The following is a 144,179-nucleotide window of genomic DNA, read 5'->3' on the forward strand; positions in this document are numbered from 1 at the left end:
ACTGAAGATTGTAAAACAATTCTGCCAATTAATAAAACACCCAGTGTTCCCTTTTCTTTGGGTTTCTTTGTATTTTCTTGTTGACTCCAGTTGGAGAAATATGTTCGTCAACTCCTCTAGATTAAAAATAAAAGTTGTCTACCACTTACAAATTCAAGTGTATCACAGGAGGCCACTAAGGGGAGGACGACTCATAACAATGGCCGGAACAGAGCGAATGGAATGGCATCAAACACCTGGATACCATTCCATTACCACAAGCCCATCTTCCCCAATTAAGGTGCCACCAACCTCCTGTGAAGTGTATATATCTTATGATCACCATCCAATGCAATTAGAAATTCATGACACACTGAGATTACAGCAATCCCCTTTTATTATACTGTACAAGAACAGAGTCAGTGCTTTACTCCTGTGGTGGTTGCTGTCCTCTGCCACGTCCAAATCCGCCTCTCTGCAACACACAATGCCAGTTGGTAAGTTTTCAATCTTTGAAGATCTCAATTGACAATTGGGCATTAGGCTACAATAAGGCATGGCACCCACTATTGATTTGAAATACTTTACTTACAAATTGGAACTCAGTAGCTGCACCAGCGCCTGCTTCAGCCTTCTTGTCTGCACCAGCGCCTGCTTCAGCCTTCTTGTCTGCACCAGCTAAAAGGACAGAAAGTATGATCATCAGACAAGTAGAGATTCAGGTCATTTACATAAAGTTTACAATTTTCTGCAATGCCCTATCAGCCACCGTGGCAAAGCAAATATTAGCATCGGCTCAGTGTTTCCATATTGGTGCATCGTTATTGAACGTAATAAACAGGTGACTTGAGTACTCACGTGGTGCAGCAGAACGTCTGTAGTTGTCTCGGTCTCCTCCTTCACGGTTAAACCTAGCTGGCCGCTCACCTCTCTCACCCTCCATACCTGAAACAGAAGGATATGTTTTACACCACTCCTCTGATCTGCACACTACTATAACACCTGCAACATTCACCACTATTCATCCATGAAGGGAACCTGCTGACTGACTACAGGAAACAGTAAACCCCAGATTACTAATGGAAGTACAATACAAAAATCACAGAAATAGAATGAATAGAGTGGCCATGATCCCCTATCCTACATGACAATCATATCTGTTCAACAAAATATATTTCTATCTGAACGTTGAACCCTCCTGAACGGGCCCCAGGTGACACAGACATGGTCATGATATGCAGCCTACCTTTAGGCCTGGGCCGGGCGGTCTCAGGGCGCATCTGACGACGCAGAGTGGCAGGAACAATCTCTGGGGGCAGATGCAGGAAGTCCCTCAGGTACTGGATGCCCTCATTGGTCAGGTACCAGTAAAAGTGGCGCCAGGCAAACTGCTCCTTCACGTACCCAGTTGACTTCAAAGACTGCAGAGGGAGGGTCAGTCAAGTTGAGGACAAGGGCAACAGTTGAGGACATATTCTGCTAGGGGAAAGGGGGATACCTAGTCAGTTGTACAACTCAATACCTTCAACTGAAATGTGCCTAACGCATTTAAGCGAATCCCTCTGAATCAGAGAGGTGCGGGGGGCTGCCTTAATCGACATCCACGTCTTCGGAGCCGGTGGAACAGTGGGTTAATTGCCTTGCTCAGGGGCAGAGACGACAGATTTTTTACCTTGTCAGCTTGGTTACTGGCCCAAAGCTCTAACCAATAGGCTACCTGCCGCCCCAGTTTATTGCGTGTCAAAGACAAATTTCCCCTTGGGGACAATAAAGTTCATCCCATCTTAGTCTCTCATTCTCTATCATGTAACACTATATGAGGCACCAGAAGAAAGTACAAAATCTAACCTGCATGGCCTTCATTACGTGAAGGTTGGGCACATTTCTATCGGCCAGCTCCGGGTGCTTAGCCAGATGCACATCCTTTTTGGCCACCATCACCCCCTCCTTGAAGAGTAGCTCGTAGATGGCTATACGATTCTTCTTGGGCATCAGCATCTGGAGGGGCGGAGAAGAACATGTCCATCACCTGTTGAACATGCTAAGCTCATGTTGCTCATGTCAACATGCATCAGCTGTGCCGTTGAGACCTCCATGAAGTGTAATAAGATAATGGTCATACGGCAGCGAATGCTGCGTTCACGTGCTAGTCGAAACTCTGTAATTTCCCCATTGGTTCCTGCAGGAACACCCCGCCCCAAAAAGGAGTCCTCCTTGCTAGCTATCAAATCACATTTTATTGGTCACATACACCTATTTAGCAGATGTTATTGCAGGTCTAGCGAAATGTTTGTGTTCCTAGTTCTAAAAGTGCAGTAGTATCTAACAATTCACAACAATACACACAAATATACAAGTAAAATAATGGAATTAAGAAATATAGAAATATTAGGAAGAGCAATGTCGGAGTGGCATTGACTAGAATACAGTAGAATACAGAATATACATATGCAATGAATAAAACAGTATATAGACATTATTAAAGTGACCAGTGTTCAATTATTAAAGTGACCAGTGATTCCATTTCTATTTACATAGGGCAGCAGCCTCTAAGGTGCAGGGTTGAGTAACCGCTCTTTATGGTGCATCTGTAAAAGTTTGTGAGGGTCTTAGGGGCCAAGCCAAACTTCTTCAGCCTCTTGAGGTTGCTGTTGTGCCTCCTTTACCGCACTGTCTGTGTGGGTGGACTATTTCAGATTGTCAGTGATGTATAGGTCAAGGAACTTGAAGCTTTTCACCTTCTCCACTGCGGTCCTGTCGATGTGGGCGTGATCCCTCTGCTGTCTCTTGAAGTCCACAATCAGCTCCTTAGTTTGTTGACGTTGAGGGAGAGATTATTTTCCTGGCACCACTCCGCCAGGGCCCTCACCTCCTCCCTGTAGGCTCATCATTGTTGGTAATCAGGCCCACTACTCACATTTTGTGTCGTCTGCAAACTTGATGATTGAGTTAGAGACGCACGTAGCCACACAGTCATGGGTGAACAGAGAGTACAGGAGGGGGCTGAACTCGCACCCTTGTGGGGCACCTATGTTGAGGATCAGCGTAGTGGAGGTGATGTTTCCTACCTTCACCACCTGGGGGCGGCCCGTCAGGAAGTCCAGGACTCAGTTGCACAGGACAGGGTTCAGACCCAGGGCCCTGAGCTTAGTGATGAGCTTGGAGGGTACTATGGTGTTGAAGGCTGAGCTGTAGTCAATGAACAGCATTCTCAAATAGGTATTCCTCTTGTCCAGATGGGATAGGGAAGTGTGCAGTGCGATTGCATCGTCTGTGGATCTATTGGGGCAGTATGCAAATTAAAGTGGGTATAGGGTGACAGATAAGGTGGAGGTGCTATGATCCTTAACTTGCCTCTCAAAGCACTTCATGATGACAGAAGTGAGTGCTATGGGGTGATAGTCATTTAGTTCAGTTACCTTTGCTTTATTGAGTACAGGAACAATGGTGGACATCTTGAAGCTGGTGAGAACAGCAGACTGAGACAGGGAGCAATTGAATGTGTCCGTAAACACTCCAGCCAGCTTGTCTGCACGTGTTCTGAGGACGCGGCTAGGGATGCCGTCTGGGCCGGCAGCCTTGTGACGGTTAACATGCTTAAAATGTCTTACTCACGTCGGCCACGGAGAATGAGAGCCCACAGTCCTCGGGAGCAGGCCGTGTCGGTGGCACTGTGTTATCCTCAAAGCAGGAGAAGGTGTTTAGCTTGTCCGGGAGCAAGATGTCAGTGTCTGTGACGTGACTGATTTTCCCTTTGTAATTCGTGATTGTATGGAGTCTCTGCCACATACGTCTCGTGTCTGAGCCGTTGAATTGCGACTCCACTTTGTCTCTGTACTGACGTTTTGCCTGTTTGATCGACTTACGGAGGGCATAACTGCACTGTTTTTATTCAACCATATTACCAGTCAACTTGCCGTGATTAAATGCAGTGGTTCGCGCTTTCAGTTTTGCGCGGGAGAAACACCGGTAGACAGTGTCCTTCTCTCCCACCTGCCCTCACCGTCATTAACAGAACTGAGGAAAACAGTGCCCAACAAGTGGGGGCGAAGGACACTGTTTACCTGTCACCCCCAGGGCGACACTCTGTACTAGCTTGCTAGTTAGCACACGGTGTTGCCCTCGCCTCCCGCCTGCTGTGTACCGGAGAAAACCTGTGCTCGACAGGTGGGGGCAAAGGACACTGTCTACCGGTCATCCACTCCTACCGCTAGCAAAGGAGACGGGAGGCTAGGGCGATACCACAGATAGAACAATGAGCCAGATATTTCACCAGATGTATAAATGTGAAGCATCCGGTTGGCGTTTCCACTCACCTCCAAATATGGTGATTAGAGGAAGCCCAGGGGCTGGCATTGGGAGACTGAGCGAGATGGATTTTGGATAACATTCTGAAAATGTTCTCATAAATGAAACATTTGATCTCCAAACAATTACAATTTTCCAAAACTTGAATCTGTAACAGAGTGGACTGCATTTTGTAGACTTTACCCTTTGTATTGTTTAGAATAACACAGAACCCAAACCGGCTGTGAGCATGCGCCATCGTGCATAATTTTTTTTTTCCCCCTCACACCAAACGCAATCACGACATGCAGGTTAAAATATCAAAACAAACTCTGAACCAATTACATAAATTTGGGGACAGGTCAAAAAGCATTAAACATTTATGGCAATTTAGCTTGCTAGCTTGCACTTGCTAGCAAAGTTGTCCTACTTAGCTAGCTTGCAGTTGCTAGCTAACTTGTCCCGGGATATAAACGTTGAGTTGTTACTTTACCTGAAATGCACAAGGTCCTCTACTCCGACAATTAATCCACACATAAAACGGTCAACCGAATCGTTTCTAGTCATCTCTCCTCCTACGCTTTTTCTTCGACTTTATATTGCAATTGGCAACTTTCATAAATTAGGTGCATTACCGCCACTGACCTCGTTCGTCTTTCAGTCACCCACGTGGGTATAACCAATGAGGAGATGGCACGTGGGTACCTGCTTCTTTAAACCAATGAGGAGATGGGAGAGGCAGGACTTGCAGCGCGATCTGCTTCACAAATAGAACTTCCTTCTATTTTAGTGCTTGGCAACACAGACGATCGCTGGCGCGCACGAGCAGTGTGGGTGCAATAATTCAATAATATAGATTTCTACATTTATTTTGCAACGCTTGCACAAGTGACGCGAGCTGTGTAGTCAGCCTGTAATTGAGTTATTGTAAACGCACACTTCAGAGTTGGCGATCCCTACCAGAAATATGCAAATAAATCCTAGACCACGCCAATAGGACCTCACTAGCTCGTCCTTGGCTCTGCCCAACTCCTCTGCCCACTATGATTAATTTGTTCCCATTGGAAACAACAGGCTCGGTTAGTTATTCAAATCTTTGGGCGACACCGTGTGCTACCTAGCATCCTAGTTATCTACCAGTGTCCCACCCTCCTCCAGTGTACCAGAGTCCTCCCTAGGTCTAGCTGGCTAAGCTAGCACAGTGTCCTTCACTCCCGCCTGCCCTCGCAGTCTTTAACAGAACTGTGTGAAAACAGTGCCCAACTGGCGGGGGCAAATTACCTTGTCTACCGGTGTACGGCTAGCTAGCTACCTTTGTCGCCCCTTCTTCTGTGGGGTTTATCTGCGGCTGTCAACCAACAGTTATTGTGCATTGTCACCTACTGGAGCACATCAAGCTGAATATTGAATATAACTGTGATTTCTGTGGAATGGAGGAGACGATTTTGCATTTGTTTTTTGCCTGTATTTATAGTAGAATGTTTTGGATTGACATACATCATTTTGTTACAAAAAAATAGGCCAGGTTGTACTATTTAATGGTTTTGATATGATTTATTTCAGAAATTCTGACATAAAGATGCAGTATATTTAATTCAACTGCTAATAATACTAGGAACATTTCATATTCACAAATGCAAATGGTCTAATTTAAAACCTAACTCTTTTCATTTTATAAATGAGTTTAAACAATATGGCACCACCCCTTTAACTAAAATGAAAAACAAAAAGGCAATTAAAACTTGTATTATTAATGAATATGATTTGTTTGTTTAGGATTCCTGGCAATGTAAATCGTTTGTTTGTATGCTTGTTTGCATGTGACTATTCCTCTTTTGTTTGTTGATATTTGTTTATACAAAAATTATAATAAAAAAATGTATTAAAGTGAGCAAAAAAAAAAAAAAACTACTGGAGCACCCCTGCCTCCCGCCTGTCCTAAAATAAAAACTGACCAACAGAAGTATAAAGAGGGGTTCCTGCAAACTGGTCGCATTTATACACCTGCTGCGTTCAGCCAGGTAGCAAGTCAGACATTTCCAAGTTTCCTAGTTCCGACCAGCACCTGAATGCGGCATACTGCAGTTGACCTGACCCACTGCCTGCATCAAAATAATATAAAATGTCTGATTCTGGGTGTGTATCCGGAAATTCAAGACGTGTAACTAACTTGACTTAGTGAGTTAGGGCTAACATTTCTAGCTTGGGACAGCTAGCTAGCATCCAATAGACCACACAGAAGATACGAACCATATGGTAGAAAGGTTGAGGACTTGTCAGTGTGTCATGACAATTTGGCATAGTTAGCTAGCTAATTAGTGGCTACAGTTAGCTGCTTGTTACTCGATTTGCTAACGTTCTCAACTGGTTAGTTAGCAAATGTTAACCCATTAGTTACTTCCTGGGTCACTCGATAAATGTTTAAAGGAATAAACCGGGATATACTAGAACGCTATAATTAGCTAGTTATAAAGCCACCACAGTAATGCTAAATCGTGTTATTGTATCAGTGGAGAACACAGGGCAAGCTAGCTGCCGCCACATAGTTATCAGTCGTATAGCTAACGTTAGCTAGAAACAGACGTTTAGGGCCCAAAAACAACATTCAAGCATAAATAGACATTAGACTATTTAAAGAAGCACAATTCAAACACGACTTTAATTTATGACAACACAATTTCGTACGATGTTTGAGATAATACAGAATAATCAAAGTAGGCCGCTTTTCTACCTTAATTCTCGTTTTGAGACCGGAGCCGGAGAAACCGACGCATGCGTATTGATGTGGTATCCAGCGCAGCCGTGAGAAATTAAAACGTCCCTGATTATTCAACATGAATATGTTTTTGTGCGGGTGTGCGTATACCATTTGGTTTGAGTGTTATGGTTTTCTATATTTTTACATGTATTTTTCAGAATACATGGTTTTAGATATTTTTGGTGACGTCACATCATCAGTATCATCAGCAGCAGTCATGATGATTAGTCTACAGTTCATAGGTTAATTATGTAATGTACTTTAAGATATTTGCAAAAAGTAGTAATGTTCTGAGGGGATGTAAATACCAGCCTGTTTCAGCTTTTGTCAAGGCAATGATTGGCTATGGTTGGATTTATTGAATCTGTATGCACTGCGCCTCAAGCTTTATTCCGCAAAATGGTATGCAGCATCATCTGGATATTTATGCAACATTCACCTTCTGCTACCATTTCTGTCAAGCCATCTACACACACCTTTTGATAAATCCAACATATGCACCACACAGAACGCACTGCAACTGCCTCTGCAACGCAATGATGCAAGGTAAAACAGCTTTCAATTGGAAATTAATGTACTTCTGGTGTACCGAAATGCAATCACTCTCGGTGTGATCGAGGCATGGATGGCTTGACAGAAATGGTAGCAGAAGGTGATTGTTGAACTTTTGTGCACACAGAACCACATGATGGAACAGCACACTCCGGTAAGACGAGGGGGGAAGGTCTGTGTATATTTGTAAACAACAGCTGGTGTAACCGATGTGAAATGGCTAGTTAGTTAGCGGTGGTGCGTGCTAATAGTGTTTCAATCTGTGACGTCACTCGCTCTGAGACTTGAAGTAGGGTTTCCCCTTGCGTTGCAAGGGCCGCGGCTTTTGTGGCGCGATGGGTAACGATGCTTCGTGGGTGTCAGTTGTTGATGTGTGCAAGGGTCCCTGGTTTGAGCCCAGGTTGGGGCGAAGAGAGGGACGGAACCTACACTGTTAGACTGGTGCACGAAATCTAAGGAAGTCTCTAGATTTTGCTCGCCTGAAGTAGAGTATCTCATGATAAGCTGTAGACCACACTATTTGCCAAGAGAGTTTTCATCATGGCTGTTTATTTACCACCGCAGACGGCTGCTGGCACTAAACCCACACTCAGTCAGCTGTATAAGGAAAAAAGCAAACAGGAAAACGCCCACCCAGAGGGAGCACTCCTAGTGGCCGGGGACTTTAATGCAGGAAAACTCAAATCAGTCTTACCTATTTTCTATCAGCATGTTAAATGTGCAACCAGGGGAGAAAAAAACTCTAGACCACCTTTACACCACACACAGAGGCACATACAAAGCTCTCTCTCGCCCCCCATTTGGCAAATCTGACCATAATTCTATCCTCCTGGTTACTGCTTACAAGCAAAAACTAAAGCAGGAAGCACCAGTGACTCGGTCTGGAAGACTGGAATATGTTCCTGGATTCTTCCGATGGCATTGAGGAGTACACCACATCAGTCACTGGCTTCATCAATAAGTGCAAAGACAACGTCGTACCCACAGTGACTGTACGTACATACCCCAACCAGAAACCATGGGTTACAGGCAACATCCACACTGAGCTAATGGGTAGAGCTGCCGCCTTCAAGGAGCGGGACTCTAACACTGACGCTTATAAGAAATCCCGCTACGCCCTCAGACAAACCATCAAACAGGCAAAGCGCCAATACAGGACTAAGATTGAATCGTACTACACGGCTCTGACGCTCATCGGATGAGGCAGGTCCTGCAAACTATTACAGACTACAAAGGGAAGCACAGCCGAGAGCTGCCCAGTGACACAAGCCTACCAGACGAGCTAAATCCCTTATATGCTTGCTTCGAGGCAAGCAACACTGAGGCATGCATGAGGGCATCAGCTGTTCTGGATGACTGTGATCACGCTCTCCGTAGCCGACATGAGTAAGACCTTTAAACAGGTCAACATTCACAAGGCCGCTGGGCCAGATGGATTACCAGGATGGCTCTGGGCATGTGCTGACCAACTGGCAGGTGACTTCACTGACATTTTCAACATGTCCCTGATTGAGTTTGTAATACCAACATGTTTCAAGCAGACCACCATAGTCCCTGTGCCCAAGAACACTAAGTTAACCTGCCTAAATGACTACAGACCCATAGCACTCACGTCCGTAGCCATGATCTGCTTTGAAAGGCTGGTCATGGCTCACATTAACACCATAATCCCAGAAAACCTAGACCCAATTTGCATACCGCTCAAACAGATCCACAGATGATGCAATCTCTATTGTACTACACACTGCCCTTTCCCATATGGACAAAAGGAACACCTACGTGAGAATCCTAACCATTGACTACAGCTCAGTGTTCAACACCATAGTGCCCTCAAAGCTCATCACTAAGCTGAGGATCCTGGGACTAAACACCTCCCTCTGCAACTGGATCCTGGACTTCCTGACGGGCCTCCAGGTGGTAAGGGCAGGTAACAACACATCTGCCACGCTTATCCTCAACACTGGAGCTCCTCAGGGGTGCGTGCTCAGTCCCCTCCTGTACTCCCTGTTCACCCACAACTGCATGGCCAGGCACGACTCCAACACCATCATTAAGTTTGCAGATGACACAACAGTGGTAGGCCTGATCACTGACAATGACGAGACAGCCGATAGGGAGGATGTCAGAGACCTGGCCAGGGGGTGCAAGAATAACAACCTATCCCTCAACGTAATCAAGACAAAGGAGATGATTGTGGACTACAGGAAAAGGAGGACCGAGCGCACCCCCATTCTCGTCGACGATGCTGTAGTGGAGCTGGTTGAGAGCTTCAAGTTCCTTAGTGTTCACATCACTAACAAACTGGAATGGTCCAAGCACACCAAGACAGTCTCAGGAAACTAAAAAGCTTTGGCATGGGTCCTCAGATCCTCAAAAGGTTCTACAGCTGCAACATCAAGAGCATCCTGACTGGTTGCATCACTGCCTGGTACGGCAATTGCTCGGCCTCTGACCGCAAGGCACTACAGAGGGTAGACTACAGCCACCCCTGTCATAGACTATTATTTCTACTACCGCATGGCAAGTGGTACCAGAGTGCCAAGTCTAGAACCAAAAGGCTTCTCAGCAGCATTTACCCCCAAGCCATAAGACTCCTTCCTGAACAGCTAATCAAATGGCTACCCGGACTATGCATTGTCCCCCCAACCCAACCCCTCTTTTACGCTGCTGCTACTCTCTGTTTATCATCTATGCATTGTCACTTTAACTAATCCTACATGTACATATTACCTCAAATAGCCCGACTAACCGGTGCACCACTCTGTACAGGTACCGCCTGTATTTTTTACTGTTTTTTTTGTATTTCTTTACTTATCTATTGTTTACCTAATACCTATGTTTTACTTAAAAACTGCACTTTTGGTTAATGGCTTTTAAGTAAGCATTTCACTGTAAGGTCTACACCTGTTGTATTCGGCGCACGTGACAAATAAACTTTGATTTGATTTGATGCTGCATACTATTTTGCGCAAATTCACTATCGGTGTAATTGAGGCGTTAGGCAATTCTTTGAGAGAAAAACAGTCATTTAGAGTGTCATTTAATTTCAAAGCTAAAGTGGATGTTTACACTTAAAACTATCACAATTCCATCTAGTTGTGCTAGGCCCATTGAGACATTTAAGTCATATTCAAGGGGTATTCAAAACATTTGCAATTACTAATATGTTGAGAATCTTGACTGCACCCATGGGCTATAGCCTTGCAGCACTCTCTATTCATATCACACCATAGCCTACAATGTGCCTATATCGAAGTAACTGTAGTACGACCAAACTGTTTCCAATCCGTTCTATTATTTTCATGACAGTACTCTGATGGTGGACAATATTGAAGTATTTAATGAGACAAACGACTTTGTTGGACCATCCCCCAATGTGCGCGGGTGCTTTGCAGCTCCCCCTTGTTGCGTACATCGTGATCTAGCAGATGCAGAGCCTCTTGCAAAAGAAGGGTCACCTTCTGTCATTGCAAAAAGAGAACTGATAAAAATTCTGAAATATTTGGATAACACGCGAACACCCTGGTAAGTCAACCGTACAAGTTTGTCCGTTGTGGACGTTACACAGTGTCGATGATTAGATAACGCTGTGTAGCCTACTGGCAAAGGGAAACAGGGATGAAGGAATCTTTCTCGCATGGTTCCCATCGTTTACATTAATTTACCTGACCAACGTCAGATTGCAATACAGTGTTTTAAAAAAAAATCTCTTAACGACATATTCTTCATAATTATGAAACGCATATACGAATGCATTGTTATTAAATGGTCAAGACCTTGATCTAGCCTAGTATGTTGTTGTTTTGTATGTTGTAGAGGGTATAATACTGCTGTTTTATGTTTTCACTTGTCAGCTGGAAAATGTGGTTTGCTTTATGTCGTATTTGGCAATTCTCTTATTGCTTTAGGCTACGTGAATTATGTTTTTTTTTCTCCATAATATTCTACGACAGATTGTTTCCCACCATGCAGATGTTTTCCTCTTTGATCACATAATGATAATAAATTAGCTGTTTACAGGCTATATGCTCCTGTTTTCCTTGTAAAATTGAAGCATTATGGGTAATTGTAACAATGTAATTTAGCCTGTGTATGAATAGATCGAATAAAATAAATTTAGAAGAAAGTACTGCAGGCTATCGGCCGCAGATGCTACCATCACACGTCCTTTTTGGTGGTCAAGGTTGTGAGATTGCCATTTATGCTTCCTCCTAGCACTAACAGTGAGATAAACAGACCATGGAGGTAGCCTGGACGAATAAACAAGTTCGCAATGATGCTTCTGAATACTATTTCATAAAGCAGTCGACCAACGACGAATAGTAGTCTTTGTTTATTGTTTAGTAGGCTATCAAGTCTCCCATGTGCAACATTTGTACAATGTAATGCCAGAAAATCATGAGGCAAATTAGGGTATGGAATACTAATGAGGGCATTCCGGTCTGACGTTATGTAATAGCCTGTCATATCACAGTGAGGAGCCATCGCTACTGTATTTGAAAACCTTATTGTTTTTCTTGATGGAATCTCTGCCGCTCCCCTCTCACGAATCAACAATATTATTGGCATTAATGGAATTGTATTTCCTATCAAGTGTCTCAAGCGAATACACTATATATACAAAAGTATGTGGACACCCCTTCAAATTAGTGGATTCAGCTATTTCAGCCACACCCGTTGCTGACAGGTGTATAAAATCGAGCACACAGCCATGCAATATCTATAGACAAGCATTGGCCGTAGAATGGCCTTACTGAAGAGCTCAGTGACTTCCAACAAGTCAGTTCATCAAATTTCTGCCCTGGTAGAGCTGCCCAGGTCACCTGTAGTGGAAATGTCTAGGAGCAATAACGGCTCAGCCACGAAGTGGTAGGCCACACAAGCTAACAGAACTGGACCGCTGAAGCGAGTAACGCGTACAAATCGTCTGTCCTCGGTTGCAACACTCACTACCGAGTTCCAAACTGCCGCTGGAACCAACATCAGCACAATAACTGTTTGTTGGAAGCTTCATGAAATGGGTTTCCATGGCCGAGCAGCCGCACACAAGCCTAAGATCACCATGCGTAATACCAAGCGTCAGCTGGAATGATGTAAAGCTCGCTGCCATTGGACGCTGGAGCAGTGGTGAATCACCATCTGGCAGTCCAACGGACGAATCTGGGTTTGGTGGATGCCAGGAGAACGCTACCTGCCCCAATGCATAGTGCCATCTGTAAAGTTTGGTGGAGGAGGATTAATGGTCTGCGGCTGTTTTTCATGGTTCGGGCTAGGCGCCTTAGTTCCAGTGAAGGGAAATCTTAATGCTACAGCATACAATGACATTCTAGACGATTCTGTACTTCCAGCTTTGTGGCAACAGTTTGGTGAAGGCCCTTTCCTATTTCAGCATGACAATGCCCCATGCACAAAGCGAGGTCCATACAGAAATGGTTTATTGAGATCGGTGTGGAAGAACTTGACTGCCCTGCACACAGCCCTGACCTCAACCTCATCGAACACCTTTGGGATGAATCGGAACACCGACTGCGAACCAGCCCTAATTGCCCAACATCAGTGCCCAACCTCACTAATGCTCTTGTGGCTGAATGGAAGCAAGTCCCCGCAGCAATGTTCTAACATCTAGTGGAAAGCCTTCCCAGAAGAGTGGAGGCTGTTCTAGCAGCAAAGGGGAACCAACTCCATATTAATGCTATAAGAATATTTTGAAGATAAATACACAACTCAGAGGACGAGAGGACTAGGATTAACGATCAGTAGGAGTTGGTTTTCAGTTCTGTGGGATGTCAGTCATGGACTCAGAGCTACATGTGCTACGTGGGTCTGTACATTGAGTCTGGAGTGGATACTTGTTTTTTGGCCATTGGCCAAGTTGTCCTGCAAGGACTTCTCATTGGTCAACTCCAGACTAGGGTGGGGGGTTATGTGGCATCCTGTCCTTTGTTCTGTGGAGAAAAACTGAAGGACAGGGAAGACTGGATGTCTACTTTTCAGCATAGCACCTATGATTTGTCCTGCTCAAATAAATCTATTTTCTCCCCCTGATTTGCTTTGGGTTCTGTGTTATTGAAGAATAACCTCAGTTGCTAACAATGCCCATGATTGATGTTCAACGAGCAGGTGACCACATACAGGTGTCCACATACTTTTGGTCATGTAGTGTCTAAGTGCAGTCAAAACACAAGAATGACCGGTAGAATGCGCATGTATAAACATTTATGCAGTTTGGGGATGTTTATATCATTAGTGATTCTTCTGCACCACTAGTTATGGCTGATGAAACAACTGTGGGATGTGATGTTAAATCCTTATTCACAGCGCAAGGTCTTGTAGGAGGTAGCCTACAACTGAGAACTGGGCAATAAATAAGGGGATGTCAGGCCCTTCAGAGAAATGGGTTGTTCATGCCTCCCTCATCAGGGTGTCAACAAGGTCTACGAGGGGACCAACTGCCTCAGCATAGTTTATTGATGCAGAGGAAGGGAAGGTAGACTATACGGCCGTTTGTTCTGTACGCCGTCACTTGGGTGGAGCTGTCCATGGTGCTATGTTGAGCTCTGCCGTCAGTGGGTTGAACCACACCCTCTGCACGTCTGTCAGCAAAGGTGCCACTGAGTGATTTGGCTGCAGAGGAGGGAGAGGATGGAGACGATGCAGTAAGGGGCATAATCCAATTGTAGTGCGGTGAAGGAGCTGTAAGGGTTTGCTTTTTATTAGCGGACTCCGTGCACTTTTCTACCTTGGGGTTGAGTCTTTCAACAGGAACCGTTCAATATCAGATGACTAAAAATAATCTTTCTTGTTGACTCAAACTGAGTTTATGCTTGGATTACTCTTCTCTTTATTAAGGTAGTCTAGTGGTTAGAGCGTTGGGCCAGTAACCGAAAGGTTGCTGGTTCGAATACCCAAGATAACAAGGTGAAAAATCTCTCTGTGCTCTTGAGCATGGCACTTCACCTTCATTTTCTCCAGAGGCGCTGTATTACTATGGCTGAACCTGTAAAACAACAGGTTCAGCCAAAAAATAAATAAATAGATCTTTACTGACTATCTTTCTTCTCTGGCTTTTTATTTAATTTATTTAACTAGGCAAGTCAGTTAAGAACAAATTCTTATTTTTAATGACAGCCTACCCCGGCCAAACCCAAACCCGGAAGACCCTGTGCCAATTGTGCGCCGCCCTATGGGACTCCCAATCATGGCCGGTTGTGATACAGACTGGAATCAAACCAGGGTCTGTAGTGACACCTCTAGCACTGAGATGCAGTGCCGTAGACCGCTGCGCCACTCGGGAGCCCAAAGGAGGAGGCCCTTGCAGTGCTAAAACACGCACTTACAAGTGCCCACATAATCTCGTCGAGGAAAAGCTAGTCTAAAGCTGGCACCAACATTCAAAGAGGGCGTGCTGTGCATCCAAGTCTCTTAACACGAACTGTTTCCTGCCTTCACCCATTTGTTTGTTCTCCCGCACAATGTCATTCTGTCGCTGATCAGCTCCCACTCAGCCCAGTAAATGCTCTTCTCTGTCCTGGCACCCCAGTGGTGGAACAAGCTTCCCCCTGGTGCTAGGACAGTAGAGTTCCTGCCCATCTTCCCGAAAACCTCTGAAACCCTACCTCTTTAAAGAGTATCTTAAATATTCCCACAGCACTTTGTTTCCGAGAACCTGTTGCAATGGATTTGTTTTGGTGCAATGACATAACTGAGATCAGAGAAGTGTGTGGTGGGCAATTAGTTAGAATTATAATATCTGCATATAATATAGGCCCTACTAACCTTTGCCTGTTTTCCCTAGCTCACATTGTTATCCACAGTAGCCTGTGTATGTGTGGGTTTTAATCACAAACACATTTGTGGGTTTTTTGTAGGTCTAATGACATGCTTCACTTTGTCTTTGCTTCTGAGAGTGGTTGTGGAAGCTGCTGCTGCTTACAGCCTAAGAGTTTGTTATTAGCATTGCATTATGATTTGCGGTCATGCAACCAACGGTTCTGTCACATCACTGTGGTTATCATACAGAGAGTAATGGAATGCACTCTAATTCTGCCACCAGTGAATGGTCTGTCAGAGGGAAGGCAGTGGGAGGAGATGGCAAGCTTGATCACAACAGAGGAAGCTAACCATAATAGAATAGGGCACTCTAGGTAGTTTTTAATCCTCCTCCTCTTCAGTGTTCATCTGTTTTTTAATACTCGCTGAAACATAACTGAGGATTAACAGATGGAGCTATGCGAAACATGAAAGAAGACGTCACATTGTATTTTTGAGATGTGTCATTTGGAATTTGATATCAGATTTACAAAATTGCTGTAGAAGACAACCACTGAGTATGGTCAGTGCTACATTTTGGCAACTGTGTCAACAACCACTCAGCAACACCTAAGGATCATGAAATGTTGTGTTGGGTCGGTTGGCCCATAAAAGAAAAATACCGTTTTTGGGGGGGATGTTTTAAATATCAAACTACAGGAGCCTGCTTTCAATGTTCAAAATACACCAGAAAGCATAATGTAGCCACAAGCAAATACAGGTAACTGCCAAAATAAAGGAAACACCAACATAGTGTCTTAAAAGGGTGTTTGGCCACCACAAGCTGCCAGAACCGCTTCAATGCGCCTTGGCATAGATTCTACAAGTGGACCTAAACCATGCCAGGAAAATGCACCCCATAACATCTTATTTGTATCCCTCATTTACTCAAGTGTTTCCTTTATTTTGGTAGTTACCAGTTGCCTACAGTTGGGAAGGCCGCAATTTGAGAAGGGTGCAATTGCTGTTCGCAATTCAGGGCGTTCCTGCATGTGGGCATTCCTGCACCTGCAGGAACCCCTCTTTATACTTCTATTGGTAAATGTTTAAGTTAGGACACTGTGCCGCAAACTATCTACCTAGCTAGTACACAGTGTCGCCCTAGCCTCCCGTCTACTGTGCTAGTGGGAGGGGGGGACAACCGGTAGACGGTGTCCTTCGACTTGGGCACAGTTGTTGGGCACAGTTGTCTTTGGTAAACATCAGGCGGGAGGCCGGGGCGACACCGTGTGCTAGCTTGCTAACTTGCGAGCTAGCAGACAGTGACGCTAACTAGCTAGTTAGCAAGCACACGGTGTAGCCCTAGCCTCCCATCTGCTGCGCTAGAGGCAGGCGGGCACTAGGCTTGGGCGGTATACTGTATATACTGTATACCAGGGTATTTGGAAATAGCCACAGGATGGTTTTTCAATACAATTGAAACTATTTATTTGAAGTTTTTCAATACATTTTTATATTTTTAACTACTTTTTAAGTAAATACCTGCAGTGAACTTGTGCAATAAGTTAGGAGATAAAGCAGACCGCGTTTTTCATTTCACCTGTTACATTATGTTACATTATGAAGCTTACCGTAGTTCCCCAGAATAGTTGAGCCAGTCATGTGTTTGTTTGTACATAGCACAACGGGAGAAAGCGGGAGCAGGTGAGTCCAGCTGTGTATTGACAGGGATGGTGTTTTATATTGAAAGTCAAAAGTGTTTTTTTGCTTCAAAAGAGTGATCAGGGACGTGCAACCATAGTTTTCCTTCACAGAAAATACATTAGTGCAACACATTCGTCAGAAAATAGCTTAATTTTCACCAGATGACAACAGATGTGCAATGCTATTTGGCTGGCAGCCTCACAAGTAAGCTTACAATGAAAAAGCAAGGTCTTTTTTGCAAAAACGATGCATGGCCATCATATTTCTAATGTTTATCATAGAAAGAATGTAGCCAGCTACATTTTCTAATGTTTTAAATTTAATCTAGCATTTTACCAGAGAAAAGTTGGCTAGCTACACCCGAGAAAAGTACTGGAGAAAAGTAGCTACACATCAGTCAGAGCACCGAATGCCCATTCTTGAATTCTCATCTGAGTGAGGAAGTGCAAATGAAGCATGAATATGTCTGATGCCTAGCAGAAATTACATTAAGAAGCCTTTTACATCTGCGTTTACACTTTTTCCTGTATGAAAAATGTGGAATTCTGCATTAACACAACCCCTAAATGTAATTTGCTAGTTAATCTAAGTAAGTGGCTGAATTAATAAAGGGAAGGGACATCATATTCTGTTAGCTTTCTGTCGTGTTTGAGAATCAAAGCCATTTTGATGTTATTTGTACAGCTGCCACTATCTTGATTTCCTTGCATTTTCCCCCCTCTCCTTTCTTGGCCCGTTTTCTCCTCTCCCCTCTTCTCCAAGCAGAGCAGGCAGACCCTTGCGGCTCCACACATACACAATGTGTAGCCTACACATGCTCCAGAGCCAGTACTGTTCTTCCTTCAGACAATCATGCGTCAAAACTTTGTTCATTGCACAATATCTCTCGTTCACATTCACTTGTAAATGTCCAAACTCACAAAAAATTACATTCAGTAGCTCCTACCTATATACCGTAAATTCCGGACTATAAGCCGCAACTTTTTTCCCAGGCTTTGAACCTCGCGGCTTAAACAATGACGCGGCTAATATATGGATTTTTTGAGATGCGCGCTTCGCCTATGGCTTCATCTTCATCATTGGGTGAGTCAGTGTGCCACTGGAAATGTTACTTAGTAGCCTATATATATATATATATATATATATTTGTCATGCAGTGTGTATATATATGTATATATATATACTGCTCAAAAAAATAAAGGGAACACTAAAATAACACATCCTAGATCTGTATGAATGAAATAATCTTATTAAATACTTTTTTCTTTACATAGTTGAATGTGCTGACAACAAAATCACACAAAAATAATCAATGGAAATCCAATTCATCAACCCATGGAGGTCTGGATTTGGAGTCACGCTCAAAATTAAAGTGGAAAACCACACTACAGGCTGATCCCAACTTTGATGTAATGTCCTTAAAACAAGTCAAAATGAGGCTCAGTAGTGTGTGTGGCCTCCACGTGCCTGTATGACCTCCCTACAATGCCTGGGCATGCTCCTGATGAGGTGGCGGATGGTCTCCTGAGGGATCTCCTCCCAGACCTGGACAAAAGCATCCGCCAACTCCTGGACAGTCTGTGGTGCAACGTGGCGTTGGTGGATGGAGCGAGACATGATGTCCCAGATGTGCTCAATTGGATTCAGGTCTGGAGAACGGGCGGGCCAGTCCATAGCATCAATGCCTTCCTCTTGCAGGAACTGCTGACACACTCCAGCCACATGAGGTCTAGCATTGTCTTACATTAGGAGGAACCCAGGGCCAACCGCACCAGCATATGGTCTCACAAGGGGTCTGAGGATCTCATCTTGGTACCTAATGGCAGTCAGGCTACCTCTGGCGAGCACATGGAGAGCTGTGCGGCCCCCCAAAGAAATGCCACCCCACACCATGACTGACCCACCGCCAAACCTGTCATGCTGGAGGATGTTGCAGGCAGCAGAACATTCTCCACGGCGTCTCCAGACTCTGTCACGTCTGTCACATGTGCTCAGTGTGAACCTGCTTTCATCTGTGAAGAGCACAGGGCGCCAGTGGCGAATTTGCCAATCTTGGTGTTCTCTGGCAAATGCCAAACGTCCTGCACGGTGTTGGGCTGTAAGCACAACCCCCACCTGTGGACGTCGAGCCCTCATACCACCCTCATGGAGTCTGTTTCTGACCGTTTGAGCAGACACATGCACATTTGTGGCCTGCTGGAGGTCATTTTGCAGGGCTCTGGCAGTGCTCCTCCTGCTCCTCCTTGCACAAAGGCGGAGGTAGCGGTCCTACTGCTGGGTTGTTGCCCTCCTACGGCCTCCTCCACGTCTCCTGATGTACTGGCCTGTCTCCTGGTAGCGCCTCCATGCTCTGGACACTACGCTTACAGACACAGCAAACCTTCTTGCCACAGCTCGCATTGATGTGCCATCCTGGATGAGCTGCACTACCTGAGCCACTTGTGTGGGTTGTAGACTCCGTCTCATGCTACCACTAGAGTGAAAGCACCGCCAGCATTCAAAAGTGACCAAAACATCAGCCAGGAAGCATAGGAACTGAGAAGTGGTCTTTGGTCACCACCTGCAGAACCACTCCTTTATTGGGGGTGTCTTGCTAATTGCCTATAATTTCCACCTGTTGTCTATTCCATTTGCACAACAGCATGTAAAATGTATTGTCAATCAGTGTTGCTTCCTAAGTGGACAGTTTGATTTCACAGAAGTGTGATTGACTTGGAGTTACATTGTGTTGTTTAAGTGTTCCCTTTATTTTTTTGAGCAGTATATATATATATATATATATACACTAAATGACAAAAGTATGTGGACACCTACTTGTCAAACATCTCATTCCAAAATCATGGAGTTGGTCCCGCCTTTGCTGCTACAACAGCCTCCACTCTTCTGGGAAGGCTTTCCACTAGATGTTGGAACATTGCTGCGGGGACTTGCTTCCATTCAGCCACCAGAGCATTGGTGAGGTCGGGAACGGATGTTTGGCGATGAGGCCTGGCTCTCAGTCGGCGTTCCAATTCATCCCAAAGGTGTTCGATGGGGTTGAGGTCAGGGCTCTGTGTAGGCCAGTCAAGTTCTTCCACACTGATCTTGACAAATCATTTCTCTGTACGGGGGCATTGTCATGCTGAAACAGGAAAGGGCCTTCCCAAAACTGTTGCCACAAAGTTGGAAGCACAGTTGGAAGCATTTCAAGAAGCTCCCGACGAACAGTTATTGTGTTGACATTGCTTCCAGAGGCAGTTTGGAGTGTTGCAACCGAAGACCGATGAATGGACTGGACTGGACTGACAGCATGTGTTATACATGTGGCTGTGGGCTTCCCAAAATGGTGGACTACATGGCCTGTTTCTCACATTCAACAATCACATAGATCTATGTTTTCTCTTAGCTTGGATTTGTTCAGACCTAAGGATAGATTTCCGTCGGTCCAATGTCCGTTGCTCATGTTTTTTGCCCCAAGCAAGTCTCTTCTTCTTATTGGTGTCTTTTAGTAGTGGTTTCTTTGCAGCAATTTGACCATGAAGGAAGGCCTGATTCACGCAGTCTCCTCTGAACAGTTGATGTTGAGATGTGTCTGTTCCTTGAACTCTGTGAAGCATTTATTTGGGCTGAAATCTGAAGTGCAGTTAACTCTAATGAACTTATCGTCTGCAGCAGAGGTAACTCTGGGTCTTCCTTTCCTTTGGCGGTCCTCATGAGAGCCAGTTTCATCATAGCGCTTGGTGTTTTTTGCGAGTGCACTTGAAGAAACTTACTAAGTTCTTGACATTTTCCAGATCGACTGACCTTCATGTCTTAAAGTAATGATGGACTGTCGTTTTTCTTTGCTTATTTGAGCTGTTCTTGCCATAACATGGACTTGGTCTTTTACCAAATAGGGCTATCTTCCTTATACCACCCCTACCTTGTGACAACACAACTGAGAAGGAAATAAATTAAGAAGGAAATAAATTATGGAATTTAACTTTTAGCAAGGCATACCTGGTAATTGAAATGCATTCCAGGTGACTACCTCATGAAGCTGGTTGAGAGAATGCAAAGCTGTCATCAAGGCAAAGGGTGTGTCGTGTCGTGACATGACTACCATTAATGTTATGACTGTTATTTTATAAAATTAATATACTATGATTAAATTAATCATGTAACAATTAACTCATTAATTAACTTGGGGCACCACGGGAAAAGTTTGTTTAATGAGTTACCTTTTCCAGAACGAACTCAAGAATATATCAGAATATATCGTTATCATACCAGACATCAATTAATAATTTTCTCATATCAGTCTCATTCTGAACATCGTTGACCTCGTAAATCTGCACGAACCCTAGCCTAAAAGTGGTGATTCAGCGATACACAAATTGTCTTGATCATTTATTTACTAACTAACTAAACAATCACACAGAAATACATAAACACACAGAGATTATAGGTTATTGATTACTAACATAATGCAATGAAAAGTCCCTAGTGGGCTAACTCGATATGACGGCTTGTTACACAATGAAAGGGGTGGGAAAAGAAAGAGCGGGAGAGACAGAGTGGGCTTATTGTACATAAATGTGGAAAATACGCTCATCGTAAAAATGATATTTAGCACCCTAACAACCGCTCATTCGGATTTAGAAATGCAACACATATTTACGCTTATGTGTCTTCGTCGTCTCTCTGTTGAAATCACCCGGTCCATCTATGGGGAGTAGTTCGACAGAAGTCTCTGGTTTGTCCACCAGAGGTCACAATGTCCTTTGTAGTTGTAGTAGGCTTCATTGTCTCTGAATGTTTGTTAGACTGGATCCTTCAGGTGTTCCACACGCGTTGGTCTTTGGGGAAATGTTATTATTTTCTCGTCTTCAGTCGAGTTTCCTAGACTATTTTACATATACAGCTGCAGACTGAATGTGTCTTTATCTTCTTCACTCGTCAAGAGTTTCAGAGGGTCTTACCATTTTCTGGTGTTGTAGTTTTAAACCATTTGTCAGCCATGTAGCCACCGCTCCACGCTGTCTGGTCTGTAGAGATTGCAACCATTTCAACGTGGATTATCCTCACTTTCTTTGGTCTAATGTACATTTTGTTACGAGTCCTGTGCCGAGCTGATCTGGCACCTATGATCCTCAATCAAGAGAGAGAGTCATGACAGGTGGTTACTTTGAAGAATCTGAAATAAACAAATCTAAATATATTTCCTAACACTTTTTTATGTCTTCACTATTATTCTACAATGTATAAAATTGTAAAATAAAGAACAACACTTGAATGAGTAGGTGTGTTCAAACTTTTGACTGGTACTGTATATACAGCTCTGGAAAAAATGAAGAGACCACTGCAAAATTATCAGTTTCTCTGGTTTCACTATTTATAGGTAAGTGTTTGGATAAAATTAACATTTTGGTTTTATTCTATAAACTACTGACAACATTTCTCCCAACTTCTAAATAAAGATATTGTCATTTAGAGAATTTATTTGCAGAAAATGACAACTCGTCAAAATAACAAAAAAAGATGCAGTGTTGTCAGACCTCGAATAATGTAAAAAAGAAATAAGACACTGTGTCTTGTAGGCCTCTACAGGTCTTGCACCCACTGTGAAATTTGGTGTAGGATTGGTGATGATCTGGGAGTGCTTATGCATTTCACGTCCTGACCAGCAGAGGGAGTAGTTGTTTAGTATTTTTGGTCAGGATCTGGCAGAAGTACTGTGTTGTATGTGTTTTCTGGTATTTCTGTTTCTATGTTGGTCTGTGTGGCTCCCGATCAGGGACAGCTGGTTATCGTTGTTCCTGATTGGGAGTCATATATTAGGAGTGTGTTTGTCACCTGGGTTTTGTGGGTTGTTTTATTTCGCACTGCTGTATGTAAGTACATAGCCTGTGAAACTGTCTAGTCGTTCATGTTTATTGTTTTGTCCGTGTCATAATTTAAATAAAATGATGTGGAGCACGCAAGCCGCTGCGTATTGGTCAGATAATGATTTCGAAATATCTTCAGATGAAGGTGAAGATTGTGACAATGCAAGGCTGGAATTGGGAAGATTTGTCTTTGTGAAGGACGCATGAATCAAGCCACGTACAAGGTTGTCCAGGAAAAGAACTTGCTTCCTCCTACTCTGACAATGTTCCCCAAGGATTGGTTTTTTCAGCAGGACAATGCTCCATGCCACACAGCCAGGTCAATTGTTGGGGTAGGTTCCTTGTTCCTTGTAAATCATTGGCTTATTGATGAAATCAGCAATCAGACAATATCTTCAAGTAAATCAATCAAACCTTTATTAATATAATTGCAGACAGAAGTTGACAACGGAAACATTGCACGCATGTTTCAGAGTAAGTTCTGCAAAATAAAAAAGGTCAATGTTGCTTTAATATGCGTGCTGTCAACTCCTAGTGATGTATCCTACTACGTCAACACCTTCTACTCATGAGACCAAGCCCATGCATTACCAGTTATACAAACTTGCAGGAGTGAACAGTAGTCCAGTGTTTTCTAAGGTCTGAGAGAGTAATTTTCCATTCCCGTGTGGCTTACAGTGGTATGTCTGACTTGTCTCTTATCTCTTTACTCTCCTGCAGGGTTCTGTGTCTATGTATCTCTTTTAGCCTTGAGGTGCTTTCTCACAGACACCCTGTTTTGATGCAATAGCTCACACATCTCTCAGACCGTTTCTTATAAGAAGCAGACTAGAAAAGAACTGTGGAACAGTATTAAACCTTATAATGCATATATTGCTAATCTGTGGTCCAGGACCCTATAAATGTAGTGGGTGAGGGTCTTATAGCCCTTCCCCTTCTATTAATACAACATAAGCATAATCAATTATTAAAATACATCAATCATTTGGTGCAGCCCCTATCATGACCCCAAGGTGAACCCCATCACAATCAAGGTGTGGATGGAGGACCACCAGATCAAGACCCTGTCATGGCCAGCCCAATCTCCAAACCTGAACCCCATTAAAAACCTCTGGAATGTGATCAAGAGGAAGATGGATGGTCACAAGCCATCAAACAAAGCCGAGCTGCTTGAATTTTTGCGCCAGGAATGGCATAAAGTCACCCAACATCAATGTGAAAGACTGGTGGAGAGCATGCCAAGACGCATGAAAGCTGTGATTGAAAATCAGGGTTATTCCACCAAATTGATTTCTGAACTCTTCCTAAGTTAAAACATTAGTATTGAGTTGTTTAAAAATTAATATTAACCTATTTTCTTTGCATTATTCGAGGTCTGACAACACTGCATCTTTTTTGTTATTTTGACCAGTTGTCATTGTCATGTTCGTGTATGTAGGTGGCAGGGAAGTCAGGCGCAGGAGAAACCAAGTTGGTTAATATGGAGTATTTAATAAAAATTAAAAAACTCCAAAACCAAAGTACAAAATACATGAGTAAAGTATACCCGTCGCACACCGATACACAAACCCACATAACATAACATCACAAACAATCACGACAAGGACATGAGGGGAAACAGAGGGTTAAATACACAACATCATAAATTGATTGGAAACAGGTGTGTAGGAAGACCAGACAAAACCAATGGAAAATGAAAAACTGATCAATGATGGCTAGAAGACCGGGGACGTCGACCGCCGAGCACCACCCGAGCAAGGAGGGGCATCGACTTCGGTAGAAGTCGTGACAGTACCCCCCCCCCCCCCTGACGCACGGCTCCAGTAGCGCGTCGACACCGGCCTCGGGGACGACCCGGAGGACGAGGTGCAGGGCGATCCGGATGGAGACGATGGAACTCTCGAAGCAGCGAAGGATCTAACCCATCCTCCACCGGAACCCAGCATCTCTCCTCCGGACCGTACCCCCTCCCAGTCCACGAGGTACTGAATACTGAAGACCCCTCGCCCGACATCTTGAATCCAGGATGGATCGAACGGAGTACGCCGGGGCCCCCTCAATGTCCAGAGGGGGCGGAGGAATCTCCCGCACCTCAGCCTCTTGGAGCGGGCCAGCCACCACCGGCCTGAGGAGAGACACATGGAACGAGGGGTTAATGCGGTAATAGGAAGGGAGGTTTAACCTATAACATACCTCGTTCACTCTCCTCAGGACTTTAAACGGCCCCACAAACCACGGACACAGCTTCCGGCAGGGCAGGCGGAGGGGCAGGTTTCTGGTCGAGAGCCAGACCTTGTCCCCCGGTGTGAACACCGGGGCCTCACTGCGGCGACGGTCTGTGCCCACTTTCTGGCGCCGCACGGCGCGCTGAAGGCGGACATGAGCAGCGTCCCAGGTTTCCTCCGCGCTCCGGAACCAGTCGTCCACCGCAGGAGTCTCGGTCTGACTCTGATGCCAAGGGGCCAGAACCGGCTGATACCCCAACACACACTGAAAGGGAGAGAGGTTAGTGGAGGAGTGGCGGAGCGAGTTCTGAGCCATCTCTGCCCAGGGCACAAACTCTGCCCACTTCCCCGGCCGGTCCTGGCAATAAGACCTCAGAAACCTACCCACATCCTGGTTAACTCTCTCCACCTGCCCGTTACTCTCAGGGTGAAAACCTGAGGTAAGGCTGATGGAGACCCCCAGACGTTCCATGAACTCCCTCCAGGCCCTAGAAGTGAACTGGGGACCCCGAAAAACGTGGGTAAACAGAGCCTCCGTCGTTTGTAGGGCCGTAGGGAGACCGGGCAAAGGGAGGAGACGACAGGACTTAAAAAACGATCCACAACGACCAGGATCGTGGTGTTACCTTGTGAAGGTGGAAGATCAGTTATAAAATCCACTGACAAGTGCGACCACGGCCGTTGTGGAACGGGTAAGGGTTGTAACTTACCCCTGGGTAGATGTCTAGGAGCCTTGCACTGAGCGCACACTGAGCAGGAGAAAACATAAACCCTCACGTCTTTAGCTAAAGTGGGCCACCAGTACCTCCCACTAAGACAGCGCATCGTCCGATCAATCCCAGGATGACCAGAGGAGGGTGACGTGTGGGCCCAGTAGATCAATCGATCGCGGACAGCAGACGGAACGTACCGACACCCAGCTGGACACTCAGGGGGAACGGGCTCTGCACATGACCCCCGTTCAATGTCCGTGTCCAGCTCCCACACTACCGGCGCCACCAAGCAAGAAGCTTGAATTATTGGAGTGGGATTCATGGACCGCTCCTCTGTGTCATACAGCCGGGACAATGCGTCTGCCTTAACGTTCTGGGAACCTGGTCTGTAAGAGTGGGTAAACACAAAACGGGTGAAAAACATGGCCCACCTTGCCTGGCGAGGATTCAGTCTCCTCGCTTCCCGGATGTACTCCAGATTGCGGTGGTCAGTCCAGATGAGAAAAGGGTGTTTAGCCCCCTCAAGCCAATGTCTCCACACATTCAAAGCCTTGACGACAGCCAACAGCTCCCGGTCCCCCACATCACAGTTTCGCTCCGCCGGGCTGAGCTTCTTGGAAAAGAAGGCACAGGGGCGGAGCTTAGATGGCATACCCGAGCGCTGAGAGAGCACAGCTCCTTTCCCAGCCTCAGACGCATCCATCTCCACTATGAATTGCAAAGACGGATCCGGATGAGCCAACACAGGAACTGAGGTAAACAGAGCCTTCAGTTTCCTAAAAGCCCTGTCCTCCCCAGCCGACCACTGCAAACGCACCGGACCCCCCTTCAATAGTGCGGTAATGGGAGCAGCTACCTGACTAAAACCTTGGATAAACCTCCGGTAGTAATTGGCAAACCCTAAAAATCGCTGCACCTCCTTCACCGTGGTTGGAGTCGGCCATTACGCACGGCTGCAATGCGGTCACTCTCCATCTCCACTCCTGACGTAGATATGCGATACCCTAAGAAGGAGACTGTTGACTGTTGAAAAAACAGGCATTTCTCAGCCTTGACATACAGGTCATGCTCCAACAGGCGACCAAGTACTCTGCGCACCAGGGACACATGCTCAGCGCGTGTAGCGGAGTATATCAGAATGTCATCGATATACACCACTACACCCTGACCATGCAGGTTCCTGAAAATCTTGTCTAGAAAAGATTGGAAGACTGATGGAGCATTTTTCAACCCGTACGGCATGACGAGGTACTCATAATGCCCTGAGGTGGTACTAAATGCTGTCTTCCACTCGTCCCCCTCTCGGATACGCACCAGATTGTACGCACTCCTGAGATCCAGTTTAGTGAAGAAGCGCGCCCCGTGCATTAACTCAATCGCCGTGGCGATCAGAGGTAGTGGGTAACTGTATTCCACCGTGATTTTATTTAAACCTCGATAATCAATGCACGGGCGCAGACCTCCATCCTTCTTCTTCACAAAAAATAAACTCGAGGAGACGAGTGAAATGGAGGACCTAATGTACCCCTGACGCAGGGATTTGGAGATATATGTCTCCATAGCCACCGTCTCCGCTTGCGACAGGGGATACACGTGACTCTTGGGAAGTGCAGCGTCTACCATGAGATTTATCGCACAATCCCCCTGTCGATGGGGTGGTAATTGAGTCACCTTCCTTTTACAGAAGGCGAGAGCCAAATTGGCATATTCAGGGGGAATGCGCACGGTGGAGACCTGGTCTGGACTTTCAACCGTAGTAGCACCAACGGAAACCCCTACACACCTACCTGAGCACTCTCGCGACCACCCCGTGAGAGCCCTCTGTGGCCAAGAAAAAGTGGGGTTATGACTAGTTAACCAAGGTAGACCCAGCACCACGGGATACGCAGGAGTGTCAATAAGGAAAATAAAAATATTTTCCTTGTGACCCTCCTGCGTCACCATACTCTAAGGAGTTGTGGCCTCCTTAATCAACCCTGACCCTAATGGTCGACTATCTAAGGAGTGAACGGGGAAAGGCACATCTACGGGTACAATGGGGATCCCTAAACTACGAGCAAGAGCTTGATCAATGAAATTCCCAGCTGCGCCTGAATCTACTAGCGCCTTATGCTGGGAACGCGGGGAAAAAACAGGAAAAGTAATAGACACAAATATATGTGCCACAGAGGGCTCTGGATGAGAATGGTGCCTACTCACCTGGGGTGGCGCCAGAGCGCTCTGCCTATTACCTCGATTCTCAGAGGAACCCACCCGGCACCGACCAGCAGTGTGACCTCTGCGGCCACCCATGGTGCACAAGCGGGAACCCCCTCCAGTCTCCCTGTGCACCCTCCCTCCTAACTCCATGGGAAGAGGAGGATGGAACCACCAGACCCCGATCTGGACGTCCGCAAGCAGCCAGCAGGTTGTCCTGCCGGATGGACAGATCCACCAACTGGTCGAAGGTGAGGGTGGTGTCTCTGCAGGCCAGCTCCCGACGGACGTCCTCACGCAGACTGCAGCGGTAATGGTCGATCAGGGCCCTGTGATTCCGTCCCGTACCGGCTGCCAGGGTCCTGAACTCCAGGGCGAAATCCTGGATGCTCCTTGTCTCCTGCCTCAGATGGTAGAGGCGCTCACCTGCCGCTCTGCCCTCGGGTGGGTGGTCAAAAACTGCCCGAAAACGGTGGGTGAACTCCTCATAATGGTCCAACGCCGCATCTCCTTCTCCGCACACAGCGCTGGCTCATTCCAGGGCTCTCCCGGTGAGGCACGAGACGAGGGCGAAACTCTTCTCACGGTCAGTTGGAACTGGGTGGACCGTGGCCAGATAAAGTTCTACTTGGAGCAGGAAACCCCGGCAGTTGGCAGCACTCCCGTCGTAACCCTGAGGCAAGGTTAGACTGATGCCACCGGGTTCCGGTTGGCACGGGGCGCTTCGGAATAGACCCCGGTTGGGCTGGTGGAGGCGCTGGATGAATTCCCTGTCTCTCCCAGCGGTCCAGATTCTGGACAACGCGATCCATGGCGGCACATAGATGGTGTAGCTTCTCCGCATTCGCCTGGATGCGCTCCTCCACCTCTCTGTCCGGGGTATCTTCTCCTGCTGACTTCAATATGCGGGTCGGTGATTCTGTCATGTTCGTGTATGTAGGTGGCAGGGAAGTCATGCACAGGAGAAACCAAGTTGGTTAATATGGAGTATTTAATAAAAAAAAACTCCAAAACCAAAGTACAAAATACATGGGTAAAGTATACCCGTCACACACCGATACACAAACCCATGTAACATAACATCACAAACAATCACCGACAAGGACATGAGGGGAAACAGAGGGTTAAATACACAACATGATAAATTGATTGGAAACAGGTGTGTAGGAAGACAAGACAAAACCAATGGAAAATGAAAAACTGATCGATGATGGCTAGAAGACACCACCCGAGCAAGGAGGGGCATCGACTTCGGCAGAAGTCGTGACAGTCATTTCTGCAAATAAATGCTCTAAATGACAATATCTTTATTTGGAATTTGGGACAAATGTTGTCAGTAGTTTATAGAATAAAACAAACATTTTCATTTTACCCGAACACATACCTATAAATAGTAAAACCAGAGAAACTGATCATTTTGCACTGGTCTCTTAATTTTTTCCAGAGCTGTATATGTGAATAACTACTTTACTAAGATTTACACATGTGGGAGTAAATATTAATAAATGGTGAGCATACTGTTTAGAAAGGCCTTATAAATGTTTTATGTACCCTAAATGTTTTATGTACCCATCCTTTGTACTGTGTCTGGTGGTCTGCTTTTTTGTCAAGGTGCCACACTGCCATTTTATCTTCCCTCATATTGAATTATGGTCAGGTCAGGTTTATTCAAATAAGACTGCAGAAAATAGAGGGTGTCTGTCTGCAACACGTCTCCCTGAACCTGTCTCTCTGTGTAGGTGACCTGTAGAGGACAGCAGCTCTCTCCAGGGTTTATGGAAACCTGATTTCCCATCCAGTGGAGAAGGTGAGTCTTCAACCTTGTCCTCTTTGTCTCTTAGCCTTTGTATGATTTAGTATATGTAGTATATATTTAGTATGATTGCCTGTATACTTTGGGTTGCAATAACACTGCAGTGGTCATCAGGCTTCTCAAAGGAACCACATGTTTGTTGGCTGTAGTTGGTCTCTGAAGCATTGTTCTAATGGCCGTCTGGGTCATAAATCTTTAACTAGGTAAACTCTCCCGTTGGGCTAATTAAAAGCAGCAAATCACTAATATTTCATGAGGTGGTCATTCCGTTACAGGCCCGAGCTCACTGGGGGGTTTCTGTAAGAGGGCACTACACTCAGATTAACAGGCCATTCTATTTCCCGTCCATTCTATTTCATCCAATGTAGCCTGTGACATACAGTAAATACTTACCTATGTCCACATACCCTAGACCTCCTCTGACCAGGCCTTGGTGTCCTCTCATCTTTAACCTTTGAACTATAAATTTGGTCTCACCTGGTCTTCTTGTTTGAGTGGAGCGTCTATGGATTGCAGTTCACTAATTATGAATTCACAAGCGCTTTCATCATTTCCTCCAAAATAGCACAAACACCATCAAACAATAATTCAGGAATAATTACTAAGTTCCTTGTTTGATCACTTCCTCCGTGTGGTCTGTAAGACAACAACTTCCTTAGGCTGTGTTTGGTTAGCACAGACATGTTGTTTGCATATGCAAGGTCGCAGGGTCAACACATCGTGGCCCAGTTTTGTGGGTCTGCTCTAGTCCAGGTACCCACAGCTGTCTGGGCTGGGGAAGAGAGGGAGGGATGGAGCTGCTTAGATGGAGAGTTCGAGCAACCACATTCCAAGACACTCATGTGTACTGATCTGTGTTGGTGGAAAATAGGGAGTGTGTGTGTGTGTGTGTGTGTGTGTGTGTGTGTGTGTGTGTGTGTGTGTGTGTGTGTGTGTGTGTGTGTGTATTGCGATTCAGCACACGTGAAAATGTGCAATCCAACAGTGTAGAAAACTGCAAGAAGGAAAATAGTAGTCAAATTGTCCATTAGAGTCAAAATGCACACACTGCATAGTCTGATGAATCTTCTTCAACCAAGACCTTTATAGTGACTGATCTGCCTGTGGCCATAAGAGCTGTTTACATATAGAAGCATAAGATGCTTATGGACTGCACAGTGCTCCTGTCATTGTATCTCAACTGTCAGGCATGGTCAGTCATTTCATGTTAGTGCTGCTAATATGCTGCCTTGATTTACTTGAGGTTATGATTGGAGTATGTTTTGTTATACAACCAAACCCGTAGTAGACCCAGACATGGTACAATTTGCTCTGTACCTATGCATCTGCTAAACTCTCTGAGACAACATAAACATTGTAGTAAGCCAGTTATGAAGTTGTTGTGTAAGTGTTACATGGACTAAGCTGTAAATGAATGTCAGTAGGTAGACATGGTGTTGGATAGCATGTAGATTAATGTCAATCATCATTTAGTGCTGCTGTCGTTTTATTTTTACCTTGTCTATGATAATGATAGATTAACATACATTCTGTATATAGGATTATTGTGAGCGTATCAAGGTATCTAATGTCTCTACTTGGTTGTCACAACATCAATTTGCACCTCAGAGCAGCGAACCATCCATCATGTAAGCTCTTCCACAAACACTTCTACATTCTGTCTCTATCCTCTTTTTACAGCATTCAGGTTATTAAGATGGATTTAGGCCAGGGGATCACACACACACACACGCCCTGGCAGTATTTACCGTGCCTTTGAAGAATCAGTGATCTGGGGAGCGTCAGGCAGCTAAATGGAGGGAAGGAAGAGAAAGGCTGGTGTTTGAAGAGCTCCGCTCCCAGATTCACTATCGCCTTCCTTCTTCCCCTGCTCCTTCCATCTCTGTGCCTCGGCTCTGGAAAAACTGGACCAGGGTGGAGGGACATGAGAGCCCTGTCTACATTCACCATCTCTCTCCCCATCAGATGGAAGAGGTGGAGCGGACAGCCATTGCTGCTGCCTGTACAGTGCATGCTCTTCCCTTCCCATTTAACACCCTTTACAATATGTCAGTCTTCCTCCTCCCCCGATCTCTTTCTCCTCCTCTGCTCTCCATCATTCTCTCCCCTCCTCCCATGATTTTCTCTCTTTACCACACTCACTGTCACCAGGAGGCTTGTGGCAGAAGGCTTGTGGGTTACATAACCACTGCAGCAGCACTGGACACTGTTAAATCAGGACTAAGAGTTGCGTGTTCTGAGTGGGGGTTGTGTGTGTGATGGATGTGTGGTGTGTGAGAGAGAGAGAGTTGTTTGATGTACTGTATTTGGGGAATGCATGTCATTGTTGTAGGTTAGCTACGTAAACACATCAGGCATTCAGTGGTTCTTCAAAGACACAGTAAATACTGCCAGAGAGTGTGTACGTGAGTGTGTGTGTACTGCTACTGTATGTGTGTCCCCTGCAATTAGTGCCTTTTATTTCTTGAATAAAGCAAACATCTTTGCCTTCCGTGATAATATTTCAGCCGTGTCAAACCTGGGGATCTACACAATATCCATCTCTCTCTCTCTCTCTCTCTCTCTCTCTCTCTCGCTCTCTCTCTCTGTCTCTCTCTCTCTCTCTCTCTCTCTGTCTCTCTCTCTCTCTGTCTGTCTGTCTGTCTGTCTGTCTGTCTGTCTGTCTGTCTGTCTGTCTGTCTGTCTGTCTGTCTGTCTGTCTGTCTGTCTGTCTGTCTGTCTGTCTGTCTGTCTGTCTGTCTGTCTGTCTGTCTGTCTGTCTGTCTGTCTGTCTGTCTGTCTGTCTGTCTGTCTGTCTGTCTCTCTCTCTCTCTCTCTCTCTCTCTCTCTCTCTCTCTCTCTCTCTCTCTCTCTCTCTCTCTCTCTCTCTCTCTCTCTCTCTCTCTCTCTCTCTCTCTCTCTCTCTCAATTCAAAGGGGCATTATTGGCAAACGTATGTAAACGTATGTTTACAGCAACATGATGAAAACCATGCGTACCATTTAACTCTGCTTAAAATTTTCATCAATGTTTTTTCTCTCCTTGAAGCTCTGTAATCAAAATGATTGCTAATCCAGTGTGTGCAGTGAGGATTTTCAAGGCAGAGATAAATGTGTAATGTGCAGTGAGGATTTTCAAGACAGAGATAAATGTGTAATGTGCAGTGAGTATTTTCAAGACAGAGATAAATGTGTAATATGCAGTGTGTGCAGTGAGGATTTTCAAGGCAGAGATAAATGTGTAATGTGCAGTGAGGATTTTCAAGACAGAGATAAATGTGTAATATGCAGTGTGTGCAGTGAGGATTTTCAAGGCAGAGATAAATGTGTAATGTGCAGTGAGGATTTTCAAGACAGAGATAAATGTGTAATATGCAGTGTGTGCAGTGAGGATTTTCAAGACAGAGATAAATGTGTAATATGCAGTGTGTGCGCAGGCAATTCATAAATACAAATGCTGAGGCACTTGATAAAACTACTGCTTTTCAAACCTTGCATTAAGCTCTATCAATATCTCTATTTATTTATTTTATGTTATTTAAACTTTATTTAACTTGGAAAGTCAGCTAAGAACAAATTCTTTTTTACAATGACTGCCTACCAAAAGGAAAAAGGCCTCCTGCGGGGACGGGGACTGGGATTACAAATACAAATAAATCAAATAAAAATATATAACAAAACACACATCACGAAAAGAGAGACAACACAACACTACATAAAGAGAGACCTATGACAACAACATAGCATGGCAGAAACACATGACAACACAGCATGGTAGCAGCACAACATGGCAGCAGCACAACATGGTAGCAGCACAAAACAGGGTACAAACAACAGCACAAAGGGCAAGAAAGTAGACAACAATACATCACGCAAAGCAGCCACAACTGTCAGTAAGAGTGTCCATAATTGAGTCTTTGAATGAAGAAATTGAGATAAAACTGTCCAGTTTGAGTGTTTGTTGCAGCTCATTCCAGTCTCTAGCTGCAGCGAACTGAAAAGACGAGCGACCCAGCAATGTGTGTGCTTTGGGGACCTTTAACAGAATGTGGCAATTAATTAAACTATGTTCAATGTAACCTTCACTTTGAGCTCTTCATGTTGTAAATATGACATTGATCTGTGTTACAGCTCCAATATATACTTACTGTGAGTTATTTTAAGTTAAAGTATCTGCATCTCAAAATCAAATCAAATTGTATTAGTCACATGCGCCGAATACAACAGTGAAATGCTTACTTACAAGCCCCTAACCAACAATGCAGTTTTAAAAAAACGGATAAGAATAAGAAATAAAGTAACAAGTACTTAAAGAGCAGCAGTAAAATAACAATAGTGAGACTATATACAGGAGGTAACTGGTACAGAGTCAATGTGCCGGGGCACCGGTTAGTTGAGGTAATATGTACATGTAGGTAGAGTTATTAAAGTGACTATGCATAGATGATAACAACAGAGAGTAGCAGCGTTGTAAAGGGGGTCAATGAAAATAGTCTGGGTAGCCATTTGGTTAGGTGTTCAGGAGTCTTATGGCTTGGGGGTAGAAGCTGTTTAGAAGCCTCTTGGACCTAGACTTGGCGCTCTGGTACCACTTGCCGTGCGGTAGCAGAGAGAACAATCTATGACTGGGTGGCTGTAGCAGAGAGAACAGTCTATGACTAGGGTGGCTGGAGTCTTTGACAATTTTTAGGGCCTTCCTCTGACACAGCCTTGTATAGAGGTCGTGGATGACCGGAAGCTTGGCCGCAGTGATGTGCTGGGCCGTACGCACTACCCTCTGTAGCGCCTTGTGGTCGGAGGCCGAGCAGTTGCCATACCAGGCAGTGATGCAACCAGTCGGGATGCTCTCGATGGTGGAGCTGTAGAACCTATTTAGGACCCATGCCAAATCTTTTCAGTCTCCTGAGGGGGAATAGGTTTTGTCGTGCCCTCTTCACGACTGTCTTGGTGTGTTTGGACCAAGTTAGTTTGTTGGTGACGTGGACACCAAGGAACTTGAAGCTCTCAACCTGCTGCACTGCAGCCCCGTCGATAAGAATGGGGGCGTACTCGGTCCTCTTTTTCCTGTAGTCCACAATCATCTCCTTTGTGTCAAAGCTGCTTATTTCGATACATACCCTTATAGCGAGGTTTTGGCTTTGCTGTATGGCTAGTCTACTTGGCATGACTTGTAGCATGTAGACCTTTCCTGTGGCTATTGTACTCTTCCTATAGCTGTGTTTGTTCTCAGTACCATGCTCAGGGCTGTGTTCACCCTTTGTTGATAATGTGTATTGACTGTTGATGATTTGACAGGAGTAATGAAGTGTGTGGTGTGAAGGTGGGGAATGTATCACGTCCCACTGAGAACATAGATTGATTCTGCTTTATCCACGAGAGAGAGAGTTATTTTGATAGAGGGACAAATCTGTCTGTGTCCCTGGAGTCTTAACAAGATCACAGAGGCCAGTACTGACCTAGCTGAACATGGCTAAGCCTGTCCCATGTAACCGGTCAGTGTCTCTGGCCTGCTGGAGCAATGACATCATCAGCTGTTCCTGCTGCACTCTAATGCAATGTTGGGTTGTATTCATTATGGCACACACTGTAGCAAAATGCTTTAAAGCACTTGTTCAACTTAAAATGAGAACAAGCAGTACATATTGTCCAGTTAGTCCCCCGGGGAAATCCTAGCAAGCTTTGTTACGTTTTCTTTTGTTTTGTGCCTAATGAATACAATCCTGGGCTGGACTGGGAGGAAGGCATGGGAGGGAGCTGGATGTTGTGTCCCTCCACCCAGAAGCCCTGGCCCTGTAGCAAGACCTAGGGCTATGCTAACTACCGTAGGCCACCTCTGAATCAGAGGGCTGAGTCACTGAAATGGAATCCGTACAAATGGTGATTCATTCTTCCTGTGTGAGTGTATGTGCCTCTCGTGATGACAGAGAGCAGTTGAATAAGCAGGATGTATTACGCCTGTGTGCCTGAAGGCCAGGTCTGAGCAGACATTCAGTGGAATGTGAATGCAGTCGTGCTACTGTATTTGTACTGAATCTCTCTGGCTGAGCTCAGTATTATCATCCTGATGGTGTGTAGCGCTGTCCCGCCCACATCCATTTGTTCATCATACTATACTGGTTTCCCTCCTGCTCACACGTGGAGGAATGCCTCCCACGCACACATGCTGCAGTGTATTCAGATACTGCTCAATACTGCTCAGATTCTGCCTTCGTGTAGATTTGCTTCCAGTCAATGATCCAGTCCTCATTTGAAAGAGCTTCCAAAGAGCAGCCTGTGGACCTTATCGCTCATTGCTGCGGTGCCTTCATTCCCTCTCTCTCTCTGAAAGGACATTTGATATAGTGCAGCAGTATTTCAGTCTCTTTCATCACAATATGCAGCAGGTGTGTAGTGGGGGTGGGGCAGGATGCATTGTCGTCCTCATTTGACCTTTGACTCTCCTCACACTGCTCCAAGGGAAACACTAGCCACTGACTATAACTGTACATGATTGAGACACAGATGCCCAATTTTGGTCCTGTTTCCCCCAGTTTCGTCCAGAATCATTTCAAGGAACGTTATCTGTTGTCTGGGTATAGCAGTACAGGTTTTGGGGAGAGAAAGGTTATAGGAACATCATCTGTTGTCTGGGTATAGCAGCACAGGTTTTGGGGAGAGAAAGGTTATAGGAACGTCATCTGTTGTCTGGGTATAGCAGCACAGGTTTTGGGGAGAGAAAGGTTATAGGAACGTCATCTGTTGTCTGGGTATAGCAGTACAGGTTTTGGGGAGAGAAAGATTATAGGAACAGTTTTACTTTGCTGCAGACTCCCTATCTGGGTGGTCACGTCAGCTTTGATCATTCCACGGCCCAGCAAACAGAACAGAGCAGAACACAGGGCCCACGGCAGGACACGTTATGCTGATAAATACAACAAGCCCCCTCCTCTATCTCGCTCACTCTCTTTATCACATTCACACTCTGCCTCTTCAAACACCCGTTTCTCTCACTCACTCACTCACTCACTCACTCACTCACTCACTCACTCACTCACTCACTCACTCACTCACACTGCAATAAGCCTGATGTGTTTACAGAGCTAGCCTGTTCATTTTCACCAGAGTGCAGGTGCTATGCAGTTATGGACATGATCTGTGTAATGGCCAGCTTCCCACCCTCTTCTCATCTCCACTGACCCCTCCAAACTTCTGTCACGTGACAGGCTTATTGATGGTCTTGGCTGTCATGGTATCTGTGATGATGCAAGCACCGTGCACCCAGCTCTATAGCGCTGTCTTTCTCCTGGCAACATTCAACAGCCTGTTTATTCCACCCTACCGCTGTCACGGCATCGCCCGCCCCGGAGATGAATCACATCTCTCTCATGATCTATTTCGCTACCACTCTGACCCATTGGCGCTCTCTATTCCGCTCACCAACTGTCTTGCTCACAACAGCTTCCTGCGCTCTCTGCACCTGCTCCACCTAGTCTCACTTGGGACAGGCTTAGCCATGTTGAGCCTAGTCAGTATTGGGCTCTATGATCTTGTTACGACTCCAGAGACACAGGAAGATTTGTCCCTCTGTCCCTGTTAAAAGACCTTGGTTTTTCTCTCTCAAAAGCCTCACTCTCTCTCTCTCCCTTTCCCTCTCTCTCAGAAGCCTCACTCTCTCTCTCTCTCTCCCTCCCTCTCTCTCAGAAGCCTCTCTCCCCCTCTCCCTCCCTTCCTCCCTCCCTCCCTCACACTCTCTCTCTCTCTCAAAAGCCTCTCTCTCTCTCTCAGAAGCCTCACCCTTTCTCTCTCTCTATCTTCCTTTCTCTCTCTCCTCTCTCCCTCTCTCTCAGAAGCCTCACTCTCCCCCTCCCTATCTTTATTTCTCTAATTTCTTCTCTCTCCCCTTGAGAAGCCTTTGCCTCTCTTTCCTCCTCTCTCCTTGTGTCTTCCCTCCCAGCATCTCAATATAAGGTCCTCTCAGAGTGTTTTTTTTGTATAGCAGCCGCCATGATAGGTAGACTGTATCAAAAACCCAACATGTTCTAGAAAGTACATGGCAGATAGTTGCTATTGGATGCCAGACAACCACCATTATGGAATTCAGATTGTTTGGATACGAGTGAGTTATAGATGAGCTCAGGCGTATTTGAGTAAGCTACCTACCTGGTTTGGTAATCAGCTTCCTTTCTAATCAGTGGCAGAAAGGGGGATGGTAGGGGGTAAGAGAATAAAGTTAGACCCCGACTCTGAAATCTGATTACTGTAATAGGTTTACATGTGTGTTGTGGTTGTCACTCAAGGCTTTAGAAGAGCCACGAACAGCCCTATTACGATGGTGTATCTTTTATATGTTACCCCAAAAATATAAACGATATTTCATGCTGAAACCCTCAAATGAAACAAGTTGGTGGTATATATTTAGGATAATGTTTTACAGCTTTGTCATTCCATTTTTTTAATTAGAAAATCATCTTGTTTCATTATTTCATATATTTTACATGTGATAATGCCACACAGAGGGCCAGAGATAATTACAAACACCAGTCAAAATCTGAAGTAACAAATAAAATCTATTTTATTGGTCACAGACACATATTTAGAAGATATTATTGCGGGTGCAGGGAAATGCTACTAGATTTCTTACGATAAATTACATAAAATCCTTGAAAGATACCAAAATGCTGGTAGTTTACTGGTAAACTTCTAAAGTTTCCAGTAATATACCCTCCCGTTGCAACCCTAGAGTTGTGTGTAGCTTTTTTGCATGTGCACACAATCACACACACAGAACACAGCCCTACCTCTCTCTCTCACACACAAATGTAGGATGCCTGGCACGTTTATCTAGCTAGTCTATCAATACATAATCACACCCTACTAGATAGTGTAATCTCAAACTTCTCTCTTTCTATCTTTGCAATGCATGTATATTCTATTGCTCCTCCTATCTTCTCCTATCCTCTTCTTTACCCTCCCTCCCCTTCTAAGCCATTCAACTGGAACGTTGCAGGATTAGCTTTCCACCATTGAGAAACACTGGCTTGTTCACACTGGGTCTGGCTAAGACGGCCCAAAACAAAGAAATTCAACAGAGGCCTCTGTTCTCTCTGTTGATGTATACATCAACAGAAGCCAGATCTGGACTACAAAATAATACTTGAATAATACTTGAAGAGGGAGTAGCCCGTGCATGGTTCCCACAAGGGCTTGTGGATATACTTTTCTGTTTGATAGTGTCCTTCAATCTGTTTTCATGGGTGCAATTATGGTAAGCGAAAACAATGAATATTGTTGCTAATTTGTGTGCCATAATGGCTTTGCCTTTTGCCGTAGTTTATTTCCTTGTTGCTGTACTGTAAGACAGATGGCAGAATGTTTATTGTAGAGTGCAATATCCTGCAAGCTTTGTCTTCAAGAGAAGTCTTTATTTTATTTATTGCCCAAGGCTTGGATCATAACTTGAATATAAGATTTGGGTGTATGTCTCTTATTCAAGTCATTTGAATTGCCTTCAGTTTGTTAAATGGTCTGTCCTCTTGCATTTAAGTGTAGTTATTGAGGGAGACTGTGTTCTGGTGGTTTTTTTATATGGACACCTAGTTTATTGTAGACGTGGTTTGATATAGCCTTATGGTTTGAAAGATTTGGGAGGGTTTCTCTGAGATACTGAATCATTTTCTATGGTGAATTACTTACATCAGCTTACGGAATCAGTTCAGGTACAATAAGTGAAAAAATCCTTGAGTCTTGCTCTAAAAAAGAAGTAGAATGGGTATCTGTTTGGATTGGCACAACTGCCGACCTTGAAGCCACATGCAACACGAAAATGATGTGCAATATATTGAAGCCTTGATATAGATATTTTTCATGTTTAGATATGACACCTGTCATACTGAACATCAATTGATGAATCAATCAATTATTCTCTCTTCCTCTCTTTTTCTCGTCTCCTTCTCCCCAAATAACTAAGCAGCATGTCTCCCGACCCCCGTCACACTTCCCCCTTATGTGATGATTACTTTCTTTTGTGGCACACTACTAGAGGTCGACAGATTATGATTTTTCAACGCCGATACCGATACCGATTATTGGAGGACCCCCAAAAACCCCGGTACCGATTAATCGGCCGATTTATTATTTTTTTGTTGAATGTTTTTATTTGTAATAATGACAATTACAACAATACTGAATTAACACTTTTATTTTAACTTAATATCCAAAAAATCTATTTAGCCTCAAATATATAATGAAACCTGTTCAACTTGGTTTAAATAAGGCAAAAACAAAGTGTTGGAGAAGAAAGTAAAAGTGCAATATGTGCCATGTAAAAAAGCTAACGTTTAAGTTCCTTGCTCAGAACATGAGAACATATGAAAGCTGGTGGTTCCTTTTAACATGAGTCTTCAATATTCCCAGGTAAGAAGTTTTAGGTTGTAGTAATTATAGGAATTATAGGACTATTTCTCTCTATACCATTTGTATTTCATATACCTTGACTATTGGATGTTCTTATAGGCACTATAGTATTGCCAGTGTAACAGTATAGCTTCCGTCCTTCTCCTCGCCCCTACCTGGGCTCGAACCAGGGACACATCGACAACAGCCACCCTCGAAGCATCGTTACCATCACGCCACACAAGCCGCGGCCCTTGCGGAGCAAGGGGAACAACTACTTCAAGGTCTCAGAGCGAGTGACGTCACCGATTGAAACGCTATTAGCGTGCACCCCGCTAACTAGCTAGCCATTTCACATCGGTTACACCAGCCTAATCACAGGAGTTGATAGGCTTGAAGTCATAAACAGCTCAATGCTTGAAGCACAGCAAAGAGCTGCTGGCAAATGCACGAAAGTGCTGTTTGAATGAATGCTTACGAGCCTGCTGCTGCCTACCACCGCTCAGTCAAACTGCTCTATCAAATATCAAATCATAGACTTAATTATAACATAATAACACACAGAAATACGAGCCTTAGGTCATTAATATGGTCAAATCCGGAAACTATCATTTCGAAAACAAAACGTTTACTCTTTCAATGAAATACGGAACGGTTCCGTATTTTTATCTAACGGGTGGCATCCAAAGTCTAAATATTGCTGTTACATTGCACAACCTTCAATGTTATGTCATAATTATGTACAATTCTGGCAAATGAATTACGGCCTTTGTTAGGAAGAAATGGTCTTCACACAGTTCGCAACGAGCCAGGCGGCCCAAACTGCTGCATATACCCTGACTCTGCTTGCACGGAACGCGAGAGAAGTGACACAATTTCCCCAGTTAAAAGAAATTCATGTTAGCAGGCAATATGAACTAAATATGCAGGTTTAAAAATATATACTTGTGTATTGATTTTAAAGAAAGGCATTGATGTTTATGGTTAGGTACACATTGGTGCAACAACAGTGCTTTTTTCACGAATGTGCTTGTTAAAATCATCACCCGTTTGGCGAAGTAGGCTGTGATTCAATGATAAATTAATAGGCACCGCATCGATTATATGCAACGCAGGACAAGCTAGATAAACTAATAATATCATCAACCATGTGTAGTTAACTAGTGATTATGTTAAGATTGATTGTTTTTTATAAGATAAGTTTAATGCTAGCTTGCAACTTACCTTGGCTTCTTGCTGCACTCGCTTAACAGGTAGTCAGCCTGCCACGCAGTCTCCTCGTGGAGTGCAATGTAATTGGCCACAATCAGTGTCGAAAAATGCCCATTACCGATTGTTATGAAAACTTGAAATCGGCCCTAATTAATCGGCCCTTCCGATTAATCGGTCGACCTCTACACTCTACAACCCTGAGTACCAGAGGAGGATGTATTGTAAATTGTAAATAAGAATGTTTTCTTAACTAACTTGCCTAGTTAAATAAAGGTTAAATTAAAAAATATATATATAATTCTCATCCTGTAGTGACCATCTGAACCTGAGGACCTTTGTGTCCACATTATCCTTTAGTATCAACAAACATTGTGCCCAATCTATCAATGTACCCTTGACACTATAATAGTTTGAGTGGTTACAATGCATAAAAAGACTGTGACCTTCCATGTAGCTTTTCTCACAAGAGAATTTTGAAATGGTATTAGTTCTGTTTTTCCCTTGTTATTTCACATTCATGGTAATGCTGCTGAAGGTTAGGTGTGATTTAGTTAGCTTTTCAATGTCACAGGTGTGTGTATATGTAAATATCTTAATGTTGATAATCTAAGATAAAAACTTGACACTAAAGCAAAGGTTTTATACAGTTTATTCAAAGAGTATACAGTTACAGTTGAAGTCGGAAGTTTACATACACCTTAGCCAAATACATTTAAACTCACAATTCACAATTCCTGACATTTAATCCTAGTAAAAATTCCCTGTTAGGATCACCACTTTCTTTTAAGAATGTGAAATGTCAGAATAATAGTAGAGAGAATGATTTATTTCAGCATTTATTTCTTTCATCACATTCCCAGTGGGTCAGAAGTTTACATACACTCAATTAGTATTTGGTAGCATTGCCTTTAAATTAACTTGGGTCAAACTTATTGAGTAGCCTTCCACAAGCTTCCCACAATAAGTTTGGTGAATTTTGGTCCATTCCTCCTGACAGAGCTGGTGTAACTGAGTCAGGTTTGTAGGCCTCCTTGCTCGCACACGCTTTTTCAGTTCTGCCCACAGATTTTCTATGGGATTGAGGTCAGGGCTTTGTGATGGCCACTCCAATACCTTGACTTTGTTGTCCTTAAGCCATTTTACCACAACTTTGGAAGTATGGTTGTGGTCATTGTCCATTTGGAAGACCCATTTGTGACCAAGCTTTAACTTCCTGACTGATGTCTTGATATGTTGCTTCAATATATCCACATAATTTTCCTGCCTCATGATGCCATCTATTTTGTGAAGTACACCAGTCCCTCCTGCAGCAAAGCACCCCCACAACATGATGCTGCCACCCCCGTGCTTCACGGTTGGGATGGTGTTCTTCGGCTTGCAAGCCTCCCCCTTTTTCCTCCAAACACAACGATAGTTGTTATATTTTTGTTTCATCAGACCAGAGGACATTTTTCCAAAAAGTACGATCTTTGTCCCCATATGCAGTGGCAAACCGTAGTCTGGGTTTTTATGCCGGTTTTGGAGCAGTCTTCCTTGCTGAGCGGCCTTTCAGGTTATGTCGATATAGGACTTTTTTTACTGGGGATATAGGTACTTTTGTACCTGTTTCCTCCAGCATCTTCACAAGGTCCTTTGCTGTTGTTCTGGGATTGATTTGCACTTTTCGCACCAAAGTACGTTCATCTCTAGGAGACAGAATGCGTCTCCTTCCTGAGCGGTATGACGGCTGCGTGGTCCCATGGTGTTTATACTTGCGTACTATTGTTTGTACAGATGAACGTGGTACCTTCAGGCACTTGGAAATTGCTCCCATGGATGAACCAGACCTGTGGAGGTCTACAATGCTTTTTCTGAGGTCTTGGCTGATTTCTTTAGATTTTCCCATGATATCAAGCAAAGAGGCACTGAGTTTGAAGGTAAGGCCTTGAAATACATCCACAGGTACACCTCCAATTGACTCAAATTATGTCAATTAGCCTATCAGAAGCCTCTAAAGCCATGACATAATTTTCTGTAATTTTCCAAGCAGTTTCAAGGCACCGTCAACTTAGTGTATGTAAACTTCTGACCCACTGGAATTGTGATACATTAAATTATAAGTGAAATAATCTGTCTGTAAACAATAGTTGGAAAAATTACTTGTGTTATGCACAAAGTAGATGTCCTAACCGACTTGCCAAAACTATAGTTTTATAACAATACATTTGTGGAGTGATTGAAAAACAAGTTTTAATGATTACAACCTAAGTGTATGTAAACTTCCGACTTCAACTGTATGTTTAGGTGTGGTTTTTGTTTATCCAATATAATTTCTTATATGGATGCCTGTAAAAGGGAGCATGTTTGACACAACATTTCACATTCACCCAAATGAACGAATATTTAAAACATATTAGAAACTGGGTGGTTTGAGTCCTGAATGCCGTTTGGCTGACCACGGGTATTACACAGGTATTACACGGGTATTACAAAACATTTATTTTTACTGCTTTAATTCCATTGGTAAACAGTTTATAATAGCAATAAGGCACCTCGGGTGTTTGTGATATATGGCCAATATACCATACCATGGCTAAGGGCTGATGCGTTGCATCGTGCGTAAAAGGACAGCCCTTAGCCATGGTATATTGGCCGTATATCACACCTCCTCAGGCCTTATTTCTTAAATCTATCTTTATTCACATTTAGAAACTGCTTCACTATAGTATAATAACCATATTATAGTGGTGTGTAGTGTAGTTTAGAGCCATAATTTAATGAGCTCAGCTTTTCAAATCAAATCAAGTCACATTTTATTGGTCACATACACATGGTTAGCAGATGTTAATGCGAGTGTAGCGAAATGCCTGTGCTTCTAGTTCCGACAGTGCAGTAATATCTAACAAGTAATCTTAACAATTCCCCAACAACTACCTAATACACACAAATCTAAAGGGGATGTTTGAGAATATATACATATAAATATATGAATGAGCGATGGTCGAGCGGCATAGGCAAGATGCAATAGATGGTATATAATACAGTATATACATATTATATGAGTAATGTAAGGTATGTAAACATTATTTAAAGTGGCATTATTTAAAGTGACATTGTTTATAGTGACTAGTGATCAATTTATTGAAGTGGCCAGTGATTGGGTGTCAATGTAGGCAGCAGCCTCTCTGAGTTAGTGATTGCTGTTTAGCAGTCTGATGGCCTTGAGATAGAAGCTGTTTTTCAGTTACCTCGGTGCCAGCTTTGATGCACCTGTACTGACCTCGCCTTCTGGATGGTAGCAGTGTGAACAGGCAGTGGCTCGGGTGGTTGATGTCCTTGATCTTTTTGGCCTTCCTGTTACATCGGGTGGTGTAGGTGTCATGGAGGGCAGGTAGTTTGCCCCCGGTGATGCGTTGTGCAGACCGCACCACCCTCTGGAGAGCCTTGCGGTTGAGGGCGGTGCAGTTGCCGTAGCAGGCTGTGATACAGCCAGACAGGATGCTCTCAATTGTGCATCTGTTAAAGTTTGTCAGGGTTTTGCGTGACAATCCACATTTCTTCAGCCTCCTGAGGTTTAGCCTCCTGTTGCGCCTTCCTGTTGCGTCTTCTTCACCACCATGTCTGTGTGGGTGGACCATTTCAATTTGTCTGTTATGTGTATGCTGAGGAACTTAAAGCTTTCCACCTTCGATGTGGATGGGGGGTGCTCCCTCTGCTGTTTCCTGAAGTCCACGATCATCTCCTTTGTTTTGCTGACGTTGAGTGAGAGGTTGTTTTCCTGACACCACACTCCGAGTGCCCTCACCTCCTCCCTGTAGGCTGTCTCATCGTTGTTGGTAATCAAGCCCACTACTGTTGTGTCGTCTGCAAACTTGATGATTGAGTTGGAGGCGTGCATGGCCATGCAGTCGTGGGTGAACAGGGAGTACAGGAGGGGGCTGAGCACGCACTGAGCACCCAAGTGTTGAGGATCAGCGGAGTGGAGGTGATGTTTCCTACCTTCACCACCTGTGGGTGGCCTGTGAGGAAGTCCAGGACCCAATTGCACAGGGCGGGGTTGAGACCCAGGGCCTCCAGCTTGATGATGAGCTTGGAGGGTACTATGGTGTTGAATGCTGAGCTGTAGTCAATGAACAGCATTCTTACATAGGTATTCCTCTTGTCCAGATGGGATAAGGCAGTGTGCAGTGTGATGGCGATTGCATAGTATGTGGACCTGTTTGGGCGGTATGCAAAATTAAGTGGGTCTAGGGTGGCCAATAAGGTGGAGGTGATATGATTCTTGACTAGTCTCTCAAAGCACTTCATGATGACATAAGTGAGTGCTACGGGGCGGCAGTCATTTAGTTCAGTTAGCTTTGCCTTCTTGGGTACAGGAACAATGGTGGCCATCTTGAAGCATGTGGGGACAGCAGACTGGGATAGGGAGCGATTGAATATGTCCGTAAACACACCAGCCAGCTGGTCTGCGCATGCTCTGAGGCCGCGGCTAGGGATGCCGTCTGGGTCAGCAGCCTTATGAGGGTTAACACGTGTACATTTTTTACTCACGTCGGCCACGGAGAAGGAGAGGGGGCTTAGCCGGCTCTGGAGGATCCAGGGATCCATAGGCTAATTGGAGGGCCAGACTGACAGACAGGTAGACGGACCTATGATCTCACTGAAATGAGAATCACACCAATAATAATGGGTGGGTCATAGCTTGTGAGTGATGTTATCTAGAGTACTGGACCAGCAGGTTGAGGAGTGGAATTTCATCTCTTACTTTCTCATCGGCCTATTGACATCTTGAAAGCTGAAGAAAAATAAGTATTGTGAGTGTTATAGTACGAACAGTGAAGTAGATTCTCACTCTCGTGTTGTCTTGGCTCCCCTGGCTGAAACATTGTCTGCAGCATATCAAACAGATTTAATGCCTTTACTGAGTCACGACATTTGATTATTATTCCTGATATAGATCTTATTGCCCAAAAGAATTACAGGGCAATGACTCTGACAGTAGACAGAGAGACCCTGAGCTCTTTCTTCACCCACGGGTCTCTGTGTATACACCTGCTCTTCTGCACAGCTGTAACCTTTACTCTGGCAAGGAAATGGTCATTTCTGGAGGCGGAGGGCAAACCGTGTGTCCTCTTTTTCTCTGCATGAGGAGTTCTCATTTCACAGAGAATATGAAAAGAACTGGCAATATTATTTCATCTTCGAACAACAGTATTTAAAGGTCTCTCTTATAGTAAATCTGTGATGCTGGTACTGAGAGACTCCTACTTGGCCTTCCTACCTCTGATGCTTAATTCACAGTTACTTAGTGTGTTAGAAGGCCTTAAGTTGACTGGAACGTTATTTTACATTATGTGGTTCAAAATGAAAATGCTCAATAATTTGGTGGTGTAAAATGGCTCTTGTATAGGCTATTGTAAATACATTATTGCGGCACATTATCCTTGTAAATTCACATACTTTTGATCCTCAAAGTTGAACCTTGCCACAGAGCTAAAGAAGTTAAGAGGATGATTTCAACCCAGAGTATGTTAGACAAGTGCCCTACAAAGAATGTGTGTGTGTTCTGGTTGAGTACAGAATGTAAACCCAAGGCTAACTGCCTTGGGTTTACACAAGTCAGTGTGATCCGCCGTGACTGTAAATATTGTGTTTGACAAACTGCACTCCATTACTGTGCGGCTGATTCAGCCATTGCTGTACTGTAACTGCAGTATAGCTGCCCTGCCTGTGCTCCTCGGTGTTCCTGCTAGTGTCACGATTCATCACACAGGGTACAAAATGTTCCCTGGTTCAGATTGAGATGAGTAGCCCATCATCGAGGCTTCGAGGATATATACTGCAGAAATGTGTTCAAAGAAGTAAACACACTGTAGAAACACTGTACCTCTCTATTGCATACTTTTTCAAGTAGCAGGCACAGCCACACAAACCACACAAATTCAGTCTTAATGCCGACTGCTCATGATTATTGTGGCGTTGTGACCGATTAAGACTGAAAAGTTTTAGCTGTTATCTATCATGTGCATATAAATTGGCCTTTGAGTTCCACCAGTCCCATCTTTCAGGTGTAAAAGTCACTAATTTGTCAGGTTGGCTCAAACTGATCACAGCACTCACCTTATGCTGCTCCCTCTGAAGATTTACTCAACATGGTCAGTAGGGATGCACATTTTGGGGAATATTCAGAGGTGGAAACTTTCCGTGGGAATTAAATGGAATATATAAGAATTAACGGGAATATATGGGAATTAACGGAAATATATGCACATTAATATTAATACCATTTAAATGTAGATGTTTTTTGCATTGGATATATTTACCATATCATATGGAGACAGAAACATAAACCCTTTACCTTATCATAAGTATTAAATCCTTCCAATAGAAATTTTAAAAAACAATTTAGTTACGAATTGAACTTTAATTAATTGAGTTGACTCTTCACATGGGATGATTTCACTGAACAACAAAAGTGAATATTGAATGATCCCCAATGATCCATCGCATCTTCCAAAAACGTTTTCAACACATCTGTAAAATGATAGTCTAGAAACTAAAGCTTTGGTTGTCTTCCTCTCAGGCTTCCATGTCTTCTCCCTGGACCTCCTCAATGTCCACCTCTTGAATATCAGACTCTGAGGCCTCATCTTCACTGTCACTTTCCAACCTTGTTGAGGATGGCTCGTTGTCAGGCTCAAAAAGCCTCAAATTTGCCCAGATGGCCACCAATTTTAAAACCCTTGTATTGGTCAGCCTGTTGTGTTCTTTGGTGTGTGTGTTCCCAAACAAGGACCAGTTGCGCTCTGAGGCGGCTGATGTTGGTGGGATTTGGAAGATGATGGAGGCAACAGGGTAAAAGAGCCTCAGATCCACAAAGTCCCTTCCACCAGGTGGCTGATGAGATATGTTGGCACGACTGCCATATTGCATCTCCATCCCAAAGCCCTTGCTTGGAAGTGCATCACCAGACTGCCAAGAACCTTGCCCTCATCCAGGCCAAGGTAGCATGAAACGGTTGTGATGACACCATAGGCCTTGTTGATCTCTGCACCAGACAGGAAGCTCTTGCCAGCATACTTGGGGTCCAACATGTACGCTGCGGCGTGTATGGGCTTCAGGCAGAAGTCTTCACGCTTTTTGATGTGTTTCAGAACTGCAGTTTCCTCTGCTTGGAGCAACAGTGAAGTGGGCAGGGCAGTACGGATTTCTTCTCTTACATCTGCAAGCAGAGTCTGATCATCAGACAGGATGGCATTGTCTCCCTCAATCCATGCAATGGCTACTGCTATAGGTTTCAGGAGTTTCAGGCTGCTTACCACTCTCTCACAAAATACATCATCCAGGAGGATCCTCTTGATGGGGCTGTCCATATCGGCAGACTGTGATATGGTGATTTCTTGGAGAGACTCCTTCTCTTCCAGGAGACTGTCAAACATGATGACAATACCACCCCAACGGGTGTTGCTGGGCAGCTTCAATGTGGTGCTCTTATTCTTCTCACTTTGCTTGGTGAGGTAGATTGCTGCTATAACTTGATGACCCTTCAAATACCTAACCATTTCCTTGGCTCTCTTGTAGAGTGTATCCATTATTTTCAGTGCCATGATGTCCATGAGGAGCAGATTCAATGCATGAGCAGCACAGCTAATGGGTGTGATGTGAGGGTAGGACTCCTCCACTTTAGACCAAGCAGCCTTCATGTTCGCAGCATTGTCTGTCACCAGTGCAAATACCTTCTGTGGTCCAAGGCCATTGATGACTCACTTCAGTTTATCTGCAATGTAGACAAGTGTGTCTGTTGTCCCTTGTGTCTGTGCTCTTGTAGAATACTGGTTGAAGGGTGGAGATGATGTATTTAATTATTCCTTACCCACAAACATTCGATCACCCATCAGAGATGATTGCAATGCAGTCTGCTTTCTCTATGATTTGCTTGACCTTCACTTGAACTCTGTTGAACACTGCATCCAGTAAATTAGTAGATAAAGCATGTCTGGTTGGAGGGGTGTATGCTGGATGAAGAACATTCAGAAATCTCTTCCAATACACATTGCCTGTGAGCATCAGAGGTGAACCAGTTAAATACACAGCTCGAGCAAGACATTCATCAGCGTTTCTCTGACTACTTTCCTCCATTGAGTCAAAAAACTTCTGATTCCAGGAACACCATGGACTGTTGCTATCGATAAGGTGTCTGATTCATCATTTTCACCTCGAATAGAAGTAGAGGGACTTTTGTCGGGGTTGCTTGTTGTGAGCGCTGAGGGAACTTTATGCACTTGGCCAGATAATACTGCATTTTTGTTGCATACTTCACATATGATTTGGCACAGTATATGCAAATGTACATAGCTTTTCCTTCTACATTAGCTGCAGTGAAATGTCTCCACACATCAGATAGTGCCCATGGCATTTTCCAGTAAAGATGAGGTAAAAAAAACTATTACATTTCCATGTACAAATACATAGTTAAGCAGTTAGAATAAACAACTCCTTTGTAAGATACATGTTTTAAAATGAAACATGTATGGAAACAGGTGAATTAACACTCCTCAGTTAGCATGTGATACAAGCTAAAACCCACATGGTAGCAAAAACTAACTAGCAGAAATTGTTAACAAGTTAGAAATGATTTAAACACACTTTGCTGTAGGCTACTATTTACTAGTTAACAAAAAAGTATGTATGTCGTATAAAATATATTCACCCCACCCAGTATTGTAATCAAAACTTATCAGAAAGCATGTAGTCCTTGGCTCTGACAGTGTAGTAGTGTGGGCTCAATAGCCTCTCATTAGTGTGCAAGATCTTGAGAATCAGCTGTACATGTGATGGAAGAATGCACTGTGCATGCGGAGGGTTGCAATTCCATTGAGTTGGGGATAGTTTAACCAAAATATGTCACAAGACCTAGAATTGCCTTATGTGTATCGCACAAAAAAAGGTTCACTTTTATAAGCTAACTTTTTTTGATGAATTTAAGCAAAATTCCCCAAATTCCTGGGCTTCATTTCCCATGGAAGATTTCAGAAAATGTTTCTGAAATTTACCGGAAAGTTTCCGACCCTATGCAACCCTAGTGGTCAGAATGTTACTTAGTTCACCAGGTGATTCCCTGTGACACATGCAGTACCAGTCAAACGTTTGGACACACCTACTCATTCAAGAGTTTTTCTTTATTTTTACTATTTTCTACATTGTAGAATAGTAGTGAATACATACAAACTATGTAATAACACATATGGAATCATGTAGTAACCAAAAACGTGTTAACCTGTTGGGGATAGGGGGCAGTATTTGCACGGCTGGATAAAAAACGTACCCAATTTAATTTGGTTACTACTCCTGCCCAGAAATATGAATATGCATATAATTATTAGCTTTGGATAGAAAACACCCTAACGTTTCTAAAACTGTTTGAATGGTGTCTGTGAGTATAACAGAACTCATATGGCAGGCAAAAACCTGAGAAGATTCCAAACAGGAAGTACCCTCTCTGACCATTCCTCGCACTTCTTGCCTCTGTTTATTGAACATTTAGGATCTTTGCTGTAACGTGACACTTCCTACGGCTCCCATAGGCTCTCAGAACCCGGGAAAAAGCTGAATGATGTAATTCCAGCCCCAGGCTGAAACACATTAGCGCTTTTGGCAAGTGCTCTATCAGAGGGCCATCAGACTGAGGCTCGTGCATGAGGGGATCCCATGCTTTTACTTTCGCTCTCTTTGTACTAAAAAACGATTTCCTGGTCGGAATATTATCGCTTTTTTACGAGAAAAATGGCATAAAAATTGATTTTAAACAGCGGTTGACATGCTTCGAAGTACGGTAATGGAATATTTTGAATTTTTTTGTCACGAAATGCGTCGTGCTCGTCACCCTTATTTACCCTTTCGGATAGTGTCTTGAACGCACGAACAAAACGCCGCTATTTGGATATAACAATGGATTATTTGGGACCAAACCAACATTTGTTATTGAAGTAGAAGTCCTGGGAGTGCATTCTGACGAAGAACAGCAAAGGTAATAACATTTTTCTTATAGTAAATCTGACTTTGGTGAGTGCTAAACTTGCTGGGTGTCTAAATAGCTCGCCCTGTGATGCCGGGCTATCTACTTAGAATATTGCAAAATGTGCTTTCACCGAAAAGCTATTTAAAATCGGACATAGCGAGTGCATATAGGAGTTCTGTATCTATAATTCTTAAAATAATTGTTATGTTTTTTGTGAACGTTTATCGTGAGTAATTTAGTAAATTCACCGGAAGTGTTCGGTGGGAATGCTAGTCACATGCTAGTCACCTGCTAATGTAAAAAGCTGGTTTTTGATATAAATATGAACTTGATTGAACAGACATGCATGTATTGTATAACATAATGTCCTAAGATTGTCATCTGATGAAGATCATCAAAGGTTAGTGCTGCATTTAGCTGTGGTTTGGGTTTATGTGACATTATATGCTAGCTTGAAAAATGGGTGTCTGATTATTTATGGCTGGGTACTCTGCTGACATAATCTAATGTTTTGCTTTCGTTGTAAAGCCTTTTTGAAATCGGACAGTGTGGTTAGATTAACGAGAGTCTTGTCTTTAAAATGCTGTAAAATAGTCATATGTTTGAGAAATTGAAGTAATAGCATTTCTAAGGTATTTGAATAACGTGCCATGGGATTCAACTGGCTGTTGAGTAGGTGGGACGCTTTGCCTTGATGATTGCCTTTGACAGCTTTGCACACTCTTGGCTTTGTCTCAACCAGCTTCACCTGGAATGCTTTTCCAACAGTCTTGAAGGAGTTCCCACATATGCTGAGCACTTGTTGGCTGCTTTTCCTTCACTCTGTTCCAACTCATCCCAAACCATCTGAATTGGGTTGAGGTCGGGTGATTGTGGAGGCCAGGTCATCTGATGCAGCACTTCATCACTCTCCTTCTAGGTCAAATAGCCGTTACACAGCCTCGATGTGTGTTGGGTCATTGTCTTTTGGAAAAACAAAATGATAATCCCACTAAGGGCAAACAAGATGGGATGGCGTACCGCTGCAGAATGCTGTGGTAGTCATGCTAGTTAAGTGGGCCTTGAATTCTAAATAAATCACTGACAATGTCACCAGCAAAGCACCATCACACCACCTCCTCCGTTCTTCACGGTGGGAACCACACATGCGGAGATCATCCGTTCACCTACTCTGCGTCTCACAAAGACACGGCGGTTGGAACCAAAAATCTCACAGTTGGACTCATCAGACCAATCTGACTCATCAGACTCATCAGATTTCCACTGGTCTAATGTCCATTGCTCGTGTTTCTTGGCCCAAGCAAGTCTTTTCTTCTTATTTGTGTCCTTTAGTAGTGGTTTCTTTGCAGCAATTCAACCATGAAGGCCTGATTTACACAGTCTCCTCTGAACAGTTGATGTTGAGATGTGTCTGTTCCTTGAACTCTGTGAAGCATTTATTTGGGCTGCAATTTCTGAGGTTGGTAACTAATGAACTTATCCTCTGCAGCAGAGGTAACTCTGGGTCTTCCTTTCCTGAGCCAGTTTCATCATAGTGCTTGATGGTTTTTGCAACTGCACTTGAAGAAACTTTCAAAGTTCTTGAAATGTTCCGTATTGACTGACCTTCATGTCTTAAAGTAATGATGGACTGTCGTTTCTCTTTGCTTATTTGAGCTGTTCTTGTCATAATATGGACTTGGTCTTTTACTAAATATGTCTATATTCTGTATACCACCCCTACCTTGTCACAACACAACTGATTGGCTCAAACACATTAAGAAGGAAAGAAATTCCACAAATTAACGTATAACAAGGCACACCTGTTAATTGAAATGCATTCCAGGTGACTACCTAATTTATTTTTTATTTTAAATGTGACCTTAACACTTTTTTTGGTTACTACATGATTCCATATGTGTTATTTCATAGTGTTGATGTCTTCGCTGTTATTCTACAATGTAGAAAATTGTAAAAATAAAGAAAAACCCTTGAATGAGTAAATGTGTCCCAACTTTTGACTGGTACTGTATGCTTGGTGGAGAAGTCAGCATAAGGCCAAACAGACATAGCTTATCACCTTTACTCCTGTTCTCTTTGGGAGCATTACCCGAGAAAATATAATGTATTAATGCCTTACTAACTTAGTAGGATCATTCCACGAAATGAGTCACTTTTGCGTCGCTTGGATATTTTAAGTAGAGATTTGGCACCAATATTGGACTTTAAAAGCATGTTATATTGAATGAAGAGCCATTTAATATAGACCGCATACAAAATTCAATAAAGTGCCCAAATCCAGCATATTGACATGTCCCTCTGTGCACTCTGTATCATTTTCACCATCATTGTAAAGCCCTAGTTTTGTTGCTTTGTCAAAGTAATTTCTGAAAATTGTTGTAATTAATGTGATTAGCAAATCATTTTAAGTAATAAAAAAAACACCTGTCCCTCATTTTAAGCTCAACCTTGTTACGTGAACTCTCATTTTAATATCAGTTAAATCATAGTGTAAAATCAGGTGAGCTGGTCCTAATCCTTTTAGCCATGGTCTGGTGTTTTGTGGTGGAAATCTGAAGTGTGTCCAGCATATCACGTCAACCCTGTTATCCACGGATAGACAGGCAAGAAATGTTTTAACAATAAACTGTTTTTTGAGAAGCTTGCATTCAGTTGACCTTCACTTTTGCACACAACAAGCTTCCATTCCCCCTGTCACAAGGGGATTTATGGCTGATTTAAGATTAAATCGTCAACCCTGTTGTGGTCAACCCTGTTGTGGTCAACCCTGTTGTGGTCAACCCTGTTCGGCACTAAATAGGCACTTACTATAGTCATTTTTTTATTTAACAGTCGGAATGGGAAAACATGTTTTTTATTAAGTTGAACATGTGCTCGTCATAACAGAATGTTAAAACTAGGTGAAATAAATGTAAAAAATCAACCAAGTTACACTACCCAAAAGGGACACATTTGTGTAATGACCTAGTAAGTGTCTTACTCTATGATAATTCCAAACCTGAGGTTTTTGCTCCATTTTTTAATGTTTGTTGTTCTAAACCAAGTGAAGGGGCTGTTGCTGGGCTGGTACACATACTCCCGATTCTGGCTTTAATTAGTTTCCTACCTTGTTTGGGAACCATTTAACATTATTTGATGTAGTGTACCCCTCCATGTGCTTGCTATTTTGCGCTGGGTAGTTGTTGTGGAGACTTCCAGACCTGAAGGAGATGCCACTAAAGAACAGTTCATTGAGACGGTAAAGGAGAGCAAACTGAATTAGGTTTCAATTAGAGCTCAATACAAGAATAAACGCTAACCAGTCTGTGCTATTTTATTCTTTGTGGGGAAGAATCGACCAGCCGTCAAAGGAATAGAATCTCAAATATTGGAGGAAATGTTTTAGACAGAGGAAGGGTTTACAAATTAATTGGCAGTTTAATCACATTGTTAGAATGCACCTACAGTTATATAACCGTAGATGTTTATGTGAAATAAATTAAACCAGGACTGCAATATGTTTATTTTGGTCTCTTTTCTAGGCTGTGTAACTTCATGTAGACTTTTTAGAGAAAGATATAGTGTGTGGGTGTGAGTGGTGTGCGTTCCTGCCAGTCTGTCTGTGTGGGTCTATGTGTGTGCCTGCGTCCATGTGCATGTGTGTTAGTACAGTATGCATGTGTGTCTGTGTGCAGTCTGTGTATAGTGTAGCACTCTTCCAGAAGAAACATGTCATGGGACAGGGACAGTTTATGCTGAGCTATTGTACAGTACGATACAGGGTCAGAACTCCATGATTACAGTGATGCTGTGCTCCCTGTGGTGTGCTGTGGTTTCTGGGACACGCGTGTGGAAGATGGCCTTTCTGTTGCTTGGGGCCACAGAGCAGTGTGCATGGGGATAGAATACCTATTTTAACTTCATTATTAGAACTGTCTCAGAGCCTCCAAAGGAAGTCTTTCATCAGTGCTGCTCACTGATTGGCTATGGAAAACATATGGTTTCTGAATACCATAGAGAGCCCAAGTATCGTATTTCATAGCATATCAGAAATGATGTATGTTGTAGGATGTTCAACTGTATTGTATTTTCTACATGTATATGTATTGCAATCTCACTCTCTCCTCTTTCTCTCTCTCTCTCTCTTTCTCTTGCAGTGCGTGAGGGACCCAGCTCTGCTGCTGACACATTTAGAGTTTAGCCTGCTTTGCCACAACCAGGAAAATGTCGGGGTCCTACGATGAATCTGCTGCTACTGCTGACGACGCTATGGACAGCTTTTGGGAGGTACTTCAGAAATACCATCCATACAGGTCATCTGGGCTATGAAGGAAAACCTATAGACCTTTATCAGCCAAGTCACACACAACGATCCCTCTTTAGGAGAAATGAGTCATAGGATCACTGGCCACCATCATCCTCTGTTCTTGACAACAGACAACATGATACTATAGGTCATGTAATTTCATTTCCATGCGGATCAATAGGAATATGGTTGGTTAATCCAATACGTTGATGTTGTTGTTGCATAGAAAATATCCAATTAGTGCTATGGAATTCACTATAGAGCACTATAGAGTCCCTTTTGTATCATTGTAGGAGGAGGGTCACAGACACAGACAGACAGAGCCTCTCAGTTAGAAGCAGCACTGAGGCAGCCATTCAGCCCACATGCACCTGCCCTAAAATCTATATACAGCCAAGAAAGCTCTGGCCACAGCATACTGAATAGCATAAGGACTCTTGTAGGGCTAGATGTTTGATTTAAAATGAAAAACACATGTCTGACAGAAAACCCAACAAAAATACAAAACGGTATATTATCTATATACTGTAAACTCTTCTAAAAGGGACTTTGTTTTTGACACAGACACTGTACCCCACACCAGTCCCACCCAGCCTAGGGCCCATCCTCTCTGAGTGGACTGAGTGGTCTTTGTCTGTGGGCTGCATTCCTGTCTCTGCCTCGTCCTGTCAGTGTCCTATCCCTGATAATCTGTCTGCCTGCATTAGAGCACAGTAAAGGATTATAGCAGTCAGTACACGAGCACACACACACACACGCAGACGTGTGCGGGCACACAGAGGGGCACACACACATACATGTGTGGGTCATTACAGTGCCTTCGGGAAAGACTTGACTTTTTCCACATTTTGTTAGGGTCGTTGTTCTGTTGGAAAGTGAACCTTTGCCCCAGTCTGAGATCCTGAGTGCTCTGTAGCAGGTTTTCAAGGATCTCTCTGTACTTTGCTCCGTTCATCTTTGCCTCGAACCTGACTAGTCTCCCAGTCCCTGCCGCTGAGTAACATCCCCACAGCATGATGCTGCCACCACCATGCTTCACTGTAGGGATGGTGCCAGGTTTCCTCCAGATGTGACGCTTGGCATTCAGGCCAAAGTGTTCATTCTTGGTTTCATCAGACCAGAGAATCTTGTTTCTCATGGACTGAGAGTCCTTTAGGTGACTTTTGGCAAACTCCAATTGGGCTGTCATGTGCCTTTTACTGAGGAGTGTCTTCCGTCTGGCCACTCTACCATAAAGGCCTGATTGGTGGAGTGCTGCAGAAATGGTTGTCCTTCTGTAAGGTTCTCCCATCTCCACAGAGAAACTCTAGAGCTCTGTCAAAGTGACCATTGGGTTCTTGGTCACCTCCAGACCAAAGCCCTTCTCCCCTGATTGCTCAGTTTGGCCAGGCAGCCAGCTCTAGGAAGAGTCTTGGTGGTTCTAAACTTCTTCCATTTAAGAATGATGGAAGCCACTGTGTTCTTGGGGACCTTCAATGCTGCAGAAATGTTTTGGTACACTTCCCCAGATCTGTGCCTCGACACAATCCTGTCTCGGAGCTCTGTGGACAACTCCTTCGACCTCGTGGCTTGGTTTTTGCTCTGACATGCACTGTCAACTATGGGACCTTTATAAAGACAGGTGTTTGCTTTCCTTAATCATGTCCAATCAATTGAATTTACCACAGGTGGACTCCAATCAATTTGTAGAAACATCTCAAAGATGACCAATGGAAACAGGATGCACCTGAGCTAAATATCGAGTCTCATAGCAAAGGGTCTGAATACTTATGTAAATAAGGTACTTCTGTTTTTTATTTTTAATCAATTTGCAAACATTTCTAAAAAACTGTTTTTGCTTTGTCATTATGGGGTATTGTGTATATTGAGGACATTTACAGTGGCTTGCGAAAGTATTCACCCTCCCTGGCATTTTTTCTATTTTGTTGCCTTACAACCTGGAATTAAAATACATTTTTTGGGGGGGGGTTGTATCATTTGATTTACACAACACTTTGAAGATGCAAAATATTTTTTATTGTGAAACAAACAAGAAATAAGATTAAAAAAAACAGAAAACTTGAGCTTGCATAACTATTCACCCCCCCAAAGTCAATACTTTGTAGAGACACCTTTTTGCAGTAATTACAGCTGCAAGTCTCTTGGGTATGTCTCTATAAGCTTGGTGCATCTAGCCACTGGGATTTTTGCCCATTCTTCAAGGCAAAACTGCTCCAGCTCCTTCAAGTTGGATGGGTTCCGCTGGTGTACAGCAATCTTTAAGTCATACCACATATTCTCAATTGGATTGAGGTCTGGGCTTTGACTAGGCCATTCCAAGACATTTAAATGTTTCCCCTTAAACCAATCGAGTGTTGCTTTAGCAGTATGCTTAGGGTCATTGTCTTGCTGGATGGTGAACCTCCGTCCCAGTCTCAAATCTCTGGAAGACTGAAACAGGTTTTCCTCAATAATTTCTCTGTATTTAGCGCCATCTATCATTCCTTCAATTCTGACCAGTTTCTCTGTCCCTGCCGATGAAAAACATCCCCACAGCATGATGCTGCCACCACCATGCTTCACTGTGGGGATGTTGTTCTCGGGGTGATGAGAGGTGTTGGGTTTGTGCCAGAAACAGCGTTCCTTGATGGCCAAAAAGCTGGTCCTTAAGTGTTGGTGGGCGGCCCTCTCTTGGCAGATTTGTTGTGGTGCCATATTCTTTCAATTTTTTAATAATGGATGTAATGGTGCTCCGTGGGATGTTCAAAGTTTCTGATCATTTTTTGTAACCCAACCCTGATCTGTACTTCTCCACAACTTTGTCCCTGACCTGTTTGGAGGGCTCCTTGGTCTTCATGGTGCCGCTTGCTTGGTGATGCCCCTTGCTTTGTGGTTTTGCAGACTCTGGGGCCTTTCAGAACAGTTGTGTATATATACTGAGATCATGTGACAGATCATGTGACACTTAGATTGCACACAGGTGGACTTTATTTAACTAATTATTAGACTTCTGAAGGTAATTGGTTGCACCAGACCTTATTTAGGGGCTTCATAGCAAAGGGGGTGAATACATATGCACACACCACTTTTCCATTTTTTACTTTTTTAAAACTTTTTTGAAACAAGTCATTTTTTTCATTTCACTTCACCAATTTGGACTATTTTGTGTATGTCCATTACTTGAAATCCAAATAAAAATCTATTTAAATTACAGGTTGTAATGCAACAAAATAGGAAAAATGCCAAGTGGGCTGAATACTTTTGGAAGGCACTGTATTATATTTTATTCATTTTAGAATAAGGCTGTAACTTAACAAAATGTGGAAAAAGTCACAGCGATGGCCACACACACAAAGCTGCTGCCATTGCATAACTACACATGCACAGGCATGAGCCCCCCTCCCTCTGTCATGCACCAGGAGCTCATGCCCCCTGTAGGCACTGGGGGGGAGGGGACTCAGAGCTCAGTAATGCCTATGTTAAGGTGGCGTCTCTTAAGGTGGTATGAGAATGATGAAAGTGAGTACAGGTGATTCTTTATTGTTACTCCAGGGTATTAGTAGATCATTTATCATTTCCGTCACTACACCAGAGTTAAACGATTTATTTGATCTATTTCATCTCCATTTCTTTTTTGACTCTCTCAAGAGAGAAAATTATTTTATCGTTTATGTTGGCCCGTCAGATTAGTTATTTCCACCTAAAGATATCTTAGTGCTCTTAGAGATTTGGCATATTGAGTATTGCACTTGACTGCATCCTCATCCTCAATCATTGATATGTAGGGAAGCCTTGTGTTTCGCTCTTGTACCTCTTTAGTCTACCCTCCTCTGACCATTCTCAGGTGGGGAACTACAAGCGCGCCGTTAAGCGGATTGACGACGGCCACCGGCTCTGCAATGACCTCATGGGATGCCTTCAGGAACGTTCCAAGATTGAGAAGGCCTATGGTGACCAGCTGACCGCCTGGTCCAAGAGATGGAGACAGCTGATCGAGAAAGGCCAGTATTGGGATTGTCTGTTTGGCGTCTGTTTTGAGGTCTTCATCCCATGTTAAATTCTTTGATTTAACTCACTGCTCAGCTCCACTTGTCCCGATTGTATTGTGAGTGTTTTCTGTAAGATGAGGAGCCTTAACTTGTGCAAGCTGGAACGGCTCATAAGAGCAGGAGCGTGAGACAGCTTGATGTACAAGTAGTGTGAGACGGCTTGATGTACAAGTACACCCCCTGGACAGGACGCTAGTCTATCGCAGGGCCTTACCCCCAATTTATCTCCTTAATGCTAAAGGCCAAACAGAGACGCATTGGATCCCATTTCTACAGTCTTTGGTATGATTCGGTTGGGGATCAGACTTCCAATCTTTCAATCTCAGGGCGGACACTATGACCACAAGGCCACTGAGTTGGTCACGTTCATATTTTCAATCATTTTTTTCTGCCAACTATATGTTGTGATTGAATGTCCCCTGTGATATTCTCTAACCCCAGGACCACAGTATGGCACTGTGGAGAGGGCCTGGCTGGGTGTGATGACCGAGGCTGAGAAGGTGAGTGAGCTGCACCAGGAGGTGAAGAACGGCCTGCTCAACGAAGACCTGGAGAAGGTCAAGAACTGGCAGAAGGAGGCCTACCACAAGCAGATGATCGGAGGCTTCAAGGAGGCCAAAGAGGCCGATGAGGGCTTCAAGAAGGCCCAGAAACCATGGGCCAAGAAGCTCAAAGAGGTAAGTGGACAGGAAGTTTTAGGGAAGGGGATCTGTTGTATCCTCCTTATTGCAAAATCACATGAATATCAATTACTTTTAGAGTGATTGGGAAAACCACTTTATTATTAAATACAAAGTGTACAATACAGTGAATGTATGAATGTGGGTAGCTATTTGACGCACTTGGCTGTCTTCATGACTGACCTCTGTGACTACAACTGGTTGATTAGTCTATTTGGTTGTGCATCAGTCCGTCTGGCTGCAAAGGTACTGCATGGGAGTAGGATGGGTGACGCACACATTACACAGCTGTCATCGGACTGGGACTCGCTGGAGTCAAGCAAATTTTATTTGTCACATGCGCCGAATACAACAGGTGTAGACCTTACAGTAAAATGCTTAATTACAAATCCTTAACCAACAATACAGTTTTAAGAAAATACCAAAAAAATAAGTAAGAGATAAGAATAACATATAATTAAAGAGCAGCAGTAAATAACAATAGCGGGGCTATATACAAGGGGTACCGGTCCAGAGTCAAAGTGCTGGGGCACCTGTGTCGAGGTAATTGAGGTAATATGTACATGTAGGTAGAGTTATTAAAGTGACTATGCATAGATAATAACAGAGAGTAGCAGCAGCGTAGAAGGGGTATGGGGGGGGGGTAATGCAAATAGTCTGGGTAGCCATTTGTTTAGCCATTTGTTCAGGAGTCTTATGGTTTGGGGGTAGAAGCTGTTTAGAAGCCTCTTGGACCTAGACTTGGCGCTCCGGTACCGCTTGCCGTGCGGTAGCAGAGAGAACTGTCTATGACTAGGGTGGCAGGAGTCTTTGACAATTTTTAGGGCCTTCCTCTGACACCGCCTAGTATAGAGGTCCTGGATAGCTGGAAGCTTGGCCCCGGTGATGTACTGGGCTGTACGCACTACCCTCTGTAGTGCCTTGCGGTCGGAGGCCGAGCAGTTGCCATACCAGGCAGTGATGCAACCAGTCAGGATGCTCTCGATGGTGCAGCTGTAAAACCTTTTGAGAATCTGAGGACCCGTGCCAAATCTTTTCAGTCTTCTGAGGGGGAATAAGTTTTGTCGTGCCCTCTTCACAACTGTCTTGGTGTGCTTGGACCATGTTAGTTTGTTGGTGATGTGGACGCCAAGGAACTTGAAACTCTACCTGCACCACTATAGCCCCGTCGATGAGAATGGGGGCGTGCTCGGTCCTCCTTTTCCTGTAGTCCACAATCATCTCATTTGTCTTGATCAGGTTGAGGGAGAGGTTGTTGTCCTTGCACCACATGGCCAGGTCTCTGACCTCCTCCCTATAGGCTGTCTCATCGTTGTCGGTGATCAGGCCTACCACTGTTGTGTCATCAGCAAACTTAATGATGGTGTTGGAGTCATGCGGCCGTGCGGTCATGAGTGAACAGGGAGTACAGGGGAGGAGGACTGAGCACGCACCCCTGAGGGGCCTCCGGGTTGAGGATCAGCATGGCGGATGTGTTGTTACCTACCCTTACCACCTGGGGGCGGCCTGTCAGGAAGTCCAGGATCCAGTTTGAGAGGGAGGTGTTTAGTCCCAGTCCTTAGCTTAGTGATGAGCTTTGAGGGCACTATGTTGTTGAACGCTGAACTGTAGTCAATGGATAGCATTCTCACATAGGTGTTCCTTTTGTCCAGGTGTGAAAGGGAGGGGTGGAGTGCAATAGAGACGGCATAATCTGTGGATCGGTTTGAGCGTTATGCAAATTGGAGTGGGTCTAGGGTTTCTGGGATAATGGTGTTGATGCGAGCCTTTACCAGCCTTTCTAAGCATTTCATGGCTACAGACGTGAGTGCTATGGGTCGGTAGTCATTTAGGCAGGTTACCAAATCAAATCAAATTTTATTGGTCACATACACATGGTTAGCAGATGTTAATGCGAGTGTAGCGAAATGCTTGTGCTTCTAGTTCTGACAGTGCATTAATATCTAACAAGTAATCAAGCAATTTCCCAACAACTACCTAATACACACAAATCTAAAGGGGTGAATGAGAATATGTACATATAAATACAAAATACCGTATATACCTATGATATGAGTAATGTAAGATATGTAAACATATGTAAAGTGCCTTTATTTAAAGTGGCATTGTTTAAAGTGACTAGTGATCCATTTATTAAAGTGGCCAGTAATTGCATCTCAATGTAGGCAGCAGCCTCTGAGTTAGTGATTGCTGTTTAGCAATCTGATGGCCTTGAGATAGAAGCTGTTTTTCTGTCTCTCGGTCCCAGCTTTGATGCACCTGTACTGACCTCGCCTTCTGGATGGTAGCGGTGTGAACAGGTAGTGGCTTGGGTGGTTGTTGTCCATGATGATCTTTTTGGGCTTCCTGTGACATCGAGTGCTGTAGGTGTCATGGAGGGCAGGTAGTTTGTCCCCAGTGATGCGTTGTGCAGACCACACCACCCTCTGAAGAGCCTTGTTGAGGGGGGTGCTGTTGCCGTACCAGCCCGACACGATGCTCTCGATTGTGCATCTGTAAAAGTTTATCAAGGTTTTGGGTGAAGAGGCAAATTTCTTTAGCCTCCTGTTGCGCCGCCTTCACCACACTGTCTGTGTGGGTGGACCATTTCAGTTTGTCTGTGATGTGTACGCCGAGGAACTTGAAACTTTCCACCTTCAGCACTGCTGTCCCTTCGATGTGGATAGGGAGATGCTCCCTCTGCTGTTTCCTGAAGTCCACAATCATCTCCTTATTTTGTTGACGTTGAGTGAGAGGTTGTTTTCCTGACACCACACTCCGAATGCCCTCACCTCCTCCCTGTAGGCTGTCTCATCATTTAGGCAGGTTGCCTTCGTGTTCTTGGGCACAGGGAACTATGGTGGTCTGCTTGAAACATGTTGGTATTACAGACTTAGACAGGGAGAGGTTGAAAATGTCAGTGAAGTCACTTGCCAGTTGGTCAGCGCATGCTCGGAGTACACGTCCTGGTAATCCGTCTGGCCCTGCGGCCTTGTGAATGTTGACCTGTTTAAAGGTCTTACTCACATCGGCTGTGGAGAGCGTGATCACACAGTCGTCCGGAACAGCTGATGCTCTCATGCATGTTTCAGTGTTACTTGCCTCGAAGTGAGCATAGAAGTTATTTAGCTCGTCTGGTAGGCTCGTGTCACTGGGCAGCTCTCGGCTGTGCTTCCCTTTGTAGTCTGTTATAGTGTGCAAGCCCTGCCACATCCACCGAGTGTCGGAGCCGGTGTAGTACGATTTGATCTTAGTCCTGTATTGATGCTTTGCCTGTTTGATGGTTCGTCGGAGGGCATAGCGGGATTTGTTATAAGCTTCCGGGTTAGACTCCTGCTCCTTGAAAGAGGCGGCTCTACCCTTTAGCTCAGTGTGAATGTTGCTTGTAATCCATGGCTTCTGGTTGGGGTATGTAAGTACAGTCACTGTGGGAACGACAACCTCGATGCACTTATTGATGAAGCCAGTGACTGATGTGGTGTGGTCAGATGAGACCAAAATGGAGCTCTTTGGCATCAACTCAACTCGCCTTGTTCGGAGGAGGAGGAATGCTGCCTATGACCCCAAGAACACCATCTCCACCGTCAAACATGGAGGTGGAAACATTATGCTTTGGGGGTGTTTTTTCTGCTAAGGAGACAGGACAACTTCACTGCATCAAAGGGACGATGGACGGGGCCATGTACTGTCAAATCCTGGGTGAGAACCTCCTTCCCTCAGCCAGGGCATTGAAAATGGGTCGTGGATGGGTATTCCAGCATGACAATAACCCAAAACACACGGCCAAGGCAACAAAGGAGTGGCTCAAGAAGAAGCACATTAAGGTCCTGGAGTGGCCTAGCCAGTCTCTAGACCTTAATCCCATAGAAAATCTGTGGAGGGAGCTGAAGGTTCGAGTTGCCAAACGTCAGTCTCGAAACCTTAATGACTTGGAGAAGATCTGCAAAGAGGAGTGGGACAAAATCCCTCCTGAGATGTGTGCAAACCTGGTGGCCAACTACAAGAAACGTCTGACTTCTGTGATTGCCAACAAGGGTTTTGCCACCAAGTACTAAGTCATGTTTTGCAGAGGGGTCAAATACTTATTTCCCTCATGAAAATGCAAATCATTTTATAACATTTTTGACATGCGTTTTTCTGGATTTTTTTGTTGTTATTCTGTCTCTCACTGTTCAAATAAACCTACTATTAAAATTATAGACTGATAATTTCTTTGTAAGTGGGCAAACGTACAAAATCAGCAGGGGATCAAATACTTTTTTCCCCCACTGTAGCTACAGGTGTTTATGTGTTAGTTCTGTTTTGTGTAGTATAATGAGTCTTACTGCATCACTCATCCAAGCTGACCATCAGAGAAGAACATTGCCCTTTCAACAATAACTAAATTAAGTCACCTGCATGCTTAGATTTATTAGTATTTATCCAATTTATCTATAGAGATACTAAGATTGTATACGTGCTTCCACAGATGGAGACTGCTAAGAAAACGTACCACATGGCGTGTAAGGAGGAGAAACTGGCCGCCACCCGAGAGGCAGATGGGAAGACACAGGCCTCCGTCACAACTGATCAGCAGAAGAAACTCCACGAGAAAACAGACAAGTGCAAACATGACATGCAGAAGGTGAGACAGAGGTCCGACTAATGGAAAAAAGGACATGACAACCTTTTTTGTACAAATGTATGAAAATTACACCATAGAATTTGATGTTCTGCATATCAAATATGTCGTGACTTGACTTTAACATTAATCTGAAGACTGTTATTTATTTAATTAAATAACTATGTTTAATTGTTACCCAATTAAATTAATAATGTAACAATTAACTCATTAGGATCTGGGACACCACAAGAGCGGTTCTTTAAAGATTTATTATTAAACTCTAAAAGGATTTTACCTATCACATCTATAAACAATCAACTTATTAATCATAACCTCGTATCATATCATCATTCTGAACGGTCGTATCCTCCTTGCATGTGAAAAAACATGAGCCTTACTTATGATTTAGTACTACACAAATTGGTTTAATTATTTATTTACTAGCTAATTAAATGGGAACACAGGATAAACATACACACTCTGCACCGGTTATTGACTGGGGACTTAATACGTTGAAAACAGGTCTCTAGCGGAATGATAACAACATGGCTGCTTGTTAAAGAAGAGATGGAGAGGGTGAGAGAGAGGCACAGAGACACTTAACATTGGTATGTTCAGAAACAACTTTCACCTACAGTAACCATAAACTTTACACACGAACTGCCGCCCGCTTTGAGTAAGAAATCATGAATGTATTTACGTGAAATGCCAGGGTCTGCTGGGGTTCTCTCGGTGAACAAGGGGGTTTATCTTTTTTGGCATTCTTGTAAGGCTCTGATTGTCTGAAATGGTTTGAACAAGTCTTCTACTGTTGTCCTTCTTTGTAGTTGTCCGGTATCCGGTGACTTGTCGTGTAGTGCTGAACAGAACTACAGAGTTGATTTTCCTTCCATTCCCTCTTGAAGATGCTTCTTTGAAGATAGGCTAGCCAGCCGTATCTATGGTTCCCCAGTAGGGTGATGAGAGTAGAGTAATACGATAGTTTGAGTAGAGTAACAGGATGGCCCTACTTAAATTCGCTTTCGAAGATGCTTTACTTAGGTCAGCTAATCAGCCGTACCAGTGATTGTCCGGGAGGGGAGTTTATCTTCTCCACCTCATGTTGAGATTCAAAGTTCAAACCATTTTAAACATGCAGCTGCCGCTTCACACTTTTTCTGGTCTAATGTGTTCTTAACCCATCATTTATACCTTTTGCTCGAAAGGGGTAGTTTGGGTAGGCTGACACACTCTCTGACCTCACTTCGGGGCGGTGACTACTCACAGTGCAAAGTTATGGAAAACAATTATCTCTTATAGCTCTTCACATCACATCCCTCTCTTTACAAAAACACTTTCATCATTTTTCCTATTACATGCACAACGCATAGTATGGGAACTTGGGTGGGTATACTTTCCAAGTTACATGATTTCCTTTATAATATTTTTAATGACATCACAAAATCACAAACAAAATGACATTAGTGTTTTATAGATCGCCTCTGACCATTCCTCACGATTTACATTAGAAATATTTTTCCAGTATTCGCTTTTGAACGTATTCGAGTTTCAGCGGGAAAAATGTCTGTTGAGACAAAGCACATTTCTTTAGTGAATTTGGAGAGCGCAAGCCTGGATCTTCTCCCTTGATTTACAACAGGACGTGAGTTGTTCATCCCCACTAGTTCTTTCCTTCCACCTCTACAGGTGAAAGGGGATCTGATTGAAGTTATTCATTGCAAACCTGATGTGACCTATTTGGATTCTCGTGGACAGTCAGGACAAACATCTACATGAACATTTTAGTCATTTAGCAAACGGTCTTATCCAGAGCGACCTACAGTTGGTGCATTCACCTTAAGATAGCTAGGTGAGACAACCACAACCAAACAGGTGACAATTACATTTTGTCTAGTGTCATTACAACTTTTAAAATACAGTTGAAGTTGGAAGTTTACATACACTTAGGTTGGAGTCGTTAAAACTCGTTTTTCAACCACTCCACAAATTTCTTGTTAACAAACTAGTTTTGGCAAGTCGGTTAAGACATCTACTTTGTGCATGACACAAGTAATTTTTCCAACAATTGTTTACAGACAGATTATTTCACTTTATCACAATTCCAGCGGGTCAGACGTTTACACACATTAAGTTGACTGTGCCTTTAAACAGTTTGGAAAATTCCAGAAAATGATGTCATGGCTTTAGAAGCTTCCGATAGGCTAATTGACATCATTTGAGTCAATTGGAGGTGTACCTGTGGATGTATTTCAAGGCCTACCTTCAAACCCAGTGCCTCTTTGCTTGACATCATGGAAAAATCAAAAGAAATCAGCCAAGACCTCAGAAAGAAAATTGTAGACCTCCACAAGTCTAGTTCATCCTTGGGAGCAATTTCCAAACACCTGAAGGTACCATGTTCATCTGTACAAACAATAGTACGCAAGTATAAACACCATGGGACCACACAGCCGTCATACCGCTCAGGGAGGAGACGTGTTCTGTCTCCTAGAGATGAACGTACTTTGGTGTGAAAAGTGCAAATCAATCCCAGAACAACAGCAAAGGACCTTGTGAAGATGCTGGAGGAAACAGTTACAAAAGTATCTATATCCACAGTAAAATGAGTCCTATATCGACATAACCTGAAAGGCTGCTCAGCAAGGAAGAAGCCACTGCTCCAAAACCGCCATAAAAAAGCCAGACTACGGTTTGCAACTGCATATAGGGACAAAGATCGTATTTTTTGGAGAAATGTCCTTTGGTCTGATGAAACAAAAATAGAACTGTTTGGCCATAATGACCATCGTTATGTTTGGAGGAAAAAGGGGGAGGCTTGCAAGCCGAAGAACACCATCCCAACCGTGAAGCACGGGGGTGGCAGCATCATGTTGTGGGGGTGCTTTGCTGCAGGAGGGACTGGTGCACTTCACAAAATATCTGGCATCATGAGGGAGGACAATTATGTGGATATATTGAAGCAACATCTCAAGACATCAGTCAGGAAGTTAAAGCTTGGTCGCAAATGGATCTTCCAAATGGACAATGAGCCCCAAGCATACTTCCAAAGTTGTGGCACAATGGTTTAAGGACAACAAGGTCAAGGTATTGGAGTGGCCATCACAAAGCCCTTACCTCAATCTTATAGAACATTTGTGGGCAGAATTGAAAATGCGTGTGCGAGTAAGGAGGCCTACAAACCTGACTCAGTTACACCAGCTCTGTCAGGAGGAATGGGCCAAAATTCACCCAATGTATTGTGGGAAGCTTGTGGAAGGCTACCCGAAACATTTGACCCAAGTTAAACAATTTAAAGGCAATACTACCAAATACTAATTGAGTGTATGTAAACTTCTGACCCACTGGGAATGTGATATAAGAAATGAAAGCTGAAATAAATCATTCTCTCAACTATTATTCTGACATTTCACATTCTTAAAATAAAGTGGTGATCCTAACTGACCTAAAACAGGGAATTTTTACTAATAATAAATGTCAGGAATTGTGAAAAACTGAGTTTAAATGTATTTGGCAAAGGTGTCTGTAACCTTCCGACTTCAACTGTATATATAGTGGTATTAACACTGTGGTGAGTGTGTGTGCTATTGCAGTATACTAAGTACATCATATCTCAAACAGACTGATCATTATTATTAGTTTATGTTTCTGTTAGTGGCTCAAGTGAAATAAAGCTGTGAAAAACAGAATCAATGCAGGACTATTTAAGACGACTCAGTGAGATTACAGTGGTTATCACACAGGACATAATCCAGCAGGGTGGATCTCCGACTCTATTCACGGAGCCCTGGTAATGACAAAAGCAGATTACTCTGGGCCAGGGAGAGTAAGATGCTTATAGTATACACACACACGGTGTACGGATGCAGGTTGCTTGGTATTCAACCCAGAGTGCAAAATGTCTAGTTGTAATGCCGTCATAATGACATCATTATCTGTCATAGCTGATGCTGTCCTTATCATCCCCTAGGCTAAGGAGAAGTATGAGAAGTCTCTGTCAGAGTTGAGTGCGGTCACTCCCCCATACCAGGAGAGCATGGAGCAAGTGTTTGACCAGTGCCAGCAGCATGAGGTCAAGAGACTCACCTTCCTTAAAGAGATCCTGCTGGACATTAAACGCCACCTCAATCTCACTGAGAACCAAAGGTCAGTGACTGGTGTTATCCTCTATCGTCCCATACATACTGCAGCCCATCCTCTATTACATAACCTACATCAACCTATTTTCCCACATGGCCTTTGAATGAAAGGGATATTGAGGAAAACATTTCAGTTGGTACAAGATCAGACCTGTGTTTAAATACTATTTAGGGTATTTCAATACTTTTAAAGAAATTTTGATGTAAATATTTTTCGATTTTTTTCTTGGAAAATAAACGTTGTTGAATATTGGAATGTATTTGGAAATACACTTGGAAAAGTATTGGCGCGTATTTGGAAATACTCAAAGACACAGAACAGTGTATTTTCAAATGCAGATATTTAATTACTCAAATTATTCAAACCCAGGTCAGTTTAGTCGTAGGGGTATTTGAAATAATGTATTTGGAAATACAGTAAGTACATCTTCTTGGCTATTTATAGAAACTTATTTGAAATTACCTTAAAATACTTCAAATAGAAGTAGCTGATTTGGCCACATTATTTGAAAATACTCGAATACACAGAAAATAAGTATTTAAATGACAAATACTTAAATACTCATGTGTTTTAACCCAGTCTTGTTCAGATGTTGTACATACAGTGCATTCGGAATGTATTCAGACCCCTTGCCTTTATCCACATTTTGTTACGTTACAGCCTTATTCTAAAATTGATTAAATTAATGTTTTACTCATCAATCTACGCACAATACCCCATAATGACAAAGCGAAAACAGGTTTTTGGACGTTCTGACCCTTTGCCTTGAGACCCGAAATTGAGCTCAGGTGCATCCTGTTTGCATTGATCATCCTTGGTAAATTCTGCAACATTGAAGGACCCCATGAACACAGTGGCTTCCATCATTCTTAAATGGAAGGAGTTTGAAACCACCAAGACTCTTACTAGCGCTGGCCGCGTGGCCAAACTGAGCAATCTGAGGAGAAGGGCCTTGGTCAGGGCGGTGATCAAGAACCCAATGGTCACTCTGACAGAGCTCCAGAAGGATAAACATCTCTGCAGCACTCCGCCAATCAGGCCTTTATGGTAGACTGGCCAGACGGAAGCCACTCCACTTGGAGTTTGCCAAAAGTCACCTAAAGGGCTCTCAGACCATGAGAAACAAGATTCTCTGGTCTGATGAAACCAAGATTAAACTCTTTGGCCTGGAGGAAACCTAGGACCATCCCTACAGTGAAGCATGGTGGTGGCAGCATCATGCTGTGGGGATTTGTTCAGTGGAAGGGACTAGGAGACTAGTCAGGATCAAGGGAAAGATGAATGGAGCAAAGTACAGAGAGGTCCTTGATGAAAACCTGCTCCAGAGCGCTCAGGACCTCAGACTGGGGCGAAGGTTCACCTTCCAACAGAACAACGACCCTAAGCACACAGCCAAGACAACGCAGGAGTGACTTCTGAATGTCCAGAGCCTGGACATGAACCCGATCGAACATCTCTGGAGAGACCTGAAAATAGCTGTGCAGCGACGCTCCCCATCCAACCTGACAGAGCTTGAGAGGATCTGCAGAAAAGAATGGGAGAAACTCCCCAAATACAGGTGTCACAGGTGTCAAAATGAGTAGACCAAGGTGCAGCGTGGAATATGTTAATCTTGTAGTTTTAATGAAAAATGAACACTTTACAAATTAAACAAAAAATGGCAGCCGACAGTTCCGTCAGGTACTTACAATTAAATGGAAAACAACTACCCCCAAACCCCAAAGGAAAAACAGGCTGCCTAAGTATGGTTCCTAATCAGAGACAACGATAGACAGCTGCCTCTGGTTAGGAACCATACTCGGCCCAACACAAAGAAATACAAAACATAGAATGCCCACCCCACACCCTGACCTAACCATATAGAGGAACAAACCCTCTCTCTCAGGTCAGGGCATGACAACAGGCGTGCCAGGTTTGTACCTAAGAAGACTTGAGGCTGTAATCGCTGCCAAAGGTGCTTCAACAAAGTACTGAGTAAAGGGTCTGAATACTTATGTAAATGTGATATTTCAGTTTTTGCTTTGTCATTATGGGGTATTGTCTATAGATGGGTGAGAAAAAAATACAATTTCATCCATTTTCGAATAAGGCATTACGTAACAAAATGTGGAAAAAGTCAAGGGTGTCTGAATACTTTCCAAATGCACTGTACAATGAAATTGGTATCATCTACACAACAGCAAATCTGCCTTGAAAAACGATTCTACATTAGTGTTGCTAATACAGTCAAAATACTTTAATTACAGCACTGATCTCTAAGTGCTTATATGCATTATTTTTAGTTATTAGTTGAGTCTATGGGTTATTTAAAACGTCACATTCAGAGGAAATCTACTCCCAATGTGCTTGATTTATGTTGTCGCTTTCATTACAGTTAGTTTCAAATAGATTAATCTCAACACATTTCAGTCTTTCGGTCACAACTCCAATTACGCCGATAATGCAGTTAATTACATTTCAGATAAATTGCATCATGTCAGAGTGAATGCTTGTTATATTCTTGGCTGTGAATCAAATTGCATGTGATACAAAGCCAGGTTCCATGGTGATTGGAATAAGAAGTTCATTGAAGCTGTTTCCTGGGTGTTTGGTCTTGATTTATGATTAGTATGGAGGATGAGTGTAGGCTTTTATAGTGTGGTATGGAGTACTAAGTGCACTGGCCTTTCGGACCACAGTATTGGTGAAACCCATAAATCAACCATAGACAGGGTTATGGTAAGCTAACAACTACAAACCCAGCCTCAGCTTCCGGTAACACACTTATGCAAAGACAGACAGCTTGTCTCAGTGACAGCAGTAAAAGCAGAAACATCACTTGTAACTTGTATGTGTTTGGAAGAATTTGAATCGTCCATTTGATTGTCCATTATAGCATCTTACGCCTACATTTTTTGCAATATCACCCATGAAATGTCATTATCTGTAGGGCTTGACTGTCAGTTATTCTGTGTTTTTGTCTCCACCTTTTGGTGGAATAATGCCATCTATCGGGACTCCACCTCATATCTCACTACTCCAATTTGAATGCAAATGTGTTGTCTGTATTCTGTGTAGCCTCACCTCATGCTAGGAATGGGCCCGAATTACCTTGTCTTTGAACCATTCCACTCTGTTGTTCTGAGTGCTGGCGCTTCATAAACAACTAGAAACCCTCCAGGAAAACAGCAGCATCAGCGCTGGACAGATTTCACTGGCAGCCCTACTGTATTATTGTCCCTTAAACAGGCCCCCTCTCTCTCTGCGTGTTACAATGTGCTCTCTGTCCTCTCCCCAGCTATGGCACGGTATACAGAGAACTGGAGCGCACCATCCTGGCTGCCAACACACAGGAGGACCTGCAGTGGTTCAGCAACCACCATGGCCCTGGCATGCATATGAACTGGCCCATGTTTGAGGTACTGTGCTGCATTACTTCAACATAGTTGTCTGTTCAGGAATATTTACAACAACATGTAGGCTACCTGGTTCAGGTATTCATAGACATTTCTCCCCAGATACAAGCATGCATTTTTAATAACACCGTTCAGTACAGTTGCTTTTAGTTGGAAGATTGTTGATTTACTGACTGATTTAAAAGGAAAAGTTAAATGCCATTGGCCAGATCTGAGTCTCTGCTTCAGTATAGACGTATTTATCATCTGCTCTGCCTTCCAGGACTATAACCCAGATGCCGCTGCTGTTGTTAAGAGGGAGAAGGTGCAGAAGCCGGCTGGGGCCCCACCGACCCCCAGCACTGACCATGTCGCACCCCCTGGAGACCGCGGCAGGTGAGAGGATCACTCCACTGGTGAAACTACTACTGACAAAAACACACACACACACACAATGACATGCCAGGGTTCATCAATATCTCCCATGATGACCTACCAATTGTTTTCCTGTCTTCCTTCAATTGATCAGCATCAGCGCTGATCATGTGGCACTGCCTGGTGACCGTGGCAGGTGAGAGGACCACAACACTGATCAAACACTACACACACCATCTACTGCCACACACCATCTACTGCCACACCGGGACCTACCCTAGTCAAACCATTTAAATGTCATCAAACACTACACACACCATCTACTGCCACACACCATCTACTACCACACCGGGACCTACCCTAGTCAAACCATTTAAATGTCATCAAACACTACACACACCATCTACTGCCACACACCATCTACTGCCACACCGGGACCTACCCTAGTCAAACCATTTAAATGTCATCAAACACTACACATACCATCTACTGCCTCACACCATCTACTGCCACACCGGGACCTACCCTAGTCAAACCATTTAATGTCATCAAACACTACACACACCATCTACTGCCACACACCATCTACTGCCACACCGGGACCTACCCTAGTCAAACCATTTAAATGTCATCAAACACTACACACACCATCTACTGCCACACACCATCTACTGCCACACCGGGACCTACCCTAGTCAAACCATTTAAATGTTATCAAACACTACACACACCATCTACTGCCGCACACCATCTACTGCCACACCGGGACCTACCCTAGTCAAACCATTTAAATGTCATCAAACACTACACACACCATCTACTGCCACACACCATCTACTGCCACACCGGGACCTACCCTAGTCAAACCATTTAAATGCCATCAAACACGCGGGATCTAACATGCCTTTTTTTACAGTCTCCATTTAATTAACTGGATATATATTGATTATATAGATGTCTTTCATTTACTCTGTTAATTACTATTGCTCTAGTCTACAGTAGTCATGTTTGTATTTTCTATGAAATTCTCCCGATCAAACCCATGTATATCTTCCTAACCCTTTTGTTGCAGTGTGAGCAGCTATGAAAAGAACCAGGCCTACTCCACTGATTGGTCCGATGATGAGGCGCCTGCAGCCCATTCAGGCGGTGAGACCAATGGGGGTGGGAATGAAAACTCCTTTGAGGAAGACTCTAGCAGCGCTGGAAAAGGGGGTGCTGGGACCGGGACTGCGTCTGGGGTCCGGGTGCGTGCTCTGTATGATTATGACGGACAGGAACAAGATGAGCTCACCTTCAAAGCTGGTAAGCAACGACAACACTTCACCATCTTTGATGTCTCTTGATTTGGCTACGATGTATTTCCAGTTTAACCCTATTCTTGGCCCTAAGATTTGAGTCCAACAGTGCAGTTTACCTCAACTATCAGTGCCAGATGGCTTATTATGGCCAAGCTGACTTGATAGGGGGGTGGAGATGAGGTCACGGGAAATGACCTGCTATCTCTGTGCATTCCATTCCAAAGCCACTTTATTCCCAGAGGAAGATTGTAGTGGTTAGTCAATAATGGCCACATTCTACTTCCTCCAATTACAGGCACCTGCTAGTCATTAGCAATTGTCTTCTGACTGTCCCTATATTACAGGGTGTTAGTAGGGCCTTCCTAACAACATGATGCACATCCTGCCTGATCTTTGCGAACAGTGATGTGATAAAGGAAACAACAGAGATGTCCGAATGTACTATTGACCATGATGTTGTTCAGTCATGGAAAGAGCATAGAATGCATGTTGATTAAGGAGATGTACATATGTTCTTCACAGGTGATGAACTGACCAAGACTGAGGATGAAGATGACCAAGGCTGGTGTCGAGGTCGCCTGGATACAGGCCGAGAGGGACTGTACCCGGCCAATTACGTCGAGGAGATTTAATGACCCCAGAGGAGGAGGATATGCTATTGGAGGCAGCTCGGACTGTCCCATCCAATGGCACTGCACAGAGCCAGAGACTTACGAACAACACATCCCTTGCCCAACAGATGCGCCAAGCAGTCTTGACTAAATATAATCTTAGTAACGTAAGAAAAGACAATATATCAATATTATATTTATCCAGTATTTGAGGTGGGGAGGACTTAAACACTAAACAGGAGCAGCATTTATGCCAGTCTACACAAACTCAAACAAACATTGAGCCAATGCAGGGACACATTTTGCATATCCGTGCTGTGTTTGATATAAAGATCATGCAGTTGATGTAAAATAAATTTGCACTACATTCTCCTATAACAGTGTGACAATAATGTAACCAATTATACCTACCTATCCGTTTAACCAGAACAAGCTACTCGGCCTGCATTGTGTGTATATGGCGCCATTTTGTGTAGCATTTTCAATGCTATGTGTTCAGTCCTCATGTTTACATTGGGAATGCTGTTTATTGTTAAAAGTACCACAAAATGTATCATAGATTTTATTATTTTATTTTTTGTGATTTGGTCTAATCCCTTTTACCAGTGTGTGCATTGCTACACTATGTGTTTATCTCTGTTTCTCTGTTGGTTTCCTATAGCAGAATGTGCTATGCAACAGGCTTTCCCTAAACCTCCAAGCCATATTAAGGCTACAAGATGCAACAAATCCGCTCATATGAAAACCAATGCAGAGGATCAGAGTTCACCATTAGACACAGAAACAGCATTGGAATAGCACCACAAACTTGTGTCAGACTTCATAACCGGAAGTGGAGTTGGTGTATATACCTTTTTCTCTCTTCCCATCACCATCCTTGAATCATAACATCTCATTTCAATTCATTGCAGGGTATATCTACAATACCTGTTAATTTCAATTAATTGCAGGGTATATCTACAATGCCTGTTCATTTCAATTCCTTGCGGGGTATTATCTAGAATACCTGTGAGGGGAATTCTGTATTTTTGGGGTCAGTGGGCATGATATAATCACCAGCTTGCTTTTATTTTATCTGTCAGTGGTAACTAGAAAGATTTGATTGTTCAGGTGACGTAATCAGGCATATTAATTGTAAATGTAGTTGTTTTCAGGATATAAAATGAAAATGTGGACATGTAGTTGTAGGGGCCTGGAAGGAGACATGCTGTTTTTAACTAAACATGTCCACTGTCATAGAGAACCCTACAAGGCAAAAAGCACTTATGAGCCCATTCCCCTAGGAACTCAATTCTGACTTAGGAAGTGTACGCCCTTTCCTACACATGCCTTTCCTACGCACTTCTCAGTAGTTGGTATTCAGACTAACCTTATGAAGGTGCGTAACAGGCTTTGCAGGCGTGGTTCCCTTGTGCGTGCTGAATACATTTAATTAAACCGCTAATAAACCCTCCCACTTGCTGGCCAACTGATTTTCTCTGGGATTCTTCATTCAATAGGGTTTTCAGTACATTTATCTTAAGCCATCCCTTTAAATACGGTGTACCTTTAATTAGAACTTTGACGACAGACTAGAATACATCTAGAGAACGGGTTCCGAATATAGGGATCAATGAAAGAAAGCCATCTAAATATATGCATATTCATCTCCTTTTCATCACCAGCTGGTATATTTCAAAATTCTCTGATTTGGTAGATTATGTAGGCAAATTTTAAGGGTTAGGAAAGTATATATGAATCATAAAAAAACAGGTTTGGAAAGCCTTTACGCATGAAATATATTGATGAATAAAAAATACAGTGGTTTGATTTATCCTGAAAGTTATCATATTCAAGTTCACTCCATGAATTAGTGAAAGGTGTATGAGGTTTGAACAATAGTCCTATAAATCTAGTCTAATTCTCACTAATCATGGAACTGTTGGACGATGGTCCAGTCGTTGTGAACCGTGCGCCAGACTCCAGGTTTAACCTGCTACGTGTGGTCTGAGTTCCAGAAGGATTCAAATAGGCTACATGTCCCAAATGATTGCACAACGTTAGCCTAATATGATCCACTAATGCTAGCAACCCTCAGGAACAACTACACAGAGGTGACAGAGGAAAGAAAGGTAAACAGAATGGAATGGAAGGATGCAAAATGTAAGCTACAATTTTCTTTTTTACTGACACTAAAGTGACAGTTTTATAAATGTATGTGGGTATTACTGACGGTGGCTCCCGATATTGGCTAATATTTAACATGATACAAATTGTAAAATAAAAAGGAGAAAAGCCTGGGTATATAATTAAAACATTCAAATGCACAAACATCATCAACTAGCCAGGTTCAGCCCTACAGAAGCCTATAGCTTGGGTCTCCAAATTTCATCCACGCAAATGATGAGGGCACACAATTAAAATTCTAAATGTCATGTTGATATGATTTTCAGTTTGCTTCCATATGACTGGTTTCACATTCGTCTCCTGGGATCATAAGGAAAAATCATCTAAAACAATTGCTATGTGTATTTATAATCCCCTTCTCCAAACGGATTACTCATTTACCTAGCTCTTATCAATAGCTCTTATCAATTTAAACATTGCAGTGCATGGATAATGCTGTTATTTATATCTAGGGAAAAAAATGATGCTTTTTCCAATTGGAACTGGCAGATTCGCTACTGTGTCAATGTAGTGGAATTATTAGGGAATTAGGTCACGGTCAGAATACGGCGTATCTGTAGACACTCCTCCGTCACGCCTTCGTTTCTTAGATCTCCACCCCGAACCAATAGCAGGTGAATAGCATGCTATTCTCATGCTTAAATTCAAGGTCAGTACAAGCATAGAGATAAAAGTTCATAAAAAGGGAACTATGTTCCATTTACGCGCACTTAACTCGGGTCGGAATCGGCCCCCTACTGAGCCAAAGAATGACCGAAATCTGAAATGCATAAAACTCTTTCCTCATGCAATAACTCACATATCACATAACCCTGTCATGCAACTAACTGCTACCTGTTGTCTCAGTATTTATTTGATCATTCAATAGTTGATCCACAGGGGGGAAGACAAGAGCACAGTGACTACAGTATATCAGAAATCATTTCTTTGACAGAAGTAATTAACTCTACTTTAGATTGCTCCTGGTAGTATACTTCACATGCTCACACCTAACTCAGCCCCTGCTTTAAATACACGTACTGTATATACAGAAAATACTACAGTACTTGCTGACACATCTAGCTTATCAGATGTTGTCTGATGCAAATATTTTTGCCAATGGTGGGCTATCTAAATCAGACATGCAATAATGTTGTGAGAGCAGAAAGCTTTGCACAGAACAGGGGTCATGGACATGAGGTTAAACCTCAAGTTTTATGTCATAGAACATTATTATATTGGCAAGATGTGTTTAGGTTATGGCTTCAGAGGAGATTTCACCAGGTCTTGGTATCACTGTTGAGAGAACACATCACCAGCTCACAAGTTATGTATCTTAGTGTAAACTGCCCAGCAAAAATAACTAATATCATCAAATGATCTTATAGCCTTTACACACACACACACACCTCGGGTAGATATTTTTTGGGAAACAAAAATCTTTATCATCCAGCGTGTATGAGTTGTGTAACTGTAAAAAAAAAAAACATAAAAAAAATGCAAGTGATCAAATACTAAGACAAAATGTTGTGTCATACATGCAAATGTGTTACAACAAAATAACAGCAATGGAAAGCATATTAGGTAATAGGTACCATATCGTATGAATTGCATCGCAATGGAATTGTCAATGTACCATATAAGAGCGTGACGTTACCCCACGCTGTCAGATTTGTATATGATAATTTAAGGATTATATTCTATTGTAACTGTACAACTGTGTTGAGTTGGAAATTAAACCTAACTACATTGAGGCAGTAAAAACGGTGAATATGTAAATGCTTTTTTACGTTGATTTTTCTCTTCCTTATGCACACAAGGGGGACACGGCTCATGTTGTGAAACCCCTGTCTTAGCAGACGTGTGTATGTTTATAGTTAGTGATGTAATTTGATCTCCTAACTGGTGTAGTGCCTGTTCATCTTAATGTAACACAAGGTTCATTTAAATATGCATAAAGATGATTATAAGGATGATATTCTGAATCAAAGCTGTTGTGATGGTGTCAATATTACGATATTGGTTTGAAAGGGGAAAACAAGTTTGTTGAGAATACAAACAAAATGTTTTGTGTCCTGTGTGTGTTTTTTGAATGCATTTTGACTGTGCATTATGGGTTATGATATGCTATGATTGTAGTCTTAGGGTGCTTGATGAAAAAAGGCTGCTTTGTTTTAAACACATTCAGTATTTAAACACATTCTTACACATTGTCATTAGAAATATGCAATATTATATTCCAACATTTGTATGTATCCAGCCACTAAATCTCTGACACAGGTATTCGACTCTACATACAGTTCCTAGCACTTGAAATGTGGCAGTGGTATTGAAATGCTTGTATTACAGTATTCACTGTATTCACTAATTCTTATTAGACTGTATTCTTCTGCCAGGGAATGGGCACCAGAGTCAAATAATTTCAGTTCAATGAGATCTGTAATATTACAAATCTACATCAGGATCATAATTGGCCCTACTGTATGGGGTAAACAGCTGTGACTGTGACCCAGGAAGTGGCCTTAACATTGGACTGCTTCTAGAGATCAGCAGTGAACATATTCAATCCATTCTATAGTACATTGTATATTCGCCATAGCTTAGTCCACTGTAGTTTCCAAAGCAAGCTTCAGAGAACTAATTATGTAAATCGTAACATTTGTAAGTGCTATGGGTTGTAAGGAGGGACATGTTGAAATGTAAATGGCACTAAAAAGAGCAACCATTACAAATGAAGAAATAAATAGTAGCTGATGTACTGGTGATTAATGTGAGTTCATAATCAGAGAAAAAGTATACAAACATATGGAATTTACATTTGAAAAATTGAAATATTGGACAATTAATATTAAAATTGTTTCAACAATATTGGAAATGTAAAACATTACATATCTAATGCAATGTGACAATAAATTCCCATATGCAATCAGGTTACACATAAGAATATTGAAATTAGGCAGGAGTGCACAATGCAGGAGGTAGTCTATACAGTGCATTGTTAATGCTGGAGCTAAAACAGCAGTTAGAGGCTTTTTTCAGTTGTCACCAGTCATCACCACTCGTGTTCTCCTCTTCTGGCTGGCTGCTCAACAGCTTCATACAGGGTGGACAAACTGATAGACCAGTCTCTGGGACACATCAGGCTTGCGGATGATGCCCTTCTTGTAGTACTGTCGGATAGAGCGACTCAGCTTGTCGTAGTTCATAGCTGGACGGTTCTTTCTGAGGCCCCATAACCTGGCTACATGAGCCGAGTTTTCGATTTTGAAGATACCTGATGATTAAAGGAAAAATAAAATGCAAGAGATGGAACATTTCACTTTTTTCAGCAACCAATGGACAATAAGCCCCAAATGTTTAATAACCCAAGTCAGTTCACATGGCCAAATGTTCTCACCCTTACAGTGTACATTTTAGGACACCCTCAGCTTTAAAGCCCCCATCCAGTCTTTTTATTTTAGCTTTTAAATCATCACTATATTTTTAATAAATTACTGTCTGTGTCTATTTCATAAAAATATAAAAATAACCTTTTGTCATTGAAATGCTCAGTCTGTGCCTGTGGGCGTGTTTATAGGAATTTAAATATATCTACATACACCGCCCTGATTGGCGCATCGGACCGTCTTGAATCTAGAGTCTAGAGCCTACCCTTTCAAAGGAGGAATCATATGCAAAATAAAAGATGACTGGTCATTGGTCAGAATAATCAGATCAGATTGTGATGTCATGACTGGGCCAAAAACTCTATCCCACCTGAACAGGCTGAAATTCCAGGCTACACCATACACCTGTCTGGACTCCCCCCTCTTTCCCCTGCCCACTCACCTTTCTCCTTGTTGAGCCAGCGGATGCAGCGTCCATAGTTGTGTGGCTTGAGGAGCAGCTGTCTAAGGAACTGCCACAGGTGGATGGGCTGGCTTGAGCAGGATGAGTCAGCCTCTGGACACGTCTCCTCAGCACCATGTAACTTGGTATCTCCTGGTGTGCAACACACTTTCATGCATGCAGCTGTGACAAAAACAACATTGAACAGGATTACGCATTTGTTATCTCAACATATGACTAAGAAAATATCTGAAAACTACAGTACTATCTATATAGTGAATGAGCCAAGGCTTTGGCTTGTGGCTATAAAACATTCAATAATTTTCAATGGAATGACGCACACCATAAATTAAATATATGCCATATTATAATATAAGCGTACAAAACATTAAGAACACCTGCTCTTTCCATGCCATAGACTGACCAGGTGAATCCAGGTGGAAGTTATGATCCCTTCTTGATATCACTTGTTAAGTCCACTTCAATCATTGTAGATAAAGGGGAGGCGACAGGTTAAATAAGTATTTTTAAGCCTTGATACAATTGAGACATGGATTGTGTATGTGTGCAACTCAGAGGGTGAATGGGCAAGACAAAATATTTAAGTGTCTTTGAACGGGGTATGGTAGTAGGTGCCAGGTGCGCCAGTTTCAGTGTGTCAAGAACTGTAACGCTGCTGGGTTTTTCACACTCAACAGTTTCCCATGTATATCAAGAATGGCCCACCACCCAAAGGACATCCAGCCAACTTGACACAAGAGTGGGAAGCATTGGAGTCAACGTGGGCCAGCATCCCTGTGTAACGTTTTCGACACCTTGTAGAGTCAATGCCCCAGCAAATTGAGGCTGTTCTGAGGGCAAAAGGGGGTGCAACTCAATATTAGGAAGGTGTTCCTAATGTTGTGTACGCTCAGTGTATATATACCACAGTCTGAATAACAGATTCGTTCAAGGTTGTCAGTTGCCCTACCTGATCTCCAGATGTCCAGGTGAGCAAACAGCAGGTCTCCACATTGCATTGAGCGCTGCCTGAAGTCCTCCTCTGTCATGGAGCACAGGTCCTTCCCACTGAGCTCCTGGAACACCTTTCCCACCTGGGGTAGTCTGTACAGGTGCTCTGTCCACAGCAGCCACTTCTGGACGTTCCCACAGTTCCACTCCATGGGTTCTGCAGAGGCGATGAGGTACATTGTACTGTATACCATTTCTGAACTGATATTTGTCTTTCCTATGACAGGTTGTGAGTGAGTGAGCATGTGAAATGAGGCATGTGAAATTCTGAATTGTCAACAGAGGCATTTGCACAGGGTGGAGAGGCCCCAGACACTTCTGTCATTGGGCTTAGCCCAGCGTCAGTGGTATTAAAGTTTCAAGTTTCAGTGCCACGTGCACAGCATACAACAGCTGTAAAACAGTACAGTAAAATCCTTACCTTGAGAGCTCTTTCCCAACAATGCAGTGATAATAATAATCATAATATACTGCTCAAAAAAATAAAGGGAACACTTAAACAACACATCCTAGATCTGAATGAAAGAAATAATCTTATTAAATACTTTTTTCTTTACATAGTTGAATGTGCTGACAACAAAATCACACAAAAATAATCAATGGAAATCCAATTTATCAACCCATGGAGGTCTGGATTTGGAGTCGCACTCAAAATTAAAGTGGAAAACCACACTACAGGCTGATCCAACTTTGATGTAATGTCCTTAAAACAAGTCAAAATGAGGCTCAGTAGTGTGTGTGGCCTCCACGTGCCTGTATGACCTCCCTACAACGCCTGGGCATGCTCCTGATGAGGTGGCGGATGGTCTCCTGAGGGATCTCCTCCCAGACCTGGACTAAAGCATCCGCCAACTCCTGGACAGTCTGTGGTGCAACGTGGCGTTGGTGGATGGAGCGAGACATGATGTCCCAGATGTGCTCAATTGGATTCAGGTCTGGGGAACGGACGGGCCAGTCCATAGCATCAATGCCTTCCTCTTGCAGGAACTGCTGACACACTCCAGCCACATGAGGTCTAGCATTGTCTTGCATTAGGAGGAACCCAGGGCCAACCGCACCAGCATATGGTCTCACAAGGGGTCTGAGGATCTCATCTCGGTACCTAATGGCAGTCAGGCTACCTCTGGCGAGCACATGGAGGACTGTGCGGCCCCCCAAAGAAATGCCACCCCACACCATGACTGACCCACCGCCAAACTGGTCATGCTGGAGGATGTTGCAGGCAGCAGAACGTTCTCCACGGCGTCTCCAGACTCTGTCACGTCTGTCACATGTTCAGTGTGAACCTGCTTTCATCTGTGAAGAGCACAGGGTGCCAGTGGCGAATTTGCCAATCTTGGTGTTCTCTGGCAAATGCCAAACATCCTGCACGGTGTTGGGCTGTAAGCACAACTCCCACCTGTGGATGTCGGGCCCTCATACCACCCTCATGGAGTCTGTTTCTAACCGTTTGAGCAGACACATGCACATTTGTGGCCTGCTGGAGGTCATTTTGCAGGGCTCTGGCAGTGCTTCTCCTGCTCCTCCTTGCACAAAGGCGGAGGTAGCGGTCCTGCTGCTGGGTTGTTGCCCTCCTACGGCCTCCTCCACGTCTCCTGGTGTACTGGCCTGTCTCCTGGTTGCGCCTCCATGCTCTGGACACTACGCTGACAGACACAGCAAACCTTCTTGCCACAGCTCGCATTGATGTGCCATCCTGGATGAGCTGCACTACCTGAGCCACTTGTGTGGGTTGTAGACTCCGTCTCATGCTACCACTAGAGTGAAAGCACCGCCAGCATTCAAAAGTGACCAAAACATCAGCCAGGAAGCATAGGAACTGAGAAGTGGTCTGTGGTTACCACCTGCAGAACCACTCCTTTATTGGGGGTGTCTTGCTAATTGCCTATAATTTCCACCTGTTGTCTATTCCATTTGCACAACAGCATGTGAAATGTATTGTCAATCAGTGTTGCTTCCTAAGTGGACAGTTTGATTTCACAGAAGTGTGATTGCCTTGGAGTTACACTGTGTTGTTTAAGTGTTCCCTTTATTTTTTTGAGCAGTGTATATTATTAGCATAGAAGTCTTATTTATTAGCATAGAAGTCACAATGTCGCATAAAAAAGGGCACCCTACAGTAAATGGTGACCTTTACTGTTTTGTTTGCTTTCCTATAAGTAAGATCTGACAGTGGATAATGGGGTATTTCAACTGTGAGACTTTTCTCAGTGCTCTTTTATCCTTATTCTCTGTCATTCTACAGACAGTGACAGGTCACATGTTTAACTGTTGTGAACATGACAGGCCCTGAGACTGATAGAGACATGAGGTCTATCTCTTTTGGAGACTATTCAGACCTCTTGAATTTTTCACATTTTGGTAGGTTACAGCCTTATTCTAAAATTGATTCAATCGTTTTTTTAAATCTTTATTAATCTACCCACAATACTCAATAATGACAAAGAAAAAAACTGTAAAAAAAGAAATATCACATTTACATAAATATTCAGACCCTTTACTCAATACTTTGTTGAAGCACCTTTGGCAGCGATTACAGCCTCAAGTCTTCTTGGGTATGACACTACAAGCTTGGCACACCTGTATTTGGGGAGTTTCTCCCATTCTTCTCTGCAGATCCTCTTAAGCTCAGCCAGGTTGGATGGGGAGCGTTGCTGCACAGCTATTTTCAGGTCTCTCCAGAGATGTTCGATCGGGTTCAAGTCCAGGCTCTGGCTGGGCCACTCGAGGACATTCAGAGACTTGTCCCGAAGCCACTACTGCGTTGTCTTGGCTGTGTGCTTAGGGTCGTTGTCCTGTTGGAAGGTGAACCTTCACACCAGTCTGAGGTCCTGAGCGCTCTGGAGCGGGTGTTCATCAAGGATCTCTCTCCGTTCATCTTTGCCTCAATCCTGACTACTCTCCCAGTCTCTGCCACTGAAAAACATCCCCACAGCATGATGCTGCCACCACCATGCTTCACTGAACCAATCGGGTTCTTGGTCACTTCCCTGACCTGGGCCCATTTCCCCGATTGCTCAGTTTGGCTAGGAGGCCAGCTCTGGGAAGAGTCTTGGTGGTTCCAAACTTCTTCCATTTTAGAATGATGGAGGCCACTGTGTTCTTGGGGACATTCAATGCTGCATAATTTTTTTGGTACACTTCCCCAGATCTGTGCCTCGACACAATCCTGTCTCAGAGCTCTACGGACAATTCCTTTGACGTCATGGTTTTTGCTCTGACATGCACTGTCAAATGTGGGACCTTATATAGACAGGTGTGTGCCTTTCCAAATCATGTCCAATCAATTTATCTCATAGCGAAGGGTCTGAATACTCATGTAAAGAAGGTATTTCTGTTTTTTATTTTTAATACATTTGCAAAAACCTGTTTTCACTTTGTCATTATGCTGGTATTGTGTGAAGATTTCTGAGGATTTTTTTTTTTTAATCCATTTTAGAATAAGGCTATAACGTAACAAAATGTGTAAAAAGTCAAGGGGTCTGAATACTTTCTGAAGGCACTGTATGAAACAGTAGCATAGTTTACAGCACAGTAATAACAGTAATAATAACCGTAATACCATGGTAACAATATGGTAACAAATTACAGGCACACAATAACTTTGTTGTTAAACAGTTTTCCTACCTGGGGTAATGTTGAGCAGCTTGCAGGCGGTCTCTATGTCCTTCATTACCTCTCCCAACACAATGCTCTGGACCTGCTCTAGACAGCGTTCTTCCACCTGTCCCTCTAGCCCAGAGGGGACCTCCAATCCCAGGCCCACCCCCATGCCCTGGCTGTCGATGACAGGGCACTGCTCCAGGGGCTTACAGGGGGGCTCAGGGGGTGTTGTCCCTTTCTTCTTCAACAGCCACAAGCTGTCTTCAGTGAGGAGCATGTCAGAGCAGGGCAGGAACACCCCTTGCAGGCTGCGTTCAGGAGCGGTGTGTTTAGGCACACTTATCAGTCCACGGGGCGGCTTGGTGTCCTCCTCCTCCCAGGCCCTCAGGGCAGACACACAGTAGGGGTAGTCATTGAAACTCATCAGGGGAAGGGGCACTGTGCTCCCCACGTGGTCACAGCCTGGACTCCCCATAGCTTCAACAGTGCTGGAGATCAGAAAGGAAGACATTCATCAGGCATGTTATATAAAGGGATTATTATACAGGATACACTAAAATATCCTTTCCAAAAGTTCTCAAAACAATAGCAAACTTGATGGCAAACTATTCACATATCGACATAACAAATGTAAGGTGTAAGAAAAGTGTTTTTTTTATCCAGTCTGGTGAAAGAAAATCAACTGTCATCCATGAGTGACAATTTCTAATTAGAATGTTCTAGTCACTTTGTTGGTGTCACAGTATCTAACGAAGGTGGCGCCCCTCCTCGGTCGGGCGGCGCTCGCCGGTCGTCGTCGCCGGCCTATTAGCTGCCACCGATCGTTGTTTCTGTGTCTTTTGGTTTTGTCTGTCTATCCCGCACCTGTTTTGTGTTTGTCATTAGTGGGGGGTTATTTAATGTGTATTTTCAGTTGGGGTTCTCGTGCGGGATTGTTCATTTGTTCACTCAGGACAGTTGTAATTATATCCGATTAAGTAGACATTATATTGCCGGGCTGCGCCCCGCGCGCTGTTTGTTTTCCAGGGCGCTTATTTGTTTTGGGAAAAGTGTTTTCTCCTGGCGGACTTCGCCACGCGCCCTGTGCCCAACGGCTATTGCGTCTGGTATTTATTATTAAAACTCAGTTGCTCCGGCCCTCTGTCTCCTGCTCCTGATTTCACATATCTACTGGTCCTAGACAATCGTGACAGTTGGACTGCGCAATCCACTGTCTCATCAGCCCAGCCAGGCAACTTATAAACTTGATCTCCACTATAAAAAGCATCTAGACATTATCTCACATATCTTTTAGACTAACATTTAGTTTCCAACAGTGGAGATTTGTATAAACCTTACTGTCTGTCTCTCCGACATTTGCAACATTGTTTTAATATTCAAATTCGATCTCCAGCTGTCCCATAGTAATGAACGTGTCTGGACGAGACAGACAGGCAGACGGCTTTTCTCAGACAGTCAAAATCATGAATCTGCTGGCATAATCTTTATGGATGTATGCAAATGTCAATAGAAAACAGGTCAAACTAAACGAAGTGCAGCTAGTTTGCGGTCTTTCCAGCTTCAGTTTGAAGTGATTGTGTTAGCTGTGTTGTTGGCTAGGTCCTCTGAACAACAGTGTCCTGACGAGAGAGCACATTTTCTATGCCAGATTAAATCGCTCATCATTAGCTCATTGTTATGGATGTATCCAAATAATTGTCACTAGGAAACAGCTTAAAGAAATGCAAATGCAGCTACTTTGCTGTTATTCTGGCTGCACCGTTTGACATGACTGTAAATTAGCCGTAGTTTCCCAGATAGCAATAAGAACATTGACAATAGAACAAAGGACTGGGTCACGTCCATAGATACAGAACAAAAAGATTTAAGACCGTGTCGCGTCTCTGGCAACCGAACCGATAGAACAAACGACCAGCCGGCTTGGCTAGCAACCTTAGATTTGTGTCGGTACTATATATCGTGGAAGGATGAAATAGTCTGAAAAAATTCATAAAAATTATGTTTTTAATGAAAATATGTAAATTCTTATTTACATTTTAGCAGACACTCTTATCCAGAGCAATTAGGGTTAATTGCGTTGTTCATGAACACATCAACAGATTTTTCACCTAGACAGCTCTGGAAATTGAACCAGCAACCTTTCGGATACTGACCCAACACCCTTTACCGATAGGCTACCGTTATATAACAGTGATAATGCCTCGTCTCGGGCCTAACAACACCTGTGGCAATATATCCTTCAAACACCGGCTTCTCAGACATTATCACTTAAACATAAGGTAACAGACATCATGTAATGTCAAGACTGGGTGCTAATGCATTAAATTAAACTACATGTGAGTATACTGACATCCAGTCTATCCATTATAATCACTGGGTTAAGAGGTGATAATCTAGGGGGAAGTAAGTAGCATTGTCCCATTAAAAGCTAGAATCCTTAATTGATACAATAACAAAGTGGTCACCTGCCCTCTGTTATGGTAAAAAGCTGAGGGATGGGCCTGAAAGAATGTAACCACTTTCAAATTCATAGACAGAGCTATGGATGCAAGGACTGACCATCCATGATATCAAAATAACAATTTTAACCATGTTTTGATGCTATACAGCACTTGTTTACCTTTACATTGTTTACAAACATTTGATTAAAACAAGCTGATATTTTGGGTTCTGATGGGGTAAACTCATGAGACATTTCTAAGTTATATTCTTCAAGAATCAATGGGAATACAGTGCATTCGGAAAGTATTTAGACCCCTTGACTTTTTCCACATTTTGTTGTTAAAGCCTTATTCTAAAATGGATGAAATACATTTTTGTCATCAGTCTAAACACAATACCCCATAATGACAAAGTGAAAACAGGTTTTTAGAAATGTTTACAAATGTATAAATAATTTAAAACAGAAATACACATTGAAATACACATTAAAACATTCAAACCCTTTGCTATGAGACTTGAAATTGAGCTCAGGCGCATCCTGTTTCCATTGATCATCCTTGAGATGTTTCTACAACTTGATTGGAGTTCACCTGTGGTAAATTCAATTGATTGGACATGATTTGGAAAGTCACACGCCTTTCTATATAAGGTCCCACAGTTGACAGTGCATGTCAGAGCAAAAACCAAGCCGTGAGGTCAAAGGAATTGTCCTTAGAGCTCCGAGACAGGATTGTGTCAAGGCACAGATCTGGGGAAGTGTACCAAAACCTTCCAGAAGGACAACCATCCCTGCAGTACTCCACCAATCAGGCCTTTATGGTAGATTGGCCAAATGGAAGCCACTCCTCAGTAAAAGGCACATGACAGCCCACTTGGAGTTTGCCAAAAGGCACCTTAAGATTCTCAAAACCTGAAAAGACCTGAAAATAGCATTGCATCAACGCTCCTCATCCAACCTGACAGAGCTAGAGAGGATCTTGCAGAGAAGAATGGGAGAAACTCCCCAAATACATTTACATTTTAGTCATTTAGCAGACACTCTTGTCCAGAGCGACTTACAGTAGTGAATGCATACATTTCTTACATTTTTTTATTTTCTGTGCTGGCCCCCCGTGGGTATCAAACCCACAACCCTGGTGTTGCAAACACCATGCTCTACCAACTGAGCTACAGGGAAGGCTGTAAATACAAATACAGGTGTGCCAAGCTCGTAGCGTCATACCAAAGACTCCCACGGGGGACCAGTACGAAAAAAAATTATGAAATGTATGCATTCACTACTGTACGTCGCTCTGGATAAGAGTGTCTGCTAAATGACTAAAATGTAAATGTAATGACTCAAGGCTGTAATCGCTGCCAATGGTGCTTCAACAAAGTACTGAGTAAATGGTCTGAATACTTATGTAAATGTCATATTTCCGTTTTTTTTATTTCATACATTTGCAAAACTTTCTAAAAACCTGTTTTTGTTTTGTCATTATGGAGTATTGTGTGTAGATTGATGAGGGAAAAAACCTATTTAATCAATTTTAGAATCAAGCTGTAATGTAACAAATGTGAAAAAAGTCAAGGGGTCTGAATACTTTCTGAAGGCACTGTATATCAGATCTTTTCAATCACTTTGGCACATTTTTCAGATGTAAGTGGTGTATTTTCAAAACTACAAAACTCTAAACTGATTCACTTGTAATGTCCCAATTCTTATGTTCAGAACTCTTGATTAGAGTTCATAAAAATAAAATGGCACTGATAGACATGGTCGCCTGGTTCCTGGCTTCTAAGCAACTTTGCAGTATTATTTTTTTGTGTGTGTTATTTCTCACGCAATAACATCTGCTAAATATGTGTATGCAACCAATAAATATGATGATTTGATTTTCGTTTAAATACCATGAGAACATTTTGTTTAGCCATCAATACATCAAATTTACATTTACGTCATTTAGCAGACACTCTTATCCAGAGTGATTTACAGTAATGAGTGCATACATTTTTCATACTTTTATTAACTGGTCCCCCGTGGGAATCAAACCCACAACACTGGTGTAGCAAGTGCTGTGCTCTACCAACTGAGCCACACAGGACCAAATAATGATAGCCTCACCATTTACTAATTTTAACTACCTTTTAATCCAATAGCAAAAAATACAAGATACACATTTGTAGTATTTGACTATAACTTGACATGCAATTTGTTTTTGCAAACCGATGACAGGTTGAGACCATGTTAAGAAACATGTCAGTCTTACACTTTCATTATCTTTATACAGTACAAACAAATGATCAGATATAAGGGTATTGTAGGGGTATTGTAAAGCAGTTGGCTACTGTAAAAATGTATATTTGTGTAGCAAGGTGCTGTGTATTCCATTTCTGCCCTATGCAACATTGTAGAAAATCACCTAAGTAAACTGATACAGCATCGCATGTCTCTCTCCTTGGCAATGTCACGGCTGTCGAAAGGATCGGACCAAGGCGCAGCGTGTTTGTAGTTCCACATATTTAATAAAGCCGTGAAACTTTTTCAATACACAAAATAACTGAATTTACAAAAACAACAAACTGTGACGCAGAGAGAAATAAACACTACTCAAAAGATATTCACCCACAAAACCCAGGAAGAAAAACCCCTACTTAAATATGATCTCCAATCAGAGGCAACGAGGACCAGCTGCCTCCAATTGGAGATCAACCCAAAAAACAACATAGAAATAGAAAACCTAGAACACAAACATAGAAATAGAAAACATAGAAAAACACAAACTCCCTGTCACACCCTGACCTACTCTACTATAGAAAATTACATCTTACTAGGGTCAGGACGTGACAGGCGAAATGAATCAGCTTCAGATGATGAGTGGAATATATTGTTATATACAACCCAGGTATTTTAGCAGTGCATTGTACAACACACTATAATTCCAAATGGTAGCACATAGTGCCTCTTTCCACTTTGAAATATTGAAGCACACTGGCTGATGGACGATGATGTAGTATTTACAGCCACATCCATATATGATTTGGTTTTACTTTCCAACATAAATGGATTTCAGTTGATACATTTATGATGTAAAAATATAGAATTGTATAGTGTTGAGCACATATTTTGTTTTGCTGGTACTTTAACCCCTTTCCCCCCCAATTTCGTGATATCCAATTACAGTCTTGTCCCATCGCTGCATCTCCCCTACGGACTTGGGTGAGGCGAAGGTCGAGAGCCATTCGTCCTCTGAAACACAACCCTGCCAAGCCGCACTGCTTCTTTACACACTGCTCGCTTAACTCAGAAGCCAGCCGCACCAATGTGTTGGAGGAAACACCATCCAACTGGCGACCGAAGTTAGCTTGCAGGCACCCGGCCCACCAGAAGGAGTCACTAGAGCGCGATGGGACAAGGAAATCCCAGCCGGCCAAGCCCTCCTCTAACCCGGACGATGCTGGGCCAATTGTACGCTGCTTCATGGGTCTCCCGGTCACTTCTGGCTGTGCCACAGCCTGGGATCAAACCAAGGATGTAGTGACGTCTCAAGCACTGCTATGTAGTGCCTTAGACCGCTACGCCACTCGTGAGGAAATTGATATGCGATTTTGATTCAGCAGTTAGCAGTTTTGAGCAGATTGATAAAGTGATAGTTAAATGTATTGTCAACAAATGAAAAGAAAATCATATAAAAATTTGAGTATTGTATTTTGAAAAGCAGATGATTTGGTGCACGGAACAAGTGACTTTGAGAATTTGTTTGTCGTACTCAGTCAATTGAAAATGTGCTTAGAGTTTTGAAACATGAGCCATCTTGATGACCTGTTTAGATATTTGTACTTAGAGTTGTGAAAATGTACCACATACAGTACTTGCACCAAAATCATTGAAAAAAACCTGTAATTTATATACAGTCAGTTCATTTATATAAATGTCCACAATGTCATGCAATACTGTATCCACGATAGCTGAATTATCACTTACAGACTGAGGCCCTGGGGTGTTTGGCTTGTTGCTCAGGTACTGGTGGACACTGACCAGGTTAAGTTTTTTAGGTCACCAAAACGTATTTGAGGTTAATTGCAAAATGAAAGTATCTGCCCTCACAGCATACTAGACAAAAGGTGGACAACAAATAACCCAGCCCATATTCATGGTGTGAGTAACAGCTGAAGTGGAGGTGGCATTGTATCCTCTGACGTGCAGGTTAAACCGCAACCGCTCATAATACTGCCCTGGCCGTATTCACATATTATAGAATGATCCAGCAAATAGAAGGGCTCAGATGAAAAACTGTACATAAATTCAATATTGAGACTGTTGAGAAGTGCTGTGTCTCTGTGCACTAGAACCAGAATGTACCAACCTATGTATGACTTGTGCTGTATCTTGCTATTGACACTAAGGTGTATAAATGACAGTATAGTGCATTTGTGTGATAAAGTGGGAAATGCATTTAGGTTTTTATTACTCTTTTGTGCTTGAGGGGTTTTGGCTGATTGCTTATCATTTCCAATACTAAGTGTAACATAATTGGTGAGTTATTACAGGGAAGTTAAAATAGCCGGAGGACCAAATACTGTAAAGTGGGGGCCTTCTATGGAAAATGAAATAGTTCAATAAAGGGAAAGTATTGTTTGAGTATAACACCATGTACAAATCACAAATGTTTTAATAGTTTGAGAATTGAGATATATTCATTCTAATGAAGAAGGTAGTGTCTTACAATCACACTCCATTTTTATGTTTTCCTGGTGGGTATGTGTGCGTGTGTGACTATAGTATACATGTGAAATAAATACTTCTTTAGAACAAAGCACTGGGTTCAAAAATACACCTTGATAGATAACAATGGCTAAAGTGATATCAGAGGCATTCAGTCGATATGAAAGATATTTGGTCATGTATTACTCATTGCATTCCCCTACACATTAAACAAAGGGAGGGCTACTTTAAATTCACACCTTTTTCTTTATCTAGATACTTTACTAGCATTAAAAAATAATTTCTCAGTGTGTGTGTGTGTGTGTGTGTGTGTGCATCTGTGTGTGTGTGTTGTCTAAACCTCCAAACAGAATTCAGGTACACATTCATGAGAAGAGGGTGGGTAAACACTCATTACACCTGTTGAACTGGTTTGGTGTCCCTTGGGGCCTGCTTAATAAAACTGAAAAACATTGCAGGTGTGTGATTAACCTGTGCGTACTAAAAAGCAGTTTTGTGCACTTTCCATGGATGCAAGGAAAAACAAGGAAATGTCAATTCATCAAAAGGAAACAGACCATGTGAACTTTATATCCGAGGTGCATGAAAATGCCACGTGATTCTCTTTCTATCACCTCTGATATTGCAAAGAAAATCGGAGTGACTTTGTAATTGCCAAAAACAGTAACAGAGTGAAAAAGTGAATACAGTGTTTCCTTCAAACATACTTCATCAGTGTCTTGATGACACTTTGTCCAGTACAACTGTGACCCCTTCTGTAAAGAGTGGCATGGTAGATACAGCACTCCAACAGTCCACTGCTACAGTGTAAATCCCTGTCTGAAAGTCTTCCTATCAAACTGGTTCCATAGTATGTTATCCTCAAGAATATAACTCATAGTAATCATACTGATCAACATCTCCACCATCCCCACCTTGCATAGTTCAAGACAGTCTACCACTTCATTATAAAAAAGATCCACCTCTATCTGTCCCAAACCCAGGCGTGTCCATAGACATACCTGGTCAGAGAAGCAGGCTGCTGATGGTGTTTGAGCTGGTAGACTGTCACTCTGGATATCTGTCTTCACGTCTGTCAATGGACTTCTTGTGCAGGTGCTGAAGAGTTCCACAGTGAGTCACAATGCAGATGGGCAGAAGCTCAAGTCCCAAGCTCCTCTGGTGGTGGATGAGTTTAATATGTAGGCTCTCTTCTAGTGGTCTTCTCTGGTTGGCTGTTTCAGTCGTCAGGTTGTAACAGATGATTGTGGCCCTCAGGTCATGAGGCAGTGATGTGTCAGAGAGAGAGAGGGTGATTTGGCAGGATACCTGGAGCCGTGCCTCAAACACTATCAGGTGGTCGGAGTGCTTTCTTCTGCTCTGACAGTTGAGAGAGAGTCCTCAGCTGGCTTGCTTGGTGGGGTGTGAGGCGTGGTTGTTGGTCATCATGGCCAGCCAGCCTTATCTGTGATAAAGTTCTCACTATACTGACAAATTCATGCCAGAGGGTGTGCGCGTAGGAATGCTTGCTTCAATGTGACTTCAGGTCATATTTATAAGGAGCTATTTTAACCAAGGTAAACAGTATGATGAATGTGGTTCTACCTAGCTACAGGTGTATGAGCAACTCCGTGACGACATCTGTAACTTCCCGCCCCTCTTAAGAAGAGTGGCAGTTAACTCTTTGCTGTCAGCCATGGCTTCTCATTGTAAAAGGATGAGTTTCCTAAATGTGCTCCCTTCAGTATTTTGATGGAATCTATACAACGTTTGTGATTTGTGAATAAAACAACATCCCATTGGTGTGAGAGATTTTTCAAAGATTTCTTATCACTCAAAGATTTACATAATGAACCAGGCTGCATTGTGTAAGCCAGGTAACACCACATTTGCCTACCAAATGAGAAATTCCAATCTTTCTACTTTTTGTGATTTTAAGTGAAGTTCATTTAAAAAAAGGGAGAGAGTCGCACACTCTCTATATACAATCGGGTCTGAAATTATTAACACCCTTGATAAAGATGAGCAAAAATGACTGTATAAAATACATTATTCAAATACTGAGCTATATTATCAGCTAAAAACCAAGGGAAATTATATTATTTTATACTAATGCAATTGCTCAGAGAAAGTAATAAAAACAATCTCAAAAAGGTAGGGGTCAAAATGATTGACACCCATGTTTTCAATACCTCACCTTGGAAGGATAACGGCACTGAGGCTTTTTCTGAAATGCTGTATGAGTTGAAGAACACATTGGGAGGGATCTTAGACCATTCCTCCATACAGAACCCTTCAAGAGCCTTGATATCCTTCGTCTGTGCTAGTGGACTGCCCTCTTCAGTTCAAACCACATGTTTTCCATGGTTTTGAAGTCCGTACTCAGATGGCCATTGCAACATTTTGATTTTGTGGCCAATTAACAATTTCTTTGTGGATTTTGTTGTGTGCTTGGGTTTATTGTCTTGCTGGAAGATCCACTAGAGGCCAAGTTTTAGCCTTCTGGCATAGGCAACCAGATTTTTGGCTAAAATATCCTGGTACTGGGTTCATGATGCCGTTGACTAAGGGCCCCAGCACCAGTGGAAGCAAAACAGCCCCATAACATCAAAGATCCACCACCATATTTTACAGTAGGTATGGGGTTCTTTTCTGCTCATGCATTTTGACTCCAAACCGACCACTGGTGTGCATTGCCAAAGAGCTCTATTTTCATGTCATCAAACAAATGTACTTTGATTGGAACCGGTGCTTTGGTCAAATGACACTAAATTCTACAAATTTTGCCATGGTCAAAGAGAACAATTCACAGTTTTATAGCTAATCTCATGGTATTCTACACATTTTGCAATGAGGCTGAGACAAAATGTTGCTGTTTTGGAGGTAGACTCAGCTAAATCACATTGCAACGAGCAGCAGCGCAGATATTGAGATGAGCAAGATGCAAGACTTTGCTCTCACACAGTCACACACAGTATCTGCGCATGCAGACTGTTACAGGACCAAAACAGGGGAGAAGTTAAGCCTTGTGCTTCAACAATCTTAGTTGTTACTTTCTGCATCTACTTCATATCGCTGAGTCTATCTTTAAAGCACATTTCCTGCAATTCTACACATTGTCATGGGGAAGACAGAAAAATGTGCTGTTTAATAGCTCATTTCATGCTATTCTACACATTTTGCAGTGAGGTTGAGATAATTTTGTCATTTTAAAGCTAATTTCCTGCTATTCTACACATCTTTCAATGAGTCTGAGGTTTCACAGCAAATTTCTTGAAATTTGAAAATGTTTTGCCATGGCTTATGAAGGGTTCATATGCTATCTGGGGAGGGGGGTGACCTCCAGGCGGCCCACAACCCCCTCCCCCAAAAGAATATATACAGTGCCTTGCAAAATAATTCAGACATCTTGGATTTCTTCACATTTTATTGTGTTACAAAGTGGGATTAATATTGATTTAATTTTCATTTTTGGTCAACAATCTACACAAAAATTCATTTTTTAAACTAACTAAAATATAGTTGTTGCATAAGTATTCAGCTCATTTGTTTAGGCAAACCTACATTAGTTCAGGAGTGAAATGTGGCTTAACAAATAACATAATAAGTTACATGGACTCACTCTGTGTGAAATAATAGGGGTTGCCATGATTTTTTTATGAATAACCCTTCCTCTGTCCCCCATACATACAACATCTGTAAAGTCAGTCAGTCAAGTATTGAATTTCAAGCTAAGATTCAACCGCAAAGACCAGGGAGCTTTTCAAAATCTCATAAAGAAGGGCAGTAATTGGTAAATGGGTAACAATAACAAAATCAGACATTGAATATCTAAGCGTGGTCAAATTAATAATTAAGCTGTGGATTATAAATTAAACCATCCAGACACATCAAAGATACAGTCGTCCTTTTGAACTGAGCTGCAGGACAGGAATTAAATGTTACCATGAGGTCAACAAGAAAGGTGGAGGTGTACACTACCAGTCAAAAGTTTTAGAACACCTACTCATTCAAGGGTTTTTCTTTATTTTCACTATTTTCAACATTGTAGAATAATAGTGAAGACATCAAAACTATGAAATAACAGTAGTAACCAAAAAAGTGTTAAACAAATCAAAATATATTTCATATATTTGAGATTCTTCAAATAGCCACACTTTGCCTTGATGACAGCTTTGAACACTCTTGGCATTCTCTCAACCAGCTTCACCTGGAATGCTTTTCCAAGTCTTGAAGGAGTTCCCACAAATGCTGAGCACTTGTTGGCTGCTTTTCCTAAACTCTGCGGTCTGACTTATCCCAAACCATCTCAATTTGGTTGAGATTGAGTGATTGTGGAGGCCAGGTCATCTGATGTAGCACTTCATCACTCTCCTTCTTGGTAAAATAGCCCTTACACAGCCTGGAGGTGTTGGGTCATTGTCCTGTTGAAAAACAAATGATAGTCCCACTAAGCCCAAACCAGATGGGATGGCGTATTGCTGCAGAATGCTGTGGTAGCCATGCTGGTTGTGTGCCTTGAATTCTAAATAAATCACCAACAATGTCACCAGCAAAGCATCCCCACACCATAACACCTCCTCCTCCATGCTTTACGGTGGGAAATACACATGCGGAGATCATCTGTTCACCCACATCGTGTCTCACAAGGACATGGCGGTTGGAACCAAAAATCTCCAATTTGGAATCCAGACCAAAGGACAAATTTCCACCAGTCTAATGTCCATTGCTCGTGTTTCTTGGGCCAAGCAAGTCTCTCCTTCATATTGGTGTCCTTTAGTAGTGGTTTCTTTGCAGCAATTTGACCATGAAGGCCTGATTCACCCAGTCTCCTCTGAACAGTTGATGTTGAGATGTGTCTGTTACTTGAACTCTGTGAAGCATTTATTTGGGCTGCAATTTCTGAGGCTGGTAACTCTAATGAACTTATCCTCTGCAGCAGAGGTAACTCTGGGTCTTCCATTCCTGTGGCGGTCCTCATGAGAGCCAGTTTCATCATAACGCTTGATGGTTTTTGTGAGTGCACTTGAAGAAACTTTCAAAGTTCTTGACATTTTCTGAATTGACTGACCTTCATGTCTTAAAGTAATGACGGACTGTCGTTTCTCTTTGCTTATTTGAGCTGTCCTTGCCATAATATGGACTTGGTCTTTTACCAAATATGGCTATTTTCTGTATACCCCCTACCTTGTCACAACACAACCGATTGGCTCAAACATATTAAGAAGGAAAGAAATTCCACAAATGAACTTTTAAGAAGGCACATTGAAATGTATTCCAGGTGACTACCTCATGAATCTGGTTGAGAGAATGCCAAGAGTGTGCAAAGCTGTCATCAAGGCAAGGTGTGGCTATTTGAAGAGTCTCAAATATATATTTTTTTAGATTTGTTTAACAATTTTTTGGTTGCTACATGATTCCATATGTGTTATTTCATAGTTTTGATGTCTTCACTATTATTCTGCAATGTAGGAAATAGTTCAAATAAAGAAAAACCCTTGAATGAGTTGGTGTTCTAAAACTTTTGACCGGTAGTGCATGTTTCATGATTGACTAATCATGATGTGATTGCGGTAACGTATAGGAACTCAAGTCATTTAGTCATCTCAAGTCATCTCCCGATCTGGAATACCTCACCATAAAATGGAGAGCGCATTACCTCCCGAGACAATTTTTTTTGGTCATCGTCACGGCCGTATATATTCTCACCCAAGCCGACACCGCGATGGCTCTCAAGGAACTACTGTACACTGGACTTTGTGCAAACTGGAAACCATATATCGCATTTGTTGTAGCTGGGGACTTTAATAAAGGAAATCTGAGTGAAACGCCACCAAAGTTCTATCAACACATCTCCTGCGCTACTTGCTTATTGAGTACTCTTTACCATTGCTACTCCCCCTTCCAGGATGGCTACAAGGCCCTCCCCCGCCATCCCTTCGGTAATTCAGACCACGCCTCCAATTTGCTCCTCCCGTCCTATACTTAAACAGGAAGAACCTGTGGTAAGGACTGTTCAACGTTGGTCTGACCAATCTGAATCTATGCTTCAAGATTGTTTTGATCACATGGACTGGGAAAATGTCCAGGTTGTCTCCGAGAATAGTATCAACGTATACACTGACTCTGTGACTGAGTTCATCAGGAAGTGCATAGAAGATGTTGTTCCCATTGTGAAAATTAGAACTTATCCAAACCAAAAACTGTGCATAGATGGCAGCATTCGTGCGAAACTGAAAGTGCAAGTGCAAACCACCGCGTTTCACCACGGCAAGGTGACTGGGAACATGCTTACCGCCGCAATAGATCCATAGACGATGCAATCGCACTGCACACTGCCCTATCCCATCTGGACAAGAGGAATACCTATGTAAGAATTCTGTTCATCAACTACAGCTCAGCCTTCAACATCATAGTGTCCTTCAAACTCATCACTAAGCTCGGGCCCTGGGTCTGAACCCTGACCTGTGCAACTGGGTCCTGTACTTCTTGATGGGCCAACCCCAGGTGGTGATGGTATGCAACAGCACCTCCACCAAGCTGATCCTTAACACGTGGGCCCCACAAGGCTGCGGGGATATGTGGTACGCCAGTGCCCAGTACCAGAACATTTAAAATAAAAACCTGGTTACCTCTGCAAGTGGATCTTCTATCAAGGCAATAACCCCAAACACACATCAAAATCCACAAAGACATGGTTAATCGGCCACAAAATCAACATTTTGCCATGGCCATCTCAGTGTCTGGACTTGAAACCCATTGAAAACCTGTGGTTTGAACTGAAGAGAGCAATCCATAAGCGCAAACAAAGGATATCAAGGATCTGGAAGGAGTTTGTATGGAGGAATGGTCTAAGATCCCTCCCAATGGTTTTTTCAACTCATAAAAGGCTCAGTGCCGTTATCCTCACAAGGTGAGGTATTGAAAGGTATTGAAAACAGAGGTGTCAATAATTTTGACCCCTACCTTTTTGCAATTTTTTGGTTTTACTTGTTAAACAACATATATTTCTCTGAGCAATTGTATTAGTATAAAAATTATATAATTTCCCATTTTTTTGCACACCATGCAGCTCAGTATTTGCATTTTTTATTTTACACAGTAATTTTTTTCATCTTTATCAAGGGCGTCAATTAATTCTGACCCCACTGTATACAGCACAATTCTCCCTTAAATAATTTGAACCACAGGTAGTGCTGCAATCAGTAGGTTGTTCGTTTGGATTGAGCAGATATTCCCATATATTTTCGATAGCTTCATATATGACATAACTCCTCCGTTTCTATTTGTAATATCATTAACAAAATTTAATTTTCAATTAGTTGGAAATTAGAAGTTGTAATCTATATAAAGGCAAAAAGTCAATTTCTGAACGAAGGATGAGCCTTTCTTAATAATCTACTGGATAACCATTTTGGGTTTAAGTATAATTTATGTATGAGTGAAGTTTTTAGTGAGAAAGCTTTAAAGCTTTAATATTTAATAATTGTAGCCCCCCAAACTCATAATATAAATAGGAAAATTTAATTTTGTCTGGCTTTACATTCCAAATAAAATGAATAATGTTTTGTTCATATGATTTAAAAAATGAGTCGTCTGGAGTAGGCAGTGCCATTAGTAAGTAAGTAAACTGTTATAGGACCAAAGAGTTAATTAATGTGATTTTTCCATAAATAGAAAAGTATTTACCTCTCCATGGTTGCAGAATAGTATCTATTTTTGCTAACTTTATATTGAAATTGTTTGAAGTTGATTGATTGAAGTTAATTAATAATATTTTTTGAGATATGAATTCCAAGTATGTCTACTTCACCATCTGCCCATTTTATTGGTAAACTACAAGGTAGTGTAAACACTGTGTTTTTTAACGATACAATGCATAATATGGTACACTTGTCATAATTACATTTTAGTCCAGAAAGGCTAGAAAAGTGATCAAGATCTTCAATGAGACTGTGCAGGGATCCAGATTGTGGACTTAAGAAAAAACTTGAGTCATTGGCATACATTTCTAACCCCTTGATGTTCTTGTTGGATATCATTTTAATAGCTAGCATTTCAATGGCCATAATAAATAGATATGGAGACAATGGACAGCGTTGTTTTACTCCTCTTAAAAGCTCGATACTTTCTGAGAAGTAAACATTATTTACTATTTTACATCTGGGGTTGCTGTACATAACTTTAACCCATTGTATAAGAGATTCACCGAAATTAAAGTAATCCAGGCATTATATATAAATTCTAGTCGTACTTTATCAAACGCCATTTCAAAATCTGCTATGAAGACCAGGCCTGGAATCTTTAATGTTTCATAATGTTCAACTGTTTCAAGTAATTGTCAGTATATTATCTCCAATATATCATCCATGTAAAAAACCTATCTGATCAGGATGAGCAATATCCGGTAAAACCATTTTTATTCTATGTGCTATGCATTTCGCCAGGATTTTCGCATCACAACATTGAAGTGTAAGAGGCCTCCAGTTTTTGGACTGGATCTTTATACTTACCACCTGGGTCCTGTTTAAGTAGTAATGAAAGGGTGGTTTTTGATTGTATCAACCCGCCACCCAGAGATTTTACTTGCGACATATGCACTAAAGAGGAACAATGGTTATATATTGAAGATGCACATGCGCATCGCCAGAATATTTTCATGTGTCTATTTTCAAAGGATAAAGTCAAGAACATGAACAACTTCATAGTAAAGAACACTATAACAATATGGAAGAAAATGTAACATATTCTACAAGAACCGATATCACTCCCTAAAAACACAACCTTATGGAACAATCCTTGGATAGCTTTTTAGAATTCACAGATAAATTGGTCCAAATGGAAAACTAAAGGCATATAAACTTTAATTGACTTGGTAATAGAAGATACATGTATTTCCATGACAGAGTTAAAAAGCAATTTTGGATTGACCAATGTAGATATTTTCAAAGAACCTACATGCAACTTAAAAGTTGAATATCAAGAAATGTCGATTATAAATATTTTGGACATCAGAGCAATCTTGAGGGAATCCTATTTGAGTCACAAAAGGATATTCATATGATAGGCAAGATATACAAAACCTTGCAGAGCCTATCCAACTGACAGTCTCTTAGGAAAAAATATAAACTATTGGAACCAAGACTTAAAAATAACTGATATTGGAACAAGATTGAGGGAATGTTGGAACATAACTAACAAAATTACAGTTCATGAAAATGTACGCTTAATCCAGTATAAACTAATGTAAAGAATGTATTTCACACGAGAAAAAATGTACAAATTCTACAGCATGTCTTAATAGTGAAACTAACAATGAGTCAATAATATATGCCTTCAGAGAATGCTATAAAGTCCAAAAGTTATGGGAGGAGTTAGAAAGTTGGCTGTCAGATGTATTACAATGTAAATGTACTTTTAATCCGTCTATTTGCTTATTTCAAGACATGGCATATGAGGGTGCAGTGAGATGGGTTGGATGATACTTTTTTTGTCAATCATCTTGAAAAAAGATATACTTAAAAACTGGGAATCAACCAATCCTCCATCATTAACACAATGCAAAGTTTAAATGCATTATTTTCTAATGACTCCCGGCCACAAACCTGAACCTATAGTGGAGGGTCCGGGTGGGCATCTAATCTTGGTGGTGGCTCCGGTTCAGGGCGTAGCCCCCGCTCCGCCAGCTGATCTCTCCTCTTTTGTGTCACCGGACCGGGGATCATCATCGGAGGAACCGGACTGTGAATCATCACCGGAGTCTCCGGACTGCAGGCCGCCGCCGGAGGCTCCGGACTGCAAGACGCCGCCGGAGGCTCCGGACTGCAGGCCGCCGCCGGAGGCTCCGGACTGCAGGCCGCCGCCGGAGGCTCCGGACTGCAGGCCGCCGCCGGAGGCTCCGGACTGCAGGCCGCCGCTGGAGACTCCGCACCATGGATCTTCACTGGAGGCTTTGTGCCATGGATCATCACTGGAGGCTCCGGGCCATGGATCATCCCTACAGGCTTCTTGCCATGGATTATCCCTGGAGGCTCTGGGCCATGGATCATCACTGGAGGCTCCGGGCCATGGAACATCACTGGAGGCTTCTTGCCATGGATTATCACTGGAGGCTCCGGGCCATGGATCATCACTGGAGGCTTCGGGCCATGGATCATCACTGGAGGCTTCGGACCATAGATCATAACTGGAGGCTTCTTACATGGAGCCGGAACAGGTCTCACCAGACTGGGGAGACGCACTGGAGGTCTGGAGCGTAGGGCTGGCACAACCCGCCCTGGCTGGATGCCCATTTTAGCTCGGTGAGTGTGGAGAGCTGGCACGGGACGCACTGGGCTATGAAGGCGCACTGAAGGCATAGTGCGTAGAGCCAGCGCAGGACACACTGGACCGTGGAGGCGCACCGGAGGTCTAGAGCACAGTGCTGGCACAACTCGTCCTGGCTGGATCCCCCCATAGCCCGGCAAGTGCGGGGAGCTGGAACAGGCCGCACTGGGTTGTGCTGGCAAACTGGGGGTACCGTGCATAGAGCTGGCGCAGGATAACCTGGGCCGAAGAGACGCACCGGAGACCAGGAACGCTGAGCCAGCTCAATCCTTGCCGGCTGAATGCCCACTCTAGCACGGCAACTGCGTGGAGCTTTCACAGAGCACACCGGGCTGTTGCTGTGCACTGGAGACACCGTGCGCTTCACCGCATAACACGGTGTCTGACCAGTCATACTCTCCCCACGGTAAGCACGAGGAGTTGGCTCAGGTCTCCACCCTGACTCTGCCAATCTCCCCGTGTGCCCCCCCCCAAAAAAGATTTTTGGGGCTGCCTCTCGGGCTTCCGTCGTTGCCGTGCTAGTTCCTCATATCGTCACCGCTCTGCTCTCGCTGCCTCCACCTGTTCCCATGGGAGGCGATCCCATCTGGCCTGGATTTCCTCCCACGTCCAGGATCCCTTGCCGTCCAGGATGTCCTCCCAGGTCCAGACCTCCTGACCACGCTGCTTGGTCCGTTGGTGGTGGGTACTTCTGTAACGGCTTTCTTCGGAAGAAGGGGACCAAAGCGCAGCGTGGTAAGTGCTCATAATTTATTAAACAAAAAAAAAAACGCTCGAACAAAAATAACAAAACGATAAGCCAACAGTTCCGTCAGGTACAAAATACAAAACAGAAAACAACTACCCACAAACACAGGTGGGAAAAGGCTGCCTAAGTATGATTCCCAATCAGAGACAACGATAGACAGCTGCCCCTGATTAGGAACCATACTCGGCAAAAACAAAGAAATACATGACATAGAATGCCCACCCCACACCCTGACCTAACCAAATAGAGAAATAACATGGCTCTCTAAGGTCAGGGCGTGACAATACTCCAACATTCAGACAACATTTATAGCATTACATGCTTCATTCAAAGGCCCTTTTCTCAAAAGTGAGTTTACAAGTGTATCAACTTTCAAAGAAGAATGACTTTCCCATTGAACCTAAAAATGCTGTGTATAATATACCATTTTGTAGCTCTGAGTAAAAAATACATTGTTTTCTTTAGAAATGTAGCGAAGTAAAAGTTGTCAAAAATATAAATAGTAAAGTACAGATACCCAAAAAACTACTTAAGTAGTACTTTACTGTAATTTCATAATTACTCAACTGTTGACTCATTTATACTTGCTAGTGTGTCCTATTGTCCTTTAGTAGTAATTTATACCCTTGTGGTGTGTGAATCCTTTATCTTAAAACTTTTTGACAACCAAGATGACATTTTCTGTAGGCTACAGCAATGACCGTTGGAACCACTAGCAGGCTCATGTGTGGGTGTGGGTGTGGGTCTGGGAGGAGAGGTGTGTGGTGGTAATGTACTGCCGTTTATCGTGAAGTTTGCCGTGCTTGCTGTGACTTGTGGTGATGCGCATCGCGGGCTGTATCTCCCCGCTGGCCTTGTGTTTGACACGTGATTTAAATGTTGAAATTGCGTGGGCGATGGAGAGAAACAAAATGGTGCAGTTTGATGCCAGGTGGTGGAGAGTGTTGCTGGCGCTGGAGAACGGGGTGTGAGCAGGTGTGTCTGGGAAGGTGCGATGTTGTGGATATCTGTGTGCTTTAGTATGTTGTCATTTGTATGTGTATGCTTTGTTTAAAAAAATAAAATCTTACAAAAAAGAGAAAGTTGCTCTCCATCCAGGGTCACAACAACGCGCCCTCTCCTCTGTCACAGGGCCAGCGATCCGGCGTTATGGGCGACCCGCCCGCACTACAGTACCGCCATGCCCGTCCAAATAAAATATTGAAATATTGATCATTTATTCGACCGAGGCGCGCGCCGACAGAAAGACGCATCAATCTCAGTTAAACCATCCAAGCGAGCGAAACAGTGCCCCTCTGTCTCAGTAGGTTTAGACCATGTATCTGATGCTGTCTGGACCAAAAGAATATGGCATGTCATACTATTTCTGGCCAGACAGCTTCAGATACATGGGCTACACATAGAGGGGCGCTGTTTCGCTCGCTCGGATGATTTCTCCGTTGATATAGATTCAGCAGAGGAAGAGGCGAAGCGAGAGTTGGCTCACTGCTGGCAAAATAAGTCCATAATAAGCCCAATGCTTTTCTATGGAAATAATATGCTGACCTAAATTTGTCGCCTGCTTCTCGTCTTTGGGACGAAGACTCCCATTGTTATGGTGGAGACATAAGCATCTCGTCATTATATACAGCTCTCTGGTGTCAGCCTCTTGCGAATTGGAAAGGAAAGTTGGCAGGTGCACAGTGCACTGTTAGGATGCTGGATTGCCTTAAAGTAAATTGATGTTTCACCAAACTTATATAATTACTTATTTCTAAACAAAATCATTTAAAATACTTCACCAGGGAGCACGACTTAACTACAGAGGATCATTAGTTTCTTAAAAAATATATAAAATCACAAGTGTGTAGGCCTATGCCTATTTGGGAAGCCTGCAATGTGGGTAGTGCAATGTCTGATTTCTGATTGTCTTAACTCTTCACGTAGACTACATAACTAATAACTCTGAGGGTCCGGAATAGGCTAGTTGATAAAATGTTGCAAGTTCGCTAGGCCGGGATTTTATACAATGTTGCACTTCACTAGCAATAGCTCAAGTCAAGACAGATAGAAAGGGAAGCAGACAGGCGTGGTAGAGAGATGAATGTGATTGAAAGAATCAATATTTTCTACTGTTTTTATTTATCGGCATTATGCCTATGTGTTTTACTTAGTTGACAATAGAAGTTATAGGCCTACTGCTGCATTGGCCTATAGGCTATCTCTGAGTTCTATGCTCTCATTTATTTTGCTTGCTAATGGATGACAGTGTATTAATGTGTCCATATGGCTGGTGCTCTCACCATAGTTGAATTTTAACTTTATTATATTATTATAATTTTACTTCAGATTTATACAATTGACATGGATGGACCTCGAATACTGACTTGTATCACGGATGAACACACTGAGAGAAGTAGGGGGAGAATGTCAATTGCTGGTTTTGAAAATAGCAGACTCATTTCCATTAGAACTAAATTCTATTATATTTTATAATTCACATTTTAGCCCAAGAGTCTGCTCATCGGATAACTTCCTTTTCACTGGATGTTTACACTAGCAAGTAACAAAACAATTGGACCGTTAAACTGCAACATAATTCCAGGGAAATGTAAGCCAATCCTTTGCATAATTGTTTTGTGTATGTTCTAGTACACTTCATCTGAACTCTGGCGGTGCCAGGTAACCTAATCTGTTTAACAAAAATATGGTGGCCAGTGGTGGTGGGACACCTGCCCAACGATCAACTTGAGTGGAAAACGTTTTGAAACAGAGTAAAACAGGGAGGTCAGGGAGTTCCAATAAGAGCACACATTTTAATTTCCCATTGCGGAACATTTTAACGTTGTACCCTACTGAACAGTACCCTGGGTTTTTCACTGAGCCAGTCAATTGTAGGCCTGTCATGAAATAATGCCAACCCCCACATGCATGCTTACAATACACTATGAGAAAAAGGTGCTAAGTACAAGCATACAGGGTTCTTCGGTTTGTCCACATAGGGGAACCCTTTTTGGTGCTGGGTAGAACCCTTTGCAGAGGGGTCTATCTAGAACCCTCTATGTAGTGTTATTTAAAGAACCCCCTGTATATGGTTCTACCTAGAACCCTCTATGAAGGGTTCCACCAAGAACAATTTTATCATCTAAAGGTTCTTCCTAGAACCTTCTATGAAGGGTTCTACCGAGAACCCTTTAATCTCTGGAGGTTTCTTCCTAGAATCCTCTATGAATGGATCCACCAGCCTTATTAGACTTAAAAATATCATTATTTATACCAATACATTACATATATCACAAGGCCTTTCTTTGAGGGCCTAGTTATACCGTAACACAGTGGTGTTAGGAATCTCCTGGTTTACAGGCCATATCAGGCCTGCAAGTCACATTATGCAGGCCAGAGTTAGAATATCCAACAAGTGGAATTGCTAATCATACGCAGCCTGCATTCAGAATGACTGCCAGGGTAGGGTAAATTGAACACTGAGACTACCTCAATCATATAAACTGGAACAACTATCTCAGTAACGGGTGCAATAAATCCAATTACTAACAGATTGGATTAGTTTAGAAAACGGTATGCTATTTATCTTTGTGTAGCATAAAATGAATCAACCAATCAATGTACACAGATATTACAGTAAAACAAACAATTCTGAAAATCTCCCTTCAATAGAGCATGTTACATATGGTTCTATGTAGAACCCTTCTTGCCTTCCAAAGAATCATCTAAGAACCCTTTCTTCCAAAAACAGTCATTTTGATGTTAAAGGTTCTAGGTAGAACCCTTTGCCTTACAAAGAACCCGTCTTCCAAAAAGGTTTCTTCTTCTATCCAATTACGATCTTGTCTCATCGCTGCAACTCCCCAACGGGCTCGGGAGAGGAGAAGGTCGAGTCATGCGTCCCCCAAAACATCACCCGCCAAACCGTGCTCCTTAACACCCGCCCGCTCAACCCGGAAGCCAGCCGCACCAATGTGTCGGAGGAAACACCGTTCAACTGACGACCGAAGTTAGCCTGCAGGTGCCCGGCCCACCACAAGGAGTTGCTAAAGCGCGATGAGCCAAGTAAAGCCCCTCCCGTCCAAACCCTCTCCTAACTCGGACGACACTGGGCCAATTGTGCGCGGCCCTATGGGACTCTCGGTCCCATAGGTATTTGTTCTATCTTTTCTGGAGAATAAAACTGAAATTGTAACCAGCTTTATATGGCTTGTTTAAGAAAGGGTGATACTTCAAACAAAATTTCATTTTCAATTAGTCAGAAATGTGAAGTTGTAATCTGTATAAAGGCAAAAAGTAAATTTTTGAATGAAGGTATGTATGAGTGATGTTTTTAGTGAGAGGTTTAAAGCTTTAATATTTAATAATTTTAGCCCCCCAAACTCATATTCATTGTATATATAGGAACGTTTAATTTTGTCTGGCTTTACATTCCAAAGAAAATATTTTTTGCTCATATGATTTAAAAAACGAGTCGTCTGGAGTAGGCAGTGCCATTAGTAAGTAAGTAAACTGTTATAGGACCAAAGAGTTAATCAATGTGATTTTTCCATAAATAGAAAAGTATTTACCTCTCCATGGTTGCAGAATCGTATCTATTTTTGCTAACTTTTCTAAAAATCTGTTTTTGTCTTGTCATTATGGGATATTGTGTGTAGATGTCACGAATCCCACCGAAGGTGGATCCCCTGCCTGCTCGAGCGGCGCTCGGCAGTCGTTGTCGCCGGCTTACTAGCCACCGCTGATCCTTTTTTCCTTTTCTGTTTGTATAGTCTTATTGGTTGCACCTGTTCCCTATTGTGTTTCTTGATTTGTGTTTATTTAGCCTGTTTAGCCCGCCCAGGTTTGTGCGGGATTACTTTTGCTGTTGTGTATTTTTGGATGTGCTGGCTTACGCCTTGTTATCTCTCTCCGGACTGTTTGCCCGTTGTTCTGGGTTGGTCGTTTGTTTTACGCGCCCGTCTGTTTTGGCATGACCGGTTTGTGCCGGAAGAAATAAAGGATGTTATACTTTACCTCTGCTCTCTGTGCCTGACTCCTACCACCACTCCTAGTATCCCATGACAGAATCCCGCACCCTGTTATGGAGTCAGCAGAAGCAGCCACGCCCCCTCTCCCATCGATGGAGGAACGGGTCCTCCATCATACCAGCATTCTCCACCGGATCGGTTCAGCCATGGATCAAATGATGGAGAGGATGGACCGATGGGAGAGGAGTGGACTTCCTACGTCATCCCCAGCTCCTCTTCCCCCTCCACCTACTACCCCTCCTCCAGCGTCCGGATCCGGGGCCCTACGCCTGGCTCTCCCCAGGGAGTACGATGAAGCGGCGGCTGGGTGCCAGGGGTTCCTGCTACAGCTGGAGTTGTACCTGGCTACCGTTCGTCCGACTCCATCGGGAGAGGAGAGCGTGAGCGTCCTCGTCTCCTGCTTAACGGGTCGTGCCCTGGAGTGGCCAATGCAGTGTGGTATGGCCCAGACTCGGCGAGGGATCACTACCCCGAGTTCACCCGCCGTTTCCGGGCTGTGTTCGACCACCCACCAGAAGGCCGGGCGGCGGGTGAACGGCTGTTCCACCTGCGGTAGGAGACGAGGAGCGCACAGGACTTTGCTCTGGAGTTCCGGACCTTGGCTGCTGGGGCGGGGTGGAACGACAGGGCCCTGATGGACCACTATCGTTGTAGCCTCCGGGAGGATGTCCGCCAGGAGCTAGCCTGTCGGGACACTACCCTCTCCCTAGACGAACACATTGACATGACCATTCGTCTCGACAATCTCCCATCCCCATGGAGCTAGGGGGGGCCGCATCGAGGGGGACCGGAGGAGGAGGCTCCTCCTGTACCCGGTGTGGTCGGAGAGGACACACTGCCGACCGGTGCTGGAGGAACTCCTCTGGGAATCGGGATGGCAGGCAGAGCACTCCTCGTTCACCCCAGGTGAGTAAGCACCAGCCTCACCCAGAGCTCCCTGTTATGTTTGTGCTAATAACATTTCCTGAGTTTTCTCCCTCTTTTCAGCATAAGGTGCTAGTCGATTCAGGCGCAGCTGGAAACTTTATGGATCGTGGGCTCGCATTAAGGCTAGGGATTCCCCTGGTGTCGTTGGACCAACCTTTCCCGTGCACTCCTTAGATAGCCGACCATTAGGGTCAGGGCTGGTCAGGGAGGCCACGGTTCCACTGGACAGGGTAACGCAGGAGGATCATGGGGAACGGATTAGTCTCTTCCTCATTGATTCGCCTGCGTTTCCGGTGGTGCTGGGGAATCCCTGGCTGGCCAATCACAATCCTGATATTTCATGGAGACAGGGGGCTCTCAGAGGGTGGTCAGAGGAGTGTTCAGGCAGGTGTAAAGGAGTTTCCATCGGTGCGATGACGGTGGAGAGTCCAGACCAGGTTTCCACTGTGTGCATTCCCTCTGAATATGCCGATTTGGCTATCGCCTTCTGTAGGAAGAGGGCGACCCGATTACCACCTCATTGACGAGGGGATTGCGAAGATAAACCTCCAGGTAAACGCTACACTTCCCAGGAGTCACGTGTACCCATTGTCACAAGAGGAAACGTTGGCTATGGAGACATGTGTCACAGAATCTCTGAGACAGGGGTACATTCGGCCCTCCATGTCACCCGTCTCCTCGAGTTTCTTTTTCGTGAACAAAAAGGAGGGAGGTCTGCGTCTGTGCATTGATTATCGAGGTCTAAATTCCATCACAGTGGGGTTTAGTTACCCGCTACCTCTCATCGCTACGGTGGTGGAATCATTTCACGAAGCACGTTTTTTCACGAAACTGGACCTCAGGAGCGCATACAATCTGGTGCGTATTCGGGGAGGAGACGAGTGGAAACCGCATTTAGTATCACATCGGGCCACTATGAGTACCTCGTCATGCCGTATGGGTTACAGAATGCTCCAGCCGTTTTTCAATCCTTTGTAGACAAGATTCTCAGGGACCTGCATGGGCAGGGTGTGGTGGTGTATATTGATGACATCCTGATCTATTCCGCCACACGCGCCGCTCATGTATCCCTGGTGCGCAAGGTGCTTGGGCGACTGCTGGAGCATGACCTGTACGTTAAGGCTGAGAAATGTGTGTTTTCCAAACGAGACGTTTCCTTCCTGGGGTATCGCATTTCTACCTCAGGGGTGGTGATGGAGTGTGACCACGTTAAGGCCGTGCGTAATTGGCCGACTCCGACCACGGTAAAGGAGGTGCAGCGGTTCTTAGGGTTTGCCAATTACTACCAGAGGTTTATCCGGGGCTTTGGTCAGGTGGCTGCTCCCATTACCTCACTGCTGAAGGGGGGCCCGGTGCGCTTCGCTGGTCAGCAGAGGCGAACAGAGCTTTCAGTCGTCTGAAGGAGCTGTTAACCGACGCTCCCGTGCTGGCTCATCCGGACCTCTCTTTGGCATTCATAGTGGACGCGTGGACGCGTCCGAGACTGGGGTGGGGGCCGTGCTATCACAGCGCTCGGGCATGCCACCAAAACTCCGCCCTTGCGCTTTCTTTTCAAGGAAGCTCGGTCCGGCGGAGCAGAACTATGACGTGGGGGACCGGGAGTTGTTAGCTGTAGTCAAAGCTCTGAAAGTGTGGAGACACTGGCTTGAGGGGGCTAAGCACCCTTTCCTCATCTGGACTGACCACCGTAATCTCGAGTACATCCGGACAGCTAGGAGACTGAATTGGCGTCAGGCCAGGTGGGCCATGTTCTTTACGCAATTTCGTTTCACAATCTCCTATCAGCCAGGCTCCCTAAACACGAAGCCCGACGCGCTGTCCCGCCTATATGACACCAAGGAGAGGACCATCGATCCAACTCCCATCCTCCCAGCATCATGCTTGGTAGCACCGGTGGTATGGGAGGTGGATGCGGAGATCGAGCGGGCGTCACGGTTGGAACCTGCACCATCTCAGTGTCCAGCAGGTGCTCAGTACGTGCCGCTTGGTGTCCGTGATCGATTGATTCAGTGGGCCCATAATCTTCCCTCTTCGGGTCACCCTGGGATCGAGAGGACAGTGCGGAGTCTTAGGGGAAAGTACTGGTGGCCCACATTGGCTAAGGACGTGAGGTTTTATGTCTCCTCCTGCTCGGTGTGTGCTCAGAGCAAGGCTCCTCGACACCTGCCTAGAGGGAAATTACAGCCCCTCCCCGTTCCACAGCGGCCGTGGTCGTACTTGTCTGGGGACTTTCTCACCGACCTTCCCACATCTCAGGGAACCCCACAATCCTGGTCGTTGTGGATCGGTTCTCGAAGTCCTGCCGTCTCATCCCATTGCCCAGTCTCCCTACGGCTCTGCAGACTGCGGAGGCCCTGTTTACCCATGTCTTCCAGCACTACGGGGTGCCCGAGGACATCGTTTCTGATCGGGGTCCCCAGTTCACGTCCAGAGTTTGGAGGGCGTTCATGGAACGGTTGGGGGTCTCGGTCAGCCTGACCTCGGGTTTCCACCCCGAGAGTAATGGGCAGGTGGAGAGAGTGAACCAAGCTGTGGGTAGGTTTCTACGGACGTATTGCCGGGACCGACCCAGGGAATGGGCAAGGTACGTCCCATGGGCAGAGGTAGCCCAAAACTCCCTCCGTCACTCATCGACTAAGATATCACCGTTCCAGTGCGTGTTGGGCTACCAGCCGGTCCTGGCTCCATGGCACCAGAGCCAGACCGAGGCTCCTGCGGTGGAGGAGTGGGTACAGCGCTCGAAGGACACTTGGAGAGCCGTCCAGGATGCATTAACGAAAGCGAGTGGACGGCAGAAGAAGAGCGCTGACCAGCACCGCAGTGAGACCCCTGTGTTTGCACCAGGGGATCGGGTCTGGCTCTCAGCCCGAAACCTGCCCCTTCGCCTGCCCTGCCGGAAACTGGGATCGCAGTTTGTAGGGCCGTTTAAAGTCCTGAGGAGGATAAACGAGGTGTGTTACCGGTTACAACTTTCATCTTACTACCGTATTAACCCCTCGTTTCATGTGTCTCTCCTCAGGCCGGTGGTGGCTGGTCCCCTGCAGGAAGGTGAGGTGCCGGAGGTCCCTCCTGTCACGCTTGTCGTCTGTAATGGAGGACCAAGGCGCAGCGGAAGTGTGGATGCTCATCTTGATTTTTAATAAATACAAAATGAACACCAAAATAACAAAGAACGAACGATCAACAAAAACAGTCTGGTAAGGCACAAGGCTAAACACAGAACAATCACCCACAAATACCAAACACAAACACACCCTACTATATGGGACTCTCAATCAAAGGCAGATAGACAACACCTGCCTTCAACTGAGAGTCCCAACCCCAATTAACCAAACATAGACATACACTCACTAGACTCCACATAGAAATACTTAAACATAAACCAAAACCCGGAATTACTAAATCAACCACCCTTTTAACAAAACACACCACCCTGAACCACATAAAACAAATACCCTCTGCCACGCCCTGACCAAACTACAAAAACAATTAACCTTATACTGGCCAGGACGTGACAGTACCCCCCCTTAAAGATGCTACCCCGGAAGCACCTTAACAAAAAATAACCCCAAGCAACACCAAAATAAAAATTCCCCTTTTCTAAAGGGAGGGAAGGGAGGGTGGCTGCCGTCAACGACGGCACTGTGCTACACCCCCCCTCCCCAACCCACCTATTTCTGGAGGTGGCTCCGACTCAGGCCGTTCCAGGCTGTCTGGGCAGTCTGGCAGCTCGGGACAGTCTGGGCAGTCTGGCAGCTCGGGACAGTCTGGGCAGTCTGGCAGCTCGGGACAGTCTGGGCAGTCTGGCAGCTCGGGACAGTCTGGGCAGTCTGGCAGCTCGGGACAGTCTGGGCAGTCTGGCAACTCGGGACAGTCTGGGCAGTCTGGCCACTCCGGCAGTTCAGGGCAGTCTGGCCACTCCGGCAGTTCAGGGCAGTCTGGCCACTCCGGCAGTTCAGGGCAATCTGGCCACTCCGGCAGTTCAGGGCAGTCTGGCCACTCCGGCAGTTCAGGGCAGTCTGGCCACTCCGGCAGTTCAGCGCAGTCTGGCCACTCCGGCAGTTCAGCGCAGTCTGGCCACTCCGGCAGTTCAGCGCAGCCTGGCCACTCCGGCAGTTCAGCGCAGTCTGGCCACTCCGGCAGTTCAGCGCAGTCTGGCCACTCCGGCGACTGTTGACTGGCGGGCAGCTCCGACGACTGTTGACTGGCGGGCAGCTCCGGCGACTGTTGACTGGCGGGCAGCTCCGACGACTGTTGACTGGCGGGCAGCTCCGACGACTGTTGACTGGCGGGCAGCTCCGACGACTGTTGACTGGCGGGCAGCTCCGACGACTGTTGACTGGCGGGCAGCTCCGACGACTGTTGACTGGCGGGCAGCTCCAACGACTGTTGACTGGCGGGCAGCTCCGACGACTGTTGACTGGCGGGCAGCTCCGACGACTGTTGACTGGCGGTGCTGGGTTTACGCACTTGAATGCTAGTGCGGGGAGCGGGAACAGGACGAGTCGGACTGGGTTGACGCACTTCCGGGTCCGCACGAGAGACAGGAGCTGGAAACCCAGGGCTATGGAGGCGCACAGCCGGTCTAGATCTTACCTCCTGCACAACCCGCCTTGGCTGGATGGAACTAGTAGCCCTGTACGAGCGGAGTGTTCGTACAGGGCAGACTGGGCTGTGCAGGGGCCTGATGGTAGCCGTGCGTAGAGCGGGAGTTGGGTAGCCTGGTCCTCGGAGGCGTACCGGCGACCAGATGCGCTGCGCAGGCATCCTCCTACCAGGCTGGATGCCCGCTCTAGCACGGCACCTGCGAGGGGCTGGAATAACTCGCACCGGACTGTGCGTGCGTATGGGTGAGATAGTGCGCTTCTCAGCGAAACATGGCGCTCCCCACCTCATACGCTCCTCCATATAACCACGGGTAGCTGGCCTCCGGCTCTTCCTAGGCCTAGCCAAACTACCCGTGTGCCCCCCCAAAAAAAATTATTGGGGGTGCCTCTCGTGCTTCAACGCCAGTCTTGTCCCTCGGAAACGTTCCCGGTCCATACCAGCCTTACTCCTTTCCTCTCTCTCGCGTACCACCTGATTCCAAGGAAGGCGATCTTTCCCTGCTTGGATCTCCTCCCAAGTGTAGAAGCCTTCTCCCTCCAAGATCTCCTCCCAAGTCCATCTCTCTCGTTTGTCCACTTCGAATTTCCACCGCTCCTTCCTCTGCTGCTTGGTCCTTGAGTGGTGGGTGATTCTGTCACGGTTGTCGTCGGTGAAGGAGGACCAAAACGCAGCAGGTACGTGTATGCTCATCTTGATTTTTAATTACTCTCAAAAATGAACATACAAAAATAACAAAGAAACGAACGAACGAACAACTACAAACAGTCTGGCTAGCATAGGCTCAACACAGAACAATCACCCACAAATACCAAACACAAACACACCCTACTATATGGGACTCTCAGTTGAAGGCAGGTGTTGTCTATCTGCCTTTGATTGAGAGTCCCATATAGTAGGGTGTGTTTGTGTTTGGTATTTGTGGGTGATTGTTCTGTGTTGAGCCTATGCTAGCCAGACTGTTTGTAGTTGTTCGTTCGTTCGTTTCTTTGTTATTTTTGTATGTTCATTTTTGAGAGTAATTAAAAATCAAGATGAGCATACACGTACCTGCTGCGTTTTGGTCCTCCTTCACCGACGACAACCGTGACACCTCCACCTCCTCTGGACATTGGGGGGGTCCCCAGCGTATACTATATGCGCCATTTTGGACTCCAGACGTCGGGTGGGGGGCCTACAGTACCTCGTGGACTGGGAGGGGTAAGGCCCAGAGGAGAGGTGCTGGGTACCGGTGAAGGACATTTTGGACCCCTCACTTCTGAGGGACTTCCACCGCCTTCATAGGGATCATACATTTTAGAATAAGGCTGTAACGTAACAAAATGTGAAAAAAGTCAAGGGGTCTGAATACTTTTCAACAGCACTATATACTTAAGTATATTTTCTTAAGATTTGAAAAGTATACCTACTCTCATGAATCTTGTTCCTCAGATGTGCATGTTCCCTTTTGTGAAATAAACAATAATTATCATTAGCTAGGTTTCCAAACATTTGGCGACAGATTTTCATGCGAATATTCTAATATCCGCATAAATAAAATATGCAAATGTTCCAACCAGAGATGTGTTTCCATCAAGTCCAGTGTTTCTCAGTAAGCATACTGAGAAACTATACACTCATGTTCCAAGTGCATTCTCCGAGGACGTTCTCTTGAGTACGTTCTTGTGAGGAAATTCTTGTGAGGACGAGAGTGTGGAGAACGCAAAAAATATTTCATTTGAGATACCACTCGCACTCCCTCTACCCTATTATTACATATTTAAAAAACAGAAATATTAAGTGTAAGTATTCAGACCCTTTACTCAGTAAAGGAAGCACCTTTGGCAGCGATTACAGCATCGGGTCTTCTTGGGTATGACATTACAAGCTTGGCACACCTGTATTTGAGGAGTTTCTCCTGTTCTTTGCAGATCTTCTCAAGCTCTGTCAGGTTGGATGGGGAGTGTTGCTGCACAGCTATTTTCAGGTCTCTCCAGAGATGTTAGATCGGGTTCAAGTCTAGGCTCTGGCTGGCCCACTCAAAAACAGAAATACCGTTCAGAGACTTGTCCCGAAGGTACTCCTGCGTTGTCTTGGCTGTGTGCTTAGGGTCATTGTCCTGTTGGAAGGTGAACCTTCGCCCCAGCCTGAGCGCTCTGGAGCAGGTTTTCATCAATCTCTCTGTACTTTGCTCCATTCATCTTTGCCTCAATCCTGACTACTCTCCCAGTCCCTGCCACTGAATAACATCCCCACAGCAAAATGCTGCCATCACCATGCTTCACTGAACCAATCAGGTCCTTGGTCACCTCCCTGACCAAGGCCCATCTCCAAAGATTGCTCAGTTTGGCCGGACGACCAGCTCTACGAAGAGTCTTGGTGGTTCCAAACTTCTTCCATTTTAGAATGATGGAGGCCACTGTGTTCTTGGGGACCTTCAATGCTGCATAATTTTTTTGGTACCCTTCCCCAGATCTGTGCCTCGACACAATCCTGTCTCTGAGCTCTATGGACAATTCCTTTGACCTCATGACTTGGTTTTTGCTCTGACACGTACTGTCAACTGTGGGACCTTATACAGACAGGCGTGTGCCTTTCCAAATAATGTCCAATCAATTGAATTTACCACAGGTGGACTCCAATCAAGTTGAAGAAACATCTCAAGGATGATCAATGGAAAAAGGATGCACCTGAGCCCAATTTCTAATACTTATGCAAAAACGGTATTTCTGTTTTTTATTTTTAATACATTTGCAAAAATGTCAAAAAATCAGTTTTGCTTCGTCATTATGAGGTATTGTGTGTAGATTGCTGAGAAAAATGTTTTATTTAATCCAATTTAGAATCAGCCACAACTGTTTTGTAAATAGCCTGTTGTAACATTGGCTGTGAGGATGTCTTGGTCAATCATTGTAACCTTTACATGGCTAATTACAATAGCCAATGTAGTATTACTGAGTAGAAGTATATTTGTAAAAGTATACCTGTAACACATTATAAGTACACCGTATTCATAAGGAATATACAGGAATTCTAATTAAAATACCATTGAATTGATCATGCTAGTATACTAATAATATAATGACGTTGATGGGTCAACTACATCAAACTTACATTTATACGAAACATCAATTTAAGTATAATTCTTATTTATGAGAAATATACATAAAAAGTACCTAAAGTGTATTCAGGGGATAGCTGAAGCTGCTGGTAGATGGATTCAATTTTAGACAGAAAAAAATAAAAAGTCCAGAAACGTATTGCAGAGCTCAAGAGAGCCAGTGAGGAGGGCGGGGAAAAACAGAAGCAATTTTCTGCCAGAAACAACTCACAAGATACAGATCAGGGAATTTTCTAAATGTGATACCCACTTCCTTGAAACACATTAACTGAAACTGTCTTTGTTGCATCCAAGATGATTAATTGCATGCCTTTTCCATTGTCTGATATGGCTACTGGCCAAACGGTGTCTGCTGATGACAACAGTTTGCAGTGAACTGTTTTAAATCTCCCAATTTCATGTTAAAGAGCTATCTCACCAGGATCAAATGGCACTAGGCAACGCAGCCTTCCACAGGGAAGTATACATGCAAATTCACCGCTTTCCCCATCTGTAAGTCTTCCTGCAACCTCTAGTAATCTTCCATCTACCAGTATCATGCCAGTCAAATCTAATTACATAGTTGTCAAGAGTTAAACTGTCTAAGTATCAGGATATTATTTTATTTGGAAAGAGGGTCAACTTTGGGTGTAATCATTTTAAAGGGGTTAGAGAGATGATGAGAAGTCTCTGCACAGCTATCGAACAGTCTGTTGAGGAACTAACTAACTAACCAATCAGGGTTAGGGGTAAGTTACAGTCAGTGTTCTTGATTATCATGCATGCCCAAAGCCAGGGGACAAAGGTACAATACAAGAGACTAAAGCTTGGCCCAAGGAATCACAATTACCAATTCATCGGGACTATGGATGTGTGAGGACCTGACTGAAATAAACATTTATGAGATGTTGAAGGATCTGTCACTGAAAAGGTGATATGCCTTATTTAAATGCTCACGGAACTTGTGTAACATCAACATAGTAAGAGAACGAGTGCAAATGTTTGCTTAAACAAAAGAGCTATGTTTGTGCAGTTCTATTGACATATTCTAAAGAGCTACCATGTACCAACACAGTCAGATGAATCATCTTGGAATAAGTAAGTTGACAGACACATCTAACATTTGAGTGTTGGTTTGACGCCAATTACAGATTTCCCCTTGGTTACCAACACCAATGAAAATATAAAAAAAAAACTAAACCTGTCATGGAATTTGTTGATGCATATTCAATGGGCCCCACCTTGCAACATCATACACTTTCTTTTTGTAATATATTTTAATTGAAGAGTTGAAAGTGCAGAGGAGTAACAACGCTGTTACACTTCTATTTTATATCCCAGATTGAACACCTCTTTCACAGACACAGACCCACCCACTCAAACCTTGATTCACCTACTATTACAGAATATCCTAGTCACTCATCTTGTCTTCAAACTAAGGGCCTCTTCACACTACAGTACTTCGACAACTCAAACTAGGTCCAGCAGTGACACTTGTGTAGTGTAAAGAGACAGATCTAAATATCTCTTTAAAGGTGTCTCCCATGCTAGCTCCTGAGGTAGTGTGGGAGACATCTACACCACATGCTCCCCTCTGAGTGCTACAGTGTAAAGACAATGGCTCTCCTACACCACATGTCCCTGCAATAATTGCCTTAATTACCTTAATAGCAGTAGACAGCATTTTTGCTCTGTTAGCCAAATTGAAAATTAAAGGTTTCTATGAATAATTACATTAATCAAGTGTGCAACACTATGTCAAATCAAATCAAATGTTATTTGTCACATGCGCCACATGCACATGCAGTTCAAGAAATAGAGTTAAGAAAATATTTACTAAATAAACTAAAGTATAAAATGTAATTTAAAGTAACACAATAAAATAACTATAATGAGGCTATATACAGGTGGTACCGGTACCGAGTCAATGTGTGGGGGTACAGGTTAATCAAAGTAATTTGTACATGTAGGTAGGGGTAAAGTGACTACGCATAGATAATAAACAGCGAGTAGCAGCAGTGTAAAATCAAAGGGGGGGGGGGGAGGGGTCAATGTATATAGTCCGGGTGGCCATTTGATTAATTGTTTTATGGCTTGGGGATAGAAGCTGTTAAGGAGCTTTTTGGACCTAGACTTGGTGCTCAGTCTATGGCTTGGGTGACTGGAGTCTTTGCCAATTTTTTGGGCCTTCCTCTGACACCGCCTAGTATATAGCTCCTGGATGGCAGGAAGCTTTGCCCCCTCTGTAGCGCCTTACGATCTGATGCCGAGCAGTTGCCATACCAGGCGGTGATGCAACCTTTCAGGATGCTCTCGATGGTGCAGCTGTAGAACTTTTTGAGGATCTGGGGACCCATGCCAAATCTTTTCAGTCTCCTGAGGGAGAAAAGTTGTTGTTGTGCCCTCTTCACGACTGTCTTGGTGTGTTTGGACTATGATAGTTTGTTGGTGATATGGACACCAAGGAACTTGAAACTTTCAACCCGCTCCACTACAGCCCCGTTGATGTGAATTATGTACAAAATGGTTTAGACGATAAGCTCCTGTATAGTTGGAATTGCTATCCGTTATCGTCTGCAAGCCCTGCCACATACGACAAGCATCGTAGCCGGTGTAATAGCCTTCCCTGTAGCTCAGTTGGTAGAGCGTGGTGTTTGCAACACCAGGGTTGTGGGTTTGATTCCCACGGGGGGCCAGCACAGAAAAAAAATTTTTTTTATGATATGTATGAAATGTATGCATTCACTACTGTAAGTCGCTCTGGATAAGAGCGTCTGCTAAATGACTAAAATGTAAATGTAAAAAATGATTCCACCTTCCTCCTATATTGTCATTTTTCATGTTTGATGTTTCGCCGGAGGTCGTAGCGGGATTTCTTGTATGCGTCCATGTCTGTGTTCCATTCATTGTAAGCGGTAGCTCTAACCTTTAGCCCCGTGCGGATGTTGCCTGTCATCCATGGTTTTTGGTTGGGATACATTCTTATGGTCACTGTGGGGTTGACATCGTTTATGCACTTATTTATGAAGCCTGGGACTGTAAACTTCTCAAAGTTATCAGATGAATCCCAGAACATATCCCAGTCTGTACTAGTAAAACAGTCTTGTAGCTTCGCGTCTGCTTCGTCCAACCACTTCCGTATTGATACTTCCTGTTTGAGCTTTTGTTTGTAAAGATGAAGCAAGAGAATGGAGTAATGGTAAGATTTGCCGAAGAGAGGACTTTGTATGTGTTTCTGTGGGTAGAATAAAAATGGTCTAGAGTGTTAGCGCCCCTAGTGGTGCAGGAGACGTGTCGGTAGATGTGAGGTAGGACGGTTTTAAGTCTCCCTGTGTTAAAGTCTCTGCCCACCAGAAACACCACCTCTGGGTAAGCGGTTTCTTATTTGTTTATGGCCCCATACAGTTTGCTGAGTGCCAGAGTAGTGTTGGCCTGTTGGAGGAATGTAGACAGCTGTGATAATTATGGATGAGAACTCTCTTGGTAGATAAAAAGGTCTGTATCTTACCAGGTGTTAATCCACTTCACTTACTGTAGTTCAATAACCAAAATATATTTTTTTCAAACTCAAGGTGTCATCATAGCTGACATCCCATTCTTACTGCAGAAATCTTTGAAATAGATTTAATCTTTAAAATAGACTTTTTTGAAAATGTGGTCACATAAAAAACAGATTTTACCGTCATTCTGTTACCAAAATTTACATCTGCATTGTTCTTTGAGTAAATGTGTTTTTGTTACATTTTCAGTGGAAATTGTTAAAAGTAGTCCTTGTGCATAGAGTTGGATGGTTTGTTTAACTTTCCAAGGTTTTTGTTTGGCGTACTTTTAAAGTAAACAAATTCTGTTACTGTAGAATTGCCCACTGGCCAAGTACTTACTTTCTGCCCTGGGAGTTTAACACTTATTCAGACTGAAGAGTGATGTAGCCAAAACATTGCTCTGCTATTAAGATTTTTACTGTAGGAGTATTGGGCCAAAGAGACAATTCTGTTTAAAATTGTCCTGCTTGGAGGGGGGCAACTCTCGGGCGAGGGTCGTGTGCTACCTCCGGAGGTAGCGTACTAGACGTGAGAAATTTGCAGCTTTACATTACAGTAATAAAACTAATCTCCGAATTTGTTTTATACCTCTCGAGAATCTCCTTAAATCTCCTGAAATGTTTTAGTCTACTGTATGTGGAGGCTATCCCCCTCTTCTTCAGTCTGAGCTTTTCACTATCCCATACCTTAGACATAGGCCCATGTAGCTTTACCTTATAATTATGTTTATATCCTTGTCTAACTGGGTATTTATCAGCTATTCATAAGATTTTCAGTATTTTCATTTAATTTTACCATGCCAAAAATGTTGATCAATGCTACATGAGATGCAATCACCCAGACTGATGGCTGGAATTAATTTATGAATGAACCCCTGTTATATTTGGTGCAAAGTAATCAGTTATATAGTGTAGTGGGAACCTGAACAAAAACTAGTGACATTAGTCATCATGACCTTTAATTTGGAGAGCTTATTGACATTAGTAGAGGAAAAGTTACAGTTAATGAATGCAAGTTATTCATTCTTAAGTTGCTTGCTTAGTAAATGTTACAGGCATCCATTTCCACTACCTGTACATAATACATGTTTTTAGTGTCTTTAGTGCATGATTAAATCTGATCAGTTGAAAAAATGTCATCTGGAGAGAAATGTATTACTGCAAAACTAGTGAACGCAAGATAAAGTATGTAAAAAATAAAGACCATGGAGAAACGGCCAGCATTTGGTTTTCAGTGATAATTTAATTATACAAAGGTTCATTCAAACATACAGAAAAGGGGCTTTCATTTCTTTGCTCGGACTTTGTCTCATAAATGTGCTGCTGTAGAACTCTAGCACCAAGTCATCCATTCACCACTCTGACCCCTGAAAACTTAAAAGAAAGAAAAATCTACCATACCAAAAAAGAAGCAAACGTATCACTCAGTACATACATGACATCCGATTGTAAATGAAAAAGATAAAAATGGGGATGTGTCCCAAATGGTATGGTACCCTATTCCCTATATAGTAAGGGGCCTATAAAAGGGAATTTGGGGCGGTTTGAGACGCAACCAGGGAGATTAGAGGGCAGTGTATTAATTTGTTTTTATGACGAGGAGAAACGTTTGTCATTACCATGCATCATAAGTTTCAAGAGCACATGCAATTGATCCAAGATATTTCCAAATGCCGTCAGGGCATACTGTTACCTAGGCAGATCAACCATGACAAGAGGTGTGGTTCTGGACAATGATACTGCTGTGACATTTTCATAGTACACAGTCATCCCTGGGGGTAATTGAGTGTGCTGCTGTTTGTTGCCCTACTCCCCCCTATGTAAAGTGAATATTTGGAAAAGTTCATCTCGCTAGCCAGGTTGTCAAAGTCTTCACTAGTTGCAGATGGAAAGATAACAAATACAAGATAAAAAGGCATGTAGCCTTCCAGGCATGAAACTGAAGCGTAAAGACAACTGACCATAGTAAAAGAAGTGATAGTTAACTACTCAGTGCATAGAGATTAGCCAGTTAGTCAAAATCATGTTTTTCATGAAATTGAATGATATTTGGATGAAACCAGATTAAAGTATGATGACCAAAGTATGAAAAATGGCTTGCTTCTACAATGATAAAGTTTTATCATAAAGTTATTGGTCCGCTCCCCCATGTCAAACACGTGGATTCATTATTAAGGGGACATCTCCTTAACTGTCATTTTAATACACTAATTGTAACATGACACTGTCTTACCTAATTTAAATAAGTACCACCTTCTAACCAACATCGGAGAAGGTGTGTTTGGAGGGGCTTGGTTTATATAGCTCGGTAGCTACTCTACTGGTGCCAACATTTTACTGTAGGGTGTCAGCAAATATAATTAAAAGTCTACCCTATTCATCTGTGTCTGGTGTTACTGGCTAGCTAGGTCTTCACCCAGCATGGAACAAATGAGGGGGAAGGGTCCTTTAAACGCCAACACATCCGTCAGTGCTGCTGTGAACCGCATCACAAGAGACATGCCAAAACAAATATCATTGATGCAATTTCAATGTTGTTTGAGTTGCTTTATGTATTACCAAATTAGCTTGAGATAATTGTATTGCAACGCCACTCACTGCATCCAAGTTGCTTGACATAGGCATTTCAAAGAGCTGTCAGTCAAGGCGAGTTGTCGGTCATGAATAGAAGCACCCTGCCCACTCAGCCTGTCTTTTCAAACTTCCTGGTAGTTAGCCATGAGAGAAAAAGTACTTTTCAGAATAACTGTTCAGAACCTTTCACACATTCTTTACATAGACTCTTGAGGGACTAATGAATTGACTGCCGGTACAAACAAATATTTGAACGAACGAGTTGTTTAACATTTTAATGTCTGAGCAAGAGGACACTAATTGTGATTTCTGAATTTTCCCTCAACAGTTTATTCCAAAGCCCAGGATCATTAGCAAAATGTCTAGAAAATCAGAAAACATTAATCAAGCTGTGCCTTTTTCAAAGCAAATGTATAAGATCTTTGGGCAAAATAAGCAAAGATGCTTCAAAACAACATAGCTCTACATTCTGCAAATACATTCAACTCAAGACAATAAAAGCCAGAAACGTCATGGCTTTGCAACATGTGGACATTTGCAATCTTACAGAACAAATGAAAACAAATTGAACCTACAGGGTGCTGATACAAATCTACTTTCCATGTATTGACCCTGATATAGAGGATCCTTTGAGTAAATGTTAGTTAATGTTTCTTTTTTTTCAGGACTGGCCAACTGCAATTTTGATAAAGACCTCCCTCTAGTGGATGGATATACTGTAGCTCAACTTCAGAGTAACATAATCAAAAGTGAAGCTACAACAAATAGTGAAAAGGAAATGCATGTGAATGAGCTGTTCTTCATTTGATGTTACCAGAAAACATCAACAACAATACATGCATATCAGGCTGCTGAATTTGTGGAATTACTCTCCTGTCCCTGAAAAGTATACACTGTGAAATTAGGATAAAAAGTAAGAAGAGAACAGATGACATTTTTTTAAGTCAGTTTAGGAACTAGAGGATCAGTACGCAAAATAAATGGCTTTTCCTCCCTAGTCTGTCTCTTTCAGGTTGCACAACACACGCAAACACACAGACCCACGCAAACAGACACGCACTCCTCCTTTCATCACTGTAGTCTCAACTGCATTCAGACAACTAAAAAACTAAAAATAAAGATCAGAAAAAAAACTTGTCTCACTGCTTTTAAAAAGATTTGTAGCACTCATTTTTAACTTAGCATTCACACATGCATACACTGGATGTGGGATGTTGTTGGTTGAGTCGTATGCTGGGACAGAACAGAGCAGCTATGTCTTCTGGTTTCTGTTTGTTTTGCAGTAAAGTGGAGGTGGGACTTTGCATAAGTGTTTCTATGAATCTCAGGATACTCCACCAGCCACAGGTAATCCTCCCTCATTAGTTGATGAGAATCCAGGAACACAGTGCTGCCTGGCTGTGACGATGTTTCCCATGTCTTAAGACTGCCCAAAAGGATAGGGTCCGTGAATACCCTGTGGGGAAAATAAAGAAACATCTTGTGGATATAGAAAAACATCAATAAATACAACGTTTTGGTTATACTGATGAGCTATAGTATATTAAACATTGAAGTGTATCCCTAAGAAGTTTATTGTTGCTCCATATAGGCCTTACCTGGCTGTAAGTCACTACTGATAAGTTGCTTTGGAGACCGTTTGTTGCTATATTCACAGAGTTTTGTGACAGTCCATTTTGCTCTTGCTGCATTTGGTCCGGGCCACCCTCCCAGGTGTCCGCGGGGTCCTTGAGACCGCTGTCGTCACGGTGACTGTTGTCGTTGCTACCGGCGTGTTTCTGTGGAGAGGCGAAGGGGTTGTAGTCTACCTGCACGTTGCGGGCAGGCTGGGTGTTAAACTCGGCCTGGAAGGAGGACAGCTGCTGCGTCACACCCAGGAGGCCTCCCACCTCCACGCTGAGGATCACCCAGATCATATCTACAGTAGGGAGAGAATAATGTTAACACTCCACCGGGGGAACGGTTTTAAACTACACCTAGTATAAGCATTAGACCTTCAATATATTCAAGTGATGAAAACATTGCTTTTAGTGGATTCAGCATTAGACTGCGGTAACACGTTACATCAAAGTATACTTTCTAAAGGATGTGAAAAAGGTTTGAGTGGTTTAAACAAATACATTTATAGATAGTTTATTAAATTGGTGCTAAACAGTTATAAGTTGTGTGCTAAACAGTTATAACAGTTGACTGCTAAATAAAGTTTCTCACCCCCATAGAAGAGTCCTGTGGCTGTGCACATCCTCCACTGGCCCTGGTACATGCCAGGAGCAGCTGGGCTACGCATCTGCACACTGACATCAGCCATCTCCTGGGGGTCTAATGAGCGCACCATCACCATGTTCACATGACCAAATTGGTCCCCTCCAACATACTTCAGACATACCCCAGGGGGCCACGACTCTGCTCCTGCGAGAGACAAACAAACAAATTACACATGATGAAATTGATAAACCATTACCTCAATTGCCAGCCGCAGCTTGTTTGGCTGTGACTGTATGCAGCTCCTAAAGGGTCTTTTCACTTCAACCAACCTGTGTTCTGTATCCTCCACGTCTTAGTGAATGGTGTGTCAGGGGGAACAGACTCCCCCTCACCGATCGTCACATCCCCAACAAAAGACATGCATGGTGCATTGATGTTGGGGCTTTCAAAGTCATAGTAGGCGCCGATGGCTGCTTGTAAGTTCCTATGAGAGACGTAAAAATGAGGGAAAGGAATGGATATCAGTTAGTAGAACACAACTATCCCCGTTTTGATGCAAAGGGGGGAGGTTGAAAAGAGGGGGAAATCAAGCAAAAAATATCATATTTATACTAAAGGAAGGCTTGTTTGAAGAAAACTTAACCCGTTACACACATACCCCTATACGGGTTGAAACTGACAGATTTGGGCACATAAGTGCCTGAATTCAGCCTGGTCTCAGAGACTAGACGTAACATAGTAAACCCGGTAGACTAAAAGTATACTGAACAAAAATATAAAACGCAACAATTTCAAAGATTTTACTGAGGTACAGTTCATATAAGGAAATCAGTCAATTGAAACAAATGCATTAGGCCCTGATCTATGGATTTCACATGACTGGGAATATAGATATGCATCTGTTGGTCACAAATAAAAAAAAGAGGGGTGTGGATCAGAAAACCAGTCAGTATTTGGTGTGACCACCATTTGCCTCATGCAGCGAGACACATTTCCTTCACATAGAGTTGATCAGGCAGTTGATTGTGGCCTGTGGAATGTTGTCCCACTCTTCAATGGCTAGAAGGCCAACATCCCGGAGTCGACTCTTCACTGTTGACGTTGAGTGTTTTGCGGATACTATTTAATGAAGCTACCAGTTGAGGACTTGTGAGGCGTCTGTTTCTCAAACTAGACTCTCTAATGTACTTGTCCTCTTGCTCAGTTGTGCACCAGGGCCTCCCACTCCTCTTTCTATTCTGGTTAGAGCCAGTTTGCGCTGTTCTGTGAAGGGAGTAGTACACAGCGTTGTACGAGATCTTCAGTTTCTTGGCAATTTCTCGCATGGAATAGCCTTCATTTCTCAGAACAAGAATAGACTGACGAGTTTCAGAAGAAAGGTCTTTGTTTCTGGCCATTTTGAGCCTGTAATTGAACCCACAAATGTCGATGCTCCAGATACTCAACTAGTCAAAGGAAGGCCAGTTTTATTGCTTCTTTAATCAGGACAACAGTTTTCAGCTGTGCTAATTGCAAAAGGGTTTTCTAATGATCAATTAGCCTTTTAAAATGATAAACTTGGATTAGCTAACAACGTGTCATTGGAACACAGGAGTGATGGTTGCTGATAGGCGTACAGAGGCCCACTATGTAGATATTTCCTAAAAATATATATTTTAAATAATTCAGCCGTTTCCAGCTACAATAGTCATTTACAACATTAACAATGTCTACACTGTATTTCTGATCAATTTGATGGTTTTTTTGTCCATTAGAATAAGTGCTTTTCTTAAAAAAATAAGGACATTTTGAACTGACCCCAAACTTTTGAACGGTAGTGTACGTTGTGCAAATTCGTAACATATCTACAACAAATTAATACAAACCATAGGAAACATCTATCTATCTATATATATATATATATATATATTATTATTTTATATATAATTACTCCGCTTCAGGCCCCCTCATACTCGGCTCAAGGCAAAAAACATCTGTCTGTTTAAGCAAGAGATCTTGGCCTTTTTCATCAATTTACTCACAACACCCCATAATGACAAAGCAAAAACACACACACACACACACACACACACACACACACACACACACACACACAAATAAAATGACTCCAACCTAAGTGTTTAAACTACTTCACAAATTTCTTGTTAACAAACTATAGTTTTGACAAGTCGGTTAGGACATCTACTTTGTGCATGACACAAGTAATTTTTCCAACAATTGTTTACAGACAGATTGTCACTTATAATTCACTGTATCACAATTCCAGTGGGTCAGAAGTTTACATACACTAAGTTGACTATGCCTTTAAACAGCTTGGAAAATTCCAGAAAATGATGTCACGGCTTTAGAAGCTTCTGATAGGCTAATTGACATAATTTGAGTCAATTGGAGGTGTACTTGTGGATGTATTTCAAGGCCTACCTTCAAACTCAGTGCCTCTTTGCTTGACATCATGGGAAAATCAAAAGAAATTAGCCAAGACCTCAGAAAAAACAATTGTAGACCTCCACAAGTCTGGTTCATCCTTGGGAGCAATTTCCAAATGCCTGAAGGTACCACGTTCATCTGTACAAACAATAGTACGCAAGTATAAACACTATGGGACCCCGCAGCCATCATACCGCTCAGGATGGAGACGTGTTCTGTCTCAAAGAGATGAACGTACTTTGGTGTGTAAAGTGCAAATCAATCCCAGAACAACAGCAAAGGACCATGTGAAGATGCTGGAGGAAACAGGTACAAAAGTATCGATATCCACAGTAAAACAAGTCCTATATCGACATAACCTGAAAGGCCGCTCAGCAAGGAAGAAGCCACATCTCCAAAACCATCATTAAAAAGCCAGACTACAGTTTGCAACTGCACATGGGGACAAAGATTGTACTTTTTGGAGAAATGTCCTCTGGTCTGATGAAACAGAAATAGAACTGTATGGCCATAATGACCATCGTTATGTTTGGAGGAAAAAGGGGGAGACTTGCAAGCTGAAGAACACGGTTGGGATGGTGTTCTTCACTCTCTACTATGGTGTTCTTCACTCTCTACTATTATTCTGACATTTCACCTTCTTAAAATAAAGTGGTGATCCTAACTGACCTAAGACAGGGAATCTTTACTAGGATTAAATGTCAGGAATTGTGAAAAACTGAAATTAAATGTATGTGGCTAAGATGCATGTAATCTTCTGAATTGAACTGCGCATATATATATATATATATATATATATATATATATATATATATATATATATATATATATATATATATATATATATATATATATACACACACATACACATACACATACATAAGTATTCAGAACCGTTACTCAGTACTTTGTTGAAGCAGCTTTGGCCGCGATTACAGCCGAGTCTTCTTGGGTATGACGCTACAAGCTTGGCACACCTGTATTTGGAGAGGTTCTCCCATTCTTCTCTGCAGATCCTCTCAAGCTCTGTCAGGTTGGATGGTGAGCGTCGCTGCACAGCTATTTTTAGGTCTGTCCAGAGATGTTCGATCGGGTTCAAGTCCGGGCTCTGGCTGTGCCACTCAAGCACATTCAGAGACTTGTCCTGAAGTCACTCTTGCGTTGTCTTGGTTGTGTGCTTAGGGTCGATGTCCTGTTGGAAGGTAAACCTTTGCCCCAGTCTGAGGTCCGGAGCGCTCTGGAGCAGGTTTTCACCAAGGATCTCTCTGATCTTTTTGCTTTCCCTCGATCCTGACTACTCTCCCAGTCCCTACCGCTGAGTAACATCCCGACAACATGATGCAGCCACCACCATGCTTCACCGTAGGGATGGTGCCAGGTTTCCTCCAGATGTGACACTTGGCTTTCAGGCCAAAGAGTTCAATCTTGGTTTCATCAGACCATAGAATCTTGTTTCCCATGGTCAGAGTCCTTTAGGTACCTTTTGGCAAACTCCAAGCGGGCTGTCATGTGCATTTTACTGAGGAGTGGCTTCAGTCTGGACACATACCATAAAGGCCTGATTGGTGGAGTGCCTTCGGAAAGTATTCCTACCCATTGACTTTTTCCAAATTTTGTTACAGCCTTATTCTAAAATATACTAAATTTAATTTTTCTGAAATCTACACACAATACACCATAATGACAAAGTGAAAACAGGTTTTGAAATGTTTGCTTTTGTATTAAAAATAAAAACCAGAAATACCTTATTTACATAAGTATTCAAACCTTTTGCTATGAGACTCGAAATTGAGCTCAGGTGCATCCTGTTTCCATTGATCATCCTTGATGTTTCTACAACGTGATTGGAGTCCACCTGTGGTAAATTCGTCTTATTAAAGGTCCCGTAGTTGACAATGCATGTCAGAGCAAAAACCAAGCCATGAGGTCGAAGGAATTGTCCGTAGAGCTGCAAGACAGGATTGTGTTGAGGCACAAGCTAATGTTTGTTTTAATTAATTTTTATTATATTTTTACTTTGTGGCTCTGGCCAGTTTGAATGTTTCTTGCTCAGTTGGGTTTCCACTAGTTACCACAAATACAAAGTCAAAATTGGCTATATCGTACAAATTCTTGGGGGAAAAAAACAAATGCTTTTTGGTCTTAATTTAAGGTTAGGGTTAAAAATAAGGTTAGAAGTGTGGTTAAGTTAAAAATCTGATTTTAATCAGATACATTTTATAAATAGACGGGGTTCATTACTTTTTGGTAGCTAGTAATGACCGGTTAGTGGCAGCAAGAAATTGTGATATAAAAGGCAAATGCCGATAAGAATGTGGTAAAGATGTGGCTGTTTGAAAGGGGACCATATAAACATTGCCCAATTATTTTTCAGGCAACATACCACAAATTCTTTGTGAATTAATTATTAGTTAGTCATGTTGGCAATAGAACAAGCTTTCAAATGATGCCCACCTGATCCAGATTGCAATTTATAAATGGGTTGTTTTTGGATTGGATAAACAGCAACATAAATGTTGTTATGGCGGGGATGCAGGATTGTGTTCCAAATAAAACAACTATAAGTGGACTTGTTTTAGTTCCTAAACGGCACAGTGAAGAGAGCTAAAAAAAGAAAAGAACCTCATAGTTGAATACTCTGATTCAAAAGTGCATTGAAATTACTCAGGAACTGTGCACACTTTGGAGAGGTGTGTGGCCATTTGGACACACCAGTTAGTCCTCTCACTCAAACCTTTGTAATTTTGTCTTACGTTGCACAGTTTTGTTTTTGCGTCTTTTACAGTAGCTTCAAACAGCTGAAAATACACAATTTTTGGTTATTGAAAATATATATTTCACAGCGGTTAAGATGGTACAATGATTCTCTACACATTGCTTGTTTTGTCATATAAACTGAAATTAGTCAAACTATTCGAATTTTTGCAACCATGAAATGGCAGAACGATTTCTGCATATTGCAACTTTAATCTACAGACTCAACCTTGTCTTGAATTTTAAGACACCTTGAAGTACATAAAAATATTTGATGAAAAACTTAAATTTGGCCTACTGCTATTAGCCCATACAAAGACATGGAATAGTAGATTCACAACATTTAACAGATAGTCCACCCCCAAACAAATCTAAAAAGGAAGTTTATCTGAGAGATATAAGAAAGATCAGCTTTGAATTTATAAAAAAAATGTTTTTACATGTATTTCTGCTTCTTCCAAGATGGCGTAGCAGTTCAGACGTCCTTTACCCTCCTCGTCGTGTCCCGTGTATATATATAAATTTACATATTTTTCTTCGCATATCTTTTTACATTTTTTCTTCTAAAAACTCAACCTCAAAGCACTCTCCTGCAACCCGCCTCACCAGTTTAAAAAAGAAAGTATTATTTACCTCAAATCCACAACAGAAGCTAGCCAGAAGTTAGCCATTTTCACTGGCTAACGTTGGAGTTCAGCTAGCCACGGTTAGCGGTCATCAGATATCCATTAGCTCGAAAAGCTATCGCCAGTCTTTGTACAGCGCAACTCAGACCAGAGCATACCGGTCCTATTCTCTCTCCTTTCCCCGGATTTCTACCGCATGCTCTGGACATTTACACCTGGATCTTGCAGCTAACTAGCTGCTACCTGAGTGACTATTGGCAACGTCGGTCCCAGAATTAACACACATTATTCCGGAGCTAGCCAGCTGAAGAGTTCCGTCAGCCACTCCTGGGCTATTCCTGAGCTAGCCAGCTGAAGTGTCTCCTGGGCTACAATCACCTATCCGGACCCGTTTTACTGCCGATGCGGAGCCCCATCGGGCCTTCATGACTGGACCACCGACGTTATCTGCCCGAGGGAGTTATCCAACTGGCCCCTCCGTCGCGACGTAACCTGATCGCCCATCTGCGGCCCGCTAATCGTTAGCTGTCTTATCGGCTGCGATCTGAATAGGTCTATCGGACACTTTTCTTGGGCCACTATAACTAACTATTTTGACAACTTGGACTGGTCCCCCCTTCCACACGGAACCCCACTAATTCACAGACGGAAACGCACGAGGTGGCTAAAAACAGACCTCCCTCCATCTTCCACCAGCTTGCTACCTATGGCCCGGCTAGCTGTCTGAATCTCACTGGACCCTTTGATCACTCGGCTAAGCATGCCTCTCCTTAATGTCAATATGCCTTGTCCATTGCTGTTCTGGTTAGTGTTTATTGGCTTATTTCACTGTAGAGCCTCTAGCCCTGCTCATTATACCTTATCCAACCTCTCAGTTCCTCCACCCACACATGCTATGTCATCTTCTGGTTTCAATGATGTTTCTAGAGACAATATCTCTCTCATCATCACTAAATGCCTAGGTTTACCTCCTCTGTATTCACATCCCACCATACCTTTGTCTGTACATTATACCTTGAAGCTATTTTATCGCCCCCAGAAACATGCTCCTTTTTCTCTCTATTCTGGACGTCACAGACGACCAATTCTTATAGCTTTTAGCCGTACCCTCATACTCATTCTTCTCTGCTCCTCTGGGGATGTAGAGGTGAATCCAGGCCCTGCAGTGCCTGGCTCCACTCCTACTCCCCAGGCGCTCTCTTTTGATGACTTCTGTAACCGTAATAGCCTTGGTTTCATGCATGTTAACATTAGAAGCCTCCTCCCTAAGTTTGCTTTATTCACTGCTTTAGCACACTCTGCCAACCCAGATGTCCTAGCTGTGTCTGAATCTTGGCTTAGGAAGTCCACCAAAAACTCTGAAATCTTCATCCCTAAATACAACGTTTTCAGACAAGATAGAACGACCAAAGGGGGCGGTGTTGCAATCTACTGCAGAGATAGCCTGCAGAGTTCTGTCCTGCTATCCAGGTCTGTACCCAAACAATTTGAACTTCTACTTTTAAAAATCCACCTCTCTAAAAACAAGTCTCTCACCGTTGCCGCCTGCTATGGACCACCCTCTGCCCCCAGCTGTGCTCTGGACACCATATGTGAACTGATTGCCCCCCCATCTATCTTCAGAGTTCGTGCTACTAGGTGACCTAAACTGGGACATGCTTAACACCCCAGCCATCCTACAATCCAAGCTTGATGCCCTCAATCTCACACAAATTATTAATGAACCCACCAGGTACAACCCCAAAGCCGCAAACACTGGCACCCTCATAGATATCATCCTAACCAACGTGCCCTCTAAATACACCTCTGCTGTTTTCAATCAAGATCTCAGCGATCACTGCCTGCACCCGTAATGGGTCAGCGGTCAAACGACCTCCACTCATCACTGTCAAACGCTCCCTGAAACATTTCAACGAGCAAGCCTTTCTAATCGACCTGGCCCTGGTATCCTGGAAGGATATTGACCTCATCCCGTCAGTAGAGGATGCCTGGTTATTTTTTTTAAATGCCTTCCTCACCATCTTAAATAAACATGCCACTTTCAAGAAATTTAGAACCAGGAACAGATATAGCCCTTGGTTCTCCCCAGACCTGACTGCCCTTAACCAACACAAAAATATCCTGTGGCGTTCTGCATTAGCATCGAACTGCCCCCGCGATATGCAACTTTTCAGGGAAGTTAGAAACCAATACACACAGGCAGTTAGAAACGCCAAGGCTAGCTTTTTCAAACAGAAATTTGCTTCCTGCAACTCAAACTCTAAAAAGTTCTGGGACATTGTAAAGTCCATGGAGAATAAGAACACCTCCTCCCAGCTGCCCACTGCACTGAGGATAGGAAACTCTGTCACCACCGATATGCCCACTATAATTGAGAATTTCAATAAGCATTTTTCTACGGCTGGCCATGCTTTCCACCTAACTACCCCTACTGCATTTAACAGCACTGCACCCCCCATAGCTACTCGCCCAAGCCTCCCCCATTTCTTCTTCTCCCAAATCCATTCAGCTGATGTTCTGAAAGAGCTGCAAAATCTGGACCCCTACAAATCAGCTGGGCTTGACAATCTGGACCCTTTCTTTCTAAAATTATCTGCCGAAATTATTGCAACCCCTATTACTAGCCTGTTCAACCTCTCTTTCGTGTTGTCTGAGATTCCCATAGATTGGAAAGCAGCTGCTGTCATCCCCCTCTTCAAAGGAGGTGACACTCTTGACCCAAATTGCTACAGACCTATATCCATCCTACCCTGCCTTTCTAAGGTCTTCGAAAGCCAAGTCAACAAACAGATTACCGACCATTTTGAATCCCACCGCACCCTCTCCGCTATGCAATCTGGTTTCAGAGCTGGTCATGGGTGCAACTCAGCCACGCTCAAGGTCCTAAACGACATCGTAACCGCCATCGATAAGAAACAATACTGTGCTGCCGTATTCATTGACCTGGCCAAAGCTTTTGACTCTGTTAATCACCACATCCTCATCGGCAGACTCAGTAGCCTTGGTTTCTCAAACGATTGCGTCGCCTGGTTCACCAACTACTTCTCTGATAGAGTTCAGTGTGTCAAATCGGAGGGCCTGCTGTCCGGACCTCTGGCAGTCTCTATGGGGGTACCACAGGGTTCAATTCTTGGGCCAACTCTTTTCTCTGTATACATCAATGATGTCGCTCTTGCTGCTGGTGAATCTCTGATCCACCTCTACGCAGACGACACCATTCTGTATACTTCTGGCCCTTCTTTGGACACTGTGTTAACAACCCTCCAGACGAGCTTCAATGCCATACAACTCTCCTTCCATGGTCTCCAACTGCTCCTAAATACAAGTAAAACTAAATGCATGCTCTTCAACCGATCGCTGCCTGCACCTGCCCAGCATCACTTCTCTGGACGGTTCTGACTTAGAATTTGTGGACAACTACAAATACCTAGGTGTCTGGTTAGACTGTAAACTCTCCTTCCAGACTCACATCAATCATCTCCAATGCAAAATTAAATCTAGAATTGTCTTCCTATTTCGCAACAAAGCATCCTTCACTCATGCTGCCAAACTTACCCTCGTAAACTGACCATCCTACCGATCCTCGACTTCGGCGATGTCATTTACAAAATAGCCTCCAATACCCTACTCAACAAGCTGGATGCAGTCTATCACAGTGTCATCCGTTTTGTCACCAAAGCCCCATATACTACCCCCAACTGCGACCTGTACGCTCTCGTTGGCTGGCCTTCGCTTCATAATCGTCGCCAAATACATTGGCTCCAGGTCATCTACAAGACCCTGCTAGGTAAAGTCCCCCCTTATCTCCGCTCACTGGTCACCATAGCAGCACCCACCTGTAGCACGCGCTCCAGCAGGTATATCTCTCTGGTCACCCCTAAAGCCAACTCCTCCTTTGGTCATCTCTCCTTCCAGTTCTCTGCTGCCAATGACTGGAACGAACTACAAAAATCTCTGAAACTGGAAACACTTATCTCCCTCACTAGCTTTAAGCACCAGCTATCAGAGCAGCTCCCAGATCACTGCACCTGTACATAGCCCATCTATTATTTAGCCCAAACTACTACCTCTTCCCCTACTTTATTTATTTATTTGATTTATTTTGCTCCTTTGCACCATATTATTTATATTTTAACTTTGAACTTTCTTCAAATAACAAATCTACCATTCCAGTGTTTTACTTGCTATACTTTATTTACTCTGCCACCATGGCCTTTTTTGCCTTTACCTCCCTTATCTCACATCATTTGCTCACATTGTATATAGTCTTATTTTTTTCTACTGTATCATTGATTGTATGTTGTTTTACTCCATGTGTAACTCTGTGTTTTTGTATGTTGTCGAACTGCTTTGCTTTATCTTGGCCAGGTCGCAATTGTAAATGAGAACTTGTTCTCAACTTGCCTACCTGGTTAAATAAAAGGTGAAATTAAAAAATGTAAATGTAATGTTGGCACTAAAAACACTCTTCATATATACACTTTCATTCATTTTTTTCAACTGGTACCGGGGGGCCTTCAGACGACTTTTGTGAGGCCTGTGGGCGTCCTAGAGCAAAACACGTACAGTCCCAGTCAAAAATATGGACACCTACTCATTCCAGGGTTTCTCTTTATTTTTTACTATTTTCTACATTGTAGAATAACAGTGAAGACATCAAAACTATTAAATAACACATATGGAATCATGTAGTGACCAAAAATTAAGTGTTAAACATCAAAATAGATGTAATATTTGAGATTCTTCAAAGTAGCCACTCTTTGCCTTGATGACAGCTTTGCACACTCATGGCATTCTCGCAATCAGCTTCACCTGGAATGCTTTTCCAACAGTCTTGAAGGAGTTTCCACATATGCTGAGCACTTGTTGGCTGCTTTTCTTTTTCCATGCTTCACGGTGAGAACCACACATGCGGTGATCATCCGTTCACCTACTCTGCGTCTCACAAAGACACGGCAGTTGGAACCAAAAACCTCACATTTGGAATCAAACCAAAAAGGACAGATTTCCACTGGTCCAATGTCCATTGCTCGCGTTTCTTGGCACAAGGAAGTATCTTCTTCTTATTGGTGTCCTTTAGTATTGGTTTCTTTGCAGCAATTTGACCATAAAGGAAGGCCTGATTCACGCAGTCTCCTCTGAACAGTTGATGTTGAGATGTGTCTGTTACTTGAACTCTATGAAGCATTTATTTGGGCTGCAATATGAGGTGCAATTAACTCTAATGAACTCATCCTCTGCAGCAGAGGTAACTCTGGGTCTTTCTTTCCTTTGGCAGTCCTCATGAAAGCCAGTTTCATCATAGCGCATGATGGTTTTTGTGACTGCACTTGAAGAAACTTTCAAAGTTCTTGACATTTTCCAGATTGACTGTCGTTTCTCTTTGCTTATTTGAGCTGTTTTTGCCATAATATGGACTTGGTCTTTTACCATATAGGGCTATCTTCTGTATACCACCCCAACTGATTGTCTCAAATGCATTAGGAAATTCCACAAATTAACTAAACAAGGCACACCTGTTAATTGAAATGCATTCCAGGTGACTACCTCATGAAGCTGTTTAAGAGAATACCAAGAGTGTGCAAAGCTGTCATCAAGGCAAAAAAGTGGCTACTTTGAAGAATCTAAGATATATTTTGATTTGTTTAACACTTTCTTTGGTTACTACATGATTTCATGTGTTATTTAATAGTTTTGATTGTAGAATAAAAGTGAAGACATCAATGTAGAAAATATAAAAATAAAGAAAATCCCTTGAATGAGTAGATGTCAAAACTTTTGACTGGTACTGTACGTGTTCGTGAGAGTCTCACCTTTGCACAGAGGTGTATTAGTGTGTAGCCCAAACTGTTCAGACGCTACAGACAGAAGTTCGCAGATCGGCTGTACCGACTTCAGACGAGTCCCAAGATGCAGTGCAAGCCCACTGTAGAGCAAAACTGAGAACACCATCGTGTTGGTGAGAGTCATCTTTCCATAGAGGGGTTTTTCTAGGCCAAACCGTTCGGACGCTACAGACATTTTTGTGAGAAGACTGTCAGACCATGAGACATCCTGGAAATCAAACACCACTCTAGCTGTCACCTTTCACCACAAGTGCGACATTGGCAGATGCGGTGGACTGAGACACATCCAATGCAAAAACTGATATATCTAGCTTAAACTGATAGATTTTTAAATGGGGATTGTTTTATTATGCGGGGGCATGGACATCGACTATAGGGGGTTTTAAAGGACCAATCTTGAGGAACTGGCCAAAAACAGAGTGCGTGGAGATGATTTATGCGTGGAGTATGTGGAGATGACTTCCCTGTGGCTCAGTTGGTAGAGCATGGTGTTTGCAACGCCAGCATGGTGTGTGCAACGCCAGGGTTGTGGGTTCGATTCCCACGGGGGGCCAGTACAAAAAAAAAATATTATAAAATGAAATGTATGCATTCACTCCTGTAAGTCGCTCTGGATAAGAGCGTCTGCTAAATGACTAAAATGTAATGTAAAAAATGATTTATGGATGACCTATGCTCCTCATGGAATAAAATGGTTTAAGTCAAGTCAGTAAGTCAAAGGTGCAACCTTGTACCTTTAATTTAAAATTTCCACTGCTGTGGTAACTTGTATTGCTTCTTGGATCCCTCCCCCTGACACACTCTGATAAGGACAGGGACACACTCTGATAAGGACAGGGAGCCAAGCCCACTGATCCACCACCCCTAAAGGCTTTTACTAACTAACAAGCTGGTCAACAGGAATTACATTCTCTGAGATAAGGTTTTTTGTCCCTTTCAAATGTTCCTTGCTCATACAATTTGGCCAGATGTATTTTAGTGGAAATTGAGCTTTAGAATTATGCATGTTCCTCAGAGCAACACTACAGAAATGCTGCAAGCTGAACGTACAGCAACATACCTACTGTCATACGTGAGTGCAGCAGTTCCACATTTTAGACAGCGCAAATACAGTCTCACGTGATTACAAATCAAGGCCTTCGAATGCCCATTTGCCACGATGCGGTAGTATGTTAGTTAACTAGCCATAGTCAATAGCGAAGCAAAACTGTACAAATGTAATAGTCAATGAATGGGGTTATAACGTTCACAACCATGGAAGATAAACTGTCCAGTAACATTACTAAGGACGAACGACGGCGAGATATGATGATGTGTATTGGGTACATAGTTGCATTAATAAATCAATTGTGAAACGTTTCCACAGCAGAACACTGCTGTGTGGGGGCAAACCTTCCACCTGTAACATTGCTGCATGTGAAACTTGAACTGCACCACATGCTGACTGCACCACATGCTGACTGCAGCACGTGCCCATGATCTAAAGGAGGGTCTTGGAACCATAGAGATCCTATTCAAGTACTATGTCATAACCCCTCAAAGTTCCAGAATGGTATGAAAATGGAAGCCATTGTGGTGGTCAGGGAGAAATCATTTACATTACATTTACATTACATTTAAGTCATTTAGCAGACGCTCTTATCCAGAGCGACTTACAAATTGGTGCATTCACCTTATGATTTCCAGTGGAACAACCACTTTACAATAGTGCATCTAAATATTTTAAGGGGGGGGGGGGGTTAGAAGGATTACTTTATCCTATCCCAGGTATTCCTTAAAGAGGTGGGGTTTCAGGTGTCTCCGGAAGGTGGTGATTGACTCCGCTGTCCTGGCGTCGTGAGGGAGCTTGTTCCACCATTGGGGTGCCAGAGCAGCGAACAGTTTGGACTGGGCTGAGCGGGAACCGTGCTTCCTCAGAGGTAGGGGGGCCAGCAGGCCAGAGGTGGATGAACGCAGTGCCCTTGTTTGGGTGTAGGGCCTGATCAGAGCCTGAAGGTATGGAGGTGCCGTTCCCCTCACAGCTCCGTAGGCAAGCACCATGGTCTTGTAGCGGATGCAAGCTTCAACTGGAAGCCAGTGGAGAGAGCGGAGGAGCGGGGTGACGTGAGAGAACTTGGGAAGGTCCAAACCAGTCTAATTGGAATGGATGGCAGTAGAGGCTCTGGAGATGCATTTCCTGCTTTACTTACGCAGGAAAATAAAGGCATGTGATATAAGAGTGTGCAATATAATTATTGTCAACCTAAAATGATTGTGTAAACTATTTATAGGTCTAACTTTGACATCTAAAATATATGTAGACAGACCATAAATGTCTTAGTGTTTGATTTCTTGGAAAGCTGTGTTAATTATACAATATCAGTAATTGTTGCATTTATAAGTCCTATCATCAACTGATTTCAACCAGTGTATGGCTGTGGATGGACTGCATTGCTTGTATGGAATGTTGGTATATTAGCAGTTAGCCCAAGATGTACTCTTAAGGAGCTTACGGTTACTCCTTAAGGTCCAAGGAAGTTATATATTATTTTCAAAGGTAGACTGGCTCTGGCAGCCAAACATTCCATCTAAACGTGAAAAGATTCTCAATTGTGATACGGTTCAAGAAACAAAGCCCTTTACTTTCATATCACATAAACATAATTTCACAAATGCTAAATATACACTTACTGTTCACGGTTTTAACCGGCTTTATCACAGTTGCAAACAACAGCATTTTTCAGTGAAAACAGGTTTCTAGTGGCCTTCTGTTACACACAGGTGTTCGGCGCATGCTAGATAATTAGTTATCACACGTGGTCCCTCTGTCTTCCGTAAACATGCATTGTTACATGGGGATATGGCCATGTGTGAACACTAACTCTATAAAGGGGTGTATCAATTTAACCTTTTGAAAATTATTTCTTGCTGTTATGAAAAGGTCCTTATGCTTCCAAATGTTCAGAACAAGCCGTGGCTCTTAACAAAACTCCTCCGTACAGAAGACGCCTTCATCCAAGGAGTCCTCTAGTGTCTACGCCCTTCGGGAGGGTTCCACTTAACTAACATATGGAATTGTTTTAAGATGGCGACACCAAAAATCATTTTGCTATTTGATTTTGACCCCTTTAGGTATAAAAATTACCAAATTATTTATGAAATTCTGAATTTGGCCTTACTGCTATTAGCCCATAGAAATGCATTGAATAACAGATTCATACGTGAAAAAACAGCTAGCCCAAAGAAATATTAAAAAGGAAGTTGTGTCTGTCCTTTATCTGAAAGATAAGAAAGACCAGGCAACTACTTTAAAAAAAAATGTATACATATTTAACCCCCCTTTTTTTTAGGCACTAAACTAACATATATATACTTCCATTATTTCTCTTGTATAGGGCTATCTTCAGGCGAGTCTTGTGGGTGTCTTTGAGCAACTGACATGAATGTCTTCATGAGAAACTCACCTTTCCATAGATGGGTCATAATAGTTTGTAGGCCAAACTATTATGTTGTGTTATCATATTTTGCCTATTCCAATGTTTGTAGAATGCATACTGGCATTTGAAAAAGGGAATCCGGACACACTGTGGGCACGGTAGACATTTAAATGTAGTTGTAGATGCATGACACATTTGGAATTCCATGATCAGAACTCTATGATCAGAATACTAAAGCTGCACGAACTGTCAAGTCTAGACACAGCCTTAAAGCTACAATATGTAACTTTTTGGGCAACTACCAAATTCACATAGAAAAGTGGGTTATAGATCTGTCATTCTCATTGAAAGCAAGTCCAAGAAGCGGTAGATCTGTTCTATGTACGCTATTTCTATGCTACCCATTCTTAAGTTTAGTTTTTGGGGGTATTTTACTTTTGGTTTTTAACACCAGTTTCAAACAACAGAATTTTTTGTAAAAAAATGTTGGTTATGGAAAAAATATTTCACAGCAGTTTAAATGGTACAATGATTCCCTACATAGTGACTGCTTATTTTGTTACATATACTGAAATTAGGCTAATTATTAGAATTTTAGCAACCAGGAAATGGTGGAGCAATTTCTGCATATTACACCTTTAAACTGGCTGGCTAACAAATATGCTGTGCATATAATAATAAGATACTGTAAAACAATGAATTTTATCACAGCACTGGCAGACCATGGCTGATCTATACCGTCCCTAACCGGCTGGTCTTTTATACTGTCATAATAACAAATCATGCATTGAACCTTGTTCTGACCTAGGTCATAAAAACAATTATGCTCCTTCTAGTATTCTAATTCTATGCTTGGAACCTTGTTGTGACCCAGGCCGTGGTCTTGTAATGCCTGGACACTTTCATGTGGAAAGAAATGTATTGCTGAAAAAGAAAATCAGAGTGGACAAACGAGTCTCATTGGTTGTATTTGCTTAGCTAGATATGATGACTACTCTTGCTGAAGATGCGTTAATTCAAGAAGACCCTCTCCAAACATTATAATTAGTCTGACGGTAACATAACTGTACAGTACAAAATAAAGATATGCAATTTACACGTCCCACAATAACGTTATAGAATGATAGTAAATAGACCCACATCTGTCAATGATTTTTCATTGAAGGAAGGACTATCCTGGCTGTAGCCAATTAGCTAGCTAGCAATCCAAATGACAATCCAATTAATTACGTTTTACATCTAAGAATAGACACACAAAATAATAGTTTTTGCTCGTTGAATTGTAAATAAAAAGAAAATCACAAAAAAATTGTTGGCTGACTATCCGTCATACAGCTAACTAGCTCAATCCTCTACCTAGCTAGCTAAATTAGCATTAGCAAACACACAGAGGCCACAAGTCCCCGAGCTCACCAATTGGTCATGTCCAGGAAGAAGGCGCATCCAGCGGGGTTCAGTTGAAACCCAAGCAGTCTCTGAAACTCGGCTATGAGGATGTCTTTATCGGTGGTGCCCATGCAGCTAAATTTCTGCATAAGCTCCGGGTCCAGATCCAAATCCATGCCCTCCATCGCGGATTTCCCTGACAAGGGACAGGGTTCCTTTCCTAATTTAGTCCGAGGCCTCAACCTGTCATAAAAAAAACTAAACAACAACCCAAATGCGCATGACAGTGACAAATCTACGATTGATGCCGCGTTCAAACCAACAGGGACCTCGGATCTGGGTACTCGGAGATCTCCAGTGCGTTCAAAACAACTGGGAACTCGGGAAAAAAAACGAGCTCCAACTGGGATTTTTATTTTTATTTAAAACGGTTATCCAACTCGGAATTCCACCTCGGGAACTTGGGCCTCTTTCTATTGCTCAGGCTTTCCGACCTGAAGATCACTGATATCATGTTTTGACCTCGTATATTTCCGAATTCCCAATTGTTTTGAACGCGGCATAATGGTGCTTTCAAGACAACTGAGAATTCCGAAAAAAACAAGACGCCAAATCATGACGTCAGTGATTTTCAGGTCGGAAAGTCGAAACTCTACGTAGGTTCCCGAGTTGGAATTCTGAGTTGGATGACCGTTCAAAATATGTTTCCCAGTTGTAGCTCGTTTTTCCCCCGCGAGATCCCAGTTATCGTGAACGCACTGAAATCGGAAGTCGGATATTTCCGAGTTTCCAGTTGTTTTGAACGCAGCATACGTCAACCCGGCCAATTCACGAGGGTCGATGTAGCGAAATAATCTGCCAACTCGGAGGTCACACCTAAAACGGTCAACTATTTATTTTAGTTTCCGTAATAGATCATTTAATCTGTAAATCGCTGCAACTATCAAACAACAGGTGGTGAACACAACAGATACACGCTATATGTTGTAATCGAGTCCGCGCTGCGCACAGCTCAAGTCGACCCTCTTGAACTAAGCCACAGTTGGCGTTCCAGGTCGCCTACATTGCAGACGTGCTGCACATTATCATATAATTCAGAATAACTTTTTGCACTACAAAATTATTTATTATGAATGCATACAGTACTCACAAAATGTAATACCAAATGATCAATAGAGAAACGTGTCATACAATGTATAAGACATTGATTCTCAGATTCTGTGCCCGAATAGTTTGCATTGTTTGCAATACCGATAGTGGGGGGTTGTGGCGCTGCAGTTATTATGCGGAGCCTAACGAGGACGCGTCTCCTCTCATCTTAAAGCAGTCGTTGTTTACTTAGACTTCCGGGAAAGGGAAAAGGTTTTTCAACGTTTGTTGTAAGCCAGGTTGAGCGAAATGCCGAAGTAAGTGTTTTATCTTTTGCATATTTAATCTATTTTGAAGGTATTTTACCTTAATGAACACTGGACATGTATATATAATGGAAGTTCAGAACTATTGGAAGTTCGTTGGCTAATTCAATCGGCTTCAGCCAGAGTTTCAACCCTATTGGCTGTGAAGGAAGTGTAGCATCATTCATAGCATGCCTGTTTTGCTCCCTGATCTTACATTGATTTGGTTTTATTATGGCCGCCTCAGTATTCGCTATGACGATTCTGTCCAGAGGCATAGAGGTTTTTATACTCTGGTTCTGCCTACACTGATCAAGTTGATTTAGTACTCAATGTCTGTTTATCCATCAGGTTTTATTGTGACTACTGTGACACTTACCTAACTCATGACTCGGTAAGTCTGCACAACATTGCTAGTAGAAGTGTTTACTGATTGCATGTGGTTGATTCAGTCTTGAAGCTGCATGTGATGAGTTTCTTCTCTAGCCTTATTGTATATTCAGATTGTTGCAAGGTCAACATTGTGTCCAATGTACATCGATGACTGTAATGTGTTTGGTAGCCCTCTGTGAGGAAAACACACTGTAGTGGCCGCAAACACAAAGAAAATGTAAAAGACTATTACCAGAAATGGATGGAAGAACAAGCACAGAGCCTCATTGACAAAACAAGTGAGTAACACAATAAAAATATATGCGTTGACCTGTCTTTGTTACCTTGACGTGTTTCGGCCACTATAACCATTCTATGTGAAAAGGGGCTGGAGGGCTAATATGTCAGGAGTTCTAACAAATGTTGTTTATCTTAGCTGCTGCCTTCCAACAAGGGAAGATGCCCCCAACACCAT

General features: G+C 43.2%; 5 protein-coding genes across 8 annotated transcripts in view; 2 read left to right on the top strand and 3 right to left on the bottom strand.

Annotated features, from left to right (window-relative positions):
• Positions 1 to 358: 358 nt before the first annotated feature.
• Positions 359 to 7,064, bottom strand: LOC115168143 (40S ribosomal protein S10). Its single transcript, XM_029723124.1, has 6 exons — positions 6,998 to 7,064; positions 1,828 to 1,977; positions 1,226 to 1,400; positions 838 to 924; positions 572 to 657; positions 359 to 454 (listed from the first exon to the last, which is right to left on the bottom strand). Exons 2-6 carry the CDS (start codon positions 1,975 to 1,977, stop codon positions 407 to 409), a joined length of 546 nt encoding a protein of 181 aa, XP_029578984.1. The 5' UTR covers positions 6,998 to 7,064; the 3' UTR covers positions 359 to 406.
• A 278-nt stretch (positions 7,065 to 7,342) lies between these two features.
• LOC115168140 (protein kinase C and casein kinase substrate in neurons protein 1) lies at positions 7,343 to 78,969 on the top strand. Of its 4 annotated transcripts, none has more exons than XM_029723118.1 (12): positions 7,343 to 7,426; positions 29,749 to 29,816; positions 55,517 to 55,646; positions 59,489 to 59,645; positions 60,135 to 60,370; positions 64,821 to 64,976; positions 68,923 to 69,098; positions 72,370 to 72,490; positions 72,750 to 72,862; positions 72,996 to 73,037; positions 73,914 to 74,146; positions 74,665 to 78,969. In XM_029723118.1, the coding sequence occupies exons 3-12, from the start codon at positions 55,584 to 55,586 to the stop codon at positions 74,772 to 74,774; spliced, it is 1,407 nt and encodes a 468-aa protein (XP_029578978.1). In that variant the 5' UTR covers positions 7,343 to 7,426; positions 29,749 to 29,816; positions 55,517 to 55,583; the 3' UTR covers positions 74,775 to 78,969. The 4 variants fall into 4 exon arrangements, with proteins under 4 accessions (XP_029578978.1, XP_029578981.1, XP_029578977.1 ...); XM_029723117.1 differs by lacking the exon at positions 7,343 to 7,426 and adding an exon at positions 10,731 to 11,101; XM_029723121.1 differs by lacking the exons at positions 7,343 to 7,426; positions 72,996 to 73,037 and adding an exon at positions 10,730 to 11,101.
• Positions 78,320 to 94,073, bottom strand: LOC115168141 (SAM pointed domain-containing Ets transcription factor-like). Its single transcript, XM_029723122.1, has 5 exons — positions 93,489 to 94,073; positions 85,365 to 85,828; positions 81,697 to 81,894; positions 80,727 to 80,909; positions 78,320 to 80,172 (listed from the first exon to the last, which is right to left on the bottom strand). The coding sequence occupies exons 2-5, from the start codon at positions 85,813 to 85,815 to the stop codon at positions 79,994 to 79,996; spliced, it is 1,011 nt and encodes a 336-aa protein (XP_029578982.1). The 5' UTR covers positions 85,816 to 85,828; positions 93,489 to 94,073; the 3' UTR covers positions 78,320 to 79,993.
• A 27,854-nt stretch (positions 94,074 to 121,927) lies between these two features.
• LOC115168142 (protein ILRUN) lies at positions 121,928 to 142,299 on the bottom strand. Its single transcript, XM_029723123.1, has 5 exons — positions 141,966 to 142,299; positions 125,813 to 125,967; positions 125,490 to 125,687; positions 124,877 to 125,196; positions 121,928 to 124,734 (listed from the first exon to the last, which is right to left on the bottom strand). The coding sequence occupies exons 1-5, from the start codon at positions 142,121 to 142,123 to the stop codon at positions 124,699 to 124,701; spliced, it is 867 nt and encodes a 288-aa protein (XP_029578983.1). The 5' UTR covers positions 142,124 to 142,299; the 3' UTR covers positions 121,928 to 124,698.
• Positions 142,300 to 143,212: 913 nt separating this feature from the next.
• LOC115168137 (UHRF1-binding protein 1) overlaps positions 143,213 to 144,179 on the top strand; it is a 58,586-nt gene continuing 57,619 nt past the window's right edge. Inside the window, exons 1-4 of the mRNA XM_029723108.1 lie at positions 143,213 to 143,344; positions 143,684 to 143,726; positions 143,895 to 144,003; positions 144,141 to 144,179. The exon at positions 144,141 to 144,179 is cut by the window's right edge and continues 51 nt beyond it. The gene's annotated coding sequence lies outside the window, so the exon portion shown is untranslated. The remainder of the gene's footprint in view (positions 143,345 to 143,683; positions 143,727 to 143,894; positions 144,004 to 144,140) is intronic.

This window comes from Salmo trutta, chromosome 30 (genome assembly GCF_901001165.1).
Source record: "Salmo trutta chromosome 30, fSalTru1.1, whole genome shotgun sequence".
NCBI classification, from domain to species: domain Eukaryota; kingdom Metazoa; phylum Chordata; class Actinopteri; order Salmoniformes; family Salmonidae; genus Salmo; species Salmo trutta.

Bases quoted from the DNA above. Each gene is read 5' to 3' on its own strand.
- LOC115168143 (XM_029723124.1), bottom strand. From the start codon at position 1,977: ATGCTGATGCCCAAGAAGAATCGTATAGCCATCTACGAGCTACTCTTC. The intron at 658-837 runs GTGAGTACTCAA...CTGTCCTTTTAG, and splicing joins CAGACGTTCTGCTGCACCAC to CTGGTGCAGACAAGAAGGCT. The intron at 455-571 runs GTAAGTAAAGTA...TGTGTGTTGCAG, and splicing joins CAGCTACTGAGTTCCAATTT to AGAGGCGGATTTGGACGTGG.
- LOC115168141 (XM_029723122.1), bottom strand. From the start codon at position 85,815: ATGGGGAGTCCAGGCTGTGACCACGTGGGGAGCACAGTGCCCCTTCCC. The intron at 80,910-81,696 runs GTAGGGCAACTG...TTTTTGTCACAG, and splicing joins CCTGGACATCTGGAGATCAG to CTGCATGCATGAAAGTGTGT. The intron at 80,173-80,726 runs GTGAGTGGGCAG...TTTAATCATCAG, and splicing joins CTGGCTCAACAAGGAGAAAG to GTATCTTCAAAATCGAAAAC.
- LOC115168142 (XM_029723123.1), bottom strand. From the start codon at position 142,123: ATGGAGGGCATGGATTTGGATCTGGACCCGGAGCTTATGCAGAAATTT. The intron at 125,688-125,812 runs GTTGGTTGAAGT...TGTCTCTCGCAG, and splicing joins GTGGAGGATACAGAACACAG to GAGCAGAGTCGTGGCCCCCT. The intron at 124,735-124,876 runs GTAAGGCCTATA...TTTTCCCCACAG, and splicing joins CAGTAGTGACTTACAGCCAG to GGTATTCACGGACCCTATCC.
- LOC115168140 (XM_029723118.1), top strand. From the start codon at position 55,584: ATGTCGGGGTCCTACGATGAATCTGCTGCTACTGCTGACGACGCTATG. The intron at 59,646-60,134 runs GCCAGTATTGGG...CTCTAACCCCAG, and splicing joins GAGACAGCTGATCGAGAAAG to GACCACAGTATGGCACTGTG. The intron at 73,038-73,913 runs GTGAGAGGACCA...CTTTTGTTGCAG, and splicing joins CTGCCTGGTGACCGTGGCAG to TGTGAGCAGCTATGAAAAGA.